Source organism: Diabrotica undecimpunctata, chromosome 3, assembly GCF_040954645.1.
Source record: "Diabrotica undecimpunctata isolate CICGRU chromosome 3, icDiaUnde3, whole genome shotgun sequence".
NCBI lineage: Eukaryota > Metazoa > Arthropoda > Insecta > Coleoptera > Chrysomelidae > Diabrotica > Diabrotica undecimpunctata.
In genome coordinates this window covers 84,692,803-84,836,981 of record NC_092805.1, presented here as the reverse complement: position 1 = coordinate 84,836,981, position 144,179 = coordinate 84,692,803, and the positions used below count along the sequence as shown (strand labels likewise).

Genomic DNA, 144,179 nt, shown 5'->3' with positions numbered 1-144,179 from the left:
TTACGAGATTGTTAGCTTTTGGCATCGCTTCCTCATTTTCTAAAACGTCGCCATGAAAATTGAAGTTTTGGTCGCCTTCCATTTCAGTGTTTTATAACACCTCCGTTCCTAGAAATGATAATACTTGCTATACGGTGATAATGAGACTGTCATTGAAAGAAAGTTTATTTATAATAGAACGCGACTGATGAGCGAGATAATATGCAGAGTATGTTACGTTAGTTTATTACTGTTGTAATGTATATTTTTGACTTATACCTGGTAATGATATTCTTCTATATCGGATTCCTTACTATATTAAAGTTCTTGTTAAAATTTTAGTATTATTCGAGCGGCCGTCTCTTGTAATACCAAGCTTTTAACCTTTCTTGTCGTTGATTGATGTTTCCTTATTGGTCTTCTGCGTCGAAAAACGTTTCTGCGTTCTCATCATCCTGTGTTATTATTGTTGTCTCATTATTATTTCTTCTTTTGTTGTATGAGTTCCATCCTTTATTTTTCGTTTTATGGAATATGCAGCAACATTTTCTTTCGGGCTTGCTGCCTAGTCTATTCCTTATTCGTTCTGATCTTTTTGGTTGGCTGATGTCTCCCTGGCTTCCTTTTCTTCTTCTCGGCGGTTTGTTAAGTGAAGTTCCTGGTCTATGATTGAGTGATTTTTTATAGCGAATAATGTGTTTGCTATCGTAATAAAATATTCTAGTTATGGTTTTCTCGTCTTTTACAAATAAAACATCTGCATGCTTTGCGTTTTTCTTGATGGGCCTTTTTTTTTCTTCAAATATAACATATAAAATTTTTTTCTGGTTTTGTATCTTCGGAATAAAACTTCTAATTTATGATTCCTATAGATAACATACCCTTAATCGGTTTATCTATTGATCCTTCTGTAATTCCTTCGCAACTTTTTGTTTCTATATTACCGTAACTGTTTCTTCTATTTTTTTTCAGTTCAATCTCGAAGTTAATTTCGTCAAATATGTAATAATATTGACATATACTTTTCCCAATAATCTCTTCATCATTTTCCGCCTTTGTGCGTACTTCATTTACTCAACATCTTTTCTTCTCTGGCAAATAAATACAATACTCATAGGGAATCGTCCTTCATTGTGACAAACTTCTTTTTCAATAATTTTCCCATTTACTTCATTGAAAAAAAAATCCTAATTCCCAATTCGTTTCGCAATTTTAATCCAGTCTGTAGTTACTGCAGTGTCGTGCTGGAGCAGCAGGACTCTCAGCGGGTTGGGATTCCAGTACCACCCTAGCTTATCCTCTTAGCAGCCTCCTGTTCGACGTAGGTTTCAACATTAAAGTCGAACCATATGCAGTTTGCCTACATTCCTGTAGAAAAAATTTACTTCTGGCACTGTATTCGTATTCGCATGCGATGCGAAATATCCTCTCGCTGTGCCTTTATTTTTTTGTGGCATCTCACCTGTGTCCATTTATTATTCTTCTTCTTCGTTGCGATTGCCAATCTCCTCTGTTTCTATAAAATATATTACGATATATCCTCGTATCGTGTCTTTCATATTCACTTGTATTTCCATAATTTTTGTTTCTACATTTTTTTTCTTGTATCATCATTCGATTTATCTCCTGTAATACTACTATTTCCTCGATTACTACTATCGGTTAATCTCCTGTAATGCTACTTTTTCCTCGATTACTACTATCGGTTTATCTCCTGTAATGCTACTATTTCCTCGATTATTACTATCGGTTTATCTCCTGTAATACTGCTATTTTCTCGATAACTACTATCGGTTTATCTCCTCTAATGCTACTATTTCCTCGATTATTACTATCGGTTTATCTCCTGTAATGCTACAATTTCCTCGATTACTACTATCGGTTTACAGCGTTCTCCGACGTCTTCCGTCTCCTAATCGTCTATTATCCTACTATTTCCTCTATCTTTTTCAAAATTCTTCACCAAAATACATACGAAAAAAAGACTCCAACTGTTCAACAACATTTGGTTTTCCCAACAATTCTCATCTCTATGGAGACAATCCTTAACGATTCCTATCAAAAAGGACAATCAATCTCCAAACACGTTAAACTCATACAGGACAATCTCTCTCACCTGTACATCATGCAAACTTCTAGAAAAAATAATTAGTAAAGACTACTTTGGCACACTGGACGAAATAATATTCTCGACCTATTTTAATCCGGCTTTACCAAATCGATGCACCATGGACAATCTTCTACTTCTTCGATCCACAATTATGCATGCACTATTCAACAAAATGAAATGATTGCACTCTCCCTTGATATCGAAATCGCTTTTGACTCTATACCGCTTTCTCTGATACTAAACACTAAGTCAGATCATACGACGTCAAACATTCTCACACCATATAATCAAAAAAAAGGTCTGCTCTAAGCAGCATACTATTTTTACTTAGTATAACGATTTACGTTCCTTCATAAATGATCCTGTACAATGTAGAATATATGCTGACGACATAATATTAGTCTGTCATGGAAAGGTCATATCCACCACAAGCACTTTACTACAGAAAACGGTGAATAAGATAAAAAACTGGGTCAGTCAATCCGGCATTAACTTCTCCCTATCGAAGTCCAAAGTCATTCATTTTACCAGAAGACAAAACACGCAATCTCTAACCATTTTTCTGAATAGAAATTTTCTCCAAGTAGTAGATCAAATAAAACTTCTCTGCATTATTTTTCGATAAAACATTCCTGGAGACCACATATTCGAGAACCTAAGGTTAGCTGCCTTCAAATAAAAAAATCCTTAAATCACTGGCTCGTTATAGTTGGGGAGTCGATGAGGAAACACTTTTAAAAATATACCGAGCTGTTATCCGTCCAAAATTGAGTATGTAGAAATTTCTACAAATCTTCAAGTAAATCCCTACTACGTTCAATAAATATAGAATACACGAAGAATGTTTGGAACTTCTACTTTATCTAAGACGACAACAAATTTTACTCCTCTCTTTAGCTAGAGTTTCAGCGAATCCCACAAAAAAATTTCATCTATAATACACAACTAAAGTTACTAAAATTTCTGGAATGATACCGTCCACTAAACAAATCGATAATCAATATAGTCAATTCATATTTATATAATATCAATCTATTGTCCGCTATAAAAACTTTCAGAGTCCGTCGGATTTGTCCCAAAAAATATGCAAACTTCTGAATCTCAGTATCAAGTATGATATGGTAAATTTTATACTTTCTTCAAATATTCCTCGAGTAACAAAATATATATGGCACACTTAATTCATCAAAACAAAATTGAACTTGATATGTAAACAGTCATTTAATAAAACTCAACCAATGCTGTTTTGCATTTTTTTTCCAACATAAGGTGCACTCGACACTGTGAACTTGACCTAGTAACTTAAATTCCTTATTTTCTGCGTAAATAGTACCTGTGTCTTGACTGTATACTTATATATTTCGTAGAGTATCATATGGTAAATTTAAGAAATCAAATAAATAAATATATAGAGAATATAATTGGTTGTCAAATAAAATAAATTAGAATTGTTATCTCAAGTAAAATTAACTGTTAAAATAATGGTTAGTATTTATTTTTCAAGCAAAAATATTTCAGTTGTCCTCCCTTTAATTGATTATAAAAGCGATTCACCTACCTTTTATGGCCTCTTGGAATTTTTTTGGTTTTAGGACGGGATTGTTATGAAGGTATTTTCTCGCGATAAAGAAAAATCTACTCGATAAACAAGATTTGTGCTTTGTGAAACAGCACGAAAATTATTTAGTACTTGAGAGACCTGACGGAAGTTTTGCAAACTGATTTCTTTGCTTATACTCTAAAATTATTTTTTTTCTTTTTTAAGTTGATCGAGGGTCTATATGTCTCTGGACGCAAAACGTCAATGGTAAAAAAAAGAAAAAGATTTTCAGAAAAGAAGTCCTGTACATAAAATAATATTCGCTGAATATTGTACTGTTTCTATACTAGAAGAAAAATTTTGGAATGCCACTGGCGAAGCAAGATTTCAACGATGGAAAAAAATTCTTATAAATATAAAAAAAAAAGCTTGCAAAAGTTTACCAAAAAAATAGAAAACTGTAGAAGTGACTTAATCATCCCTAATTTCCGAATTAATTTCTCCAAACCGGGTCCGCTGTCACCATTCTAATAATACATGATTAGAATTGTAATAATAAATATAAATATTGGGGGTGAAGACACCATTCAATATATTGGGGGTTTATAGCGTGATAATTTATGGATTGAAGCTGTAATTAAATCTAATATACCCCTCTAACGAATTGTCTCCACTCTGATAAATGCTGTCACCATTGTAGAAGACGTCTGTTTCAATCTCCTTATCAATGCCTCTACAATTCTTAGGGGATACTTATCCCTGCGAGCGGGGCAAGGCTTACTGGCTCCACTAGTCTGAACTGACTGGTTTCGCCCTCGCGGATTTACAAGAGGGTAGAGAAATTTTTGGAAAGGAAGGAATTAAGGATTTCTTGGTCTCAGGTCCTGCAAAGAGTGAGAGGCTATGGGCTTACGTTAGAAGCCGGGGCACTGCATAGCGAAATGTGTATCTCTTCTAGTCTCGACTCTTCTAGTCTCGACCTGTGACGGCTAGGAATAACAAAACAAATTTCGAATTTACAATGTATTAACTAGACTGCACATTACAAATATCAGTTATGACCAAAATGTTCGATCAGGCGCGAAGGGAGACGAGAAGAGACAAGCAAGGAATTAAAGGTCAGACAATTTCCGTGCTATTAGATATACGTGGGGTTAGTATATAGAGATCTTAGTTACCTCTGCGTATCTAGGCTCTAGCTAGGGAATACGCCTCCAGTCTACCGGGATTTGAGATTTCGTACCTTCGAATCTCCAGTTGCCGACACTTTATACGTCACACTACCCCGTCGAGTTAAATAACGCGTCCACTGTCTGCGTACCTTCCGATCTCCACACTGTGGCGTGGAGCTGCTGCGTGACCACTTCCCACTAACGCCGCTCTCGCGTGGTGCCCTCAGGCGCCGCGCTACTACTGTCTCACTGACCAACTTCTGTTTGTTTTTATGTATCGCCAACTCCGTACCTTAGATTCTTTATGTCACGTATTCCATGTGCTAAACTGGATCACGCTATGTAAAACTACTTACTCAGCTCAATTCTTCTCACTTGTTTAACAATTCTTACCTTGTATTAATTTCCAACAAGGTCTAAGTGTCGTAATTTTTTAAACATTCAGGCTTGTGTTAAACTGGGTCAATCGTTTTGTTTTTACTTTGGAATGTATACGTTAAACTGTGTCGAATTTATTCTTTATTAATTTGGAATATATAATAATTACTTAAATAATTATTACTCTTTACTAGGCTAATTCTCCCTTAACTTTTCCTTCTTTATTTCCTTGCTGTTTACATTACAGTATTTATATTAATTGATAAATTTACATATAACTTATTTTCATATTAAAATTATGCCAGCACCTTTAAACAATTATGAGTGAGTGTTTCTCTTATAGAATTTATATATATATATATATATATATATATATATATATATATATATATATATATATATATATATATATTAAATGGCCAAATATATGGCCTAGGAGGACAAATTCGTTAAACTTCCCGTGCTCGAATCGGTATCAATAAAGTGTTATGATCATTTCGGCCTAGCCCAGCCTCATCAGACACTTTGGGCTGATACAAATTCAAACTCGGAAAGTCCAACGAATGTCTCCCAAAACTTCACTACAACAGTAGTTAGCTACAAAGGCGCCACCTGCTTTGGCGGCCGTGAACGAAAACGATATGATAATATCGTTTTCTGTATCCTCTGCGCTATGCGAAATGTGTAAAAGATATAATCTTTTAGCGAAAGCCGCTATCGCTTTATTAAATTAAATGGCCAAATATATGGCCTAGGAGGACAAATTCGTTAAACTTCCCGTGCTCGTTAAACTTCAGAGACATTCGTTGGACTTTCCGAGTTTGAATTTGTATCAGCCCAAAGTGTCTTGTGAGGCTGGGCTATGCCGAAATGATCATAACACTTTATTGATACCGATTCGAGCACGGGAAGTTTAACGAATTTGTCCTCCTAGGCCATATATTTGGCCATTTAATTTAATAAAGCGATAGCGGCTTTCGCTAAAAGATTATATCTTTTACATATATATATATATATATATATATATATATATATATATATATATATATATATATATATATATATATATTAAATTTTTGATTTATGATTTACATCACACCTTTCAATTTTGTTATCTCAGGTTTTACTCGTGCTTCAATATCTATACTTTACAGCTGATGGGTTAGGTCCAAAGAATAACGGAATAAAACAACATAATATGATATGAAAACAATGTAATCAAATAAACTGATTAAAATTCCTCCAAAAATTATTAGCATACAATGTTTATCAAACAAAATTCGTTCTACGTACGTGAACCTTCAATAATGCATTGATAATATAATACAATTTCAATCTAAAATCCAGCTTATTATTCTACATAAACAAATCAAGTAATATTCAGTGTCCTTCCTAATGCAATTTTGGTATATCGATTGTACCAAGAAAAATTTGTATGAATTATCCAATTCTCTCCACAGCTCCGTGTCCCCCTCTCAGAACAAATTTGATCTCCTTCGAATATCGACAACTTATTCATACGTTACTAATATGATATAATATTATTTGACCCAAAATTCTCAAATTGAATATATTATGAATGTTTCTCCCGTTGAAACGCTTCCTCTGCCTTGAGTTGTCCAATTCCTCGTTCTATGCAAAATTAACTATCAGTTCTCAGCAGTCTCCTATGTAATTGGCAATATTAAACAAGATATTGCAATTTAGTGTCTTCAATGCTCTCCTTCGAATGCACGTACCTTTCCAATGATGCCAGCCTCTTTTCCTCTCGCCAAACTTAATCTCTCGCTCTGAAATAAACAGCGATACGTAGAATACAAGTAGGAAAAGTTTACTTACAAATTTGTACCAGATCAACTACCGTCGGACACACTTACTTCACCAACTCACAATTTATTCTTTATCACTTACTACCCCTGGAGACCACCTCGAAAACCAACCATTCACTTTAAGAAACTGGAACTAACTATCTCCCTCATCTCATCTATCCGTCCATCCAACCTCTCATTATACACACCCATCTCACCACTTTCCAAATTCTCGGCCAATCAGAAATTTGCATACCACTCCCCACATAAAATCAGAAATACCTACAAACTTTCCTAATTCATATTATTTCTACAAGGACACTTAATTTCTACTGGGTATTTACAGATTCCGAAAAACCATTTACTTATTAACTATTTTTATTGTCCTGTTCATGGCGCAAACCCGGATTACGGAACACTTTATGGCTTATGGGAAAAAAACATCGTTAACTTCTATTCATCGTACCCGCACTATCCACTTGTTATATTTATACAAACGATTATTTATGACTAATATTACCTTTGGTTAATTCCAGGCAGTTTGGAATATTTTTACTTTCTATAATCTCTGAAATATTGATTTCATCGTACATTTAATATTTTTACTCTTCAATTTTGAATACCACAACAATATATATATACATATATATATATATATATATATATATATATATATATATATATATATATATATATATATATATATATATATATATCGTCGTTCAGATGTCAAAACCTTGTATCTCAAAATTAGTGTATTTTGAGAAATGACCTAAAACTTCGTATAGTAGAAAATATAACTTTTAAAGTTATTTTTTTTTCTGAAATGTGGGTAGTTCCACGAAATGAATTATTTGTGATAGTGATTAAACTCTAAAAAGATAAAGTTAGATTTTTTTGGAAAAGAATCGTGAGATACGAGTTTTTGAAATTTAAATAGTATTTAATTTCAGGTCTTACGAGGTTTTGGTAGCATATTTTCAGCTCTCTTACGCTTTTTTTACACACAAAAAACAATATTACCAAAGAAAAATAAAATGTTTATTCTTCAAAGAAATAAAACAAACATGTTACACAAGCATTCTGAAGAATTGTGGTGTTAGTATGTCCATCTCATGGACTATACTAACACCACAATTCTCCACCGTGAGAACAATAAATCTAAAAGAGAGTTCATTGAAATGTCTTATATTTTCCTTAACGATTTCTCCATTAATGTTAAGAGTGACATCAAGAATCTAAGCGATATATACCACCTGTTACTTAAATCAGATACCAAGAACAATACTATATCACAGATTACTAACTTGACTGATATATCCATTAACAACTAACATACCTTTATAATTAATTTTCATTAACAAAAAATATATAACATTCCCTTGCTTTTCTTAGATACGTCTCAATAAGATTCAATAATACATGAACAATATAATATAATTAAATAAAGAAAATCAAAATAATATTTCCCTTTACTGGGATTTAAATTCATTCGTTTTTTACCAATAAACCTTAACGACATAAAGATTCATACGAACTAATAATGAAGTTGTCAGCGCTTGCGTTCTGGCTTAAACAGAACCTCACTTTTAACTATCTAAAAATCAAAAATTTAGTTATTGCCGACAATTCAAAGAATTACCTCCTTTTAAATGTAGTTGCATTGGGTTTTTCGATTAACCTTGGGCAAGCCTTTACGTGTCAAGTTCGAAGCTACCATACATTTCAATCCTTATAAAAAACTTTTTTTGCACATAGTAACAAAAAACAACACTATGTTACTAGCAAAGTTTTTTAATATTCTAACTCTACAATTCTAAGTTACGGTAAGATCAATAATGTTTTAATAGATACTATATGGTAGCTAATTATAATTTATTCTCTTTCAGCCCTGAAGAAGCCAAATTAATTCTCTTTGGCGAAAACGTTCGGCGAAACAATTGATACACATTAGAGTATTTCTTGCAGATTTCCCCAATATTTAAGAGTTTACTATATATATATATATATATATATATATATATATATATATATATATAAGTAGATAGATAGAGTTCCTTCTGGAGCGGAAGTGACGTCACACGTCGATCGTCAAGCGTACGTATCCTCATGGGTCAAGGCCACGCCCCCCTCGTGACGTAGGAACGAGTCTAGGGTCTCGAGGCCACGCCCCTCGACCAATGGTGACGTAGGAACGTACCTCGTGTCTCTAGACCACGCCCCTCGGCCAATGGTGGCGTAGGAACGTCCCCCATGTCTTGCTGACCAATGGTGGACGTCCTCGTGACGTCGGAACGTGTCGTCGACCAATGGCAGCATAGCAGCGTCAGTGGTGGGAATAGCAACACCCCCAGCGACCAATGACAGCTCAGAATTTGAATAAACATCATAGAAATGGCGGTATAGCGATGAGGGACCAATGGTGACATAGTAACGCCCTCCTCGTGACGTCGGAACGTGTCGTCGACCAATGACAGCATAGCAGCGTCAGTGGTGGGAATATCAGGCCAATGGTGGCATAGTAACGCCCTCCTCGTGACGTCGGAACGTGTCGTCGACCAATGACAGCATAGCAGCGCCAGTGGTGGGAATAGCAGGCCAATGGTGGCATAGGAACGTCCCCCAATGTCTTGCTGACCAATGGAGGACGTCCTCGTGACGTCGGAACGTGTCGTCGACCAATGACAGCATAGCAGCGTCAGTGGTGGGAATAGCAGGCCAATGGTGGCATAGGAACGTCCCCCAATGTCTTGCTGACCAATGGTGGACGTCCTCGTGACGTCGGAACGTGTCGTTGACCAATGGCAGCCATAGCAGCGTCAGTGGTGGGAATAGCAACACCCCCAGCGACCAATGACAGCTTAGAATTTGAATAAACAACATAGAAATGGCGGTATAGCGATGAGGGACCAATGGTGACATAGTAACACCCTCCTCGTGACGTTAGAACGTTTTCCTCGACCAATGATGCCACAGAAACGTGTCCTCGACCAATGGTGGACATCCTCGTGACGTTGGAGGCCAATGGTGTGCATCAACGGCCAATGAGAAAGACGTGCATCGACTAATGGTGGAGTCGTACCACAATATTAACGAAAAGACGCCCCCAGTCCCCCCCATTCCCCCGAAAAGACGCCCCCAGTCCCCCCATTCCTCCCGAAAAGACGCCCCCCCAATAATATCGAAGCTACACATCCAACGTAACCAATGAGAACGATGTTCAATCGCTGGTCGGTGACTGCGTTCTATGAATTGACAAAGAGAAGAAGACGAATGACAGACAAAGAGAGCCATTTTTCCTCGTATTTTTTTGTAATTAAAACCTACAGCCATTAGCGTAAAACTTCTAAATTTTTTCAATTTATATTTTACGAGTTACCTCGTATATATTTTATCGATTACCATAATAACAAAAATTCGTTTATTTTTCAATTTATACTTTACATGATCAGTTGAAATCTTTATAAAATAGATCTTGTTACTGAGAATAATGACATCATCGGATACGCCGGCTATTAAAAATTTCTCACGCGATCACGATATATAGCCGGAAACACGTGCACATTCCAATTCGATTATTTAATGTAAGATAAAATATATTCTCTCATGGAGGCAGGAAGTTAATAATTAAGCCCGGCATGTGATGCATAAATGAATAGTCTTACGAAATATTGCGCAACATAGTTTTAGCGTGGGAGAGGCAGTTAGATAAAGAGCAGATGCACTACATATCGTCAGTTCAATTCTGATCATCCTTCAGACAAGTTGTGTGTTTTGTGCAGCGTCAGCAATTATACAAAGTACCGTTCGGAGAAGTTCTGTGTTTGTGAAGTGCCGGCAATTATATATACAAAAGTAAGTTTTATAATACTTAACCTTTTTTATATCATTTAGAATTCATCATTATCTTTACTAATTTCCAATTCTTAATAATTTTTCTGATTTAAACATTTTATTCAAATTACTTGGTTATATTCTCCGTTCTAAAAAAAAATGTTTGTAAATAGTGCGGTATTTGTAATTTTTTGTTTCTATGAAAGTTTTGTTAGTTAAAACTATTTCATTGTTAAATTAAAAAATATACATATTATAATAGATAGAATTTTTGTAAAATAATATTGCTACTCAAAGATATTTCACTGTTAAATTAAGAAATTGCTAGTCAAAGATATGTTACTGTTAAATTAAGAAAATATATATTGTTGCAGATGGACCTAAAAAAGATTAATGCATCCTCTCTGCTTACAGAGAAGACAATCAAGCCAATTAGAAAGCTAAACAGCCTACCCGTAGGAGTACCCCAGAAGATAATTGCGGCAAGAGAAGTCGATACGAAATTTGGGAAATCCATCCTTATTGAATTAGAAAAGGAGGTGACGTTCTTGCCGCAAAGGGTGGTTGAACTCTACAGGCCGCATTTGGAACATTTCAGCGAGGGAAAGTACAGCTTGGTGTTCCGAGGAAACGTTGCCACTGGAAAGGTGCAGCCAGCCGCCTCGTTTGAAATAATAGAAAATTAGAGGATAAAAAAAAATATTGGTGAGTTTTTCATTTATTGATTTATTGCTTTTTACTTAATCATGAGTAACATTGGTGATCTTAGTAGTGACATTGTACAACATTTAATTCAAGCGCGTGATGTTTTGTTTCGAAATTATACACCGCGAGAAGCGAATATTTGGTTAAATCACATTAAAAGGCATTTGACTTTGTTTACTAAAGCGATTCGGTGTGGGGACTTGGAATTAGCTAAATTACGGCAACTACAGACAAACGCGGGGCATTTAAAGACAATTAAATCGGAAATTCAAAATTTCGGTCTTCGCGTGGGTGGTGGAATTACTAAACATCGTCGGGTTAAATGGGAAGATGTAAATTCCGCATTCAAGAGTAGAATCAGAACAGGTATAATTATTAATCTAGGACACAAAGATTTAATGCAATTTTTCGGGGATTGTTTTAAGTTATTTAGAATTCGAATTAAAAACATTTTAAAAAAATTAAATATGATAAAATGTAATATGACATTATGTGGAGAATTTATTAGAAAATCAAATCAAGGAGGTGCTATTAACCAATTTAAATATTTTAATACCAAAAACGAAGCCATAGACGCAGGAACGGACTTGGTTTTATGGTTTCACACAAACATAATCGATAAATTAATGTCTAAGCTATCGGAATTTGAAGAAACGGGATCAGGGTGGGCTTTGAAAAAAATAGTTTCTTTAGAAGTCAATATAAATAAATATGAAGTGGGAAATGGAGCTTCGTCGTTCATTAGACTACCAGAACAAATCCAAAAGAAGCACGCATGTATTAATATCAAAAACGATGATGAAGCATGCTTTTTTTGGAGCATAGTTTCAGCGATTTATCCAGCTAAATGCAGTTCAGATCGTACATCTTCATATCCACATTATGCGACTGTCTTAAATATCGATGGGCTAGAGACACCTATGACTATAAAGGGTATTTCAAAATTTGAAAAGTTAAATAATATTTCTGTAAACGTGTACGGGTTAGAAATGAATGTTGCTAAAGAGAGAACATTTTACGTAACAACGCCGGTAAGGCTATGCAAAACCAAATTAACTAAACATGTAAATTTATTGATTGTACAAGATAAATATTTTCCAAAATTGAATGACTACGAAGCACCTATGGCTCACGATGAATCTGTAGAAATTAAGTATCATTATTGCATGATTAAAGATATGTCTCGACTTATGTCCAGGCAGTTAAGTAAGAACCGTAATAAAAAATTTTTATGTGATAGGTGTTTGAATTATTTTAGTAGTTTTGACAGATTAAATGATCATGCAAAATACTGTGAGAAAATTAATGAATGTAAAGTTTCTTTTCCATCATATCAGAATGTTGAATTTAAAAATCATATTTATAAACAAACAACTCCTTTTGTAGTCTATGCCGATTTTGAGTCAATGTTGAACAAAGTTAAAAACAGTCCATTAAAATGCAAAACAATTAAGTATCAGCAGCATAAAGCCTTTAGTGCAGGTTATTACGTAAAATGCTCTTACGATGAATCTCTGTCGTTTTACCGAAGTTACGCAGGTGAAGATTGCATGGAGTGGTTTGCCAAGGAAATGACGTTGTTGGCGGCATTTGTGCAAGGAAAAATTAAAGATATTGTACCTATGAATGTCACACCCAGTTTTAATGCATCTAATTGTCACATTTGCGAAAAAACGTTTTCAGATAAGGATGTAATTGTTCGTGATCATGACCATTTTACCGGAGATTTTCGAGGACTCGCACACCAAGTGTGTAACTTAAATTTCAAAAAACTTTTCGTTGTCCCAATTTTTTTTCATAATCTTAGCGGTTACGATTCGCATATGATGATTAGAGATCTTGCGAAAAATGGTAGTATCAGCTTACTACCAATAAATAAGGAAAAGTATATTTCATTTACAATATACGATTCTGAGGTCAGTATTAAGTTGAGGTTCGTTGATTCACTGAGATTTTTAAATTCATCATTGGACAAGTTGGCTGCCACATTGCAACCTGAGGATTTAAGATATTTAGCTAGCGAATTTCCAAATACCACTCCCGAACAAATGGAATTATTGAAACGAAAAGGCATATTCCCATACGAATATATTGAGTCTTTCAATAAATTGAATGAAACGCAACTACCATCAATTGATAAATTTTACAGCTCATTATCGGGTGAACACATCTCCAAAAATATGTATCATCATGCTCAGAATGTTTGGCAGTCATTCGGTATTAAAAATATTTTGGAATATAGTATGTTGTACATGAAAACTGATATTATGTTACTGACTTGCATTTTTGAAAATTTTCGACAAAAATGTCGAAGTACATACAGTCTTGATCCTGCATGGTACTATACCATGCCTGGATTTTCTTGGGATGCAATGCTTAAATATACTGGATGTAAACTTGAACTGCTGAACGATATCGATAAAATCATGTTTATTGAGAAAGCTATCCGAGGTGGTATAAGTCAAGTAAGTAATCGGTATTCTGAGGCAAATAACAAATACATGCATAATTATGATCCATCAAAGCCTAGTAAATATGTGCTATATTTAGATGTCAACAATTTGTATGGTTGGGCAATGTCTCAATTCTTACCATATGGGGGTTTCGAGTGGGTCGATACCAATATTGATGTCCTTTCCATTGCTGACGATGGAGATACAGGATACATACTACAAGTGGATTTGGAATACCCAGAACACTTGCATGACTTACATCGAGATTTACCGTTTTGTTGCGAACATCGTGTGCCACCAAGAAGTAAGCTTCCAAAACTTATGACCACCTTGTACCATAAAAAAGAGTACACTTTGCATTATCGCAATCTAAAACAAGCTCTGAATGCAGGACTCAAACTAACAAAAATCCATAAAGTGTTGAAATTCAAACAGAGCGCTTGGCTTAAGCCATATATCGATCTTAATACAAAATTGCGAACTGCAGCAACTACAGCATTTGAAAAAGACTTGTACAAGTTAGCCAACAACGCCATATTTGGTAAAACGATGGAAAACATTAGGAAACATCGCATTGTAAAACTTGTATCAAAATGGGATGGAAGATATGGAGCGAAAAATTTGATTGCTAGTCCAAGATTTCATAATAGAACTGTGTTTAATGAAAATCTAATGGCAATCGAACTTAACAAAACAGAGCTCATTTTCAACAAACCATTGTACATCGGCATGTCAATTTTAGATATATCCAAAGTGTGTATGTACGATTTTCATTATAACTTTATGCTGCCATATATGGGAGTTGAAAATTGTAAGCTAATGTATGGGGACACTGATAGTTTTATCTATGAATTAAAATGTGATGACGTTTACAGAGATGTTATTAAAGCAAATTTATCCAAATTCGATACATCAGACTATTCTGAGAATAATATTTATGGAATACCTCAAGTCAACAAAAAAGTTCTCGGAATGATGAAAGATGAGGCAAACGGTCGCATTATGACTCATTTTGTCGGACTTAGATCTAAAATGTATTCGTTTAAGATTAGTACGACGGATGAGGATCGAAATGCATTGTGGGATAAATACAAGAATAATATGGATGATGCAAATATTGAAAGACTTGCAAATAATTTAGGCGTCACAAAAAAATCTAAGGGTGTAAAATATTCAACGGTAAAAAATGACATTACTTTCGATGATTATGTTAAGTGTTTAAACGAATTTACAACTAAAAGTGTTTCCCAATCAACGTTTCGTTCCTACGCCCATGATCTTTTTACAATAACACAAGAAAAAATTGCATTAAGTCCGTATGACGATAAACGTTACTTGCAACAAAATTCTCATGACACTTTACCTTGGGGTCATTATGAAACCACAATGATTGAGTAAAAACAAAAATTAATAAATGAAAACATAACCAATTTTTTTATAGCTTTATCAATCTCCACACGAAAATGGATTGGCTATTTGTTAAATGAATATGTAGAATGATAATTGTAATTTAGTGAAAATCAACATTTGTAATTATTATAAGTAGAAAATAAAAACTCTAAAAAATATACATTGTTTTCCTGTAATTTTAAGTCTCAGCTTATCTTTTCCAGCGTTGTGAGACATTCAACGTGAAAATAAAAAAGACATGTTTGCATAAATAGCATTTATTTTGATTATTACATAAAATCATTTACAACTTTAATTTTATAATAATATAAATATTCTCTTAAAGCATTACTTAACAAAGTGTCTGTGGAAATTTCGCAAAACGCAGTTAAAGCTTCAAGTGGTCCATATAAACTGCTTCTGCTGCAAAAGTTTGATTGTATCAAATCGATAACATTTCTATAATAAGCATGAAAGTGTAAATTATCCAATAACGATACACGATGACACACCAGACTGCTGTTTACTTCTAGGATTTGGTTGACATCCCTTTCATCTAGATAGTATTCCAGACCATGCTTTTCAATAACAAGGAACTTGGTTGAATCATACACTATTTGTTTAATTTTACAATAGTCTCCACACTGAAACTCGATAGGATTGTAATCATCTTGAGAGGTGCTGTTAAAGAAATCGCAAATCTTCTGCTTAAAAATTCCGATTATATCATCCCACTCGAACGTGTTTAAACTAATTCTTGCATTCTTGTTGTGCTGACACAAAATAATGGCTGATGAGAAATGACGAGCTGGAGAAAGGCCAACTTTGATTATACACTTGTCAAGCGGAAAGGATGCTTCTAGTAAATAATATGGTTCATTTTTGGCTGCTTCTTCGAATGTCGCCAAAACTCCATCTAATTCAGCATAATAATCGATATCATCTGATGGTGAAGCAGCAGCTACCACCATATCGTCTGATGAACTATAACCACTATCTTGAGAACTCATATTGATGAACTGGCAGGAACAACTGGGCATGAGCTTGCAGCATTTATGAAATTTATACTTTTTGTCACCCCCCACTCATTTAGTGTATATCGACGCGGTGTATGTAAAAGTAGATCCTAAATGATATCTTTAACGTTAATCCAACTATTATGGCTACTATCGAATCCCAACCATTGAACATACATCTTATTTCCACGTCTGCGCAGTACTTTCTCTACTAAATATATGTCTTTATTTTTTGTTTTCTGTAATTCTTCTTCGTAGAATGCTCCTTTGATAGGCGCTCCAGTTATATCTTCAATCAAGTATGTTGTGGGATTCGTTATTTTAATTTCAGTAATTTTAAACAGTTCTGTTGTCCAATTCGGTTTATATCCCTTATCGAAAATGTGTTTATTTTTACTAATGCGAACCACGTCACCAACTTTCAATTTTCTTGGACCGGCAATTTTCAAGTGAGTATAATATTTTCGTAAAATTTCATTTTCGTTAGATTTATTAACATCAATAGGTCTAAGTCGAATTTTGCTGTGTTTCGTGTTGTTGTACTCTTTTGTAATTTGAGGCAAGATATCAATCCATTTGTAAGTTCCATTAAGACTGAAATACTTGTAAAGTTTTTCCTTCAATGTTCGAATAACTCGTTCACATATGGCTGCTTTTTTAACACTAAAGGTATTATAGTGATTAATACTATGCTTTTTCATGAGATTTTGAAACTTGGAATTAAAAAATTCTGTGCCTTGGTCTGTTTGTAAATTTTTCGGACATCGTCGAGTATGAGCGAGAATATCCGAAAATGTTCGAGTAATTTCCTCCCCTGTTTTCGTCTTTAATGGTCGAGTCCACACAAACTTTGAAAAACAATCAATTACAACAAGAATGAGCTTGTAAGATTTATTTTGACTGGCATAAGGTCTCATCTCAGCAAGGTCCATTTGCCACAAATCGTCTAGTCCTTTAATGATTGTTCGTCGACGAGGATAATTTTTTCGTGCAGGCTTGTGTAGCTCGTTAACTAGTTGTATCTTCTCCTTGCTAAATGCCATGTCTAGCTTCCAACGATTCGATTCTTTGAACTAACGCTAATTCGTTGTTCCGTTGGCTTTATTATGTAAGAGGTAATCTTCCATTACATTAAGACGCTCATCTAAATCATGTGAATTAAGATCCGCCGTTTTAATCTTTTTTTCTATTTCCAACGTTTTCATCATAATTTGTGCATTTTGGTTGGCGGCATCTGTAATATTCTTCGTCATTTCTTGTTTAAATATATCAAGATCATTTTTAAATTCATGCATTTGTTTTGATAAATCAGATATTTTCGAAGCAGTCATTTTATTCTCATCAGACAACTCGTTAACTTTTTTACTTAAATTAACTTCTATTTTACTAATGGAGTTTGAGATTTTTTGTTCGAGTTGAGTATCTTTTTGAATTCTATTTTTTTGTATCAAATTAATCTCTTTTCTTAGAAAAGTTTTCGCACGAACAATGCTGTCATCTACATATTTCTTATTGGAAAGATGATTACCTGCTACAGGAGGATCTCGTGTAATGTCTTTATGTACTTCATGTATCTGGTTTTGTAAATCCAAAATGGATTGCTTTAAGCCTTCACGTAGCTTTTTAACAACTTGTTCATTAGAACGGTAATGATGACGACCAAACTTGTCAACACTCATGTTGGAAATGATGTTCCAATAATCCAAACATTAATATATAATATCTGCTTCACGTAATTCGTTGATAATGGCAACAATTTCGTTATTGTGGGATGTGTTTCCTGCTTCTTGGGAAGCAACCAGCAATTTGAGTCTGTCGCATAGTTCGTTTGGATCATCCCAATATACATATTCAATAGGATTATCGTTGTAGATCAAATGAGAATTATCGACGAGCCCTGACCCTTTGGAGCTAGATGGTGAAGATAACGATGTTCGAGGAGACGTTGTCATCGATGATGAACGAGTCGTTTTTGCTAAACGAACAAGACCTTCGAAAGGTTGTCTCTTTAATGCAGTAGATCGAGTTTTCGGTGGCGATTTCTTTGTTGTTTCATCGGTAGGTTTAAATAGCGGTTTGATAATATGATGATATTTTTTCCCAGTTGCACCTTTAAGACGACCTTTGGAATCCAGATGAACTTCTGTACTATTTAATAAACTTTTATAGTGCTTTAAATCTGTATCATTATAATCTTCAGGGTTATCATAGAAAATTAGTTGGTATAGACCTGGCGTTCCCGGCACCCATCCTCCTTCCCCACTACCATCACTAATGACTTGTATACTACCTTTGTTTTTGTTAAAGTTTATTCGTCGTTTACCCAACATCCAGCCAATTTCATCATTGTAAATAGGTCCGTAGTTTTTATCAATTTTATTATCTTTCATCCAAAATTCTTTTATATACTTATGGCTCATTGGAGGATATTGCTCGATATATTCATCAATAGCCTCTTTCGAAACATTATTAGGATCAAATATATCATGTTCGTTAACTTGATCGATTGATACTGCATCGGAAAATACATCGTCATCTCTGGCTTCTTTTTTTATCTCTTCCTCCGTTTTCACCTCTTCTTTTTTAACGTGTCTAAGCTTGTTATTAATAGCATGATGCAACGTTTTTGACGATTGCGCAATATCTGTTAGAGGTTTAGCTATGGGCTTAAAGAGTTTATTTAGCGACTCATCTTGTTCTGTTTTACCTAACTTTAATGCCAAATACTTTTTGCGAATGACACGAGCTAGTTCGGCAACTTTACGCGTGCGCGCAGCTACCTCTTTGTCTGACATATTGTTATACAATGCGTGTTTTTCGATCATACCTACAGTTTTATAAACTTGTCGAAACCTTTACGATATCGTCCGTTAGAAATATCGAAATCCTTAACAATGACGAATGTACCGTATTTGTCCTTCCAACATTCGGAACAAAATTGTTTAAATTGCTCAAATGTCATATCAGGTGATACGTGGTCATCAAAGACGTGTTTCAAATTGAGCTCATCTTGCTTAAACAATACAATAAGATTCGCATTATCACGTAAAAGTTGTTTGCCTGCTCGACTGTATGATTGACATAGGTATGCACAATCAATGTCTTTATGTCTACCCATACAGTAATATTCACGTATTGTTTGTTGTGGATCCGTTGATACGTCATCAAATATGAATATTGAGTTTGGTTTAGCTTTACTTGGGCTTATAACATCATCATTATCTTTAAATGGAAAATAACCTACTTCTTTCACAGACTCCAACACTTCCTTCAAAAATTGATACTTGGGCTGAAACAACGACTTTGAATAAACGTAAACATTTTTGAATTTAGCGCCATTCAGGTCAAAAAGTAATGCCAACATAACATTAGTTTTTCCACATCCGCTTGGACCACATATGATAGCACGAAATGAATGTGGTAGCAATGCACCATGTTTGCTGGTTCTTGTCACGTTGTCGACAAAATCCAAGTTTTCCACTGCTAGTGTCTTGTCTTGTTGAATGACCTTCATCTTGTGATTGAGATGTATTTTGTACACATGGTTATATAAAGACATTTTTCAAAAAGCGATTCATTTCAATGTTGATCGTTCAAGGTGAAGGAGTGTTGAATTCTCTGATCAATAGTCTACCGTTTGAATTGCATGCTCCTGGTTACCAATATCTAGGACCTGGAACTAAATTACAGAAACGTCTAGCTCGTGGAGATCCGGGGATAAATCCGTTAGATCGAGCTGCGAGAGATCACGATCTCGCATATTCCCAAAGTAATTCATTAAAAGATCGACATAAAGCAGATTGGGTGTTGGAAAATAAAGCGTGGGAACGAGTTAAAGCAAAAGACGCATCTTTGGGTGAAAAAACCGCTGCCTGGTTAACTACTACAGCAATGAAAGCTAAACGAAAACTGGGTATGGGTATGAAACGTGGTAAAGGTGTTGGTTCATTTAAGCGACATGTGTTACAGCCAATTATCAAAACATTGAAACGTGCTCCTCCGTCACCAAATCTGCGTAAATCCGCTCTACTTGCACTTGCAGCAGCTAGAACAGCCGTTAAGAATGTAGGTGGGAAGAAAAATGTACGTGTTCCAAGAATTATTCCATTTGAACCAAAATCTGGTGGGATTTTACCTTTAATCCCAATCTTTGCAGGCCTATCAGCTCTCGGAAGCCTCGCTGGGGGCGCAAGCGCGATAGCGAAAACTGTTATCGATTCAAAGAATGCTCAAAAGAAACTAGAAGAAGATAAACGTCACAACAATGCAATGGAACATCTAGGCAAAGGATTATACCTGCGAAAAAACGCTAAAGGTGGCTTTGGATTATATTTAAAAAAGACAAAAAACTTCCGCTGAAGCTACCTAATAGGCCTTTAACCAATGTGGATTTAAATAGATTTGTTAAACTACTTAAAATTTCAAATTTCCGCGGCGTGTTCATGCGAGATAATTTACCACGTAGCCCTCGTAAACATGAATGTGCTATTATTAATCTCGACATTTCCACAAACCCCGGTACACATTGGGTAGCTTACAGAAAGATAAACAACGATATAGAGTACTTTGATTCATATGGTTGCTTGAAACCACCGCGAGAACTAGTATCCTACTTGAACGGTGGAAGAATTTTCTACAATAACGACCAATATCAAAGTTATAACCAAATTAACTGTGGACATCTTTGTTTAAAGTTTCTCTACAATGGAACCATCTAACGATATATTGAGAAGTGCCATTTGCATTTTTATGAAAAATATAACGAGCGTTGTTTGGTATGAACTACCTCAAGATATTCGTCGCGCACTAGAAGATTATTTACCCTGCAAGAAAGACTATGATAGACATGAATGGAGTGATGTTTGCGGCATGTATATGGAAAGTAGATGTGTATTTTGTAATGTGTCATATTATGAGAAAAATTTGTAACAGTATAAGAATAAATAAAGGAATTTTTAACATATTTTGCTATTTAATTTCATACACCTATTCAAATGTATCAGTCATGTCTCGATTGTTGACCTTGACAAGTACTTCCAACGAGTTTTCGTTTACTCCTCAAGTACCTCTTGTGCTTGACCCTAACCGACAGTATTATGTAGCAGTGTTGGGATTTCATACATTTAATTCGATTCCAAACATCGATGGCGAAAAGTTTTACTACTACGAGAAAAATGATCGAAAAAAGTTGTGTAGCATCGATATTCCGTCTGGATCTTATGAAATTACCGATATCGAAACGTATATTTATAACGCATTAATCGATAAATATAATTCGATTCGAGATAATGAGTTCATCTTAAGACCCAACAACAATACGCTCAAGTGTGAAATCTTTAGTCAAGATCATGCTGTTACTTTCGAGAAAGATGACAGTCTCGGCAAAATATTGGGTTTCTCATCAAACAGAATATTGGTGCCAGGAAAAATGCATTCTTCGGACCAACCTGTAAACATTATAAAAGTATCGAGCCTACTTTTTGAATGCAACATTACCGAAGGAGCCTTTTACGAGGACAGACCTGCGCACACCGTTCTACATTTTCCGATAAGTGTTGATCCTGGTTTCTCTATTGACGAACGTCCTCATAATCCTATATACATACCAGTAAGCAATAGCATACGTGAAATTGCCAACATTACCGTTAGCGTACTCGATCAAGATTTAAGACCAGTCAACTTTAGAGGAGAGAAAAGTACACTTCATTTGGATTTTAAGGAAACGATATAGATGGGTTTAATTATAAAACAAAGCTCTACGCATCAATATCCATTAGTCTCACGCAAATCTTACAAGCGACGTGACGTGTCTGCTGTCAATAAAGCCTTTCTCGTTTCCATTGGATTACAGCTAAAAGATGTCAAAACGTCAATACATTCGACGACAGGTTCAGGAACCTCAACCACCTATTTTAGATCTGTACCAGAAACCTCAGTTCGACGATACTATTAGAAAAGAAGAATTTCGTACATATACACCTTACATCAAGTCATTTAATAATAGCGACGTTGTCGAGTTTATCATCAATCAATCAGATGCATTTTTTGCCATACACGAAACACTTTTGGAAATTAAAGGAAGTATAAAGAAAGTGGGTACTGGAACTGTTTCTCTTGCACCGAATGCTGGAGCCTTCTTGTTTGATACATGTACATACATCCAAAGTTCACACGACATGGAAATAGTTCGAGATCCTGGTGTAGTTAGCACTATTCGCAGTTTGTTGTGTTACACTCCTGACGATTCCAAGTATCTCAGTACGGCAGGATGGAACTATCCCAATAATCCACATTTATCGGGAGACAGCTTTAGTTTACTGATTCCGATAAAACATATTTTCAACATTTTCAACGATTACAATAAATTAACCTATGGTCGTCAAGTGTTTCGATTTGTTCGAGCACGTAATGATAGAGACAGTATTTTAGTGGAAGAACCTAATGCCACAACAACAACAACAGTGTCTTTAACTGTTACCAGCATGGAACTGAAGGTCAAACATGTCTTTCCGAATGACGATGTGAAAATTGACCTAATGACTCCGATTAAGAATAATACGCCGATAACCATACCTTTCCGTAAATGGGAACTTAATGAACTACCTTCACTTACGGCTGGATCCCGACGTGAGATATGGAGTGTAAAGACAACTTCAGCTGTTGAACGTCCACGCTATGTCATTGTAGCTTTTCAAACTTCTAAACGAGATGACATTCACGCCAATCCAACGTTATTCGATAACATTAAGGTGTCCAGCGTACGAGTGGTTATTAATGGTGAATATTGGCCTAACGAGAGAATGCAATTGGATTTTGCGAAAAATGATTATGCTATAGCTCACTACAACTATACCCAATTCTTTCCCAGTTATACTCATTCGTCAACAAAACATCCAATCTTGGATTATAATGCTTTTAAAAAATATGCTTTGTTTACTTTCGACTGCTCCAAACAGGATGATACGTCATTTAGATCGGGAACCGTTGATATTAAGTTGGAAATCGAAGCAGATGAAGGTTTTCCTGCAGGCACTCGAGCGTACTGTTTAATTGTCCACGACAGTCTACTCGAATACTTTCCTCTAACTGAAGTTATCAAAAATATCATTTAACTTGACTTATTCAATCATATCCAATTCAGTATACTATCAGCCATCATGAGGATCGCATTAGTTGACATTCAAGGATTCACCGTAGATGGGTGGTTTGTTCCCAAAGAACTTAGCATTGAAATTGGCTTTAAACATTGCCATTATATATTTAAACCTCCACAACCGTTTGCTACATTAAGTAATCAAGATAAGAAGACTGCTGTGTACTTGGAGAAAAACGTGCATGGTCTTCGGTATTCTAATGGAGATGTTAAATATTCAAAAATAAATAAAATACTGGAATCTAAGTTGTTGTATGCAGCTGACTACATCTACGTTCGCGGAGAACAACAAGCAGAATTTTTAAGATACAAATGTTATATGCTTGACGTCTGTCCCATAATTATTGATGTTTGCAAGTTTGATGATTCTCCATACTCCACTGGAGGCTTTGCTCCACATGAATACAACTGCCACGCTACTGGACTATTTTCCTGCTCCTCGATAAATGTGGATCACCTCCGTCAATGGCTGTGTAACAAAATATTACCTATATAAATTGGATTTTTTTAAATAAAAGATTAAAAGTTTTATTTTAGTTTTATTTTAACAGTTTTACATATTTATTTTAATGCAAGATGATTCGCATTTACGATTTACAAGAAATTTTTTAATGATATTAATCGCTATAAAGGCATTTATTACGAATATAATACTTAAGAGTATAATCGATAAACCATATTGATCGATGTCATCATTATTAGTTTTGTACCATTTTGAATCACTTTCGGTGTTATTTGGGGATATTAGCTTGATCTTATAGAATGCTCCTCCTGATTTTGGTATCGCTTTGAAAAATACAGGAAGCTGTCCATAATTCACCACTTCATGATCCATTAGAGTCCAGTTCGGTCGATTACAATCAGTTTTTTCATCATTAAAACATATCGCCTGGTTCTTAACGTTGTTTGGAACGTTTGTATAAAGGACATTGTTAACAATAGCTGTAAGGATGATGAATGAGGTTGTTAGTGGAGGCATCTTGTCGGTTGAATTCTTTTTAACGGGTATTGTGTTGTTTTTGGTAACTTTCTTTCTGACAAATTAAACTCTGCAAATCGTTTTTCAATTGCAGTTCTATCTTCGTACCACTGTATATCGGCTTTTAACTTTTGTATTTTTTCGTACAACTCTTCTAATCTACACCGTATGGAAGTCATCGATGAAATAAATGTCTTTCGCTCCAAAAGCCAATATAAATAATATTCTTAGTCACCCCCACTACCCTGGTATAATAAATAGAAATAAATGTTTTAATTCTTTATTCAAAAATACTGCTATTTAATTCACTAATTGTATCTTCCTTATAATAATACAAATATTCCCTTAATGCTAAACTTACAATACTAGTATCACAAGAAGCCTCACAAAATGAATATAAAATGTCTATTGGTTGTAAATCGTTTTTGAATGAAGTAGCAATTTTTAACGCATTACAATAGTAATCTAAAAATCTCAGTCCTTCGAGAAAACGAATGCGTGGTAAAATTAACTTTTCATTTCCTTCAATAAGATTTTTAACATCTTTTTCAAATATCTGCAAAGTAACACCAAGTTTCTTAACATTGAGCCATTTAAGTTGATCTGTCGCTTGAGTTTCAATTGCTAACAATTCACAACATTCTGGAGGTTCATCTTCACAATAGCATTGCAGAGGCATCAGGAAAAACTGATTATATTTACGATTAAGTTCATCGATGAATTGGATCCAATCACATATACCGAACGATATCTCATTATTCTCGCTGCTTAATTTAACACCCGGTCCAAATGATCGAGCTGAACTTAATCCAACTAATACTTTTAAATGCTCAAAATTATACAAAGTATTAAGCAGCATCATTTCACTTTTGGCTCTTACTTCCACACTGTTCATGTTGTAATGACTACGTTTTACGAAATAACGCTGTGAACATGAACACGTTTAATTATATCTTCTTACCTCTCCCACGCTAAAACTATGTTGCGCAATATTTCGTAAGACTATTCATTTATGCATCACATGCCGGGCTTAATTATTAACTTCCTGCCTCCATGAGAGAATATATTTTATCTTACATTAAAAAAATCGAATTGGAATGTGCACGTGTTTCCGGCTATATATCGTGATCGCGTGAGAAATTTTTAATAGCCGGCGTATCCGATGATGTCATTATTCTCAGTAACAAGATCTATTTTATAAAGATTTCAACTGATCATGTAAAGTATAAATTGAAAAATAAACGAATTTTTGTTATTATGGTAATCGATAAAATATATACGAGGTAACTCGTAAAATATAAATTGAAAAAATTTAGAAGTTTTACGCTAATGGCTGTAGGTTTTAATTACAAAAAATACGAGGAAAAATGGCTCTCTTTGTCTGTCATTCGTCTTCTTCTCTTTGTCAATTCATAGAACGCAGTCACCGACCAGCGATTGAACATCGTTCTCATTGGTTACGTTACTTTTGTTCGTAGATAGATAGAGTTCCTTCTGGAGCGGAAGTGACGTCACACGTCGATCGTCAAGCGTACGTATCCTCATGGGTCAAGGCCACGCCCCCCTCGTGATGTAGGAACGAGTCTAGGGTCTCGAGGCCACGCCCCTCGACCAATGGTGACGTAGGAACGTACCTCGTGTCTCTAGACCACGCCCCTCGGCCAATGGTGGCGTAGGAACGTCCCCCCATGTCTTGCTGACCAATGGTGGACGTCCTCGTGACGTCGGAACGTGTCGTCGACCAATGGCAGCATAGCAGCGTCAGTGGTGGGAATAGCAACACCCCCAGCGACCAATGACAGCTCAGAATTTGAATAAACATCATAGAAATGGCGGTATAGCGATGAGGGACCAATGGTGACATAGTAACGCCCTCCTCGTGACGTCGGAACGTGTCGTCGACCAATGACAGCATAGCAGCGTCAGTGGTGGGAATATCAGGCCAATGGTGGCATAGTAACGCCCTCCTCGTGACGTCGGAACGTGTCGTCGACCAATGACAGCATAGCAGCGCCAGTGGTGGGAATAGCAGGCCAATGGTGGCATAGGAACGTCCCCCAATGTCTTGCTGACCAATGGAGGACGTCCTCGTGACGTCGGAACGTGTCGTCGACCAATGACAGCATAGCAGCGTCAGTGGTGGGAATAGCAGGCCAATGGTGGCATAGGAACGTCCCCCAATGTCTTGCTGACCAATGGTGGACGTCCTCGTGACGTCGGAACGTGTCGTTGACCAATGGCAGCCATAGCAGCGTCAGTGGTGGGAATAGCAACACCCCCAGCGACCAATGACAGCTTAGAATTTGAATAAACAACATAGAAATGGCGGTATAGCGATGAGGGACCAATGGTGACATAGTAACACCCTCCTCGTGACGTTAGAACGTTTTCCTCGACCAATGATGCCACAGAAACGTGTCCTCGACCAATGGTGGACATCCTCGTGACGTTGGAGGCCAATGGTGTGCATCAACGGCCAATGAGAAAGACGTGCATCGACTAATGGTGGAGTCGTACCACAATATTAACGAAAAGACGCCCCCAGTCCCCCCCCCATTCCCCCGAAAAGACGCCCCCAGTCCCCCCATTCCTCCCGAAAAGACGCCCCCCCAATAATATCGAAGCTACACATCCAACGTAACCAATGAGAACGATGTTCAATCGCTGGTCGGTGACTGCGTTCTATGAATTGACAAAGAGAAGAAGACGAATGACAGACAAAGAGAGCCATTTTTCCTCGTATTTTTTGTAATTAAAACCTACAGCCATTAGCGTAAAACTTCTAAATTTTTTCAATTTATATTTTACGAGTTACCTCGTATATATTTTATCGATTACCATAATAACAAAAATTCGTTTATTTTTCAATTTATACTTTACATGATCAGTTGAAATCTTTATAAAATAGATCTTGTTACTGAGAATAATGACATCATCGGATACGCCGGCTATTAAAAATTTCTCACGCGATCACGATATATAGCCGGAAACACGTGCACATTCCAATTCGATTTTTTTAATGTAAGATAAAATATATTCTCTCATGGAGGCAGGAAGTTAATAATTAAGCCCGGCATGTGATGCATAAATGAATAGTCTTACGAAATATTGCGCAACATAGTTTTAGCGTGGGAGAGGTAAGAAGATATAATTAAACGTGTTCATGTTCACAGCGTTATTTCGTAAAACGTAGTCATTACAACATGAACAGTGTGGAAGTAAGAGCCAAAAGTGAAATGATGCTGCTTAATACTTTGTATAATTTTGAGCATTTAAAAGTATTAGTTGGATTAAGTTCAGCTCGATCATTTGGACCGGGTGTTAAATTAAGCAGCGAGAATAATGAGATATCGTTCGGTATATGTGATTGGATCCAATTCATCGATGAACTTAATCGTAAATATAATCAGTTTTTCCTGATGCCTCTGCAATGCTATTGTGAAGATGAACCTCCAGAATGTTGTGAATTGTTAGCAATTGAAACTCAAGCGACAGATCAACTTAAATGGCTCAATGTTAAGAAACTTGGTGTTACTTTGCAGATATTTGAAAAAGATGTTAAAAATCTTATTGAAGGAAATGAAAAGTTAATTTTACCACGCATTCGTTTTCTCGAAGGACTGAGATTTTTAGATTACTATTGTAATGCGTTAAAAATTGCTACTTCATTCAAAAACGATTTACAACCAATAGACATTTTATATTCATTTTGTGAGGCTTCTTGTGATACTAGTATTGTAAGTTTAGCATTAAGGGAATATTTGTATTATTATAAGGAAGATACAATTAGTGAATTAAATAGCAGTATTTTTGAATAAAGAATTAAAACATTTATTTCTATTTATTATACCAGGGTAGTGGGGGTGACTAAGAATATTATTTATATTGGCTTTTGGAGCGAAAGACATTTATTTCATCGATGACTTCCATACGGTGTAGATTAGAAGAGTTGTACGAAAAAATACAAAAGTTAAAAGCCGATATACAGTGGTACGAAGATAGAACTGCAATTGAAAAACGATTTGCAGAGTTTAATTTGTCAGAAAGAAAGTTACCAAAAACAACACAATACCCGTTAAAAAGAATTCAACCGACAAGATGCCTCCACTAACAACCTCATTCATCATCCTTACAGCTATTGTTAACAATGTCCTTTATACAAACGTTCCAAACAACGTTAAGAACCAGGCGATATGTTTTAATGATGAAAAAACTGATTGTAATCGACCGAACTGGACTCTAATGGATCATGAAGTGGTGAATTATGGACAGCTTCCTGTATTTTTCAAAGCGATACCAAAATCAGGAGGAGCATTCTATAAGATCAAGCTAATATCCCCAAATAACACCGAAAGTGATTCAAAATGGTACAAAACTAATAATGATGACATCGATCAATATGGTTTATCGATTATACTCTTAAGTATTATATTCGTAATAAATGCCTTTATAGCGATTAATATCATTAAAAAATTTCTTGTAAATCGTAAATGCGAATCATCTTGCATTAAAATAAATATGTAAAACTGTTAAAATAAAACTAAAATAAAACTTTTAATCTTTTATTTAAAAAAATCCAATTTATATAGGTAATATTTTGTTACACAGCCATTGACGGAGGTGATCCACATTTATCGAGGAGCAGGAAAATAGTCCAGTAGCGTGGCAGTTGTATTCATGTGGAGCAAAGCCTCCAGTGGAGTATGGAGAATCATCAAACTTGCAAACATCAATAATTATGGGACAGACGTCAAGCATATAACATTTGTATCTTAAAAATTCTGCTTGTTGTTCTCCGCGAACGTAGATGTAGTCAGCTGCATACAACAACTTAGATTCCAGTATTTTATTTATTTTTGAATATTTAACATCTCCATTAGAATACCGAAGACCATGCACGTTTTTCTCCAAGTACACAGCAGTCTTCTTATCTTGATTACTTAATGTAGCAAACGGTTGTGGAGGTTTAAATATATAATGGCAATGTTTAAAGCCAATTTCAATGCTAAGTTCTTTGGGAACAAACCACCCATCTACGGTGAATCCTTGAATGTCAACTAATGCGATCCTCATGATGGCTGATAGTATACTGAATTGGATATGATTGAATAAGTCAAGTTAAATGATATTTTTGATAACTTCAGTTAGAGGAAAGTATTCGAGTAGACTGTCGTGGACAATTAAACAGTACGCTCGAGTGCCTGCAGGAAAACCTTCATCTGCTTCGATTTCCAACTTAATATCAACGGTTCCCGATCTAAATGACGTATCATCCTGTTTGGAGCAGTCGAAAGTAAACAAAGCATATTTTTTAAAAGCATTATAATCCAAGATTGGATGTTTTGTTGACGAATGAGTATAACTGGGAAAGAATTGGGTATAGTTGTAGTGAGCTATAGCATAATCATTTTTCGCAAAATCCAATTGCATTCTCTCGTTAGGCCAATATTCACCATTAATAACCACTCGTACGCTGGACACCTTAATGTTATCGAATAACGTTGGATTGGCGTGAATGTCATCTCGTTTAGAAGTTTGAAAAGCTACAATGACATAGCGTGGACGTTCAACAGCTGAAGTTGTCTTTACACTCCATATCTCACGTCGGGATCCAGCCGTAAGTGAAGGTAGTTCATTAAGTTCCCATTTACGGAAAGGTATGGTTATCGGCGTATTATTCTTAATCGGAGTCATTAGGTCAATTTTCACATCGTCATTCGGAAAGACATGTTTGACCTTCAGTTCCATGCTGGTAACAGTTAAAGACACTGTTGTTGTTGTTGTGGCATTAGGTTCTTCCACTAAAATACTGTCTCTATCATTACGTGCTCGAACAAATCGAAACACTTGACGACCATAGGTTAATTTATTGTAATCGTTGAAAATGTTGAAAATATGTTTTATCGGAATCAGTAAACTAAAGCTGTCTCCCGATAAATGTGGATTATTGGGATAGTTCCATCCTGCCGTACTGAGATACTTGGAATCGTCAGGAGTGTAACACAACAAACTGCGAATAGTGCTAACTACACCAGGATCTCGAACTATTTCCATGTCGTGTGAACTTTGGATGTATGTACATGTATCAAACAAGAAGGCTCCAGCATTCGGTGCAAGAGAAACAGTTCCAGTACCCACTTTCTTTATACTTCCTTTAATTTCCAAAAGTGTTTCGTGTATGGCAAAAAATGCATCTGATTGATTGATGATAAACTCGACAACGTCGCTATTATTAAATGACTTGATGTAAGGTGTATATGTACGAAATTCTTCTTTTCTAATAGTATCGTCGAACTGAGGTTTCTGGTACAGATCTAAAATAGGTGGTTGAGGTTCCTGAACCTGTCGTCGAATGTATTGACGTTTTGACATCTTTTAGCTGTAATCCAATGGAAACGAGAAAGGCTTTATTGACAGCAGACACGTCACGTCGCTTGTAAGATTTGCGTGAGACTAATGGATATTGATGCGTAGAGCTTTGTTTTATAATTAAACCCATCTATATCGTTTCCTTAAAATCCAAATGAAGTGTACTTTTCTCTCCTCTAAAGTTGACTGGTCTTAAATCTTGATCGAGTACGCTAACGGTAATGTTGGCAATTTCACGTATGCTATTGCTTACTGGTATGTATATAGGATTATGAGGACGTTCGTCAATAGAGAAACCAGGATCAACACTTATCGGAAAATGTAGAACGGTGTGCGCAGGTCTGTCCTCGTAAAAGGCTCCTTCGGTAATGTTGCATTCAAAAAGTAGGCTCGATACTTTTATAATGTTTACAGGTTGGTCCGAAGAATGCATTTTTCCTGGCACCAATATTCTGTTTGATGAGAAACCCAATATTTTGCCGAGACTGTCATCTTTCTCGAAAGTAACAGCATGATCTTGACTAAAGATTTCACACTTGAGCGTATTGTTGTTGGGTCTTAAGATGAACTCATTATCTCGAATCGAATTATATTTATCGATTAATGCGTTATAAATATACGTTTCGATATCGGTAATTTCATAAGATCCAGACGGAATATCGATGCTACACAACTTTTTTCGATCATTTTTCTCGTAGTAGTAAAACTTTTCGCCATCGATGTTTGGAATCGAATTAAATGTATGAAATCCCAACACTGCTACATAATACTGTCGGTTAGGGTCAAGCACAAGAGGTACTTGAGGAGTAAACGAAAACTCGTTGGAAGTACTTGTCAAGGTCAACAATCGAGACATGACTGATACATTTGAATAGGTGTATGAAATTAAATAGCAAAATATGTTAAAAATTCCTTTATTTATTCTTATACTGTTACAAATTTTTCTCATAATATGACACATTACAAAATACACATCTACTTTCCATATACATGCCGCAAACATCACTCCATTCATGTCTATCATAGTCTTTCTTGCAGGGTAAATAATCTTCTAGTGCGCGACGAATATCTTGAGGTAGTTCATACCAAACAACGCTCGTTATATTTTTCATAAAAATGCAAATGGCACTTCTCAATATATCGTTAGATGGTTCCATTGTAGAGAAACTTTAAACAAAGATGTCCACAGTTAATTTGGTTATAACTTTGATATTGGTCGTTATTGTAGAAAATTCTTCCACCGTTCAAGTAGGATACTAGTTCTCGCGGTGGTTTCAAGCAACCATATGAATCAAAGTACTCTATATCGTTGTTTATCTTTCTGTAAGCTACCCAATGTGTACCGGGGTTTGTGGAAATGTCGAGATTAATAATAGCACATTCATGTTTACGAGGGCTACGTGGTAAATTATCTCGCATGAACACGCCGCGGAAATTTGAAATTTTAAGTAGTTTAACAAATCTATTTAAATCCACATTGGTTAAAGGCCTATTAGGTAGCTTCAGCGGAAGTTTTTTGTCTTTTTTAAATATAATCCAAAGCCACCTTTAGCGTTTTTTCGCAGGTATAATCCTTTGCCTAGATGTTCCATTGCATTGTTGTGACGTTTATCTTCTTCTAGTTTCTTTTGAGCATTCTTTGAATCGATAACAGTTTTCGCTATCGCGCTTGCGCCCCCAGCGAGGCTTCCGAGAGCTGATAGGCCTGCAAAGATTGGGATTAAAGGTAAAATCCCACCAGATTTTGGTTCAAATGGAATAATTCTTGGAACACGTACATTTTTCTTCCCACCTACATTCTTAACGGCTGTTCTAGCTGCTGCAAGTGCAAGTAGAGCGGATTTACGCAGATTTGGTGACGGAGGAGCACGTTTCAATGTTTTGATAATTGGCTGTAACACATGTCGCTTAAATGAACCAACACCTTTACCACGTTTCATACCCATACCCAGTTTTCGTTTAGCTTTCATTGCTGTAGTAGTTAACCAGGCAGCGGTTTTTTCACCCAAAGATGCGTCTTTTGCTTTAACTCGTTCCCACGCTTTATTTTCCAACACCCAATCTGCTTTATGTCGATCTTTTAATGAATTACTTTGGGAATATGCGAGATCGTGATCTCTCGCAGCTCGATCTAACGGATTTATCCCCGGATCTCCACGAGCTAGACGTTTCTGTAATTTAGTTCCAGGTCCTAGATATTGGTAACCAGGAGCATGCAATTCAAACGGTAGACTATTGATCAGAGAATTCAACACTCCTTCACCTTGAACGATCAACATTGAAATGAATCGCTTTTTGAAAAATGTCTTTATATAACCATGTGTACAAAATACATCTCAATCACAAGATGAAGGTCATTCAACAAGACAAGACACTAGCAGTGGAAAACTTGGATTTTGTCGACAACGTGACAAGAACCAGCAAACATGGTGCATTGCTACCACATTCATTTCGTGCTATCATATGTGGTCCAAGCGGATGTGGAAAAACTAATGTTATGTTGGCATTACTTTTTGACCTGAATGGCGCTAAATTCAAAAATGTTTACGTTTATTCAAAGTCGTTGTTTCAGCCCAAGTATCAATTTTTGAAGGAAGTGTTGGAGTCTGTGAAAGAAGTAGGTTATTTTCCATTTAAAGATAATGATGATGTTATAAGCCCAAGTAAAGCTAAACCAAACTCAATATTCATATTTGATGACGTATCAACGGATCCACAACAAACAATACGTGAATATTACTGTATGGGTAGACATAAAGACATTGATTGTGCATACCTATGTCAATCATACAGTCGAGCAGGCAAACAACTTTTACGTGATAATGCGAATCTTATTGTATTGTTTAAGCAAGATGAGCTCAATTTGAAACACGTCTTTGATGACCACGTATCACCTGATATGACATTTGAGCAATTTAAACAATTTTGTTCCGAATGTTGGAAGGACAAATACGGTACATTCGTCATTGTTAAGGATTTCGATATTTCTAACGGACGATATCGTAAAGGTTTCGACAAGTTTATAAAACTGTAGGTATGATCGAAAAACACGCATTGTATAACAATATGTCAGACAAAGAGGTAGCTGCGCGCACGCGTAAAGTTGCCGAACTAGCTCGTGTAATTCGCAAAAAGTATTTGGCATTAAAGTTAGGTAAAACAGAACAAGATGAGTCGCTAAATAAACTCTTTAAGCCCATAGCTAAACCTCTAACAGATATTGCGCAATCGTCAAAAACGTTGCATCATGCTATTAATAACAAGCTTAGACACGTTAAAAAAGAAGAGGTGAAAACGGAGGAAGAGATAAAAAAAGAAGCCAGAGATGACGATGTATTTTCCGATGCAGTATCAATCGATCAAGTTAACGAACATGATATATTTGATCCTAATAATGTTTCGAAAGAGGCTATTGATGAATATATCGAGCAATATCCTCCAATGAGCCATAAGTATATAAAAGAATTTTGGATGAAAGATAATAAAATTGATAAAAACTACGGACCTATTTACAATGATGAAATTGGCTGGATGTTGGGTAAACGACGAATAAACTTTAACAAAAACAAAGGTAGTATACAAGTCATTAGTGATGGTAGTGGGGAAGGAGGATGGGTGCCGGGAACGCCAGGTCTATACCAACTAATTTTCTATGATAACCCTGAAGATTATAATGATACAGATTTAAAGCACTATAAAAGTTTATTAAATAGTACAGAAGTTCATCTGGATTCCAAAGGTCGTCTTAAAGGTGCAACTGGGAAAAAATATCATCATATTATCAAACCGCTATTTAAACCTACCGATGAAACAACAAAGAAATCGCCACCGAAAACTCGATCTACTGCATTAAAGAGACAACCTTTCGAAGGTCTTGTTCGTTTAGCAAAAACGACTCGTTCATCATCGATGACAACGTCTCCTCGAACATCGTTATCTTCACCATCTAGCTCCAAAGGGTCAGGGCTCGTCGATAATTCTCATTTGATCTACAACGATAATCCTATTGAATATGTATATTGGGATGATCCAAACGAACTATGCGACAGACTCAAATTGCTGGTTGCTTCCCAAGAAGCAGGAAACACATCCCACAATAACGAAATTGTTGCCATTATCAACGAATTACGTGAAGCAGATATTATATATTAATGTTTGGATTATTGGAACATCATTTCCAACATGAGTGTTGACAAGTTTGGTCGTCATCATTACCGTTCTAATGAACAAGTTGTTAAAAAGCTACGTGAAGGCTTAAAGCAATCCATTTTGGATTTACAAAACCAGATACATGAAGTACATAAAGACATTACACGAGATCCTCCTGTAGCAGGTAATCATCTTTCCAATAAGAAATATGTAGATGACAGCATTGTTCGTGCGAAAACTTTTCTAAGAAAAGAGATTAATTTGATACAAAAAAATAGAATTCAAAAAGATACTCAACTCGAACAAAAAATCTCAAACTCCATTAGTAAAATAGAAGTTAATTTAAGTAAAAAAGTTAACGAGTTGTCTGATGAGAATAAAATGACTGCTTCGAAAATATCTGATTTATCAAAACAAATGCATGAATTTAAAAATGATCTTGATATATTTAAACAAGAAATGACGAAGAATATTACAGATGCCGCCAACCAAAATGCACAAATTATGATGAAAACGTTGGAAATAGAAAAAAAGATTAAAACGGCGGATCTTAATTCACATGATTTAGATGAGCGTCTTAATGTAATGGAAGATTACCTCTTACATAATAAAGCCAACGGAACAACGAATTAGCGTTAGTTCAAAGAATCGAATCGTTGGAAGCTAGACATGGCATTTAGCAAGGAGAAGATACAACTAGTTAACGAGCTACACAAGCCTGCACGAAAAAATTATCCTCGTCGACGAACAATCATTAAAGGACTAGACGATTTGTGGCAAATGGACCTTGCTGAGATGAGACCTTATGCCAGTCAAAATAAATCTTACAAGCTCATTCTTGTTGTAATTGATTGTTTTTCAAAGTTTGTGTGGACTCGACCATTAAAGACGAAAACAGGGGAGGAAATTACTCGAACATTTTCGGATATTCTCGCTCATACTCGACGATGTCCGAAAAATTTACAAACAGACCAAGGCACAGAATTTTTTAATTCCAAGTTTCAAAATCTCATGAAAAAGCATAGTATTAATCACTATAATACCTTTAGTGTTAAAAAAGCAGCCATATGTGAACGAGTTATTCGAACATTGAAGGAAAAACTTTACAAGTATTTCAGTCTTAATGGAACTTACAAATGGATTGATATCTTGCCTCAAATTACAAAAGAGTACAACAACACGAAACACAGCAAAATTCGACTTAGACCTATTGATGTTAATAAATCTAACGAAAATGAAATTTTACGAAAATATTATACTCACTTGAAAATTGCCGGTCCAAGAAAATTGAAAGTTGGTGACGTGGTTCGCATTAGTAAAAATAAACACATTTTCGATAAGGGATATAAACCGAATTGGACAACAGAACTGTTTAAAATTACTGAAATTAAAATAACGAATCCCACAACATACTTGATTGAAGATATAACTGGAGCGCCTATCAAAGGAGCATTCTACGAAGAAGAATTACAGAAAACAAAAAATAAAGACATATATTTAGTAGAGAAAGTACTGCGCAGACGTGGAAATAAGATGTATGTTCAATGGTTGGGATTCGATAGTAGCCATAATAGTTGGATTAACGTTAAAGATATCATTTAGGATCTACTTTTACATACACCGCGTCGATATACACTAAATGAGTGGGGGGTGACAAAAAGTATAAATTTCATAAATGCTGCAAGCTCATGCCCAGTTGTTCCTGCCAGTTCATCAATATGAGTTCTCAAGATAGTGGTTATAGTTCATCAGACGATATGGTGGTAGCTGCTGCTTCACCATCAGATGATATCGATTATTATGCTGAATTAGATGGAGTTTTGGCGACATTCGAAGAAGCAGCCAAAAATGAACCATATTATTTACTAGAAGCATCCTTTCCGCTTGACAAGTGTATAATCAAAGTTGGCCTTTCTCCAGCTCGTCATTTCTCATCAGCCATTATTTTGTGTCAGCACAACAAGAATGCAAGAATTAGTTTAAACACGTTCGAGTGGGATGATATAATCGGAATTTTTAAGCAGAAGATTTGCGATTTCTTTAACAGCACCTCTCAAGATGATTACAATCCTATCGAGTTTCAGTGTGGAGACTATTGTAAAATTAAACAAATAGTGTATGATTCAACCAAGTTCCTTGTTATTGAAAAGCATGGTCTGGAATACTATCTAGATGAAAGGGATGTCAACCAAATCCTAGAAGTAAACAGCAGTCTGGTGTGTCATCGTGTATCGTTATTGGATAATTTACACTTTCATGCTTATTATAGAAATGTTATCGATTTGATACAATCAAACTTTTGCAGCAGAAGCAGTTTATATGGACCACTTGAAGCTTTAACTGCGTTTTGCGAAATTTCCACAGACACTTTGTTAAGTAATGCTTTAAGAGAATATTTATATTATTATAAAATTAAAGTTGTAAATGATTTTATGTAATAATCAAAATAAATGCTATTTATGCAAACATGTCTTTTTTATTTTCACGTTGAATGTCTCACAACGCTGGAAAAGATAAGCTGAGACTTAAAATTACAGGAAAACAATGTATATTTTTTAGAGTTTTTATTTTCTACTTATAATAATTACAAATGTTGATTTTCACTAAATTACAATTATCATTCTACATATTCATTTAACAAATAGCCAATCCATTTTCGTGTGGAGATTGATAAAGCTATAAAAAAATTGGTTATGTTTTCATTTATTAATTTTTGTTTTTACTCAATCATTGTGGTTTCATAATGACCCCAAGGTAAAGTGTCATGAGAATTTTGTTGCAAGTAACGTTTATCGTCATACGGACTTAATGCAATTTTTTCTTGTGTTATTGTAAAAAGATCATGGGCGTAGGAACGAAACGTTGATTGGGAAACACTTTTAGTTGTAAATTCGTTTAAACACTTAACATAATCATCGAAAGTAATGTCATTTTTTACCGTTGAATATTTTACACCCTTAGATTTTTTTGTGACGCCTAAATTATTTGCAAGTCTTTCAATATTTGCATCATCCATATTATTCTTGTATTTATCCCACAATGCATTTCGATCCTCATCCGTCGTACTAATCTTAAACGAATACATTTTAGATCTAAGTCCGACAAAATGAGTCATAATGCGACCGTTTGCCTCATCTTTCATCATTCCGAGAACTTTTTTGTTGACTTGAGGTATTCCATAAATATTATTCTCAGAATAGTCTGATGTATCGAATTTGGATAAATTTGCTTTAATAACATCTCTGTAAACGTCATCACATTTTAATTCATAGATAAAACTATCAGTGTCCCCATACATTAGCTTACAATTTTCAACTCCCATATATGGCAGCATAAAGTTATAATGAAAATCGTACATACACACTTTGGATATATCTAAAATTGACATGCCGATGTACAATGGTTTGTTGAAAATGAGCTCTGTTTTGTTAAGTTCGATTGCCATTAGATTTTCATTAAACACAGTTCTATTATGAAATCTTGGACTAGCAATCAAATTTTTCGCTCCATATCTTCCATCCCATTTTGATACAAGTTTTACAATGCGATGTTTCCTAATGTTTTCCATCGTTTTACCAAATATGGCGTTGTTGGCTAACTTGTACAAGTCTTTTTCAAATGCTGTAGTTGCTGCAGTTCGCAATTTTGTATTAAGATCGATATATGGCTTAAGCCAAGCGCTCTGTTTGAATTTCAACACTTTATGGATTTTTGTTAGTTTGAGTCCTGCATTCAGAGCTTGTTTTAGATTGCGATAATGCAAAGTGTACTCTTTTTTATGGTACAAGGTGGTCATAAGTTTTGGAAGCTTACTTCTTGGTGGCACACGATGTTCGCAACAAAACGGTAAATCTCGATGTAAGTCATGCAAGTGTTCTGGGTATTCCAAATCCACTTGTAGTATGTATCCTGTATCTCCATCGTCAGCAATGGAAAGGACATCAATATTGGTATCGACCCACTCGAAACCCCCATATGGTAAGAATTGAGACATTGCCCAACCATACAAATTGTTGACATCTAAATATAGCACATATTTACTAGGCTTTGATGGATCATAATTATGCATGTATTTGTTATTTGCCTCAGAATACCGATTACTTACTTGACTTATACCACCTCGGATAGCTTTCTCAATAAACATGATTTTATCGATATCGTTCAGCAGTTCAAGTTTACATCCAGTATATTTAAGCATTGCATCCCAAGAAAATCCAGGCATGGTATAGTACCATGCAGGATCAAGACTGTATGTACTTCGACATTTTTGTCGAAAATTTTCAAAAATGCAAGTCAGTAACATAATATCAGTTTTCATGTACAACATACTATATTCCAAAATATTTTTAATACCGAATGACTGCCAAACATTCTGAGCATGATGATACATATTTTTGGAGATGTGTTCACCCGATAATGAGCTGTAAAATTTATCAATTGATGGTAGTTGCGTTTCATTCAATTTATTGAAAGACTCAATATATTCGTATGGGAATATGCCTTTTCGTTTCAATAATTCCATTTGTTCGGGAGTGGTATTTGGAAATTCGCTAGCTAAATATCTTAAATCCTCAGGTTGCAATGTGGCAGCCAACTTGTCCAATGATGAATTTAAAAATCTCAGTGAATCAACGAACCTCAACTTAATACTGACCTCAGAATCGTATATTGTAAATGAAATATACTTTTCCTTATTTATTGGTAGTAAGCTGATACTACCATTTTTCGCAAGATCTCTAATCATCATATGCGAATCGTAACCGCTAAGATTATGAAAAAAAATTGGGACAACGAAAAGTTTTTTGAAATTTAAGTTACACACTTGGTGTGCGAGTCCTCGAAAATCTCCGGTAAAATGGTCATGATCACGAACAATTACATCCTTATCTGAAAACGTTTTTTCGCAAATGTGACAATTAGATGCATTAAAACTGGGTGTGACATTCATAGGTACAATATCTTTAATTTTTCCTTGCACAAATGCCGCCAACAACGTCATTTCCTTGGCAAACCACTCCATGCAATCTTCACCTGCGTAACTTCGGTAAAACGACAGAGATTCATCGTAAGAGCATTTTACGTAATAACCTGCACTAAAGGCTTTATGCTGCTGATACTTAATTGTTTTGCATTTTAATGGACTGTTTTTAACTTTGTTCAACATTGACTCAAAATCGGCATAGACTACAAAAGGAGTTGTTTGTTTATAAATATGATTTTTAAATTCAACATTCTGATATGATGGAAAAGAAACTTTACATTCATTAATTTTCTCACAGTATTTTGCATGATCATTTAATCTGTCAAAACTACTAAAATAATTCAAACACCTATCACATAAAAATTTTTTATTACGGTTCTTACTTAACTGCCTGGACATAAGTCGAGACATATCTTTAATCATGCAATAATGATACTTAATTTCTACAGATTCATCGTGAGCCATAGGTGCTTCGTAGTCATTCAATTTTGGAAAATATTTATCTTGTACAATCAATAAATTTACATGTTTAGTTAATTTGGTTTTGCATAGCCTTACCGGCGTTGTTACGTAAAATGTTCTCTCTTTAGCAACATTCATTTCTAACCCGTACACGTTTACAGAAATATTATTTAACTTTTCAAATTTTGAAATACCCTTTATAGTCATAGGTGTCTCTAGCCCATCGATATTTAAGACAGTCGCATAATGTGGATATGAAGATGTACGATCTGAACTGCATTTAGCTGGATAAATCGCTGAAACTATGCTCCAAAAAAAGCATGCTTCATCATCGTTTTTGATATTAATACATGCGTGCTTCTTTTGGATTTGTTCTGGTAGTCTAATGAACGACGAAGCTCCATTTCCCACTTCATATTTATTTATATTGACTTCTAAAGAAACTATTTTTTTCAAAGCCCACCCTGATCCCGTTTCTTCAAATTCCGATAGCTTAGACATTAATTTATCGATTATGTTTGTGTGAAACCATAAAACCAAGTCCGTTCCTGCGTCTATGGCTTCGTTTTTGGTATTAAAATATTTAAATTGGTTAATAGCACCTCCTTGATTTGATTTTCTAATAAATTCTCCACATAATGTCATATTACATTTTATCATATTTAATTTTTTTAAAATGTTTTTAATTCGAATTCTAAATAACTTAAAACAATCCCCGAAAAATTGCATTAAATCTTTGTGTCCTAGCAATGCAGTGTCAAGCATTCTGAAGAATTGTGGTGTTAGTATGTCCATCTCATGGACTATACTAACACCACAATTCTCCACCGTGAGAACAATAAATCTAAAAGAGAGTTCATTGAAATGTCTTATATTTTCCTTAACGATTTCTCCATTAATGTTAAGAGTGACATCAAGAATCTAAGCGATATATACCACCTGTTACTTAAATCAGATACCAAGAACAATACTATATCACAGATTACTAACTTGACTGATATATCCATTAACAACTAACATACCTTTATAATTAATTTTCATTAACAAAAAATATATAACATTCCCTTGCTTTTCTTAGATACGTCTCAATAAGATTCAATAATACATGAACAATATAATATAATTAAATAAAGAAAATCAAAATAATATTTCCCTTTACTGGGATTTAAATTCATTCGTTTTTTACCAATAAACCTTAACGACATAAAGATTCATACGAACTAATAATGAAGTTGTCAGCGCTTGCGTTCTGGCTTAAACAGAACCTCACTTTTAACTATCTAAAAATCAAAAATTTAGTTATTGCCGACAATTCAAAGAATTACCTCCTTTTAAATGTAGTTGCATTGGGTTTTTCGATTAACCTTGGGCAAGCCTTTACGTGTCAAGTTCGAAGCTACCATACATTTCAATCCTTATAAAAAACTTTTTTTGCACATAGTAACAAAAAACAACACTATGTTACTAGCAAAGTTTTTTAATATTCTAACTCTACAATTCTAAGTTACGGTAAGATCAATAATGTTTTAATAGATACTATATGGTAGCTAATTATAATTTATTCTCTTTCAGCCCTGAAGAAGCCAAATTAATTCTCTTTGGCGAAAACGTTCGGCGAAACAATTGATACACATTAGAGTATTTCTTGCAGATTTCCCCAATATTTAAGAGTTTACTATATATATATATATATATATATATATACAGTATACTCCCTCTATAACGAACACGGTTATTACGAGGTTTCGCTTATAACGAGGTATATTAGATGTCCCGTGAAATTTGAATTGAACTATAACCCTCTATAGCGAGGCAAATTTAGTTATAACGAGAGAAAATAAGATCGAGAAACGTGTTTTTTTACGTTTTAGACCCGGCCGTGGTTATAAATAAATACCCTTTTTAACTGCCCCGCAATAAACTTAACTGCCGCCCACAATAAACTTCTTTACAATAAATACAACTGTTTCACATCTTTAGAAAATATGATAGATAGAATGATACAGGACAATTTAAAGCAGCCAAAAATGACAGACTTCTGCCAATTGCAGAAGCAATTATCCTTGAAAATACGCTTTATACAGATTCACAGAATACAGATTTTTTTGTTTTAACGTATGTCATTGACAATAAAAGTAAACAACTTTTTTTCAAAAACGCCATTCAAACAATATTTATTAGCATCTTATATTGCTCCGAATGGCTTCACTATAGGAAGTTAATGTTTTAAAAAACTTAATATTCATATGTATGCACTGATTATTATTGTTGTCTGATATAACGAGATCGGTTTATAACGAGGTAATTAGTCTACCATTTCAGTTCTCGTTATAGAGGGAGTCTACCGTATATATATATATATATATATATATATATATATATATATATATATATATATATATATATATATATATATATATATATATATATATATATATATATATATATATATATATATATATATATATGAAAATTACTGAGTTCTCGGGAAGAACCGCGTTGAGAATTTAAAACTCGACGTTTCGGCACCCATTTTGGAGCCATTATCAAGAGTGATACGGTTCGGTTCGAGTTCGGGGTCTCAATCTGCCTACTCCCCTCACTCGAGACGTACCAGTATCGTGTTCTATATTGCAAGAACTGTCTCTCGGCACTGAGGTCTCAATCTGCCTACTCCCCAGTGTCGAGTGACAAACGGTCTTACCCTGTGTGGCTGCTTTTATACTCGCTGTATGCGCGGGAACGGTATGCGCTGACGTGGTCTGAACTGACGTGGCCTGAGCGGTGTGGGTGGGAGGTCGCTGAAGAAGGGGTCGCCATCCCACCCACACCGCTCAGGCCACGTCAGTTCAGACCACGTCAGCGCATACCGTTCCCGCGCATACAGCGAGTATAAAAGCAGCCACACAGGGTAAGACCGGTTGTCACTCGACACTGGGGAGTAGGCAGATTGAGACCTCAGTGCCGAGAGACAGTTCTTGCAATATAGAACACGATACTGGTACGTCTCGAGTGAGGGGAGTAGGCAGATTAAGACCCCGAACCGAACCGTATCCCTCTTGAAAATGGCTCCAAAATGGGTGCCGAAACGTCGAGTTTTAAATTCTCAACGCGGTTCTTCCCGAGAACTCAGTAATTTTCATTCATCTGACCGCGGAAACTTATCCGAATATATATATATATATATATATATATATATATATATATATATATATATATAAATGTATATATATATATATATATATATAAATATATATATATATATAAATATATATATATATATATATATATATATATATATATATATATAAATATATATAAATATATATATATATATATATATATATATATATATATATATATATATATATATATATATATATATATATATATATATATATATACAGTAGACTCCCTCTATAACGAGAACTGAAATGGCAGACTAATTACTTCGTTATAAGCCGATCTCGTTATATCAGACAACAATAATACTGTGCATACATATGAAGATGTAGTTTTCTAAAACATTAACTTCCTATAGTGAAACCATTCGGAGCAATATAAGATACTAATAAATATTGTTTGAAATGCGTTTTTGAAAAAAAGTTGTTTACTTTTATTGTCAATGAAATACATTAAAACAAAAAAGAGTTTTTTTTAATGTCAATGATATAGGTTAAAACAAAAAATCTGTATTTGCATTTTTCCAACTACATAATGTATAAAGCCCATTTTCAAGAATAACATAAACTATTGATTCTGCACTATTTAAATTGTTCAGTATTATTCTATCTATCATATTTTCTAAATATGTGAAACAGTTGTATTTATTGTAAAGAAGTTTATTGCGAGGCAGTTTAAAAAGGTATTTATTTATAGCCACAGACATCTAATGTACCTCGTTATAAGCGAAACCTCGTAATAACCGTGTTCGTTATAGAGGGAGTATACTGTATATATATGTACAGATCGGAGTCGGCAACTGGAAAATGCAAGCAAGGGACAGAACAGAAAGGCCTAGAAAGCTTGAGAAGGTCGAGGGCTGTAGCACCCAGATGATGATGATATATGATTAATTTCTTGTAAGCTCTTTCGATTGAATGGTGAAACAACCCAAAATGTTTTTTCTTGTTTTAATCTGTAAGTGTAAAATTGTGCCTTTTTCTTCTAGTTCTTTGATTACCATTTTGTAATGATCGACTAGATTAAGCTGTATTTTCACCGTACCTGGGCCTAGACTTTTTAAGACATAATTATCTTTTACTTAAAGTAATTCATGTATAGGTGTCGTGGTTCCTACATTGTATAAAGGTATAGGTGGAGGCTTTGATTTATTTCTGTATTCGACAACCTGTTCAATTTTTTCTCCGTCTTCATTGGGTAGATTTTCGAACGGATTCTATTTCGACTGGGTTTTGGAGCCAGTAGTTTTTTATTTTTGTTTGCTTGCGTGTTTTGTCGTCTTCTGGATATCTTAATCTCTTTTTCATTTGTACTGTTTGCCAGTCATTGGACTTGTTTGTTTCATTTTCAACTGGTGTTGTTAGAATTAGGATATATTTGTATTGATTGAGAGCTTTGAAAAAGGAGTGGATTTTGTAGATAGGATGTTAAAGGTGTTACAAACTGGGGAGCTATGGGTTACAAATGCTGTGTTATTAGTTCCTGTGAGTCATTCACTATGGAAGGCAACACGAAAAATGAATCGACCACAACTTTCTAATCCGCCTACCCGGGCCAGTAACGGACAATGGGCCAAAAGTAACAAAGAACAGTTTTTGCGAAATACCTGGAGGAAGTGTTCCAACCACATACTCAAAACAACAACCCCGATGCAGAAGATAATATAAAATCGTATTTAGAATCTCCATACCAACTAGAAGCACTATTGGATAAATTCACTGCCAAACAAGTTTTCAACAAAATCCAAACAGATCTGAATGCGAAAAAGTCCCCAGGGTTTGACATAATCACTGCAAGAATTCTAAAAGAACTTCCCAAGAAAGGAGTGCAATATTTAACACAGATTTTTAACGCAATCCTAAGAACTGGTTACTACCCCCTTTTGTGAAACTTACACATATCATTTTAATACCCACCAGGCAAACCTGTGGAAGAAGTTAAGTCCTATAGACCTATCAGTCTACTTTCAGTGATGTCAAAGGTTTTTGAAAAACTACTACTAGACAGATTACAGCCAATCCTCGTATAACAGCAGCTAATACCCAACCACCAGTTTGGATTTAGACAACAGCATGCTACAATTGAGCAAATTCGTCGAACCTGCAATTCCATAAACAAAGCGAGAAGAACTTAGAAGAGAAGAAATTTTGTCCTGCAGCTTTTTTGGATATCTCGCAGACTTTTGATAAAGTCTGGCACACTGGCCTGCTATACAAAATAAGACAAGTCCTTCCTCTCAACTACTTTCTAATCCTCAAGTCATATCTTTCCGACTGGCATTTCCTTGTAAAAGTGAGGGATCAGTGCACTAACTTATATCCAATTAAAGCTGGAATACCCCAGGGTAGTGTCCTTGGACCTGTTCTCTACCTACTTTACACAGCAGATCTTCCTACAAGTCAAAACATCGTCACAGCCACATACGCAGACGACACAGCAATCCTTGCGGCTCACTCAAACCCGTATACCGCCTCACAACTGCTCCAGACCAATCTCGACAAAATAAAGATTTGGTTACAAACATGGAGAATTAAAGTTAACGAAAGCAAGTCAGTACATATAACGTTCACTAATCGAAAAGGTACATGCCCAACCATCTCATTAAATAACCAAATACTACAATAAAATGATGATGTAGAATACTTAGGTATGCGCCTGGACCGCAGATTAACGTGGAAGAAACGTATATTCACGAAAAGAAAACAGTTGGGACTGAAACTCAGTAAAATGTACTGGCTAATAGGAAAAAGATCCCAACTGAATTTGTGCAATAAAATCCTAGTATACAAGTCAGTGATAAAGCCAATATGGAGCTATGGGATACAACTGTGGGGATCTGCGTCAAGATCCAATATCGACATAATGGAGAGATTCCAATCAAAGACCTATCACAAATGCACCGTGGTACATGCTCAATGAATTCATCAATCGCGATCTTCAGATCAAAACTGTAGAAGAAGAAATTGCCAGTTACTCCCAAAAATATGACAGAGGACTGCAAAACCATCCCAACATGCTAGCGAAGAACCTTATGAGACTCCAGGCAAACAGAAGGCTAAAGCGTCTTACTCCAAGCGATCTACCAACAAGATTTTAAACTTTTAAATAAAAAAATTTTTGTTTTGTTTTATTATAAACATTAGATTAGTCACAAATAATGTTGTTACTAAAATTAGGATTTAATAGGTTATTGTCACTGGAAAGTCTCCTGCAAGTCTCTTGTAATCTAATTAAACAATTTACTTATTGTAATCCTTATTACAGATTGTAAATAAATGGGATGTTCAAAAAAAAATTAGTCCCTGTATCTGAGGGTAATTAAGTTGGCTCTATTGGAGGATGATTAGAATTTGCAAATTTTTCTTGAAGCTCCGGGCCATTTAACAAAATTAACTAACTTATCGGCAAAACTTTAATCAACTTTTATACGACGTATGTTTATCGCTTTACTTGTCCGCTGTCGACACCATGTTCACTTGAAAGCATAATTAGTACTAAGAAAGATTTAGATATAAAAATGAAAGAATAACCTACCCCGTTGAATAGCGCGGTAGGCATTATTTATTGTTTTTATAGTAAACTTTATTTTAATAAATAAAAATCTATAACCTATGCTAACTGTGTTTAACGAAACTACTAAAATTGTTTTAAACTAATAAAGTAGTATTTACTGACACTGCTGTATAATATCTTTTTGGGTTAAACTACTATTACAGTATAAACAGGAAATAAAAAACATCTGATTGAAATATTGTAATAAAATCTAATATTACATTGCAAATAACTTGTCAACTACATGCAAAAATACAAAAATATAATTCTGTATGTTCTTGTCTGGGAATGCTTACCACGAAATGCACCTAACATTCGAAAACCATTCATCTTCAAGCCTCATTAACCTCACAAAATATTAAAAAAAAAATGGTGAATTAATACAATAATTATCCAACATACAATGATATATAACACACTCATGAACATCTATACTATAAATAATATAGGCATTTTAGATATATTGCAAGCTTTTTTCAAAGCTGCCAAATTGTAGTATACTTTTTTATTAATAACTTTTAACAAACATTTTATTTGCATATGTTTATGTAAATTGTAAATACAGTTTATATAATCTTTTACGTTTGATCACATCTATGTAATCCAAAAAATCCAGTTTTCCATGAAAATGAAATCAAGTTAAATATCAGATAGTATCATAATGCACAAAATTACCTAATACAATATTCTCTATTTAGTGGAGTGGATGGTGTGATAAAAAGTGAGAAAAGTCTGGTATAGGACGTAAAGATGAAATTCCACAAAAAAATCATATATATATATATATATATATATATATATATATATATATATATATATATATATATATATGTATTGCAAAGAATCAGCTCAAATTAGCATGGGAAGTACTCCACTACACTACAGGTAGAAAAGATTACTGAAACTAGAGTAAAGGTGTGAGACACACTCTAATTGTAGAGGAATTACCGCGACAGATTTTACACTAACAAGATGATAGACATAGTGGGTATCTTTAGGAATGATTCTGTATGCATGAGTGCCATTTAAATTTCAGCACACATCATATAGATATATGATGTGCAGTATCACAGTGCTATGTGGAATGTGCTATCAATCTTTGACAGTTTAATCTCATGAGTGATATCACTGGCCTAATTGCAAATGTATGAATCAATTTACTAAGACGATCTAATAAATTCTCGTCTCTGCTCAGAGATTATAGATGCAAAGTACATGTACATGTATTAGTAGAGGACATTTAAAGTTTCAAAACATTCCAGACAACAGTTAAGTATAGGCAGTTGAATTAGCGGGGGTACGTGTACTGTGAGTAAAAGGCATCGATAAAATTCTACATAAAAGGAGATTTATGACCAATCAACATTAATAGGCGCTTTTAAATATATATGCTAACTCTCACCTTCAGATACCTCTGTAAACAAATCGGCAAGTGATTTTAACTGTGGTCACGTGAAAGGGACATTTAAAGGAAACAGTTAAATTAAGATTAAATCTGAAACTGGCTGTATTACCAGAACCCAGTACCTCCCCTACTAATTGAACGTAAATCACAATATCTATGATGGTTTTTGATTTGTACTAAATGAAAACAGTACTTGTATAGTAAATTACTGTTATGTGATAAATAATTTCATATAATCGTTGAATAATAATTTATATTAAACATGCCACCCAATGCACAGCAGAATACTAATTTTTGTTCAAGACAGAATAGTTTTAAGTGAGATATTTTCAAAGCAAAAATGTAAGTAACTGGTAGTAGAACAAAGAACTAGAATATATATATATATATATATATATATATATATATATATATATATATATATATATAAATATATATAAATATATATATATATATATATATATATATATATATATATATATATATATATATTTAGTAGTAGCAAAGATGATTAGGAAGGTATAAGATGGAAAGAAAATATAGATTGTTTAAGAGTAAATAGAAACATTGAATATAAAAAAAACTAACAAAAATGGTCCTTTCTATAAATCTATACAAATGAGGGAGAAATGTAGAGTACAGAAAATATTGGTAGAAAGTGTATATGTAGATTTGTAACAAATAAAAAGGAATTCGAAGGAAAAAGTAGTCAAAAAAAGGTTCTATAAAATAATGTATATTATCCTTTTAATTAAAGAAATCATAATTTTATCTCTAGGGTTTCTAAAGCCCCCAGAAAGAATTACCATAATCTGTAGTAAAATATTTTTGTAATTTCTAGTACATAGTTACTCCTGTAAGAATTTTTAAAAAACTTAAAAACATACACCATTATTTATTTATAACATCTGAAATTGTAAATCTGAGATATTCTAGATACATTACATAATACCTTTAAAATAATTGCTATGAACACTATTAGTTTTACTTTAAAAACTTTATCACATTGTTAAATAGTTTCATAATTGTTGAATATTCAATATAAAAACATGAGCATACGAAACTAACTAGGAATATAATCTATCCTATATCTATGATTACATAAAAGAGCACTTAGTATGTTATGAGTTACTTTAGAATCAAGAAACTAGATAGATATTTTTAAGTAATGGATTAAATATAATCTAAAATGCCCATATTTTACACTTTACTTCTCATCTGCTTTCGCTACATCCAATTCACTGATTTTTTTAGTCAAGTCCACACATTCTTTTTCATCAGATTCATCCTTTTTGCTTTCATCAACACTATTTTCTAAAGAAGAGTTGTGTTCCTCTGACACGTCTTCATTTTCTTTATTGTTTTGGTCATTGTATAATTCACATTCTGTAGACACAATCTTTTTTGCTTCTTCAAACTTTTCCTTGAATAGATTTGCATCTAAAAAAAATTGAAAGGTCAATTTGGGTTCTTAATTAATGAGCAGAAATAAAACAATACTGTAAAATACAAATATGAAAGTTTTAGAGATACCTATAATTTGTAAAGTAACGACAAATTTGTGAGTGTTTGTACATCAATATGCACAAGCAAAAAATGTTATTGGGATAATTATCTAATATACATATCCTGGTAATAGGTGTATCTGTTTAGTTTTAGAATACATATTAATATTACTGCCCTTGTTCTGTATTTTAATACTTAAATACTTAAAAATTGGAAATGCTTTGCTTTGACACTTTGTTCTCTAAATTAAAAGACTGCTTCTATATGTATGCTTAATCATACAATTAATCACAGACTAAAATGCCTCAAAAGGTTGTTTCTTCCTTCCATTCGTTAGCATATTTGTTGCTTCATTATACAGTTAGTTCGACATGTCTATTTGTCTTTGACTGTTCACCAAAATGGGCAATATATCTAAAGTAGTTCAAGAATTGCTCATCTTTCTAGCTCTTTCATTGCTCATAGCTTCTTAACTATATTCCTAATTTAAGAATTCTTCTATTACTCTTGCTCCTAATTTTTATGGTACTTCTTCTTTTTTGTGTGCCATGACTGGATTTAATTTTGCCAAATTAGATCAAGCCTCAATTCATGTAATATTACCTATATTGCCATATTTCAAATCTGACAAGACAAGGTAGGATTAATCAGGTTTTATTGGAAAAGCACTGATATAACTTACATTTAATCGGATCATAGTTCACTTTGTAAAGATACCCAAAAAATATTAACTGATATTCTATTAACTTCAATCCTGTTTTTAGATGTTATATGTTTTTAGATCATGTGTTGATCTAAGTAAATAAAACTATAAAAAATCATTTAATGGCATTATAAGTCTTAAAAAAAACTAAAACAAAATGCTTTTCTTAATTTTCATTAAAGTTAGGTTACAAATATGTTAACTGGCGACAAAGTCTGGATAGGATGGTGCATTAATGTAGATCTGACCCAACAGAGCAGCACAGTCAATGCCACCACTAAGCAAAACATTTATGTTGCACTCTTTCTATCATATCTTTATGTGTTTGGTAGTATGGCTACCATATAACTGAACCATGTTCCAACACTCACCTAACCAATGCACAATAAACCCATCTTATAGTGTCAATGGAAAATAACTTACAATTTCTGAATAAAAAACCCAACATTCTAAATTCTTTCAGAGAAATTGTATTAATATGGTCAACAAAAGTTAGTTTTTCATCAAAAATTATACCAATGTCCTTTACTTGGATACATATTAAATTCTGGTCATTTATTGTATAATTTGTATCAATTCTGTAAGCACTTCTAGCAGCATTTATTTACATTTAATAAATGCTTATTTACACTACTCCAATAAACGATCGGTTGTCGATTATGCAAACTTTTATTCTATTATGCGATATGGGGTAATCTTCTGGGGTGCTGCAGTAGATAGCTCAACTGTCTTTATAGCCCAAAAAAAGGCAGTCCGTGTGATCTTAGGATTGAAGGCAGGAGAATCCTGTAGAGGCCGATTCAAATCACTCAATATACTCACTTTCTCAGCCATCTATATATTTGAATGTATTATGTTCCTTTTTAAAAATTTTTCTTTGTATTGTCACCTGCTTCCCAATCATGAATATAATACAAGAAGCCTTAATTTGAATTTGCCACTTCACAGATTGTCTATAACAGAGAGAAGTCCTTTGTATGCGTGTGTTAAATTTTATAATAGTCTACCATCTGACATTCAACAGGAAACGCACTATAGAGCTTTTAAAAGAAAGGTTTTTCAACACCTAGTTGACATTGAGCCCTACACTGTGGCGGAGTACCTGGCCTATCCTTCTCCTTGATCAGCATATTTAATTTGTAATGTTAATATATTTTAAATGTGTAATGTCAATATATATATATATATATATATATATATATATATATATATATTTTAATCTGTAATGAATAATGTGACGTTATTTGCTCAATTATGTTTAAAAATTTATGCAAATAAAAATTTACTCTACTCTAAAAAAAAAAACGATCTAAATCAGCTTGCAAGAGAATCTGGTTGGATACACAATTAAGAATGTCTCCAGAATTTAAGATCATCAGAAAATTTCACACAGCAGTTATTTAGTAAGCAGGTTACGATGTCAGCTATAAATCAGTCAGCAATGACCACTCTGTGGAACTCCAGATGTTCCTACGATAGAATCCGAAAAACAATTAACACCTTTAACTCTTTTAGAACTTTTAAACCAACAAACCATTTGAAAACGTGAAAACCAGATGGCTCTATTTTTTTTAAACAGTATTTTATGTTTACTCTATTGAATGCCTTCAAAAAATCTGTGTATATGGAATCTATTTGTTTGCAATTCTCCACATCTGAAAATATCCAACTGATAGGTTACCAGATTAGTAACTGTAGAATTATTCTTACTAAAACCATGTTGTTGTTCTGGAAGAAGATTCTTACACATCTATGATAATTGTTGACTTACCAAGCAGTCAAATAACTTAGGTATGGCTGAGAGATACTTCTCAATGTTCTCTTTAATACCATTTTTGAAAACAGGTACAATAAAGCTCTCCATCCAGGTATCCAGAAACATTACTGTTTTTAATAATCTATTAAGAAGAAACAAGGGCGACACTATTGAACATACACACTATTTAAGAAAAATAGTAGGCAGTAAATCTGAGCCCAATGCTAAATTATTAGGAAGTTTAAGAATTTCATTAAATATATCAGTTCTAAATATTTCATTGCAGGTAATATTATTATTGACATTTTCATTCACAACTTCAAAGTCAACAGTATCTTCATTCCCAACATAAACTGTCTGGAGAATACCTTAAATAAATTTGCAATATCCTCACAATTAGAAGCTGAATGGTTACCATAAAATAGTGAACTTAGTAATCTATAACTAGACCGGCGGTTCTCAACCTTTTTTACTCAGCGACGCACTAACGTACTCCTTACAGATTCGCGACACCCTTATATGTACAAATTTTTGCCAGTGGTAGGTAAGTACAGATGAATATATTAAACATATTATTTTTTCGTAAGTTTGTAAGAACATAACAAGCAAAAAACAAAACAGAAAGAATACATAAAATTAGTGTGAAACTTGACCCTGATGACTTTTGCAAGGTATATCTATCCGAGGACGAATTTTAGACAGACACACTCTCATCTCGCTGTCCACATCAAATAGTCGAAACCGGTAGCTAGATTTTATATTTTTCATAGTAGAAAATGCAGATTCACATAAGTACGATGTCGAAAACGGCAGTAAAAGGGATACTGCTTTGTTTGCTAATTCTGGATATTCATTCTTAACTGATATCCAAAAAACATCCGGAGCTACTTCTCTAAATTTTGATTTTAACACTGTATCAGAATACACTTCAATAAGTTGTTCCTTTTCAGAATAGGTTATTTCTGCCTTGCTTACGTTGTTCTCGCCAAATGCAATCAACCATTCACAGTTAGCACTCAAAACAGATGGAAAGTATTTAGTTATCCCTTCTTGCAACTTACATAAGTGCTCTTTCACTTTCATGCTCTTCTTTAGTAAAGTCTGTTCTTCAGATTTCAAATTGATTAAAGTTATAGAGGTTTCGGGAAAAGCAGTCAAATCCTTTTTTTCTATAACTGAGTTACAAAATGTAAGTTTTTTGTAGAATGCACTCATTTTATCAGTTGATGATATTATGGTTTCTATTTGTCCTTGGATAGTTGCATTCAAAGAATTTAGCTTATTAAAAATGTCAGAAAGGTAAGCCAACTTAGCACAATAAAGGTTTTTAAGATTTTTACAAAATCCACTTTAGCCATCTTCTGTTTTAAAAAGTTCGAGTAGTTCGTCTTTAAGTTCTAAAACTCTGTTTAGTATTTTTCCTTTCAAAAGCCAACGAATTTTACTATGAAATAACAAGACTTTAGGATCTGAGCCCATGTCTTTACAAAGTTTCTCAAACACCCTTGATTTCACCGTACTAGTTTTGATATAGTTGATCATAGAAACAACATTATGAATAACTTCACCCAGTTGGCTTCCATCCGTAGTTTTTACTACCAGAGCTTCTCGATGTAAAAAGAAATGAGTAATTATTATCAACTCATTTTTCTTTAGTGCGAAACTTAAAAATCCTTTGACATTTCCAGTCATTGCAGCAGCACTATCTGTACATATCGCAATACAATCTGTCCACTTAAGTCCGTGACCATGAAAGAAGGTGTCAACAGTAGAAAATATATCAGTTCCAGTGGTTGTTGTTTCCAATTCACGACAGAATAGGAAGTGTTCAATAATTTCCAGTCCATACACAAATCTTACAAAAGATATCAATTAGGCCTTTCCCGAAATGTCCATGCTTTCGTCCAGTTGTAAAGCAAATTGTGTATTTGCCAATACCGCCCTAACATTACTTTGAATATCGATTGACATATCTAATATACGTCAATGGACTGTGTCATTTGATAAAGGTACCTTTGATATTTGTTCAACAGCTTCCGGGTCTAATATTGTAGCAACTAATTTTTACATGCCGTTAACATAAGCTCTTCACCAATAGTATCGGCTTTCTGTTTTTTGGCAATCAATTCAGAAATTTTATATGATGCTAAAAGTGCCTTATCTGGGAGTTTTATTCATTTTTCCATTATAACTGAGGATGATTGAATGGAACAACATAGACGTTGAAAATACTCTCAAGGTTTTTGGGAAACGCTTTGATGATTTTATTCCAAATGCAAAGTATAAAGCAAAAATTGGTTAATCGGATCGCGTCGGCGAACGTCACGTGTTGCTCAGTCTTAAAGATAAGAAACAAGATCTCTCGCTTTGCGCAACTATTCATACCGCAAGTTATTTTTTTTTTTTTTTTTTTATTTATTTCAACGGTAGAACCATTTACAATAAAATACAACAAATGGTAAAAAGTAAAGATCATGTACACAATCAAACAATATAGAATTTTAGAACAATATAGAACAATAAGAAACATCAAACAATAACAAAGAAACAAGTAAACAGTTAAAATTTGTACACAAAAACAGTATATCAAATCACAAAAGTTAAAAAATATATATATAAAAAAATATCACATATCTAGATTGATAATTACATTCTCAAGTTGCCTTTTGAAAGCGTTAATGTTTGTACAGAAAGGATCCAATAGGAGGTCATTGCAAGAGCTCAGCATTCTCGACAAGGGAAAATGACGAGCATAATCAGTCCTATGAAAAGGAATATAAAAGAGTGCAGTGTGTCGAGTTCTATGTATTGTGTTTAAGTGTACATTGGCTAATAACGAAGGACAATTAACAAAGTTGTTTATAATTTTAGACAAAAATACCATATCAGCTCTCAACCCGCGGTTCTTCAATGTAGTAATGTTAAATTGAGACATTATTATAGAATAATCTATGAAATAATTATCAGTATTTTTTATATTAATATGTGCTTTAAAAGCTAAAGATCTTAGAAACTTCCTCTGTACGCTCTCCAATCCATCAATGTATACTTGATGAAATGGGGACCAAACAACAGAGCAGTATTCAAGACCCGAGCGTACCAGAGAGCAATACAATAATTTAAATACAATAGGTGAGAGATCATGACTGTTACGATAAATAAAACCAAGATTACGAAATCCTGTTTCCTTAATTTTAAGAAAATGGCTTCTAAATGTCAATGCACAATCCAATAATACACCCAAATCTCTTATCTCAGTAACTGAATCCAAGAGTACATCATTAAGAACATATCTATTAGCTATTAGATTATTTATACGACCAAATGAAATACAAGAACATTTAGTTGGATTTAAGCTTAAACCATTTTGTTTTGACCATAAAAATATATTATTTACATCATCTTGCAGGAGATCTCTATCCGATTTATTATGTATACAACGAAATAGCTTAAGATCATCAGCAAATAGCAGGAAGTGTGAGTTTTTGATAGCCATACCAATATCGTTAATGAACAAGTTAAAAACAAAGGACCACAGTGAGACCCTTGTGGTACACCAGAATAACAATGGAATTCTTTTGAAATATAATTGTTAATCCGTACTTGCTGTGTACGTCCCATCAGAAAACTTTTAATCCAATTAACAATGAGGTCACCAAAGCCAGATGCATGAAGTTTGTGGACCAAAAGATTATGATTAACCTGGTCAAAGGCCTTTGAGAAATCAGTGTAAACGCTGTTGACCTGAATTTTATTCTCAAATGCACCTAATTGACAAGGTTTGTTACTGTTGACTTCCCGTTAGAAAATCCATGTTGTTCATCAATAATTATGTTTCTGCAAGCCCAGGTGAGATTTATCGATACCAATTTATCAAGAAGTTTCGGGATTGCTGATTGAATAGTTATACCTCTATAGTTGTTAACACACTCGCGATTGCCAGATTTATAGATGGGTGTAAGAAAACTATTTTTCCAATATTGTGGAAATACAGATGATGATAATGATAAATTGAAAATTTGTTGTAAAGGTTTACAAAGGGAAAAAATACAGTTCTTAATAAGGGCTGCAGGTATACCATCAGGTCCCGAAGAATATGTAGTTTTTAAACTCATAATCCCCTCGAAAACATCAGTCACACTAAACTTCAGAATCTGACAATCCACACTATAGTCCAATTTAAAATTAGGTACATTATACTCACCATCATTATATGTACCTGAAAAATAACTGGCAAAAAGATTAACTATTTCATCACCATTCTGAGCTATTACATCCCCACCTTTATTAGACATTACATTAGGATAAGCACTAGACCCACGTGTAGTACTAACATACCTCCAAAAAGAGTGGGGATTACTTGAAAGATTCGCTTGAATATTCTCTAAATAGTTCTTATAACATACTGCTTGTAATGATTTACATCTTTCCCTTAACATCGAAAACTCCTCATATGAGTTGCCTGAAGCTTTAAAATTCCTGTGAGCTATTTTTTTCTGTATGACGAGCTCAATTAATTCTCGCGAAAACCAAACTGGAAAGTTTAATGATTTAAACCGTTTGATGGGAACAAACATATTGATGGCATCATATAAAATATGGTAAAAATTTTCTAAGCAGCAATTTACATCTGATTCATCTAATACCTTGTTCCAAGGAATTGAAGCTAAATATTCATTTAAAACTTGATAATTACATTTTTTAAAATCATGATAGAAGACATCATATTTAAGAAACAAATTTAAATTGGCTGCATGTAACAATATAGTATAAGCTGAATGATGTTGCGAAGTATTCAATAGAATATCAGTTGAAATCGACACAACTGCATCCCTCTGAGTACAGAAAACTAGATCTAAAAATTTATTATTAAGGTTAGGCAAAGCATTAACTTGTGACATATTTTGAAAATTGTAGCAAGTACAAATAATATTTGCTGGAGAGTGATGCAGACACTCAACTGTAACACCATTACTAAGATTATCCCAGGATGCTTCAGGTAGGTTGTAGTCACCACAAATACAGAATTCACAATCACTGAATCTATCCGCTAAGTCCAACATACAGGTGGAATGCTCCTCATATACTGACCCAGATGAACGTGGAGGAAAGTACACTGCACCAATGACTAACTTTTTTGTGCCACACATTACCTGTATAAAAACGTATTCCACAGAGGAATCCATAGGCCTAACCAACATTGAATTAAGGCTCTTATGGACAGCAATAAGAACACCACCACCACGAGTCTTTGAACTAGTTTGAGGATCCCTGTCATGTCTATACACATTAAAGTCACTCAATCCCAATTCAGCATCTAAGATTCTAGGTGTAAGCCATGTTTCAATAATAATAATAACATCATAACTAGAGAGACTCACAGCATGTCTGAAATTCTGAAGTTTAGTGCACATACCGCCAACATTCTGAAAATATAAGCTCAATGATCGTTTTTTGAATTATTGGATTTACTGACAATGATTTTGGGAACCCCATTAAAGTACTTGATCTTCAAATCATTCTCACCCTGTGTTTTTCTGAATTCTAACTCCTGATAAACGGCCTTTATTTTCTCACGCTGTAAAGGGGTAAGATCAGCTCCAATGCGCAAATTAGAACCCATTAAAGATCTATGTTGTTTTAAACATGAGATAACTATTGCTGAATCATTAAATGCGACTTTAAGATGTCTTGGTTTATCAGTTAGTCGACCAAGGCGAAAAGCTTTAAAGGTGTTGTTCGTTACACCTATTTTATTGAGAATTCCTTGGACCTCATTTCTATCGTGTTCAGCACGGATGTTAGATTCACTGGAATGATTTTCAGGTACATTATATATAATAATATTTTTGGCTCTCCGGGTTCTGTCCTGTATTTCCCCAAAAACTGCATGGGTACCTTTGACATCTGCACAATTTTGAATGTTATCATTTCCAGCATTACTTACTGACTGGTTGCTAGTGGTAGATTCTTTGATAATCCTAAGAATTTTAAAATCAGAGAGGAAACAATTATGGATTGGCACATTATTGATTAGTATAACGTGATATATACTTAATAGTTAAAAAAATAGTTGAATGCATGATTGGTATATTAGAACAAGTAAAAAAATATAAATAAAAATATCGTATTTGTAAATTACAGGCTGACAGGTGAATAAAAAATATTCACTATGAGTGGTCTAGCTATCTTCATATATCATATGTGTGTGATCTACCACACTAATATAGGGAGAGTAATAACCACTGGAGGTGGGAGGTGCATTTATTATGCTAGGTGCTAAAGAGAGATATATAGATCACTGATTGAGTGCTCTGTATTTCAATATTTTGCTCACTATGTCTAATCTATGGGTTTCAAAGTTTCAACTGCTTTCATTTTGACAACTGCCAATTTTTGAACCTAAGCAAATTAATTTATAAATTCTATACAAAAACTTGGTTACACGATAAGCTTTAGATCTCTATTCTTTTTGTATAAAATAGATTTCATTTGTGATACCCAGTTCTTTGTTTTATAAGACTATTTTTGTACAGTAGTTCAGAGTTTTGATGTTGTTAATTGCTTTAATAATTCCTCTTCACAGTTAAGTGATTCCTTCTTGTGAGTACTGATACTTTTATTAAAAAAAAGCAAAATTTTATGTACAAATAATATACTTACTGTCTACTGTACCAAATTTAATAGCTAAACATTCAGACTTAGGTTTCTCATCTGCAAAATCTACCATGACAGTATAAACAAAAGCTTTATCACTACCCTTGCTGGGTTTCAGCTCCATCCATGGAGTTATGAAATGATTAGCACAAACTTTCAAAGTCTTATCTCGCCTCATGACTACTCTTACGGAATGAGTTTCATTGTGTCTTAAAAGCTTTAATTCTCCAGTACCTCTTTCCTAAAAAGTATATTGTTTTATTTAAAACCCAAAGAATTAGTAAAATAACACTGTACCTTCCATTCAGCAGAAGAGGGCTCGGAAGAATCATAGCGGTATAATTTAGCTCTTATTTTTAATATTTCACTTTCGTTCTCTTCATTTGTAGATATTTCAACCTCCGGTAACGAAATTATTGGTTTAAACTGAGGGTCATATTCTGTATCACTGCTTTCGCTTTCTTTTCGTTCATTTTCTAAGCTTTTATCCTAAAAAAGTCGCATAAATTTGAAGGTTAGAACCATGCCGCTAATGAAATTGTGACACTTAGCTATTTATCGACTTACCAAAGATTTGGTTTCACTCATTTTGCTGCTTTTACAATGATGTCTGAAAAAATATAGATTAATTTTAATTTAATTTCTAATTTCAATATAACGAATTTCTTTGATTTAGAACATTGACATTGACAAAATCAAATTTGCAAATGACATATTCATTGGCCAAGTGACCAACATTACCAGTGACACCAACAGATGACATATATATTCAAATTTTATTGAAATTAATTTCAGAATTTCACTTGTTTTCAGGTATCTTCTTGTACTATCATAGTTTCTGACCTCGTTTCAGCGATATATATGTCATGATAGGCCTAACTAGAGATTTGCGCATTTTCCCTTGTAAGCTGTTCTTCTGGCTTTTTCCACTTATTTTCTGACTTCTTCTTTGTTATTGTTATCATTTGATAAATTTATTTCAAGGTACTTAATTTTCTCTAAAATCCCCAGTTTGAACCTTATTAGTTCTTTTGATATTCTTCTTCTTCTTAGCCTTCTGTCGTCCATGTTTGGACATAGGCCTCTCCCAACTCCTTCCACCGGTCTCTATCCTGAGCAACATATTTCCAATTTGTTCCGGCTATTCTTTTAATATCATCAACCCATTTCATCTGTGGTCTTCCTCTTGGTCGTTTACTTTCGTAAGGTCTATTATTCTATTATTATTATCCAGATTTAGCCATACGGCTCACACTCCCTCTAAGGGGAAAATTCACTCATCCCAGATACCTACGGTATCAAAAGGATTGAGCTCTGGTGGGACTCTTTCCATGTTATCGAGTCCTAGGTGACTTGGTATGTCGGTGTATCTCCCAAAAATTTTCGTACGCATCTGGACGTCGAAAGTAACACAGCTTTCTGCATAATCTTATATAGATGTTCGTTTAGACCCAGCTTTTTTATGTTTTCTAGGAGGCTCTTCGGGATGACTCCAGTGGTAGAAAGAATAATGGGTATCGTCTCGGTACTTTCCATTCTCCATTGTCTCCTGATTTGTATTTCTAGATCTCTGTACTTGGCGATCTTTTCGTTGTATTTAACACGTAAATTATTGGTGTTGGGTATCGCCACATCAATAAGTGTTGTTTGCCTAGTAATTTTATTAACTAGTATGAGATCGGGTCTATTATGGGCCACTGGTTGGTCTGTAAGCACAGTGCGGTCCCAGTATAGCTTGTAGTTGTCATTTTCAAGCATTCTATCAGGGACGTATTGATAATAAGGAAGATGGTCGGTTTGGAGAAGTCCCAGTTTGTCAGCTAGTTCTTGGTGGATAATCTTTCCTACTGAGTCATGGCGTTCTTTATAATCAGTACCGACAAATACCTGGCAGCCGCCGGTAAGATGTTGGATGGTTTCTTGGGCTTGGCATCCATATCGGCATTTGTCATTTTGGGCTTGAGGATCTTTAACAATATATTTCAGGTAATTTTTAGTTGGAATAACCTGATCCTGAATGGCAAGTAGGAAACCCTCAGTCTCGGGAAACATCTTTCCTGATGTCAACCAATAGTTCGACGCTGTATTGTCGACATATTCTTGGCTGATCTCATTGAGATGTCGCCCATGCAGAGGTTTACTCATCCAGGTGCGCATTTTGTCTTGTTTAGTCAGGTGGTTTATGCGCATTTCTTGTTCCCTCAGTTTAAGCGGCGTCGTATCATCTACTGCGCAAATTGCTCGATGTAAAGTAGATGTCTCAGCCTGTACCTGAAAATAAGTTCTTAAATTAGCAATTTGTTTATCCAATTGCTCACCTATATCCATAAGTCCTCTTCCCCCTTGATACCGCGGTAATGTTGTTCTTTCTACTGCACTGCGTGGGTGATGTTTTTGCGCCTTTGTGAGAAGTGTTCTTACTTTCCGCTGAAGACCCTCTATATCTGTTTTTGACCACTTTATAATACCAAATGAGTAGCTCAGCGCGGAACAGGCGTACGTATTTAATGCCTTAAACAAATTTTTACTATTAAGATATGACCGATTTAGTTGTCTTACTCTTCGTACGAACTCCGAAGTTAGTTCAGTTTTCATTTGTTTATGGTCAATTTTCCGCGCTTGTTTTACTCCGAGATATTTGTACATATCATTTTCACCCATTGCCTCGATGTTTTGGCCATCTTGCATATCGAAACCTCCGGGCTGAATCTTTCCTCTGACTATATTTAGTATACGGCACTTGTCTAGTCCAAAATTCATACTGATATCATTTGAGAAATTTTCTACAGTTTTTAGCATCTCATCTAGGTGGTTTCGAGTGGAAGCCATTAATTTTAAATCATCCATATACAACAGATGATTAAGCTTCGCTACAACAGTGTTGTTATTTTTGATGCTAAAACCTGAGTCAGTAGAGTTCAGCAGCTGAGATAGTGGGTTCATTGCTAGGCAGAACCAAAGTGGACTCAACGAGTCCCCCTGGAAAAGCCCCCGGTTAATAGGGATATTTTCAGTTTCGATATTAATTTCACCCGGTATTTGGAGGTGAATTTTAGTCTTCCACTCTGCCATTATATTCTTCAAAAAGGTCACGAGATTATCATCGACTTTATATATTTTCAATATATCTATAAGCCATTCATGCGGCACTGAATCAAAAGCCTTCTTGTAGTCAATGAAGGCAGTAAAAAGGTTTCTTTTTTTGGTGTATGCCTGGTTAGAAATGACTGAGTCGATAATAAGTTGTTCTTTGCAGCCCATGGAGCCCTTAGCGCATCCTTTCTGTTGAGGCTCTATGATATTGTTCAGAGCACAATGTTGGTAGATACGCCGGGCCACACAGGATGTGACCAATTTGTACAAAGTTGGAAGACAAGTAATTGGGCGGTACTTTGCTGGATCTTGGGTATTACTTTGATCCTTCGGTATTAGATAAGTGGTTCCCTGAGTAAGAAATGATGGTATTTCCTGTGAATTAGAAATAATATTATTAATAAATACTGTTAAAAGCTCATGAACACTCCAAAACTTCTTTAGCCAGAAGTTTTGAACTCCGTCTGGTCCAGGAGATTTCCAGTTATGAAGCTCTTTGATAATGTTCGAGACTTCTTCAGTGGTGAAAGGTTCATAAGGAATATTACTGTAGTGTTGACAGTTGTTCGTCGTCTGTTCAATCCATCCAGCATTGTTATTATGAGTAGCTGGCGTCGAAAGTTGGTTTCCCCAAAACTCATGAATTTCTTCTTGGCTTGGGTGGGATTTATTATTTGCATTTTCTACAGTGGAATTAAGTTTCCTATAGAAAGCCTTCTCTGCTTGCTCAAAAAGTATGTTGTCGCATTTCCGGTGGTTACTAACATTGTACCTCCTCAGGCGGCCTGAGTAAACAGATAGTTTTTGTTTTAATGTGTCCAGGCATTGTTGAGGTGTGTTGTTTTCTGGATCATGTCGTGAGTGTCTTAGAGTGTTAAACAATATTTCTTCAGCTCTTTTGATGATTTTTCTACTTCTTACTCCTCTTATGTATTCTGTTATTTGTCCAATGTCCCTACGCAGTAATTCAATCTTCCCCAGCAGTCGTTTTTCCCAGGGTGCTATTCTGTTACCAGTCCTTCCGATGTTGGTACCCCGTCGTGTTCTGATCTTAATGCCCATAACATTAGCAATTGCTGTTGCCGCACAGTAAATCAGCATATGCAAATATTCTAATGTGTGGGCTTCTGTGATATAATTGGGTAGGACTTCAGTATTCACAATTTGTAACAGCGCTCCTAGTTTCTTAGAAGAGTTTATTTTTGGTAGCGGTGGTCTGCTAAGTGGGTTTGTTCCACTAAACTCTTGTACAGCGCGTGCCATCTCGTTTACCAGACTATCGTGCAACTCGTTATTGTCCTGCTGTGTATTATTAGGTTGAGTTTCTTGTACGAGAAGCTCAGGAATCTGCTCGTTGGGGACTTCATTAGGGACTTGGTCTGCAACTTGCTCTTGGTTATGGATCTCCTGTTCAATTTCGCTTCTGATGATGTCGCGTCTAGTCTCTGGGATAAGATTGTTTCTTAAAATTACCCGGTATTGGTCTGCTACTCTTTGTTCAGATACTTGAATTTCTGGGTATTCCCTGCAAAATTCGGCATACAGTTGTTGTCGATAGCCGATCGTTTCTTGACCGAGGCTTGTCACCTTATAATAAAAGCGCAAAATATTTTCGTTTATGGACACAGTCCATTTCATGCGCTGCCTCGGTCGTCCCGCTTGAGTGAGCGCCGGCTGATGTTCCAGCGCAGCACCTTCAGCGGTTATTATTATTATTATTATTGTATTATTATAGTGTATTATTCCCACGTTGGTCTTTTTGTCTAGCAGTGTGGCCCGCGAAGCTCCATTTAAGTTTGGCTTTTGATATTACTAGAATACATATTTGTGTTTTGTCTTCACGTTGAAATTATGTAGCATTCTTTGTAAATCGTCTTCATTCTTCGCGATCAGGTATTCGTAAGCTGCTTAACATGTTTTTTTTAATTAATGGGAAAATCTCAGTAGGGGATGTTTTTTTTATTTTCTCTTGATGTTTGTGCTCAAACATTAACTTCAGTTTTGTTTTCTTACGTAACTATTTTGTATCAGTTTTATGATATTGAATGGTACTTGTCCATTATATTAGTAGATGCAAAGAATATAGACGCATATTCTGTCAATATTCTTTGGTACCCGATGGTGACACTCTGTCAAATATTGTTATATTTTATAGATTTCTTAACTATTTGCACGTCGTCCATATCTTCTTCCTGTGTTATCCTTTGCTGTTCTATCTTTTGTTCTAGTCTGGACTGACATTTTTGATGCGTTATCATATAGTTGTACTATGTCGAATTTTTTTTATATATATATTGGTGGTGTGTTTTGATATTGCTTCACAATCAAATTTTTTTACTCATAAATAAATTATGCTCACTTCCTATATTAGCTGAAGTTAGGCATCGCACATCTAATACTTGTTTATAGTTTATTATTCTACTTGTATTTAAGTATTTTATTCTATTATTTCCATTTTAATTACGTACCTATATCTTCATATTTTTGTTTTGTTCTTGATATTACATTATTGCATTCATGTCTCCCAAAATTATTATTGCAGTATTTTTTGGTATTGTGTCTACTACTCTTTGTTAAATTTGGATATTGTGGTTTCCAGTTTTCGGATCCGTATACACATACTAATTTTAATGTTTGGTTTTCATCCTTTATATCTACCTTCAATATTCTTTCTAATAGGTACATAGTCTACATTTTTAATGTTCTTTGTCCACTTTTCGTGTCTTAACATAGCCACACCTTATTTTGCTTTGCTTTTCTGTTTTTTATATTGCACATATGTCTATTTTGTGTCTTTTAATTGCTTTACTACCTGTTGTTCAATCCGTTGATGTTCTAAGTCGTTATTCTGATATTGTTTCTTTTTTGTTCTTTATTCCTAATATTTTTCCTTGTTTTCCTCCGTTTCTGTCGTGAGCTTAGTATCCATCCTAATCTGAGACTATTTATTGCTTCTATTGGCAGGTGCTGAGCTTACTGAAAGTCTTTCCTCCTTTATTCTAGCTTGGGACAAGCAATGGTGTCGGAAGTGACTTCTGAGCTATTCGATATACTGATCCGTCATCTCTTTCTTCAATATTATTGTTCTTATTTAAAAATATTATTTTTATTATTAATCAAACCATCAGTTGAAAGAACATTCTCGAAACATTGATCAAATAACTTTTGAGGTTTATGATTAAACCTTTTTGGTAATTACGAAGACAAAACCCATGCCTAGTAAACAAAAAACCGGAATTGTGAAGCACCCAAATGTTTGTGGCAGTATCAAAGAAAAAATCATTCTAAATGATTAAAAGAAACTGATTAAAGATTGTATGAAACACTTATGCCATAAATATTTTCCATGATAATAGTAAAACACTTTGTGGTATCCTCCACTTACATCAGAATAGCTAGAAGGTGCGAAGAGGTAAATAGTGACCATCTTATTAAATATTTAGGGACCGAAAAGCTCGTTGAAACTCAGTTCAAAAGTGCTACAATCAGCGATAGAATGTTTTTATGTTTCATTGACCACCGGCATGCCTTCGATGATGTCAAGTATGACTTGACATCATCGTGATGTACAAATATTGCGTGAGATTGGTATAAATGAAAAAATTTAGAAAACATCTCAAATTAAATGCGGGCACATGTAGATCACTGATAATCATCATAATCGAAATATTGCGACAAGCAGAAAGTACTAAATCAACAACGAAGATCTTTTTATATTATATTCTTTTATTCTCTTTCCCCTCTGAGATCCGTGGTATCTTCCCTTTTTCCAGCATGCCGGGATTTATCCATTCTTAGCTTCTCATCCATCTAATCTCAAACTTATATCTCGCAACAAAAAGCAATAATATGATTCAAAAATGAACTGCCCGAGATCTTCACATGTTCACAGTTGGGAAGGAGTTCGACACGGTTGCATACTTCTTTAGAGGGCGAATCAGAAGATGTAGTTTAAGATCTCACTGCAGGATCACTACTTTCATAACACAGTTAATCAAACTCACATTTATATACACATTTAAAATTAGGAGAACACTTGAAATTAGGAGAATTGAAATACCGTGGCTCCTACATAACGGAAAATGGGACACTAGATCGATAAACTACCCACAGGATACAGACTGGTTGGTTTAGCTGGATGCGAATGAGCGAGGTAATCTGTGATCAAAGAATCGGGGAAGGGCAAAAGGAAAGTTATACAAGAGTGTGATGAAACTTGCGTTGGTGTACGGCGGTGAAGTATGGCCTGTAAAGAAGATTCAGGAAAGAAGATGAGGGTAGCTGAAATGAACATGTTACAGTGGATGTTGGGTGAGACTAGAAGAGACAGGATCAGGAACGATTTTATTAGGGAAAGAGCCAGGTTGACTAAATTCTCAAAAAAAAATGGATGGAAAGAAATAAGTGGCGAGGAAGAGTAAGGAACAGCGACCCCTGAAAGGAAAAAAGCTGAGGAGTAAGAAGAAATTTTTTACCAAGTAACAGTTTTGTATTTTGAGAACGATTTCCGAGGTGGAAAACGATACATCAAAATAAACTTATTTTAAAGTAAAATTGTGGCTGATTCCCAATAGAAATAATAAATTAAATCATTAAGTGGTAGAAGTATCGGCCGATCACGCAAAAGATGGAGTCGCGGAGTGGCAATCTTCCATAGTGGCAACAAGCATAATTGCTTATATAAAGGAAGAAAAACTAACCTAACTATTCTCCAGAGGCTAAGAATTTCTTGTAATATCGTAAAGAACAGAAAATTGGCTTACTTCGGCCATATTATGTGTAATAATAAATACCAACTTCTACAATTGACTCTAAAAGGCAATATTGAGGACAAGAGACGCCCTGGATGCAGACTTATATTCTGGCTAACCAATCTTAGGAAATAGACTGATCAACTGATTTATTTGGAGCTGCAGTGAATAAAATAAGATGGGTCAATGTTGTCGCCAACACCACAAGGAGATAGGCACATTTAGAAGAAGTTTCTCGGGGAACAAGAATGACCCAGGAACAAAGTAAACAATGAAGATGAACGACGTCATCCGGAAACTATACAACTGAATTTCGTTATAGGCCATACTTTCGAAGATAAAAAGGAACTACCGAAAAGTAGTTAGAAAAACAGTGATACAAAGCTCATTAAGGATCGATAAAGGTCAAGCGAGTTAAATACATGTTAACGCGGAGACTCGAGAGCAAGCGTTAAATGCTACCGAACGTCAAGAAAACAAAAGTGAAGTATACACAAGCAATCTTTCGGACCGCAGTGTGAAAATGTCTACGATGCCAAACTACCCTCTACAATCACTCACTATCACTTTCCCTTTCTTTTTATGTCAAAATCTAAGCCTGTCAAAGTACCATATACTTATAAGTAAGATTCATTAATTTCATAAACGTAAGATGAAAAAAACAACGCATATTTTTAATACTGTATTTTCAAATCTCAAAATAAAACCTATTAACAGATATATTAACAAAGTAAATGCATCAAATGCAAATACACTCTCGAAAAAGGAATGTTATTTATCACACAATAATTCAGTTACAACAGCTTTAACATAATTTTCTTCATTAAACATGTTTCTTTTACAATTAAGATTTCATAAAAAAATTAGATTATTTTGTTTACATATTTTATATTTATTTTAAGGATAAAACCCCACCAATACTTGATGTTTGATGCAGAAATTAGTTAGCTTAAATTTTTAAGTATTATTGATAGCAAAAAAAGTTCTTTTACAAAAGACAATTGTAAAAAATTTATGCAAAATTATAAACTTAAAAAAATAGCTATGGGAACTCAATATCCGCACAAATATGATTTACTTTAAGCATGTTACAAATATATAAACAGATGAATTATGAAGTCTTACGATGGAAACATGCATAAAACTATAATTTTAGTAATCAATAAATTACTAGAGAGCAATAAATTATACAATAAACAAAACAAGTTGGATATCTAATTAAAATTTATGGGAATCAGGAATCCTTTAAAAAGAAAGACATATGAAAGAAACATGAATAAGAATGGAATCTTTTACAAACCAGTAGAATAACTGAATGCTGCCATTTTATTAAACCAAATATATAGAATAAAATGATTCAAAATTAATAAATAATTAATATGTATCTGCCACCAAATTTTTTTGACCCCTTAGATTTTGATCCTCAATACAGAAAAAATCTTATCAAAGAAACACAACTGTAAGATATTAAAAAGAAAAAATAAGACATTCGGACTCATTTCAGATAAAAGAAAAGCAAAAGAGTAGTAGTAATAGTAGTTCAAGTTGTAAAAATTCACAACTAAAGTTGTAAAATCTATACCCAGAAGATAGTTATATCTATAACACAACTTGCAGTATACTGACGTGTCATTATCAAATAATACCACCGCATATATCGAAGGTACAAGACATTTTTAAGACAAACCCTTAATATAGTTAAATGTGAGATAGAGCTATTTTAGAGATTGAACCATGTAACTAAATGACTAAATATGTTCTTTTGTTGGGAATAACACCACAGCTATTAGAAAAATTCTAGTTCAAAAAGTAGTATACAAACATACAACTAATTAATATCTACAATAACAAGACTCATAAAACTATTGACAGAAAACTATCATGTTTGATATTATTTGTGTTTTAAAATAAATAAAATATTGCTAGAGAATATGGTTTTGAAAATAGTTTCCTGTGGCATTTTTTATATTAATAAATAAACCAAAAAATTAATTAAAAACATTTTATATTTGGCATTTTAATTTCCACTTCAACAATATTTGGTATTTTGATAATGATCTTTAAAGTAGAAATTAAAACTATAAAAAATATTTTTAATTATAATTGTGTTATTCAAGTTTTCAAAGACCATTAGAACACTTTTTAAAAAAATATTGGTACCATTTCATATGGAAGACAAAAATATTTAATGCTCAATAATATTCTCAGAAATGTAAGGTATAAAAATTATTGTTTTTAATATATAATAATAATCATATCACAGAACATAATACAAAATTAAGATAGCACTCTTTCTTCATATATTTGGAAAATAATTTTATTTCATAACTTAAACCATCAACTATGAATTTAATTTTTATAACTGTAGTAATGCTAATACCAGATATTTAAAATTTAAAACAGAACAAATGACTTTCAAACAAAGAAATTCTAGTATGATATTTGGGGACAGACACAGCATGTTTCAAAATAAGTATATTTTCATGATATGTAATAGATTATAAAAGAATATACTTGTATGATCAAATTATTTTCATAATTTTTTCAAATGCCCACATTTGTCATGTTGCTCATTTAATTCACAGTCGACTCTGTCACTTGTAGAACATTTTAAGGAAGACAATACAAATGATCATGAATATGTACTTATTTTCTTTGTATTTCAATCTTTACACATTGTATCAGCTCTTTGGCATTTACTTTGAACAAAAACATACATTATTGGAAAAACTATTAGGTATGCAAGTAAAATCCACTTCCATCAGAGTTCAGTCTTTGAGACTTCTTGACTAAATGATTTAAGTATGTTAAGACGGTTAGATAGTTCCCTCTTTTTCTTTTCATTTACTTTTCCTTCAGATACTATTTTGCTTAGACGTTTTTGTTCTTGGCTAATAAAAGCTTCTCCAGCCTCAATAGTCTTTTTCATGAATTTGATGTATGTTTTAGCAATATCCCTTTCTCTCTAAAAAACAAGATTTTTGTGATACATATTAATACAATATAAAATATTTAATATATAAAACTCTTAAATACTATTTATTTATTCCATAATAGCAAGTTCATTTCAGCAACATTAACATATTTTCAGTAGCTTAAAACAATGAATTTTCAATCAATGTATTACAAACAGGTAACTTTCTTTTGAAGAATATAAACACATCAAGAACAAAAAGTGGATTAAAAAAGGATACAAGAGATAATGCAGTGATAAGAGGAAGTGGTAGAAAGTAACGGAAAGAAATTAGGATTAATGTAAATAATAACTAATGAAAATTAGTAAAATACAGATCGATAGTATTATAAAATTATTTTTAAAGCTCATATCGGAGCTGCTATATTTCACAAAACAGAACAATATTTATGTATGATTTCTGTTTATGTTACTAATATATCAAAATACTTACATCTGTATCCAACTTTACAACTGCCTCCTCAGCTTCTTTAAGAACAGTGTCTTTATTATTAGCTTTTGAAAATTTGTTGGCCAATTTGTCAAATACTTCCAAACATCCTGGCAGTCCTAAGTAAATGTTGGTGTGGTCTACTATGAACTTCTTCAAGTTTTCGTTATTCCATAACATATTTTTATGGAAAGCAAATGGTTCATCCTCTCCTTGGACAAACAGTCTGAGTGCCGGTAAATCCTCTTTGGATTGTATACCGAATTTTTTTGCGAATTCTTCATTCTCTTTTTCACCATAATCTTTGATAGCAACTTGTCCTAGTATTAAGTTCTTGCTGTCGACAATTTCGGTAGCAAGAGTGTTAAATACATCGTGTTTGTCACCGTAGGGGTAGTTCACGTCAAATTTAACTAAAACAGCTTCAAATCTGGAAATTATTTTGTCGAAGTTGTATTCATCCAAATTAACACATCCCTTACATCCTTCAGCAACACTAGAAAATATACTTAGCAGGAGGCCAAGTAAAACACTGTAAATATGTAATTTGTTCATACCTATTATCAACCGAAGTTTTACTTTTCCTTATCGACTGTATTTTCTTTCAAGTTGAGTGGATTTACAAAATAAATACCGGTGCCACTACCACTAGATTATTAGTATTTTAAACAAATCAAATAAATAAACGTCATATGTTGACGTCTGTCACTTGGCCTATTGTGATTGGTCAATTAGAAATCTAACATAGGTGTACGCTCAGGGTGTACGGCACGGTGACCCTGTTTGTATAGATAATCACAATTAAATAATAATCACATAATAAAAGTAATAATGGTAGGTAATGGTAATTCAAATTAGCGTATCAAGGAAGCATTCTATATTTATGTCACTCACTATAAAAGTGAATTGTAACTTCTAACTGAATTTTTAAATAACAAATAACGTTAATGCGCAAAAAATAGAAGTATTCTTGCATTGATTTCTACCTTATTCACTGTTTATTTGGCTTTTATAAATTTTCTGGCTTTAGAGTAGCATATACAGTGGGTGGCTAAATTAGGTATTAGGGACAGTAAAACGTTTTCTTAATTTTCTAGTTTAATTGGGTAAATTTTCTTAGCAACTATTTGGCTTTAACGCTTGAATTTATTTTTTGTATTAGAGAGTATGGTCACAGTATAGATGTCTATACTGTGGTATGGTATTAAGGTCACAAAAACAATGAGTTTTGTTAGTAAATCATTTTTTTAAATTTTTTTCGCAAAAAGGTTGCGACATAAAATCACTAATTTTAATATTTAGTGATGCTACCTGATTATTAACCAGCGGCACAAGCGAAGTGCATATCAAGCAAATCCATGGTCTATTCGAGCCGAATCATCAAATTTTTGTGTTAAAACAGTGTAAATTCACCGAATTCCGAACTCATATTTGTGTCATCAAATTAGCGGGCGAAATAGTGCATTCATAGTGGCCCGAGCGCGTTATAGACTGTCGAACGTTGTTCTTAAGACAGTTACATAATTGGACAACTGTGGGTTTAAAATCTGTGAAGACCTATTATACGAGTTGAGGCATATCCTTGGCGCCAGGAGGCTAGAGCTGTTAGAATAAACATACAATATTTTGGTGAGCATATCCATTTCACATTTCCTTTTATTTATCAGTCTTTGTACCTTTATTCTGCACATGTGATAATTCTGAGAACGTTAGGGTCGAATATCAAGCGATTTATATTCTGTTTCTGTTTACTGTATAATTCATTATAAAATTATGGAGAATTTAAAGCGAAAAAGGGGCGGTTTTAAATGCAAACTCACAATATTTTCGAAATTTATATTAGCGTTAAATGATAAAATAACTAAGGGTGAAACGATTTCAGATTTAGAAGTATTACAGGCTATTGAAATGGTAAATAATATAGAACATTTACAGGGCGAATTCGATGAGGTTCAGGGGCAAATAGAAAATACGGTTCAATTTGAATTATTAGAGGATGAATATACGGAGCGCGAAGAATTCTATAACAAATATTATTCACAATTAGCGGTAGCGCGAAAAATCATTCGCGATAATCAACAAGTAGCTTGTATAGAAAGCGATAAAGCAAGTGAGCGCTCTAAGAATTCATATACAGGGCATTGTATTGAGCTTAAACCTATCGAGTTACCAAAATTTGATGGTAATTATAATAATTGGTTAGATTTTGCAGATATTTTTGAATCTTTAGTTAACAGAAATGAGTACTTAGACAATATAAGGCGTTTTCATTATTTACGAAGTTCATTACAGGGCGGTGCGGCGCAGGTCATACGAACATTAGAGTTTACCGCCGAAAACTATGCAGTTGCGTGGAAATTAATTAGGGAAAGGTACGATAATAAGAGATTATTAATTTCCAATCATGTTAATGCCTTATTTAATATAGAGCCAATACATAAAGAGTCATCTAATAGATTGCGGCAATTAGTTGACATTTTTTCGAAGCATTTATACGCGTTAAAGCAGCTAGGGCTACCTACTGATTCGTGGGACATACTCCTTATTCATATTATTTCTTGTAAGTTCGATACATCGACTTTACGCGCATGGGAGAATAGCAAAACACATAATGAAATTCCTAGTTTTGATGATTTTAAAACGTTTTTAAAATCAAGGGCGGACCTCTTAGAATCTCTTGAGGTAAATCAAGCTGAAAAGCAAAATACACGAAATATTTCTCAGGCGGGCGCGTATTCACGGAATACGAAATATTCACATAACATTCGCGGTCTATATTCATCACAGGGAACTTTAAATAAATCGGATAATACACAGTGTTGCCCTATTTGCAAAAGGGAACACACCATTTATCAATGCGGCGAATTTTCAAAACTTTCATCTAGGGACAGGTTTGATAAAGTAAGACAGGTCAATCTTTGCACGAATTGTCTTAAACCTGGACATTTCTATAAGCGGTGTAGACAATCAACATGCAAGAAATGTGCGTCAAAACATCATACGTTATTGCATCCAGATAGGTCAAGCGAACAGAACGCAGCTTTAGTTCATCAAGCGGTAGAAAACGCGAGCGATATACGATCTGCAGATAATATACAAGGTAGTTTAAACACTACCAATTTGTCAGTTTCGGCAGTTAGCGCTGCAGATCAAACTATACTGTCCACAGTATTAGTTAATATTTTTGACGGCCAAGGTAAGGCATACATAGTGCGAGCTTTGTTAGATTGCGGTTCACAAAGCTCATTCATAACCGAAAATTTATGCGATAAACTTAGATTAAAAACGACAAGCGCGAACATATCAGTCATGGGCATAAATAATATTGCATCTCCCGTTCGATTCAAATGCGAAATAAATATACAGTCGCGTAGCGATATAACTTTTCATAAAACTTTAAATTGTTTCGTAATACCAGAAATTACGGGGTGCGTGCCGGCATCTGAATTAAACATTAGCGATTTGCGCATACCTAAACATTTAAAATTAGCGGATAATTATTTTCATAAACCACAAAAGGTCGAATTGTTGATAGGAAGTGATCTATTTTGGCAAATACTGGGCGCAAACAGAATTAGTTTAGGTAAAAACAAACCATTCATGCAAGAAACAATGTTTGGCTGGATCATAGCAGGGCCGTATATCAGCCAAAACAAAGCATCAGAAAAGCGAATAACTAAGTGTAATTTCACAAACACAATCGAAGTTACAGAACAGCTAAGTAAGTTCTGGGAACTTGAAGAGGTTTTCAATGGAAAACCTGCACTCTCGGGCGAAGAAATTGCATGCGAAAAACATTTCGAAGATACGGTGAAACGCGACGCGACAGGCAAATTCATAGTATCATTGCCATTCAAAGAACCGATAAGTTCACTCGGTGATTCATTTCGTCAAGCAAAAAATAGATTTTTAAATCTCGAGCGTAAGTTGAATAAAGATGCCAATCTTAAAACTTTTTTTAGCGAATTCATCCAAAAATATAAAGAGTTAGGACATATGAAAGGTTTATGCAGAATTACGGAAGCGGCAACAGACTTTAGGGTAAATACTACATTTTATTTTATGCCACATCATCCAGTTTTAAAAGAAAATTCCTTGACGACACGTTTGCGAGTTGTGTTCGATTGTAGTACGCCAACAACAAACGGCATTTCATTAAATAGTATTCAAATGGCCGGACCAACCTTACAAAATGATTTATCTCCATTTCTTGATGATCAGGGTATCATGAGAGTAGGCGGGCGTTTAAAGCATTCCGAGTTTACGTATGACAAAAAACATCCCATCATTTTAGCGGCAGATCATATAGTTACATCGTTAATATTTAATCATTTTCACAAGGATCTTATGCATGCTGGTCCTCAGCTTTTACTTGCAACTATAAAAGAAACTTTCTGGCCGTTATCAGGAAGAAATTTAGCGCGACGTACCGTACACAAATGTGTAAAATGTTTTAGATTAAAATCTAAATCCATTCAGCCAATAATGGGTGACCTACCTGCCCAGCGTCTCGCAGGTGGCCCACCATTTATTGTAACAGGTGTAGATTATGCGGGCCCTTTCTTAATTCGCGATAGAAAGGGTCGAGGTTGTAAACTAATAAAGAGTTACATGTGTCTTTTTATTTGTTTTTGTACGAAGGCCATACATTTAGAATTAGTTACAGAACTGTCTAAAGAATCATTTCTGTTGGCCTTTAAAAGATTTATTGCGCGAAGAGGCAAGCCTCAAAAGATGGTTTCCGACAATGGAACCAATTTTATAGCAGCTAGTTCGGAGTTAAAATCGTTAAGAAAATTTTTAGAGCAGCACACTCCCGCGATAAGGGAATCCTTGCTAAAGAATAATATTTCGTGGTCCTTCATACCTCCCTATTCTCCACATTTTGGCGGACTGTGGGAAAGCGGAGTAAGAACAGTTAAGCATCATTTGCATAGGGTTTTGGGAAACGCGCACTTAACGTTCGAGGAATTTTATTCGTTGCTTGTGCAGATTGAAGCTATAATAAATTCCCGACCGATTCATCCTTTATCCGGTGATCCAAATGATCTCTCCCCATTAACTCCTGCACATTTTCTCATCGGAATACCACTTATTACCAATTCAGATCCAGATTTGCGTCATGTTCCAGTTAATCGGCTCTCAAAATTCCACCATATTCAGCAGCTTTCTCAGCATATATGGGAACGATGGAACAAAGAATACATCTCCGAACTACAAAAACGCACGAAATGGACTACTACTAACGGTGAAGTTGCGGAAAACACGTTAGTGCTTATAAAAGAGGACAATTTACCTCCATTAAGGTGGAAGTTAGGTCGCGTGATCGAACTTTTACGCGGCAGTGATGGTGTAGCCAGAGTTTTTAGGATAAAGACAGACAATGGTATCATAACTCGTTCTTTTTCCAAGGTGTGTCCGCTACCCGTTTCGGACTAAGTGTAGTTTAAACATTTGAACATTTAGCATTAGCAGACGATTTTGTTGGCAGTGTTTGCCAAGGCGGGGGCCATGTTCACGCCTCTATCCAATTCAAATTTATTTTATACATTTTTACAACCCGGCAACATAGTAGCGTAGGAAGATATTATGCCATATGTGAAGATAAGGCGAGTCCCTTAAGGCACCCCAAAGACGACAGACAGCACTCAAGTACGAGACGGGATCGGTGATGCAGCATTAGAGCGAGCGGACATAATACTTAATAAGCGTTATATATATTCATGTATTGTGTAATTCAAAATAAAATCAGTTTTGTTTTCGCACGGAGTTTGATTATTAACCAGCGGCACAAGCGAAGTGCATATCAAGCAAATACACTACCCTTTGTTGCAATTACAGCTTCTACGCGTCGGGGCATGTTCTGAATACAAACTTCTGCGTTATTTTTTACGTTTGGATTATAATCTCATTCTTTAATAAGGGCTTCAATCAACTGCCGCTTCGTTGTGATAGCATCTTTGAGATTCATGTCACGTGAGCTTCCCGACCAGGGCAGAACTGCAATATTATCTTCAATCAGAAATGAGGTTCCTAGAATAAAACCGTGCCACATCCACTTTTTGTTCAAATTTAGTTAGATATTCTATTCATAAAGTTTCAAACACACAGAATTTAAATAATCCATTATTTTATAGCTAAACCCGCCACATCCCACTGTAAAACAATGTTGGAAATGTGTCTTACCTTCAAAACTCGCCAAATCCAACGTCGTTTTGGTCAACTTTAGTTTCAAACTCCGCTACCTCCATCGCAACCAATAAGAGCACCCGGTTCAGCCATTTGACTTCCCAGTAGGCTCAGAGAGTGTTAACCTCTTCACAAAAGTTTCTTCTGCTTGAGTCTGACAAGGTGGATGGAACATTGAACACTGTTTTTAGTCTTAACATTTTACATTACAGCTTTTTCAGCTGTGATTGTGACTAAAACTTGTGTTATTACCGTTTTGGTAATAATTTCATTCCATTCCACTATAATTACAATAATTCCACACTTCCAATGCCTGGTTTATTAGTATTTTGTTTAGTTACGGTGCCTTTGGTTTTGATGAGGCCTATACATTCGCCCTTTTTCAGATATTCGGTCATTGAACCCCTCGGGATGCCACGTTGCAATCATTACAAGGAAAATGCATATAAATGTGACAGTTTCTCTGTGATGGATATTTCAAAGGTTCATGCTTACTTTAAGCATACTCGGTTAAAGCCAACGAAAAGATCTACTGATAACAGTAGATCAAGGAAGGATTTTACATAGGTACTTTTACTTCTTTCGCAAACGAGATGAATCTTTAAATCAGAATTTATCGGAACCTTTTTTAAAAATCTTAGGTTTGAAAAAAGACAGTTATAAAAAGACACCATACTAGTTGGGGGAAAATCGCCACAGAAACTAGAGAAGGAGACAGAAAATTGGAAAAGTTTTCTGAGAAAAAAGCTAACGTTATGGTTTTTGTTCAAGAACTAAAGGTACTTAAATCACATTAAAATAGACACAGAGAGACAGATAAAATACCTGTCATCTGATTTAAACATTAAGATGTTGTGTGAAATTTACAACAATTATAATTCTGTTAACCTGGAATTCAAAGTGAAAGAACCTTATTTTCGAGAAGTAATTAATATTTAAGGTGAGACCTATGTTCATCTTTGGACGCAGAAGACTGGATGATCATGAATATGATGCATCAATACTTACTTTAACTTTGATTGTGGTTCACCAAAAGCAAATGCTTGTTCGACATGTTTGTATCTGAATGAGCAGTTAGAAATAGAAAAAAACATGGAGAAAAATCAAATGTTGGAAACTCAAAAACGACTGCCCTAGTTAAAATCTGATGCCTTTTATGAAATTTTGAAGACTACTGATCATAAGGCCGTAGTTTTAACATTTGACTTCCAAAAGAGAAAAGAATTTACTATTGCCTAATGTGCCTAATCAATTGGCTTATTTTAGCAGCAACTTCACTGTTATCAATGGTCACTCTAAAAACCAAACTAACAAAAAAAAATGTCCACTGCTACACTTGGTGTGAGAGTGAGTTCGTCAAAAAATTTAAGTTCAGTCATTTCATGTATCTATCAGCACTTTTTAAATGAACATTTTGACGGAAAAATAAAAGTTAAGTGTTTTCCTGATGGTTGTGGTGGTCAAATGCCCCAGAACAAATTTCAAACATCGAAATAACCTTCCCTATGGTGGGGCAGTCTTTTCTTCCACCTGATAGGGTGTTCGAAATAATTGAAAAAAATTTAAGAAAAAAAGGTACCATTTTGAAACCAGAAAAAAATGGAAAATATGGCACTGTTCACAAAGTAGGAGTAACAGTATCAGTCTATGATTTTGAACGTGAATCTGAAAAGATATAAAAGAAACCAGGGAATTGGCACTTAAGGCTCAACCCCTCTAAACCAATGAATTTAAAGAAAAAAAGACAAACCGCTGTTGTGCTTAAAGGCTAAGTTGCTTATAGGAGAGACACCTGTAAATTGTAAACACACACCAACATATGATGTTGATTGAGATGGAAAAGGGAGTTACTCCAAAGCCCTTGAAAATTGGGCATGTTACTAAATTGCTCTTAAAACACTTTGGAGATGATTGGAGAAACCTTGAGTCTCTTCAAAAAATTAAAATGAAAATACAGAAGAAACACCAGAGGCGAACGCTGATGACAAAGTAGTAGAGGAAATTGAAGATGACAATCTTAAAGTTGTTTAGTGAAAATATTAATCTATAAAGATGCTCTCATAAATTAATGTTTGCTAATGTTATTATTTTATATTATTTTATATTATTTATATTATTTTATTATTTTATAAATTATTAACGTACCGTCCATTGTAAGACATAATCAACCAATATATTGATAAACAACTTTACAGAATGGATGGCGGGCCAGACAGTTCACTTTAATTGATAGCACAAAATTCTTCATTTTGATTAGCCAGACGCAAGTAACGCACTTTAAAAGTTTGAAAGTTGGCCAACTCTTCCGTTCTGGTCCGCTTCACTTACGTCCTGTCATGCGTTTACGTTCACTAATAAATAAGATTACACAACATTCTAAGTTGATCTTTTTCCAGTGCGTCTACGGTTGAAGTACGTCAAACTATAAATCCAGCTTAACACCTTCATTGTCCTAACGACATTTTTCCGTTGATCGTTATATAAAAGATGAATTCTACGACTACCGTAGAGAAAGGATATGATCGATGTCCACGTCACGATTTGAAAAAAATTGCTGGGGACCTTAATGCAATAATTTGCAAAGTGCAATTTTTTCAGTCAACTATAGGACGTGAGAGTTTACATGAAGATGGTAACGGGTTTAGAGTAATAAACTTTGCAAGCACCAAAAATATGAAAGTAGGAGGAACAAGATTTTCCTATAAAATGAAACGCAAAGAAACATGGGGATCCCCTGATAAGGAAACCGTTAACCATATAAATCACATCCTGATAGACGCAAGGCATATTTCGACCTCATGGAGACAAATCGATGGAGAAATAGAGAAGCTGGAGGCGACGGAAAAGGTGGAGGAACTGTGGACAAAATGTATAAACGTAATAACTGAAAAACTACGGAAATATTGGAGAAAACCAAACCAGTTAAAGAAAACGAATGGTTTGACAAAAAATACCAAGAAGTAACATACCACAAAAATGGAGTATACCTAAGAGGTAGACAAATCAAGCAGGATGCACAAGAAGAGCAACAGAGAAATACTAGACCCTAAGAAAAGAATAAAAAAAATAACATAGAAGAAAAAAAGGCAATTTTAAAAATAAAAGATTCAAAACAAAACTCGAAAGTTCTACAAAAATCTAAACAAAATCAGCAAATAATTTAAGCCAAGAATAGGGAGCTCTAAGGATGGAGAAGAAATAAGACCACCTATAATTGAAGGAGTTGCCCAAGCCATTAAAAAGTTTAAAAATAATAAATCACCAGGGATTGATCACATTTGCAATAAATGAATGGTGGCGACGTCCTTACACATTGTCTCTTGTGGTTGTCAGAATTATAACGCTATTATCAACTGCTTACAAAATACTAGCAAATATTCTCTACGATATGTTACAAGTTTACACAGTGGATATAACTATAAAATATCAGGCCGGGTTCACTCCAGAAAATCAGCAATTGACCAGATTCATTCAATAAGACAGATCCTCGAGAAAACATTGGAATTTAACAACAGGGTCAAGAAAACAGTACTATAACAATCAATGTGTAAGTTTGGTATACCAGAGAAACTTATCCGATTAACGAGAATGACGATGTCTAACTTAAAAGCCAGTTTCTAGTTGCAAGGAAGAGAATTCTAGAATCTTTGAGATAAAGGATGAACTCAGACAAGGGGATGCTCTCCTATTTAACATTGCCTTAGAAAAGATAGTCCGAGACATGCGAATTAGAGACGGCACCGGCGGTACTATTTACAATAGATCGATACAAATCTTAGCATACGCTGATAACATTGTCATAATAGGGCGTAGCAAGCGAGATGCTGGGCAATATTTCCTAGAATTGGAAATGACGGCGAAGCAGACTTCATCAACGAAGACAAAACCAAGTATATGTTGGTTACTAAGGATCCTACAGCAAATGAAAACGAGAAAAAGTGTTGAAGTCATGAACGTCTTCTTGACAAGTTCACATATCTTGGCTCGCTAGTGACTACTACCAAAAAAACAAGAAATTAAAAGACGAATAAACCTTACAAATAAATCATACTATAAACTCCAAAAACAATTCCACTCAATAAATATCCAAAGACGAACTAAAATAATTATATACAAAACACTGCTGAAGAGTGTCCTTACATACGGGACAGAAATATGGACTCAGAACGCAAATTATTTGGAGCTATAAATAACCAATGGCGGTGGCGCAAAAGATATAATTTCCAATTATACCAATTCTTTAACGAATTAGACATCGTAACGTTCATTAAAACACAGCGACTTAAATGTGCTGGACACATAATACGAATGCCAGACAACACGATTGCTAAAAAGCTAACCACATGGATACCTGTAGGAAAAAGAAGCAGAGGCCGAATTAGATGGTTAGACCAAGTTAAAACAAACTTGAGGGTATTAAAAATCAGAAGATGGCAACAGGTCGCCAGAAACCGAACAGAATGCAGACGAATTTTAGAGTAGACCAGGATCCACAAAGGATTTTTGAGCCAAAGGTGATGACTATATATTCCCGTTTAAATGTGTCACCATATGTGATTTGTAGAAGGTTACGATAATATTTTCAGATTACCTACGTTCTATGCCCTGTATGTGGGGCGCAAAATATTAATTTAAATACTTGGTAAGGTTGCACGATCAGAAACGTAGTAGTTCGTTTCAGCGTGTATAAGAACGTGCTTATTTATCTATTTGAATATTTTTTCTTTAAAAATATTGCAATATTTGGACAAAAACGCAAAAAAATTAAACGATATTGCAGAACATTTATCCGAAATAAGTTTGAGTAGTGATTTTAATACAGACGACAGCTTGGTAGACCCCAAGATGAAAATTTAAAATTTACTGATTAAAACGAAGTTAAGAGAGAGTTTCAAAGTGAAGAAGAACAAAAAAATCTAAAGTAGAGTCGGAATATGAACTGAATATTGATCCTGTTTTCTGGTCGTCAACTGTATTGAACTTTTCAAGATTTACATTTAGTGCAACAGGTGGAGCAGATGTTTAAATTACTCAAGGTACGGAAGCAATAGATATTTTTAGTTTATATATAACTGATGATATACTTGGGAACAAATGGTTATGTAGTCGAACTTTAACACCAAAAACGTTTAGTACACACATCAAGAATTTGTAGATGGTACGATAGTGAAAGAGGGGAAAAATATTTATTGGTAAATCTAGAATTTGAAAATTTTATTTTTATAAATTGAAATTTATAAGGAAAGTTCATTAACAAAAACCATCTAGTCGCCTCTGAAAGCAATTAATTCCATAAGAACTCTCTTCGGACAATTTCTTTTAAAGGTGACTATACTGATTTTAAACTAGGAGCACTAAACTCAAAAGACAGATTCACATTAAATAATGCCACTAGAAAACTGATCAAATTTATCTTCTTTTTTGGTTAACCATCTCAACCTTCGACGGTAATTCAGTAATCAGTATCGGGCAAGTTCACAGATAAAAAACTGAATTTCTTTGAAATGAACTTAATTGATACAGACAGAAGTATATCTTTGCAAAAAGGTTGCTTTTGATTTCAAAATCAAAAGCATGTACATTTCTTGCATATTTTGCATTTTATTACATTTCTTGATTTTCTTTTTAATGCTCTCGTCGGAATTTTTCTAATCTTCGGCTACGATATGATGCATTATCCATTACAATAACAACATTTTTTGGTAATTTTTGCAAGATATTACTAAACCAATTTTCAATAACAGATGCATTCATTTCTTCATGGTAATCTTCTATCTTCAGTGTTGAATATTGCGATATATTATGTATTAATTTAATTTTTAATACTCAGTCGTTTTACTATTTATTGTTTTTATCAAATATTTACTGTAAGACTATGAAAAATTACTTTTATAGAGAATATTATTTAGTAAGTTCAGTTATTTGAGTAAACAGGTAACACTATCTATGGGATTATGTTGCAAATAATGGAGTTGATTCTTTTTATAATGAAAGTAATAACTAAATTGTATCGCATTAGTGTAAAGTAAGAAAAAAGTAAATAGTTTTTGTAATCATAACTATATTTTTAAAGGCAACTACTCAAATTACTTTATTATCAAAACCAATATCCACCTAAATAAAAAATACAAAATTATTAAAACAACTATTACAATTAATTAACAATTATTATTAAAACAAACAGATAATTACCAGCAGTTGAAGAGTAATTCTGACCAGCGCTGCTATTGCCTCAAATAACAATAGATTCGATTACCATTTAAGTAAATACAGTTTACTGACAAAAATCGCAAATATATGTTTCCACCCTTCTTGCGTTGTGTTGGTGTAAGCTTGATGTGCCCATCCGGTACAAATCACGTTTTCAAGGAAGACATTTCTTAAGCGTCGTTCTAGATCTCTTCCAAATTCTTCACATATTATGCAGATATCTTCAGTTATTTCCCTCTCGTCTTTAGTTTCTATATTAGCAAGGGTTTGGTCCAAATGATTCTCATTATTGATAGCCTCACATTGCAGAGGGAGCAAAATCGTTATCTTAAAAAAAATTGACAGGATGACAGTCAGATGGATTGTCAGTCACATCAAAGACCTTTGTCATCTTTTCAAGCGTTGGGTCATGTCTAAAAGATTTGTTGAAGAGCTCAGAAACATCATCTGGTAAGATTTGGCTTCCTGGATGAGTTCACATAAACTTATCATATTTGGAATTACATATAGGCTACTCTTAGTGAGCAATAAAAATCATATTAAGTGCCTGAATTCATTCTTTAAGCATCCTCCTCTTCTTCTTTACTTAGGATTTCTTTAGGTTTTAGGAATCAACTTATCTTCAATAATGAAACCATTACAAAAATTAATCATTACATATTTAGGATACTGGATATAAGACACTACGCCCTGATGAATAAATTAAAAGTTAGACCTAGCACAGGGAGACTGAATTTTCAGCTGAACCTGCAACTAAGAATTAAGTTCCTACAGTGTTCTATGTGTCTTCTATTACTATACAAATGTGAAAACTGGATCATACCAGTTAATATGATAAACAAATTAGAAACCTGGTTTCATTCCTTTTCTTTCTTTAAAAGAATTTGAGATTTGATTGAGTTCTGTAAACCGATATACCTACACACTTATGAAGAAGTATCCTTCTGAATATGTTGAACTAATTCTGCTTCTTGGGAATTTGTAGTGTAGCTTCTTGCCCTGGAAAAGTTTTTACTTGGTTTCTTTCGTCGAACTATCCGCTTTCTGATGTGATATGTGTGGCTACCTATGTTAACTGCAGTTTTTTAAAACTGGCAAATTTTTTAAAACTTTCACAAGCAGCTATGGATAGAAAATTTAATAGCGAACAATTTACTTTCGATCTATTTTTGTGGTAGATATGATACTTTTCGAGATATTCAGGTAACAGCTTGCCAATTGGGGTTTGTAAAGACGAATTTTTATTCCAAATTTTTTCTCAAATGTTTTATTTTTAAAGTTGTTATATCATTTACCGTATACCTATATATTTGATAATGCTTTTTTCCAAACTAATATACTCGTAGTTTAGCCAGCGGTGGTGAGACATAGAGTTATCCTCCGATACGTGCTAGTTCTGAATTTTATTCGATATTTCAGTTGTTGCTAGCGGGATATCTATGACTGTTTGGCTACGAACGTTAATAAAGGTAGGTTCGGTACCTCTATTTAAGATATACAAATCTTTTCTAATAATATAGTCATAAAGAGACTAACCTCGAGCGTTGTTATCTCTGCTGCCCCAGCCTAAATGGTGAGAGTTCGAATCGCAGCCGATAATAAGTTCTACCTTCTGACTGAGACAATGGTCTACCAGATCTTCCATTTCCTTTGTTGGTGGTAGGGTGGCTGCATCTGAGGGTAGGTAGACCGATGCTAGTATCAACTCTCTATTTTTGTTCTTTCCCCATGGGCATTTCACTTTATCCGCAGTTTCTGAGGTGTAAAATTACATCATGGGGGAGGCTTTTTTTCTCTAATTTTTTATTTTTACGGTTGGTATATCATTTTCTATTTGTTCTATGTATCTCAGCTTCGGTCCTCTTCTTGTTCTTTTCTATATTGGTACTTGTTTGTTTATTTTGTTTGGTATTTCGCCTTTTTCCGTTCTTTCTACGTGTCCCATCCAACGCAGCCGTTCTACATATTTTAATGAATGGTCTATTGCATAGTAAAAACAATACATCATTACAATAGATGTTAAGTATGGTTAGAATTCTTAAAGATGAAGAGATATGAAAAAAATCCTCTAAAAGTGGCAAGGGATATTTAAATCAACGGTTCTGAGCATAGCAGAGAAAATTATTAAGTTTTTCTATAATTAAATAGTCTCAAAAATTTCATACTAATGTGATTTATTATCCTAAAGGCTCCAAAACAGGTGTTCACACAGAGTTGCCTGATGAAGTACTTTTTTTTAGGCCTGTCCCAGTCTAGCTTAGTCCTAGCCCCCCCGAGGGAGTGTAGTGGTCATCGTGAGGTCGTGTATGTCTCCAAAGATCGCGTTCTCTGATCATTTCTGTTAAATCATACATAGGTGTTTTGCATATTCCTGTAATTTGGTCGACCCATCTTGTTGGATCTTTCTCGTAATCTTTAACCTTCTACCTTTCCTTGGATATTAAGTCTTTCCATGTTTTCTATGTCTGCTCTGATAAAATGTCCAAAGTATTTAATTGTTGAATATGGACTTGCTGGAGAGATGTTTGCCCACATTTAGTTCATTTAAAAGTGAATTATTTGTTAATTAATCGGTCCACGGAATTCGCAACATTCTTCTTAAACAAAACATTTTAGTGACGTTTATGTTTTTCTTTCCGTTTGTCGTAGGGTCAAAGATTTACATCCGTATGCCAGTAATCGGAATATTAAGCAGAGTATCAACCTCATTTTTTTTTGGTAGTCATCTGTTATAAAACCAGTAATACTGCAGCCAATTAGATAATTGTATATTTATTAAGCACTACTACCGAAGCCGAAGAAATCACAGCCACCGCAATCTATTTGTACACAACAATCGGTGATTATGTGATCATCACTGTCCACGATCTCTTTTAATTGTACCTTGTGGTACACATGGGCAATGTCCTGTAGAGGGCCAGCATCAGTCATCGTGGCCTAGGTTCTATCGGTTGTCAGTCACCGGTTAAATCCTTTCTTGGAAGAAAGTCCAAAGTTAAGTAAGTAATATTTGTATATTTCCTTGCTGCTTTATTAAAAGACAGACAATTTAATTGATATTTTTAATAAATAAATCTACAATATCCTTATAACACAATTAGGCATTTTTGTACTGTTGAATCTGTTTTTCTTCAATTTCGTAAAATGTTTTGAGTTTTGTAAGATAATTATTCGATTCCTCATGTAATTCATCAAGAGCACCTAATTCTCCTCCATAATTGGAAGGCATACATGAAGCTGGAACGCAATCTTCGAAGAAATCATGCATATTTGTATTTGGCGGATGAGTTATTAACTAAAACAAAAAATAATGTACTTTCACTATCACTTTTACTAGTTTAATATTTTTATTTGTATTAAATATTAGATATCCAATACAATCGGACATGAAAAATTCGTATGATGATAGCCAATAAAGAAGTAAGTGAGACCTCAGTACTCCTAAAAACAATGTAACACATATCATTTCAATATTCATGGATATAATAATAGAAAGCGCAAACGATGTTCGCTACTAAAATGGAAAACCTTATACACAAGGATACTTAATATCTAATTCTTTCCATTTGAATAAACGGTTAATATTTCTTACCATTTCATATAATTCCTTTTTCATAAATGGCTTGCACATTGCTAATATCTTCTCCATAATATAGTTTGCATTTAAGATATGAACTTCCTTTAACTGAACTGGGAGCGCTTCTTGTACGTAGTGAAAAAATTTCTTTAGTGGTCCCAGTTTAAGTCTTGTTAAATGCATTATACCAACCTAAAACACAGAAAACAAAATGTGTGACCATTTTTTAAAAAGTATGATTGTATAACACCATTATTTTTTGTGTTAATTACAAAATTTGCTATTTACCAATATAAATTGTTTTTCACAAAATGGATCAAAGCAGAATACACACACACACACACCTACACACACACACACAAATACATACACACGTGATCAACTTTGCCTTAGAAACATGTGTTTACCATTGTACGGGGGATCCATATGGGGGACCGAAGATACTTCTTTGGAAGAGTTACCCTTCAGAAGTGGTACTTATCTGACTCCCAGGCGTTTCTTCCACCCCTCCCCAGTGTGTTACATTTACGTGGGGTGACTTATAATCTGAACGTTACTTTGAGTATCCTGGATAATGGAACCGCCTTTGTTTTTCTTGACTGTGGTTAGGCCACCTAACTATAGGGGTAGAACACATATCGGCTTTTCTCCCTATTTACATTACTGACTGTATTGAAGTTATTATACCTTACTACGGGACTGGAGTCCAGTTTGGCAAAATAAATTTTGTTTTTCTCGCCCATGTTTGACGCACATGACCTCCATGCTCTTCTCGAAAGCAGTCTCAATTAGACTTGTCTAAAGGGCCTAAGCCTCAGTGGCTTGTATAGAATGCTGACAGGCCTCTTATACTAATTAATGTAGTTTACGTGATTAAGATTGCAAGTAATTGATTAAATAATGATGATTTAAGACAGAAGGATTTTTTTGCGTATCTTTCGCCAGAGACTTGTGCATCTTGTGTACCCTAGTGATACGCGACTTACGCCTCAGTATACTCGTCGGTCTTCCTTTCGGGTATCGGTCAGCTATCATTACAAACCACCATCCTGGGATAGTCGTATGTAATAATAGTTCCGGCTTTTTTTGGTTTACCTCTGTCTTCCTAATTTAGTTTATTTGACTACCATGTGGCTATCTCATACTTCATTATCTTAGTCTTCCCTATATCTTTTAATTTGATGTTTTGGCCATTTATGTACCGTCCTTACGTTTTCATTATAATCTGTCAACTCTCTTTAGTTTTCTGCTAGGATGACTTCTGAGGCCGTTAAAGATCTCATACGCACTTTCGTCCATCATTATGAGGATCCTTTTCTATCCCAAGTCTCTGTATACGTACCTTAGCGGTACCTAGGTATTTCTAATGCCTGTCTCTTCATGTGATTCTGGGCAATTTGTACTTTTTTCCTATTTGATTTACAGGTATGTTCCGATGCGGCGGAAACTTACGTTAATGAGGGCATAATTATGCTGTTGGCCACTCTGATTTTCGCCTTGAAACTTATTTTGCTCATCCTTTCTATTAATAAAGAAATGACTTCTTTAGTGCCTTGGCTTTGGAGACCAATTTTTTCACATGTTTAGTGAACGTTAGTTTTTTGTAAAGTGTTACTCCTAGGTATTTAGCTTGACTGGTCCATTCTAGGGGGTGTCTTCTATGTTTAATTCTCTGTTCGGTCTGCATTTCCGTTTCTAGTACATAACAGCTTGTGTTTTAATGCGATTTTCCACTTTATAGACTACTAGCCCATGTAACAGTTTTAAGGGGTCATTTAACCCAGCATCAGTCACACACAAATCAATACTACAATAATGTAATAATAACTTTCAGTTCAAATGCGAGAATCAAACAGGTGCAGCATTTTTTGTTTCACACATCAACCATGTCGGAAAATTTAGACTATTAGATACACTCTCTATTTACATCTTCTATTTATCGTCTATCTACCGAGTTTTTGGCGAAAAAAAGCCTACTATGGTGCACACTAAATCCAGTTTAAACGGTTTCTATTGTGAAATAAAAAACTTATTGTACCAAGTAAATCAGCAAAATAAAAAAATAATTTTCATTTGTGTAAAAGGTCACAGCGCTAATATAGGCAATGAAAGGGTGGATTGTGAAGTACAAGAAGCTTGGAATCAGATTAAGTAGAAATCTTTTCTAATATCGACTTAACTACTCAATTAAAAAAAATTATTAAAGACAGATACGGCGAACCCCTTCATTTTTAAGTAGTACAAATGAGGTAATTTGAGCCAATATGAAACTCACTCATTTAAATTTAGTTGCATAAAATAATAAAATTTTTGGACACGCCGTAGATTTTTCACGGTACATGTGCTTATGAAATTAATTTCCCTCTGATAAGTGGGATATTATGATCAAAAATTTCTATACGGCATTGATATATTTTGATTAATATTGACATCAATTATCAACAAAAAAGAAGACCATACAAAAAAAATGGTTCTAAACGGCTTTAAAAATATTATAGTCTAGGTTGTGAGGCCGCTCCCGTAGGAAAAATGTTTCTGATTCGATTTCTTTACGGATTCATATTCAAACATGTCTGCTTTAAACAAATCAGAAGGGTGCTGGGCCAAATTTTTGGGCAGAAATTATTTAAACAATTTTTTTAAACAAATTCCAAAATCAAACGGTTTTTGCTCCGAGAAACATTTTTTAGATTTCTTGAGTCATTTTAAACAAAAAAACTCTCGTGTCATTTTTCTCTAAAGTTGATAGTTTTCAAGTTATAAACAACTTAAAATCTCAAAAATATGGAAAAACCGCACTTTCGAGGCTGGAAAACTCATATATATGAAAATTATTACTTTTCAGGTTGCCAACTGCCTAAATTGAAGCGCCGTTTTGAAGGTCTATTAAGTTTGTTTTGTTCTTTTCATTACCAAGCAATTTATCTTAAGATAATTAATAATAATAAGTTTTTATAATTAAAAAACACATAATAGAAAACTAAGTCTAACCGTTCGTTTTTATGGTATTCTTACGAGTAATCAAGAACCCGTTCAACTTCGGAGGGCTGTAAAACCCGAAAAAATGAATGAAATTATTTGTAGTGAAAATTATTCTTCTAAAAACCCTCTATAATATTGCTCTGATGTCATTTTATCGTAAAATGATTAAAAAAAGGTATAAAGCTCAAAAGAAAGTTTTTTCAAACATTTTTAGTTATTTTTGTTAATTTTTTTTATTTTCCATTTTAAATAAAAAGTAATAGGAATCAAGTTGTAAACAATTTAATTTGCTACAAATATTGTCTAATAAAATTTTCGATATGGTTGCTAGTTTACGAGATGCAAATTTGTAGTGAAAATTATTTTTTAAAAACTCTCTAGAATATTGATTTGATGTCACTTTTTTTATAAAATTACCACAAAAAAAGTTAAAAGGCTCAAAAGAAAATTTGTTCCAAAATTTTTAGTTATTTTCTTTATAACTTATTTATTTTCTATTTTATGATAAAAAGTAATAGGAATAAAGTTGTAGATAATTTAATTTGCTATAAATAATATTCAATAATTTCAATAAGTTGTCACAAGGGTGACGACCCCACAAACTCGAACTTAAGCTTATACAGGGTATCCAGAAACTCTCCTGACAAACGAAGACCGGAGATTCCTCAGATAATTTGAAGACAATTTAACCCAACTCACCTAAGGGAACTAGAGCTCTTTGAAGGTGGCGCCTTGTAATTAGTGTTTTTTTAAATACCTCTAGAACGCTTTTATTTAGAAAAACAAAATTTAGTACGGTTATTTATCCTCCAGAGTTAAATCGATTTCATAAATTGAGAATTTCTAGTACCGATCATAGACGTCCGTTTTGTGTAGATCAACTCAATTTTAACGCATAGCTTTCTTGTATTTACCTGTTAAGTATTCGCGATACCAGATTATTAAATTTTCAGGTATTCTAGTACTAAAAGGTACTCTTGCTTTAAGTCGCTAGGATACACCGTTGTTGTCCAGAAAAATCGATTTTAAAATTTTTCGTTTTATAGTCATGAAAGTTAAATGAATATTTTTGTACTAGTTGGCTTTGACCTGTCAACAGAAGTCTAACCTACGTTTTTCATAACTAACGAAGTCTAACCTTCGTCAAATTATGGTAGGTTCGCGAAGTTTATTTTTTAGTTTTTTACTTTGTGGCATTCAAATATAACAATTCCAATTCAATAAAAATGGTTTTTACTAATGAGGAATACGCTGATATGCTTTATTTTATGGCGAAATAAGGTGTAACGCTCGAGCAGCACAACGTATATACCATGAAAAATTTCCCAATCGTGATCTCACTCACCCAATATTTACAGCTCTTCATCAACGATTAAGAGAAACAGGTTCAGTGGCAAAAAAAATGAAAGAGGACGACATGATTATGTAACAGCAGCACATGGAGATGTTATTTTAATGGAAGTTAAGGAAAATCCAGAAATTAGCGTTCGAAGACTATTTGCCATGTACCACAATTTTAAAATTTTCCGTAGCAAATATCTTACTGGAAATAAATTATGCAATATAATTAAGGACGTTGCTGCAAGAAGGGAGCAGCTCCATTTATAGTAACTTTTGAGAAAATAGAAAAAATGTTTTATAAAAATTTACTCATGTATTAATTACAATAAAGCAGTTTAGTTAAAAGATAATCATATTGGTACACCTGCCAACTTTTTCGTTTATTTATATAAACTCCTTTTTGCTGAAAAAATGCAAAAAAAATTGGAGCTGCCCCTCTCTTGAACCAAAATTACAAAAAAATAGTATCCATTGTAGTTATTATTGGAAAATAAAAAAAGTTACTCCAAAATCTGTTTATTAATATTAAAAATTTTGTAAAAATTGTTTTCAAAAAAGTTTTTTCTTTGATATTCAAACAGAAAATCAGTCTATGCGTCTGCTTGGTCGTCGTCATTCGTGCCTGAAATCTGGGAATCATGGTTATCATTACCAACGTCATCACATTTAAAGGATTGTTAAAACTCCATTTCGTTGGCTGCAACGTAGTTGGTAGCTAACTGCATTACGTCGTTGTACTTTGCCTTTTTTACGGGTATTGATGATTCGTACACCATCAAGTTAGTTTCAACTGAAAGATTATCTTTATTGTTTCTTTAAAATGTAGTACGATTTAAAAGTAGGAATACCAGTTGTAACAGACACATTAACTGTATCCATGTGGTTCTTGCTGTATTCAAAAATCCGGTGTTGAGAACTCTTAAACCTCTGTTTCTGAGAATTCATTATAACTTTTTTAAAATGGTTCTCAAAATGACTGCTAAAGTTGAAGATCATATCTTGATGAACCATAATGGTTATGAAATATTTGGATGTCTGCTGAATAAACTGACAGTATTGTGTAGGAGAGAAAGACGTGGTTCTTACAAGAAGATGCAGAAACTGTAGTATCGTTGAATTTTTATTTTGAGTTGCAGCATTATCAGAGAAGAGATACAGTTATCTGATATTTTTTGACAGGATATTTTTTATGTAGTGATAAAGAAAAGAAACAACTTCATTCGGTAATTTTCTAGCGGTTGTTTCATCTTAAATGAAAAAGTGAGCTACACTTTAGCAGGAATGTACGAAACTTTCTTGATAATAACTACGAAGACCACTGGATTGATAGAGGCGGTTCAGTTGCTTGGCCAGCAAAGTCGCCGGATTTTAATCCTTGCGATTATTGTGTTTGGGTTTATTCCGTTCCGACACAAAATTGTGCACTACTCTGGCTAAGGATACCAGATACTTGCAACGAATTTAGAAATAACTTTGGAATTTTTGCAAGAATTTGGCGTTCTCTAAGCAAAAGGTGAAATTTATGCCTAGAGACTAATGTTCATCATATCGAGCATCTTTTGTAACTATCTACTTTTGATACTTGTTCTTTTGTGTTAGTTTTGTTCCATCGTAATAAATACCTTGTTTTTAAAACCCTTTAAATAAAATTTTGTATCCATTTGATTTTTGGCTCTTTTTTTCAAACTTTTTTTACGAATTGTGTGCTGCATTTATTAAAACAAAAGATAATTTATAAAATTATTTCAGGTACCTATTAATTTAACTTTTATGACGAAAAAACGAAACATTTTCTAATTTATTTTTCTAGAAAATGATGTACCCTACCGACTTAAAGTAAGAGTACCTTTTAGTACTAGAATACCTGAAAATTTAATAATATAGTATAACGAATGCTTAAAAGTAAAAGACAAAATAGTTATGCATTAAAATAACCGTTTTCCTACCCAAAACGGACGCCTATGATCGGTAATAGAAATTAGAATCTCCAGTCTTCGTTTGACAGGAGAGTTTCTGGACACCCTGTATTTACTTTTCCAACACATCAAAAGAATAAAATTGTTTCCTCTAAGAAATGCGCGCTAATTTCAAAAAAATGTAACATTTTAATAGACTATATCAGCTGTGCAAAATCCATCAGTTAATAATGTACGGCATTTTTTTTCATTTGTCTACTTTTAAATAACTAATAATAACTACAGTATTTAAAATATAATATAACATACACCACAGGGTACTTTAAAAATATGTTCAATTTTCAAATTTGTGTTTTTTGTTTTTTTTTTTAATTTTTATTTTGTACCATTTATTATAACCGGCTATGAATTAGTTTGATAGTTTTTAGTTATATTTTATACTGCACTGCAAAAAAAGTAATCTAAATAACGATCCGAAAGAAAACGGATCACTAGCATTAATTTTTTCCAGGAAAAGGATGCACGAAGATCTCTACAAAGAAGCTCAAAGTGAAACTTTAAAATTAGTTTCAGAATTAGGGTTCATAAATGCAGACTTGTTCTTTTAGTGGATTCAACATTTCTTGCTTCTTTTTGCTACGATATTTCACATCGTACTCTACAAGTCATTATTTTTCGTCAAAAAAATCATTCATCTTGTAACTATTCAATACCACACAAGTCACACACTTCAACCGCGTGGTAAAGGGTTTTTTGGGCCTTATCCTGTAAAGCCATGTTTGGGCCTGTAAAGCTGAATTTATAGTTTGACGGACTGTAAACGTAGACGCACTGGAAAAAGATCAACATAGAATTGTGTGTACTCTTATTTATAAATGAACGTAAACGCATGACGGAACGTAAGTGGGACGGTCTGGTCAATCCTAAGGAAGAATTTTATGCTGTTAACCAAAGTGGCCTCCCCTTAATTTTGTAAAGTTGTTTATCAACATATTCTAATTTTGTTGATTATTATATTTGTTACAATAGACGGTAAGTTAATAATTTATAAAATATTAATAATAATTAATAAAAGGATATCATAGTATCATGTTCACCAACTCTAGCCACTGTTTCTACCCATGCGCAAAAATTCCATTTCGTCGATTTATAAATTGAGATAATATTTACAGTCCGTTCGTTACGTCTCTTGAAGTCGTCGGCTAAAATGGAATTGGACAGGTCATATAGCGAGACTGAAAGACACAAGATGGACCAGAAAACTAATTAACTGGCGCCCAAGAGAAGACAAACGCAGCAGAGGACGACCACCAACACGCTGGATGGACGACATTGGACGAATATCCGAGAAATAGCAACAAGAAGCACAGAACCATGAAGAGTGGCGAAAAATTTGAGAGACATATGTTTAGCAGTGGACAAAAGAGGTTGCATGATGATGATGACGTTACGTCTTCAGTGTGTCTATGTCTACAGTCCGTCAAACTATAAATCCAACTTAAGAGATGAAAGTTGGCCCAACTCTTCTGTTCCAGACCGTCTCACTTACGTTCCGTCATGCGTTTACGTTCATTTATAAATAAGAGTATAGAAAATTCTATGTTGATCTTTTTCCAGTGCGTCTACGTTTACAGTCCGTCAAACTATAAATCCAGCTTATGACTATACACAGGTGATGTATAGCAAAATTACAATAACATTACCACTACAAAACTCTTTCATTGATTATACACTATGATAATAATGTTGTTAATTAATATATATTTCAGTAAGTAATAAAAATTGATTGCCATCTTTAATTGGAATATAAAATTATTGTAGATACTATTTGTATAATAAACATGTAACGATGCGTAACCTCTCAATCAGCTCAATTCTTATTACTTTTTGTAGACATCTATAATATTTGAGCCACATTTATAGTTACGTACAATTATGAGCTTCAACAGAATTATAAATAAGTAAACCAACATCAACGATTTTTTCTAATGATCGATTTAATTGTGGAGATACTACTGTGTTCTCAGCTATTGTTGGTCAAAACAGTACGAAACTATAAGTACGGTATAATTAAGAATTTTAATCCCAGTATAAAAAACTTAACACATTAAACATTTTCAAATAAACAATCTGTGAATCCTGAAGAAATATCACCTAGTATAACAAAAACAGCATCATTAACTTTAGAGGAAACAATAGAGGAACATCAATAATCTTGACAGAATATGACATGAAAAAGAGAAAAGTCAAAGACGCAGCATGCATTCTACTTAATGAAGAAAAATATGTAGCAAACCCATTAGCGAAACGTACCAGGCTTTGGTTGCCAAAATTCAATAAAAAGAATATACTAAAAATAGTGGAGTACTAAGAAGTAAGAGACATGACCCTTGGACATCTCCTACAATTTATATACAATACATGTGCAACATATAATACACTAACACATAATCCACGTTATATAACCACAACTACGATACACACTACATAAGAATCAAATCATATAAAACAGTCAGAATTTCATGTTGAAGTATTCGAGTAAATATTCGAAAAATGATGGGATGATGGCCAAAAGTACAAGTATTCTATTAAAGCGAAACAGGCTTTAACCATTACGTCAGCTGCGAATTGACAATTCGCCACAATTTTAATAGATTTAGTATCTATAGACTAGACCACAGAGACACGGCGAAGGAAATAAATATATCTATCTGTCTATCTATACAGACCTTGCTGTCCAATTTTGGACATAGGTCTTCTCTTCCTTCTTCCATGTCTCTCTATTGTAGGCAGTTTGTATCCACTTTGGGCCTGCGTGTTTCTTCAAGTCATCTGACCATCTCATTTGTGGCCTTCCTCTTTCTCGTTTGTAAAAGTAAATAAATATCGACGCTCAAATGCGAATAGAGTAAATACATAGAAGGTATGTAATCAGAACTAAAGAAGCTGAAAAAGTAGTCAAATCATTGGCCTTCTTCTTCTTCTAGTGCCAACTCCACTAATGAAGGTTAACTATAACCATTGCAAATTTGTCTCTATCTTCTGCTTTCCTTAAAAGCGCCTGTGTGTTTAACCCGGTCCAGTCAAGTATGTTTTTTAACCAGGATATTTGTCGTCTACCAGGGCCCCTTTTTCCTTCGATATTACCCTTCATAATCAGCTGCTACTACATGCAACTACTGCAACTACTCATACTTATCATTTCCAAGTACGTGCCCCAAATATGCTGTCTTTCTCCTTTTATTGGTGGTCAAAAGTTCTCTCTCTCTTCCCATTTATTGCTAGAAAACTTTATCTTGCGGTATAGAGCAGCAAGAAGAATAGTTACCAACCAAGGCTCAGAGTTTATGGTAAGCGTTTTTAAAGAAAAGTGTCCATTTATTGCAAATAGAGCAATGAATTCACCAACGTATCACCATGAAAATTTTGGTGAACTAGAAAATACACATATACATAGAAGCATATAAATGCATATCTTAGGATACAATTATCCAAATTTCTAAATAATTAGCTTGGGTACAATATTATGGTTTTTTTGTACATTTAGCAACATGTGAAACATTATTCCAATCTCTTAATACATGGTCTTAGTACTATATATAATATATATATATATATATATATATATATATATATATATATATATATATATATATATATATATATATATATATATATATGTATATATATTGATACGATTAGGGTTTATAGAAAATAATTTATAAGTTATATACTAGAGAATTTAATAAAAATTATTTATGTGAGGGTATTTTTAAGAAATTATCATATAATAATTGTAAAAAGTTGTATTTTAATGTTGTAAATATATTTAAGTGAGCCATGTGCATAGGCAACCAAAAATACTCTCGAAGTGACAGATAGAAATTAAGAATATTTACGAATATAAAGTGGGGTTATAATAATATATTGTTTGAAATGTGTATTTTATTAAATTAGAGTGTTAGTTACTAATTTGAATGTTTATTCTGATCTGAAAAGCCTAAATGTCAACAAAATTATCAATGGAACATTAACGAATTCTCCAGAGTGAAGAGTGTGACCATTGTTTACGGTCGAACATTCTGGAATAATGATTATGTGGGTGGATGGAACAGATATTTTTTCGAGAACATCCATATCGAAGAAATAGAACGAAATTGGAACATGATATCTTACCAGATGGTTCTAGAATATCCAAAAAGATATAAATACCCGTGATTTGGATTCAAAATGGAGGTTTTTAGTCAGAAGTCAGGCCAGTTCATTATGAAAGTTAGTAGACACATTTAGTTAGTGAATAGTGAAGTAAATTGTTCAGAATTTTCAAGAAGTCAGTCAGAAAAGTTTAGTAAGAAATATGAAAGTTAGTTGGAGTCAGTGAATCAGGTACAAATAGTCAAATTGTTTAATATAGTGAGTTAAATGAAGATTAAAAATTATGCATATAATTTAATGCACATTTATAATTATACACAAATAATTATTGAAGATTATAAAAGTATATTAGAAGAATATTGGATGGACATTGGAAGGAATTAAAATTATATTATGATTGGAGATTAGTATAAATCAACTTATAATAATTGGATATTGGTATATTGAAAAGAAGAATAAATATAAATGGTGTTTGCTGGTTTGCTTGGTGGTGTATAAATGCTGGTGAAGAAAACTATATCTTAAATTGGTAGAAGCTGATAATTGGAAAAAGTAATTTCACAAAAACAAGGATAACCGAAGTACGAAGACATTCAGTGGTGATTAGAATCTATATAGTGGAAAACAGTTCATTTAGGCATTCAGTGAAAGAAAGGTACAAAATTTTGTTAATATAATTTAGTTAGTGTCATAACAATTTCAATTTTGAAGATAGTTTGTTTAAATTTAACATTGTCTATAGAATTTAATTAGTTTTATAAGAACATCAATTTAAAGATAGTTTATTTTAAATTTACATTGGCTAGGTTAGATATATATATATATGTGTGTTTCATAATAGTTATAATAAAGATAATTTAAAAAAGTACTTACAAACTAATTCTTTGAGAACCGCGATAAAAACCCTATATTATTAAAATACTCATTGCTCATCATTCAAACAAAAAACACATCATAACAATTTGGCACCCAACGCGGTGGCTCTCTATTTAAAAGAATTAGTTTGGGAAGATAAGTGCTCTCATATAATTAAATTAATTATCAGTAGAAAGAAAAAATTATAGAATTTATTTTTAATTATATTTGAACAAGTAAAGTCTCAAAATGTCTCAAGGAAAGAAAGGTACAAGAAGCAAAAAGAATGAAGAAGATGTGGAAGTAGAAACACAACCTATACAAGAGGAGAGTTTAGTTCAAGTTCCACAAGATACTGCAGAAATGAATCCAGAAAGAGAGGAAAATGTCAATATGGCAGCTTTGATGTCATTAATGATGCAGATGAACAAGACAATGGAAGAGAATACGAAAAAAATAGAACACAAAATGGAACAGAATTCACAAGAAGTCAAAGAAGACATGAAAAAAATGGAACAGAAATTAGAAGAGAATTATAGAAAATTAGAAAAGAAAATAGAAGATAATAATAATAAAATTGTAAAACAAATGGAAAAACAAATGGATAAAAAACTTGAAGCTGCAGAAAAAAAAGTTGCAAATGAAATAAAAAGTATACGGAAGGACTACAAGAAAAGGATAGACAATGAGAGGACAGAAGTAAAGAGGATTATTCAAGATAATAAAATAGATATAGAACAGAAAATAGAGTTGGAGAAATGTAACTTAGAAGTAAAAATTAACGAAGACAGGAGAAACACAGAAGAAAAATTAGACGATATACAACAAAATATCCAAATAAATAGTAATCAAATAAGAAATGTGGAACAGAGAATAGATGATATTTCACAAATGAGAGACATAGGGAGACCTTACTTAAATTTAACAAATGAGACTGGGATTAAATTCTCTGGTAATATAAAAAATTTGCATCCTAGAGTATACATAAATAGTTTAAAACATAAATTAAGATTTGTGAATAATATTAATGATATTAAAGATTATATTAGATTGACATTAAATGACAATGCAGCAACTTGGTTTGCTAGTATTGAAAATGATTTAGATAACTTTCAAACATTTGAAAATAAATTTTTAAATTATTATTGGGGTGAATTAGAGCAAGCAAAGTTTAGAGAAATTCTATATTTTGGAAAGTATAATCAAAATTTAAAATCAAATATGGTAGATTATGCATTGAAATTGATAACAGTTGCAAAATATTTAGAACCACCACTTAGAGAGGATGAAACAGTCTTAAATGTATCTAGACATTTTGATGCTGATGTTGTGCAAACCGTAACTGTACAAAATATTCAAACAATAGATAGTTTTATTAATTTTATTCAAAGAATACAAAGAGGCAATATGACAAATAATAATAACAACAGAAAAAACAATAATAACTTTCAATATAATAAAAATGATAATCAACAATATAGACAATCATATAACAATAATACTAGGTATGGTGATAGTTTACAAAATTTTAATAATAATAACAGTAATCCAAATAGACAGAACTTTAATAATAATACTAGTTATAATAGACAAAATTTTAATAATAATACTAATTATAATAGACAACATTTTAATAACAGTACTAATAATAATAGACAAGATTTTAATAATAGAAGAAATACAGAGCGACCTAACTATAACAGACAGGTAAATTGTGTTCGAAGGAATAGAAGCTGCGAAGACAGGGAACGAAGTAGTACAAGGCAGGAAAATGTGAGTAGAAGTCATAGTAGGGAAAGACATAGGACATCAGATCCAAGTGGTCAGATACAATCTGACAATTCTAATAATCAAAATTTTGTGCAGGAAACTTTCTGAATTACAAGTTAGGCCATTGCTATTATGAAAAACCTTCTGAATTTATTTCTTTAGATGAAGAGAAAATTATTGAATCTATTAATTTAATTTATATAAATGCTTTGGCCAAAAATAAAATGATTAAGATTATGATAGATACTGGTTCAGAAAGTACTTTAGTCTCGGAGAATTTTATTTTTAATACATTAAAATTATCAGATATAATAAAGATTCCAAAAATTAAGAATGTTGGTGCAAATAATAAGAAGTTGGGTGAAATTGATAAACTAGCCAATTTTAAAATTAATATTCTTAATAAAGAAATGAATATGCAAGGATTTATTGTCAAGGATTTATGTGTTGATATATTAATGGGAAATGATGAATTGGAAAAGAAGAAAGTAAAGATAGATTTTGAAGAAAAAATGGTAACTTTGGAAATTAAATTTATGCAGAAAGATGAGGTGGAAGAAGGAATAAGAGTTGATAGGATATTATTAAAAGAAAATAATGATGTTTATGAAGAAGAAATGTATTTTGATGATAGGGAAATGTCCCAAAAGAATGTAAAGAATAATTATTGTAGTGAATATTTAAGGAATGGAAATTTTAAGCAGATGGATGCCTACGAGGCGGAGTGCGTAAAATTGGAAGCAAGGAATAATGAGTACATATTGAAGAATAATGTGATTTGTAAAGAAGAAGATATGATGAAAGTTTTAAATTGCCCTGAAGAATATAAATCAATAGTCATTTCCATATTGCAGGAACACAAGGGACTTGTCAATAAAGAAAATAGAATTGCACAAAATTATATCCATAGTATAAAAGTTAAAGAAGAAAAAGATTTTAAAACAAAATCATACCCAATACCATATAAATACAGAGAAGAAGTAAACAAAACAATTAATAATATGTTAGAAGATGGGATCATTGAGAAGGCAGACACACGTTTTATTAACCCCATAGTAGTAGTACGAAAAAGATCAGGTGAAATCAGGTTATGTTTGGATGCAAGGAATATTAACAAGATTACTGAAAAGCAATTTGAAGCACCAATGAGTATAGATGGAATATTAGGAAGAATTACAGGAATGTCATTTTTCACTAAAATCGATTTACAGCATAGTTTCTGGTTAATACCTCTAGAAAGAAAAAGTAGACAGTATACAGGATTTCAGATAGATGGAGTAGTATATCAATTCAAAGTAGTACCATTTGGACTTCAATCATCTTGCAGTGCTCTATGTAGATGTCTTCATGATATTTTGGATCAATATGAACATTTTGTAATTCACTACATTGATGATATATTAATTTTTTCTAAAACGGCTGAAGATCATGAGAAACACCTAAAAACTATAATAAATAGATTAGACAAAGTTGGACTAAAAATAAATCAAGAAAAATGTACATTTTTTCAAAAAGAAGTCATATATCTAGGTTATAAACTTAACACTAAGGGAATCGAAATGGATCCAGAACGGACACAAGTCATTCAGGAATATTAAACACCACACAATTTAAGAACTTTAAGAGGATTTATTGGAATAATTAATTATTATAAAAGGATGATACCAGATCTAAGTATAAAAGAAATTCCATTACTTGAACTACTGAGAAAAGGTGTAAAATGGAGATGGGATCAGAGAAGACAACTAGCATTCCAAGAAATTAAAAACATTTTTCTGTCAAATTTGAAAATATACTATCCTGACTACACACAGCCATTCATATTAAGAACAGATGCATCAATAGAGAGATTATCAGGGGTATTATTACAAATACATGATGGGGTCGAATACCCAATACAATTGATTTCAAGAATTACAAAGCCACATGAAAAGGGTTACTCAGTTTCAGAATTAGAACTAGCAAGTATAATACACTGTGTCACAAAATTAAGATTTTATTTGTTGGGTAATGAATTTACAATAGAAACAGATCACCAAGCTTTAACGTCTATATTAAATAACAAATATGGAAACAGTAGAATACATCGGTGGAGTCTAATACTTAGTGAATACTGCTTTGAAATCAAATACATTTCTGGAAAATCCAATATAGTGGCAGATGCTTTATCAAGGTTAGAAAATACACCACAAAAAGGGCAGCGAGCAATAAAAATTGGATTAAATCAATTAGTAGAAAGTACTGGATTATATTCTAAAGAAGAAATTATAAGAGATCAGATCAATTTGAGTGAAAAACAAAAAGTCCTTAGGAAAGATGGAGTATATTATAAAATAATAAATGGCATAGAAGTATATGTAATAACTAGAACTTTAGCAAAGAAAATATTGAAAAATTTACATAACAATTATATGCATATTGGTTCAAGAAAGCTATGGATGCTATTTAGGGACAATTATTTTGCAAAGAATGACATAAGTATAGCAAAAGAAATTACTACCCAATGCCCATTATGTCAACTAAACAAAGAAAAGAATTTCAAAAACCAGAACACATATAAATCTAATGTTGTATATGAAAAACTAAATACAGTTTCCATGGATTTTATTTCAAATTTAGTTCTCAGTCCAACAGGAAAAAAGCATATACTAGTGATAGTTGATTTATATACAAAATTTATTAAACTATATCCCTGCTCTAGAACAAATGTTAAAACATTAAAATTATATATTAATCAATTTTTCGAAGAAATAGGACCATTTAGAAATTGCATAATAGATAATGCTACATATTTTAACAACCAAAAATTTCGGACATTTTGTGAGAAAAAGGGAATCAACATTCATTTTACAAGTATCAGACATCCTCAGGCAAATCCTGCAGAAAGATATATTAAAGAAGTTATAAAATATTTAAGGATACTGTGCCAAAATCAACACGAAACTTGGCAGCAACATATACCACAAGTAGAGTATTTTTTAAATAATACACATAATTTGAATACAGAGGAAGTACCAGAATATTTAATGTTTGGCCATATAGGAAACAGAAAGTGGATTAGTGAATATAATCAGGATATGTTAGAACAAGTAATGCAGAAAGTGAATAACCGAATTAGGAGGAAAGCTGAAAAATATATCAGAAGACAAAATCGAAATATAAAAAAACCAATCACATTTCAAAAAGGAGACCTAGTGTTAATTCGTTCACTTAGAAAAAGTAATGTTAAAGAAAACCGTTGTAAGAAATTACAACCAATGTTTGAAGGTCCATATACAATTGAAAATCAGAATGGACTAAATAGTTATGTGTTAATAGATGCAGAGAACAGACTAAGAGGCATATTTCATATCAACGACATTTTTCAATATCATGAAGAGATTGAATAATGATTTCTATACCTTTAACACAAATATAATAACACTAATAACTTACTGATATATCCATTTTATTCAATAGACTTGATTTGTTAAATGGTAGATGGTAGATTTCATTATTTTGAATCAATTTGACATCATACTTGTTGAATTTTGTATATATGGAAATTAATTTGTACCCTAAAAATCATAATTTGGGGTTAGACACAAAATTGATACTATAATTGCTATAAAAATGTCTTTCTAATATAATAAAGTGAAAAAAAACTTACCAATTTATATTGATGAAAGTTATTTTGAATGGAAATAATTCCTAGATTTTGTCTATAAACAAACAGAACACCATATCGATTATATTTTTAATTAAGGTTATATTTTATTCTCTGATATCGCATCCATTGCCCCATTTGACATGACAGTTTGACCATAGAATAGCCGAACTGTGCTCCGTTGTTCTCTGCTTTGACATAGACAGCGAACAGGGATGTATTTAACACATTTTAAATAATAAAAAAAAATTGAATTATTAACTTATTAAATTTAATAAGGTATGAGAAAATTAATATTTAAAAAAATAATAAGTAAATTATTTATTTTAAATATTATTTTGGGGTATTGATACGATTAGGGTTTATAGAAAATAATTTATAAGTTATATACTACATAATATTAGATATTTGGTTGTTTTAAATAAGTTATATACTAGAGAATTTAATAAAAATTATTTATGTGAGGGTATTTTTAAGAAATTATCATATAATAATTGTAAAAAGTTGTATTTTAATGTTGTAAATATATTTAAGTGAGCCATGTGCATAGGCAACCAAAAATACTCTCGAAGTGACAGATAGAAATTAAGAATATTTACGAATATAAAGTGGGGTTATAATAATATATTGTTTGAAATGTGTATTTTATTAAATTAGAGTGTTAGTTACTAATTTGAATGTTTATTCTGATCTGAAAAGCCTAAATGTCAACAAAATTATCAATGGAACATTAACGAATTCTCCAGAGTGAAGAGTGTGACCATTGTTTACGGTCGAACATTCTGGAATAATGATTATGTGGGTGGATGGAACAGATATTTTTTCGAGAACATCCATATCGAAGAAATAGAACGAAATTGGAACATGATATCTTACCAGATGGTTCTAGAATATCCAAAAAGATATAAATACCCGTGATTTGGATTCAAAATGGAGGTTTTTAGTCAGAAGTCAGGCCAGTTCATTATGAAAGTTAGTAGACACATTTAGTTAGTGAATAGTGAAGTAAATTGTTCAGAATTTTCAAGAAGTCAGTCAGAAAAGTTTAGTAAGAAATATGAAAGTTAGTTGGAGTCAGTGAATCAGGTACAAATAGTCAAATTGTTTAATATAGTGAGTTAAATGAAGATTAAAAATTATGCATATAATTTAATGCACATTTATAATTATACACAAATAATTATTGAAGATTATAAAAGTATATTAGAAGAATATTGGATGGACATTGGAAGGAATTAAAATTATATTATGATTGGAGATTAGTATAAATCACTTATAATAATTGGATATTGGTATATTGAAAAGAAGAATAAATATAAATGGTGTTTGCTGGTTTGCTTGGTGGTGTATAAATGCTGGTGAAGAAAACTATATCTTAAATTGGTAGAAGCTGATAATTGGAAAAAGTAATTTCACAAAAACAAGGATAACCGAAGTACGAAGACATTCAGTGGTGATTAGAATCTATATAGTGGAAAACAGTTCATTTAGGCATTCAGTGAAAGAAAGGTACAAAATTTTGTTAATATAATTTAGTTAGTGTCATAACAATTTCAATTTTGAAGATAGTTTGTTTAAATTTAACATTGTCTATAGAATTTAATTAGTTTTATAAGAACATCAATTTAAAGATAGTTTATTTTAAATTTACATTGGCTAGGTTAGATATATATATGTGTGTTGCATAATAGTTATAATAAAGATAATTTAAAAAAGTACTTACAAACTAATTCTTTGAGAACCGCGATAAAAACCCTATATTATTAAAATACTCATTGCTCATCATTCAAACAAAAAACACATCATAACAATATATATATATATATATATGTATATATATATATATATATATATATATATATATATATATATATATATATATATATATATAGTGCAATTGAAAAAGTCGCACCACGCGCTTTTTCTTCATGGTTTCCGTTCAAAAAGAAAATAAAAAAACAGAGGAAAATATGTATCTATTCATTTATCCATAAATCGAGGATAAAATTGAACAATACTTTAAATTACTTTAAATATTTTTATTAAATATACATCCTTCTTCAGATATTGTGACTGTTTTATTATGGATTTTTTTATCAAATTCTTATGACCACTTTAATAAATGTATTACTAAAATATTCTTTTTCTTCTGTTGAATCCGTCTGTTATACAATACTGTTTTATATGGCCCTGGCATACTGAGGGCCCTTGTACTAAGTTAAAATCCAACCTTCTTATAGCAACAGTAAGCTCCGTCGAAGCTGCCCTACGCTATATAAATACGCGGAGTTCAACTCATTTTAGTTTCCCGTCGCACAGTCTTAGACCGGCGCGGCATGGAAACCACTGTTAGCCTTTGTTCCAATCTTTAGCCTTCACCAACTAAATTTAAACAATGTTTAAATTTAGTTGGTGAAGTTTGAAAAAGACAACTTACTAGATTGTCCTTTTTCCAGTAATATATTAACAAATCTAATGGTTTCCACAGATATTTTTTAGTTTCTATTTGATCTATTTGTTTGATTAGTTGTATATGAATGGGCTGTTTATTTTCCAAAGTTTGCTTAAGAAGATCATTAACACTTCTAGACTATTTTCAAAAAGCTGATATATCAGATTGAATAATTATTGGAAATAAAATGAATACTAAAACTTCAATCGCATTTTATAATTTGTTCTAAATTCTCTAGCAAATAATTAAAATAAATACATTTTTAAAGTCTGCCGTTGCCGATCACTAGCCCAGATAAGAAAGGAAGAAGCTAATTGGGTAGCGATTAGTGCTGTTAGTACATGCCAAGTAAAGCCTTGGCCGACTTATATTATGTCACTATCACTTCGTACCCGTGATAAGATGGGTGAATGCGAGTTTCCAGCATCTTACATCTGTAACCCTTTGACTAATTTATGGTAACCCTAACAGAAGTGTTCCTGGTTCCTAATGTTAATATAAAAGCTCTGCAAAAGATGAACTTACTGGAAAATAATAAATATAAATTCTACTACAGCTGCCATCCAAGTGAATATGTATTCGGAATAAGTTTCATAGTAGACAAAAAGATCAAGAGCCTTATAATTGACTTCAAATTGTACTCAGGGAGATTATGCAAGAGAAGAATTATAGAAAAGATTTTTCAATTAAAGCATTAAAAATATACATGCACCAACAGGTGCATCTCTAAATATGGTAGTAGCAAGGACATTTTTTCAATATAGAATGTGCACAAAGGGACATAAAAGTCACCGCACGAGAACAAGGTCACAAAATATCAAAAATTACTTACTATTAATATTAATATTCAAGAGAAAAGAAGTAGTAAAACAAAGAGATACGATGTGGAAAAGTTTAGAAATCCATATAAAGTGGCACAGTATAGAAAAAATTCAAAACAAGACTAAGACATGTACGCCTAAGACAGAATAATGTATACCCCAAAAAAAACATACAACAGTACTGGAACACATGAGAAAAAGTCATAAAAAAATAAAAAGACATAAAAAGAAAACAAATTGAAATGTTCTGAAATAACAAGAAGGAAAAATCAAGCATACCTAAGATTCTAACAAAAGGCAGTAACCAGATAATCAAACAAGATTATAAAATGCTGTCGACACGAGGTAAGAAATTATAAGGAAGAGAGAAAAGAGATAAAATAATAAGAGAAGCAAAAGAACTGGAAAATCTTAGCAACAAACCAGACACAAGAAAATTCCACCAGAAACTAAGCAAAACGCAAAGAGAGTTTATATCTAAACCACCTACCTAAACCTACTTCTTGTAGAAGTAAAGACAGTACAATAATAAATGACTAGAAATAAGTGAAAAAATCCTGAAGTGACAAGAAGAAAGGTTTAACGGACGATTAATTAGGGCAATAACAAAATGATGTCTCAATACATCAATGAGTACAGAAAAGAACATCACTCAGTTTCAGAAATTAAGTATGCAACAAACTCAAAAATGGAAAAAACATCAAGCTCAGACAACATTACAGTAAAATTTAATTAATAATTGAATTAGACACAAATGCGGAATTGTAGTCCCCATATAAAAAAAGGAGACCTAATATAATGCGACAACTATCGAGGTTTCACCCTGCTTAATCTACCACAAAGATCTTATCAAATACGATATATCAAAGAGTTAAAACCTATGCAGATACAGAAACTGACTTAACCAATGGGACATTGCAGACAGCCCACTATGTGACATATGCAATGCTGCTGAACAAATAGTCCACCACATCACCCAAGAATATCCAGCCACACGATTCGAAGGTATTTTAAACGAAATCCATGAACTAACTCCTGAGGCAATGGAATGGCTCAACGGTAGCAATATCGGGCATTAATGTTTTCTCCTGTTTTATTCCTTTATCTTTATAGCCCAGTCATAAGAGAGTTGACCTCTAAAAGTCATACGAACAAGCTGAATTTTGCCGAGAATATTAATTTTAAAACCTCAAAAAAAATGCAAACAAGTTTACCACTTTTACCTCCGGGCTTCTCCCTAAAACTCCTTATCGTAGCGGGGTAAAAACAGAAAAAATCGATTTACCAAGAATGTGTACGTCGCAGAAAAAAATGTTTTAAATAAAAAATGTAGCTGAGATAATTTTAAGCAAAAATTTTAATTCACATTTATAGTGTAGAATGAACCGTTTTCTCAGAAACAACGCTTCAAGCGACCGTCGATTTTGAATGTCAGTTACGTGCGCAAAATCAATGTTTTATAAATTTTTTTTTCGAATCCTGAAAAAACTAACGAATATTTTTGAAAAATTTAAACACATAATGAAAGAATACATTATTACTGAGGGCCAAAAGTCCCTGAAAACTTCTATAATGTTTATTTTAATAAGTTACAGGGGTGAAAAAAAAAAGAGAAAATTTAGTGTGATTTTAAATTTCAAACATCTCATTCGAAAAATTTTTTGTTTATTCTAAGGGACTCTCGGCCCTCGGTAATAGTATAATCTTTCATTATGTGTTTAAATTTTTCAAAAATATTTGTTAGTTTTATCAGGATTCGAAAAAAATGAATGCATTTAAAAAGCATTGGCCCGAAATTTTGCGCCTACGCTCTTAAGACAACTCTTATGTACTACGAATTTAATGTTGAAATTAGATGTTGTATCTGTCAATGCAGATACAATCAGGACAAGCGCTCTTGCATTAGTTTATTCAACGGCCGAATATTTTGTTCTAGTCTGGCTAAACAGTCACTACACTAACGTTGTAGATGTATAATTAAATCAAACCATGAGATATATTACGGGGACCATCAAGAGTACGCCAACTCAATGGTTTCTGGTTTTAAGCTACATTGCACCGCCCTAAACACGACGGTTAGCTGCCCTTAAAGCTCAGTACCAGAAATGTCAAAAGTATCAGTCCAATATCAAATCTTCAGAATTCATATCCGAAATTGGACAGTATAATTTTATCACCCAGTAGACCGAATGAATTTATTTGTTATTAAATACACACACGTAGTTAATTAGGTTACATACACATTTGGTCAATTATCAATAATATAATTTGGACATCAGTCAAAAGTGCTGACAAAAGTTAAACAATTTACATAAATTAGATACACATATCACGCGAGGTCCGCGAATATATTGACCCAATTAAAACTTATATAAAACTAAGATCTCTTGCCTAGAGAAGAATTCAATCAATATTCACTCAACAAACTTGATAGTCTTCAACGATCAACTTCATCAGTCTCTACTCAAAGTAATCTCGGGTCAACACCCATAGTATACGTCTCATCAATAAACTCTGCTACTATTATTTGGTGTTTCCATTACAACTGAACGAACATCTTCACTGAGCCAACGAAGGGGAATTTGTTCATGGTCCTATCGAGAAACAGAATACTTCAAGGAAGTTTGAGAGAGCCTATACAGTCCACGCCAGCAACACCCTCAGTAGCAGAGAGAGACCACTAGATCCGGGAGAACGAGAGCAGTACCAAAGCCAAGAGCCATACTAGAGCCGAGAGCAGTACCAAAGCCGAGAGCCATATTAGAGCCGAGAGCAGTACCAAAGCCAAGAGCCATACTAGAGCCGAGAGCAGTACCAAAGCCGAGAGCCATACTAGAGCCGAGAGCAGTATCAAAGCCGAGAGCCATACTAGAGCCGAGAGCATTACCAAAGTCGAGAGGCATACTAGAGCCGAGAGCAGTACCAAAGCCGAGAGCCATACTAGAGCCGAGAGCAGTACCAAAGCCGAGAGCCATATTAGAGCCGAGAGCAGTACCAAAGCCAAGAGCCATACTAGAGCCGCAGAGCAGCCAAAGAACAGGACCGATTGCAGAACCCACCAGAAGCGAGGGATCCTCAACGTCTAAGAACACAAAAAACCGTAAGTTTTTGAATAATTACAAAATCTTCCAACTTTTACAATCTTACAATTTAACAAGTTTTTTTTATTACAATTTAACAATTTAGAACAACAATCTCCACTCTATCAATCGTATAATAATGTACTATAGAATGTATACCATTTAAATAATACAGAGAATTAATAAAACAAAAATAAACGTCATTCACAGCTAAAATTTACTATTAATTTATTACAAAATTTATAAAATAACAGTAATTTTGTATGACAATTTGAAAAAAGAAACGTTCATACATATAGCTTGCTTTTAATTTCAATTAAATACTTTATTTCGAAAAATTAAAATAATTACGTAGCAAATAATTTCATTTATTTTGGTAACAATATATATATCATTATGACAGTTTGTTGATTACATCTCGACCTACCTCAGTACAAAGAATAGCACAGCAGGCAAGGTCAAACTCATATTTCGCTAAATTGCAAATTTCGATAGAAAAGAAAGTGTAATAGTACAGGTATATTTAATAAATAACGTACATTTCGTATTGTCTAATATATTTACCGCTGAATGTAAAAATTTATAAAAATAATCATGGAAAGTGTATACGTTAAGCAAGCGGAAATAGGAGCAGAAATAGCGAAACTCGTTTCAAATACAAAAAAGGATTCCCAATCTCGGAGAAATCAACAATACATCCGGGATAGACAGGAAAAATTAGAAGAATATTGGGCAAAATTTTTGAATAACCACGAAAAGCTGCTAGAAGGGGGTATAACGAAAGAAAAATATTTTGAAACAAAATACTATGATCAGGTATTTAAGACATACATTGAGGGGAAAACCCTGTTGGAAGAATATGAAATGGTGCTGAAAAGAGGAAAAGCACCGAAAGTAAAGGAGATACAGATAAGAAAACAAAGAATCGAGGAATTATTACGGCCAGAAAATGAACAAGACTTGCAGGAGGATGAACAATTGCAGTCAGAGTTAAGAGAATACATGGAAAAGGTGAATACACTAATGATTGAAGCAGCAGTAAATGAGGAACTAGACGCTACAGATAATGGAGAAGTAGAGAGAATAAATCATCTAAAGAGGAAAGTCAGGGAAGTTTTAAAGAAAATAAGGCCAGAAATGCAACGGCCAGAAAGCACACAGAGGAGGGACGGTGTGACATTATCGCAGGTAAAAATCCCTGTGTATGAAGGCAGATATGAAACGTGGAGAACTTTCCACGATCTGTTTACTAAAGTAATACATGGAAACGACGTTATCAAACGCAGAAAAAATGCAGTACCTAAAAACTCAAGTAAGAGGGGAAGCCAACAGAATGATACAACACTTAAACATATCCGAGGCCAACTACGAAGTGGCCTGGAACATGCTAAAAGATAGGTATGAGAACCCAAGGATGATGTTGTTTAAATTAATAGACAGGATGCTACTAGCGCAGGAAGTAAAGAAATCTTCTGCTAGAGCATTGAAATCACTACATGACACCTTCCACGAAAGTCTGGAAGCCATAGGAGGGTTAGGAACAGACACGGAAGCGTGGAGCTCATTGATAGCCCGAATTATCATAACGAAATGGGACTGTACGAAACTAGGAGGCTGTACGAAAACCTCATTGGAGACAGTAGAGAGATACCGACGTACAAATCGACACAAACATTCTTACAGCGAAGATTTCAGACACTGGAACTGCTGGAGTCAGAAAAAAGACAAGAGAAGCAAGGAGGATCTCTTAGGAAACCAAGAACACGTTGCGTGATATGCAACGGAGATCACGGAGTACCGAATTGCAGAGAATTTCAGGAACTCAATGTAAGAGACCGGAACAGGATGCTAAAAGAAAAAGGATTGTGTACAAACTGCCTAGCACATAAAAAAGAAAAACAATGTTATTCACAATATAGGTGCAGACACTGTGGCGGAGACCACCACCATATGTTGCATTATGAAAAAGGAAACACAAGCAACAAAAGAAACTCCAATGAAACAAAAGGAGAACAAACACAAGAAAGAAATGGAAGAGATTCGAACAATAGAAGAAACGGGTACCAAGCTGATAGGTACAGAGGAGGAAATAATAAACCATACAACGCCAGAGAACAAAATAACGGAAGACGAGAAAATGCACAAGATACCAATGGGCATAGGAATAGCAAGGACCAACAAAGAGGGCAGAATTCAGTAAACTGTGCAAGCCATAAGGAAGGTGAAGCATTACTAGCGACAGCTGTGGTACGCATAAGAGATGCGAAAGGAGATTCACAAATAATGAGAGCACTAATCTACCAAGGGTCACAATGCGCATTTATAATGGAATAAGCTGCGACGACGCTAGGAACAACAAGGAAGCCCATACAGGCGACCATATCCGGGATAGGCTCGTCAGGAGAAAAAACAGCCAACTGGAGTATGAAACTTTTAATCGAAACTCATTACGAAAGTGACTTCGAGATGGAAATAGAAGCACTAGTACTACCGAAGATAACAAGGAATTTACCAGAACAGGATATAATTCTACCGGACTATAACGAGAAAAATGCAATACTGACAGATCCAAGATATTACAAGGTAGGGAAGATAGACTTACTACTAGGAGTAAAAGAATACAGTTACATATTGACAGAAGGGATACACAGAATAAGTAATGGATTCCTGAGTCAAAACACCAAACTAGGATGGATAGTTTCGGGAATAGCACGAGAAAGGGAGAATATAAAAGCAGAAGTATGCTGTATCATATCAAGACAAGAAATGGACGTACAAATAAAGAACTTCTGGGAATTAGAAGAAGTAAATCAGGACACAAGTTTCTCAGTGGAAGAACAAGAATGTGAAGAATTGTATCGACAGACTGTAAAAAGGAATGAAGAAGGGAGATACGAAGTAAAAATTCCATTTAGGGAAGACGTCGCAAAGTTAGGAGAATCTAAACAGCAAGCATTCGCCAGATTGATGCAACTAGAACGGAAGTTTGCAAAAGACAAACAGTTAGAAGCGAATTACAGACAATTCATGGAAGATTATGAAAACCAAGGTCATATGGTAATAGCAGAAAACCAGGGAGATGGGTACTACTTACCTCATCATCCAGTGAGAAATTTTTAGACAAATCAGAATGGCAGAAGAAGACCAAAAATATCAAAAAATTTTGTGGAGAAAGGACACAAAGGACCCCATACAAGAGTATAACTTAACGACGGTGACATACGGCGCGGCCGCAGCACCCTTTTTAGCGTTAAGAACAATACAACAATTACAAAAAGACGAAGGAGCGAGGTTCCCGTTGGCATCGAAAATTGTAAAAGAAAACATGTATGTAGACGATATACTAGGAGGAGCTGAGACAGTGCAGGAAGCAGAAACAGCCCAAAAGGAATTAATACAACTGTTTAGAAAAGGAGGTTTCATTCTTAGAAAATGGTTGAGCAACGAAGAAAAAATAATGGAGAACGTACCGGAGGATATGAGGAACGTAGACTCCAAGGCATTCAAACAAGAAGAAGTACGGAAAACGTTAGGAATACACTGGTCCCCTAAAGAGAATATAATCACATTCAAAATAGGGATAACGACGGCAAAGAAAATAACGAAAAGACACGTACTGTCAGAAGTAGCAAAACTATACGACCCACTGGGATGAATAGCACCTGTAGTAATTCAGGCGAAAATGTTCATACAGGAATTATGGGAGCGAAAGACCAGTTGGGATAAAGAATTAACTAGCAACCAACAAAGCAGGTGGAAGACATACTAGGCGCAATTAGTAAATCTGGAGAAAATAACATTGCCCAGGTGGAACAACTTAAGCAAGATAAACAGAGTAGAACTACATGGATTTGCAGATGCGTCTATGAAAGGATATGGAGCGGTAATCTACTCAAGGGTATTAGGCCCAGAAATCAAAACGAATCTAATGATAGCAAAATCGAAAGTCGCACCATTGAAAGGGAAAACGACGTTACCGAGGCTCGAGCTGTGTGCCGCGGTACTACTAGCAAATTTAATGAAGAAAACCCTACAAGCATTGAACAGGGAAAACATTGAGGTATATGCATGGTCGGACTCAACGATAACCCTGGCTTGGATAAGGGGATCATCAAAAAGGTGGAAAATGTTCGTCGCCAACAGAGTAGAGGAAATAAGAGGCGTTATAGGACCGAAAAATTGGCATAAGGTAGATACAAAGGAAAATCCAGCGGACATCTTCTCACGTGGAAGTACCGCATCAGAATTATTAGAAGCAGAGCTATGGTGGAAGGGACCAACTTGGCGGACTAGTAACAAAACTTTAACGCAGGAATCAGAAGAAATACCAGAGACAAATGAGGAGGAAGTCAAAACGAAAATAACGGTGCACACGACAACGATAAAGGAGGACATATGCGAGAGATTCTCAAATTTAGAAAGAATGAGAAGAGTACTTTCATACTGTAGGAGATTTGCAGACAAATGCAGAAAAAAGAAGGACAATGGACAAAGTCAGCTTACAGTCCAATAATTAGGAGAAACGCTATTAAAGGTGATAAAGCACACACAGCACGCCTACTTCAAACAAGAAATAAATAAGCTGGAGAAGACACAGCAATTAGACAAGAAAAATAAATTAGCGTCATTGGTACCATTCCTGGATAGACAAGGAATTCTAAGAGTCACCGGAAGACTGAGACACACGAATCTAAAGTACGGAGAAAAACATCCGATAATTTTGCCAAAGGATAGTGCATTAACAAAGTTACTTATAGCAGATAGTCACGCAAGAAATCTACATAGCGGATTACAACAAACACTACAGTACATAAAAAGGAAATACTGGATAATCAACGGCAGAAGAACCGTGAAAGATCATCTAGCAAAATGTTTAAGGTGCAGGAGGTATAAAAGCCAAGCAGCACAACAATTAATGGGAGATCTACCGAAAGACAGAGTGAACCCGAGTCATCCCTTTACTAACACAGGGATAGATTATGCCGGGCCAATAAAAATAAGTACCACGAGAGGCAGAGGACAGAGGAGCTATAAGCTACATCTCAGTATTTGTGTGTCTGTCAACGAAGGCAGTACACCTTGAGGTAGTAAGCGATATATCTACGGATGCATTCATCGCGGCGTTCAAGAGATTTACGGCACGCAGAGGACGGTGCAACAACGTATACAGCGATAACGGAACCACATTCGTAGGAACAGCAAATTTGTTGAAAAAAGAAAATCAAAAAATAGATGACGAGATAAAACAAGGATAACTGGCACTAGGTACCCAGTGGCGTGTCATACCTGCATATGCACCACATTTCGGAGGATTATGGAAGAGCGCAGTACGAATAATTAAATATCACTTGAAAAGAATCATCGGGGAAACAGTTCTAACATATGAAGAATTGAGTACGGTGCTGACACAAATAGAAGCATGTATGAACTCGAGACCGTTATGTGGGTCATCAGAAGACCCTGAAGGGAAACTAGCCCTGACACCAGCTCACTTCCTTATAGGAAGAGAAATTATATCACCAAATCGGGAAGAAGAGCTTACGACTTATTTGAAGATGCCGACGAGGTGGAGATTATTGGAGAAAATAAAAAGAGACTTCTGGAAAATTTGGAAACAGGAATACCTACACCAATTACAACAGAGAAATAGATGGCATAAGGCGCACCCTAACATAAAAGAAGAAGAAATAGTTATAATTAAAGAAGACGATACACCTCCAGGCAGATGGCCATTAGCGAGGGTAACAGAAACACACCCTGGAGCGGAGGGATTAACCAGAGTAGTAACAGTGAGAAAGGCAAATGGGAAACTGACTAAAAGACCCATACATAAGCTAATACGACTGGAAGAAGAGAAACAGGAAAAGCCGAAGAAGGCAGCAGCACTAAGATGGAAGAAAATACTAGTAGCTATAATGTTTTTAACGATGTTAAAACCCATAAAGGCAGAACCGTATAAAATATATAATCCGGTACCAGGATTTTTCACAGAAGACCTTGGAGAGGTCGTCATAGACCGGGGAACATTTCGAATAAAGGTGTTACTCGAAAAAGGAAGAATTCGAACAGAGCACCAACTAATAGGAAATATGGTACAAGGCGTACGAGAACTGTGTCATGAGATAAAAATCGTGAATTGTAAGGATATAATAGAGAAGTTAGAGGAAGGACAAAGAAAGGCGGAGTCAGTAAGCGAGGGGTTGACAGTAGAAATAAAAGGAAGGGAAAGAAGAGGAATATTAGGAACAATATTAACCTCAGTATTTGGAGTCAATGACGAAGCCTACAGTAACATTGAAGCATTAGATAATAACCAAAAGGAGCTAATAAAGGGATCACAGCACCAGGCGAAGATAATGTTAGAAACAATAACATCAATCAATCACACAGAGAACAGGATAAACAAGCAAATGAACAAGTTTAACAAAGCACTAATCACAGGTCTACAAGAAATATCTAAAGGACTTAACGAAGTAAAAGACAAAGCACAAAAACTAGAAACCGAATATAGCACGTTACGAATACAAACGATAGCATTACAAGTTATGGACTTCATAAACGAATATACTCAATTTTACGAGGGAATATTAAACCTTCACTATAACCACGGACACTTCATTGATATAGTGAAACCGGGTGAAATAACCAAATTAATAGGGAAAGCAGGGCAGATACTGCCTCAAGGGGTCGAAATACGACGACAACCCATTATAGAAACAGAAGTCAGTCATGACGACAGATATATAACAGTCATCGGCTACTTCATAGTGACAGGGAAAAATAAGTACAGCATGCTCAAAGTCACGGCCATACCACTTAACGTTGAGGGGTCGGTGTTGCGCACATTTGTCGCCCCAAGGAATCTACTGGTCGTAGATTATAACACACTGCACTACTTCGAATTGACCGCGGAAGATAGAGAAAGGTGCTTACTGTTGACAAAGGCGCAGATAGCGTGCTCACTTATATCTCTTGCCTAGAGAAGCATTCAATCAATATTCACTCAACAAACTTGATAGTCTTCAACGATCAACTTCATCAGTCTCTACTCAAAGTAATCCCGGGTCAACACCCATAGTATACGTCTCATCAATAAACTCTGCTACTATTATTTGGTGTTTCCATTACAACTGAACGAACATCTTCACTGAGCCAACGAAGGGGAATTTGTTCAGTATCCATTACTGCCAATAAATACCGACCTCCATCAGCTAAACCATGGCCAACTGCGGCTGAAATTTTGAAACCCACCAACAAGAATAGCTAACAATCTTCCAAACAATTTCACAATCAATGAGCGTTGGATAGGTAAATGCAACGAAGAAATGAACAACGCACATCTAATAGTGCGTTGTTCACTTCTAAACACATAAATCCCACAGTCAAAACCAACGGTTTCTCTCTTCCGCGCCGAGAATGGTGTAATCTGAACCGAATCAGAGTAGGCCATGGAGTATGCAGTAATGTAATAACTTACTTAACCAATGAGACATTGCAGACAGCCCACTATGTGACAAATGCAATGCTGCTGAACACATAGTCCACCACATCACCCAAGAATATCCAGCCACACGATTCGAAGGTATTTTAAACGAAATCCATGAACTAACTCGTGAGGCAATGGAATGGCTCAACGGTAGCAATATCGGGCATTAATGTTTTCTCCTGTTTTATTCCTTTATCTTTATAGCCCAGTCATCAGAGAGTTGACCTCTAAAAGTCATACGAACAAGCTGAATTTTGCCGAGAATATTAATTTTAAAACCTCAAAAAAAATGCAAAAAAGTTTACCACTTTTACCACCGGGCTTCTCGCTAAAACTCCCCTCGTAGTGGGGTAAAAACAGAAAAAATCGATTTACCAAGAGTGTGTACGTCGTAGAAAAAAAATGTTTTAAATAAAAAATGTAGCTAAGATAATTTTTAACAAAATTGTTAATTCACATTTATAGTGTAGAATAAACCCTTTTCTCAGAAACAACGCTTGAAGCGACCGTCGATTTTGAATGTCAGTTACGTGCGCAAAATCAATGTTCTATAAAATTTGTATCAGCTCGACGGTAAAAATTCGATATCTTTTGATCCAAGTCGTATCGACAAAAATCAAGATGCGTTTTAAAGGTAAAGAGTGCAGATTTCGTATGCAGTTTTTGTATTTTGTCGCGAATAAACTCAGTTGTTATAAAGGTGTTAAATAAATAAACGTGGCGCGATTTTTGCCATTTTTAAGATTCTCGTGAGATCAATAAAATTGATCACTTTCATTGACCAGTCGTAGTAAAATTTCCATTTTTAGATATTAGTCTTTAAAATCTATTACATAGAATTTTAATTTTGAGTTGTGGCAACAAATATGAGGCATTTGAAATATGAATAAAAAAACGCAGAATTAAATGTTTTACATTTCAAACGATCCCACGTCACGGGAAATGCCTTCAAGAAGATAGTTTTGGATGCAGTTTATAGCAAAGGTTTGGTTCTTTTGAAAAACGTACTAGTTTTATTGAAAAAGAAAAGTTTTAAACGTTTTAGATTGTTTGTTATGTGAAAGTTTAAATCCAGCACTTTTTAAGTATATTTCAAAACTCAAAACTAAAATTCTATGCTAAAGGTTTTAATGGCTAGGCTCTAGTAATCGAAACTTTATAGTGGCCAGTCAATAAAAGAAATATATTGTATTGATCTAATGAAAATCATAAAAAATGTCTAAAACCGCGCCACGTTTATTTATTTACCATCTTTATAAAATCTAATTTTACTTTCGGAAAAATACAAAAATTGCATATGAAAGCCAAACTCTTTACCTTTAAAACCCATTTTGATTTTTGTCGATAGGACACTTGGATCAAAAGATATTGAATTTTTACCGTTGAGTTGATGCACATTTTATTAAACATTAATTTTGCGCTCATAAATGACAATCAAAATCGACGGTCATTTCAAGCGTTGTTTTTGAGAGAATGGTTCATTCTATACAAAAAGTGAGAATTAACATTTTTGTTTAAAATTATCTCAGCTACATTTTTGGTAATTCTTGGATTCTTGGTAAATCGATTTTTTTAGGGGAAACCCGGGGCTAAAAGTGGTAAACTTTTTTGCATCTTTTTTGGGATCCCAAAATTAATATTTTCGGCAAAATTTAGCTTGTTCGTATGATTTTTAGAGGTTAAGTGGAATTTTCGTCTCTGAAGATTGTAGTAATATTAGTTGAACTAGTCAAAAATTATATTCATTGTAGCCCTAGAATACCTTGTGAGAAATACAAACATTAACTTAAGGGAGACAATAATAAACAACATGGTATGAATCATGGCATATGCAGATGGTGTAAATACCATAGATCATACACACCGACAAATTCTGGAGTCATTCTCCTGTATAGAAAGATCCGCCACCAAGGCGAAACTCAGGTGAGAAGCCATCCAAATTTCAAGCGTCTCATAATTTAATATCTGGGACTTCTAATAGAGAGAAAACAACACAAAGACGGAAATGAAGCGAAAAATCTATCCAGCTTACAATGGACTTCTGAAATCAGACATATTTACCAGAAAAATTTAATGCCAGGTCTATACCACCCTGATCAGACCAATTTCCACATATGGTTCAGAAACTTAACAAAATTGGATAAATCGCAGCTGGTAATACTTAAAGAAAGATCCTTCTACAAATATATGGTAGTGTATGCGAAAGTGATATTTGGCGGAGACGATGCAATTTAGAATTGTATTAAGTTCACGGAGAGCCTAATGTGGTAAAGTTGATTAGGTTTAGAGGACTGAGATAGATAAGTTAAGTAGAGCGCATGTAACCCTGTGAACCAGCAAGAATTGTAGAAAAGCGCTCCAAATGGTGGCCAAAAATATGATATATGGACAAGCATAGGAGTTTCTTAAAGAAAAAAAGCTAGAAACAGGAATGAATTGAGATTAATTGAATAGCCAACTCAAACTCGACTGTGGAACCAACGGTGATAAAATAAATTTTAAATTAAAATGGAATACTTACTCCTTTGACATCTATAATAAAAATTAATCCACTTGGTGGGTTAGTGTATAGATGACCCTCGAGTGCTGCGAAAAGAGATTTTATCTGCGGCTCTATACAAAAATTATAATAAGTTGTATCTTTTAAAACGCCCAGTCCAACCATGTAGTTATCTTTCGTTCTTTTGGGAAATACCACTATATGACTAAAATGAAATCAAAATTAGATTTTGTTACAACACTTTTTGTGATATTATTTTACTTATTTTAAAAACAATCTAGAAATTTAAATAAAAAAGAAACTCTTTTGAGATATGCCAGAAAAAGATTTAATCATCATCATCAGCTTGTTACAGCCTTTAAAGGGTCTCGAACTTCTCAAACTTCCTGCACCATTCTGCTATGTCCCTTGCTTTTTTTAGATGACAAAGATCTTAATAAACTATAATTTTGTCAAAAAGGATCTAAAATTAGTTGGACTTTAAAAAATAAGAATCTTCACGATCAATTTGGTACGTTCTCCAATAAACCAATAATAAAAATGTTACTAGTATAAGAAAAAAATATTCAATCAATATATATATATTTGGGATATTTTCTCTTGGTCGTCTACCTCTTGGTCGTCTATCAGCGTTAAAAGGTATTAAGGACAACAAAACACCTGGAGAAGATAGCATTGCCAGTGAAATGATAAAACTAGGAGACGTACATGCAAGACGCGGGGCGAACATAGACACGGACACGGACCATTACCTACTATAATCTAAACAAAGAGCTAGAATCTCCAATGCAAAGAAAGAAAAAGGAGTTAAAGAGGAAAGGTTTAAAGTAGAAGCGTTGAAGAACCCTGAGATAGCTAAGAGATTCGAGGAAAGTCTCGAAAGCAAGCTGGAAAGCTGCACGGATATTATAGTTGAAGATATTAACAACTATTGGAGGCAGTGTAGAGCCATATTGGAGGAAGTGAAAAACGTAAAAAAGTAAGGTCAGACTGGTACGATGAGGGATGCGCACAAGCAACGCAAAGAAAAAATCAGGCATATAAAAGACTCCAAGGGCGAAGAACGAAACAAACAGAGGAAGAGTATAGGGAGCTGAGACGAGAAGAAAAACGAATCCTAAAAAAAAGAAGAAAGAGCATATAGAGAGCCAACTAAAAGAACTAGAGAACTATAAGGCACAAGCAGAAACGCGAAAGTTCTACAAGAGGATTAACCAGAACAGGAAAGAATTCATACCAAGATTATCAATCGTTAGACATAGAACAGGGGAGATCATTGGTGATCAGGACCAGATACTAGAAAGGTGGACAGAAAACTTCGAGGAAAGGCTAAATATAAGAGATGAGACAGGGCTCTACGAATCAGAAATCCAACTCGAGGACATTGTCGACGAAAGAGAGAAAGATAACATCCCAACAGAGGTAGAAGTCATCCAAGCTATACAAAAATTGAAAGAAAACAAAGCTCCTGGGGCAAATGCATTCATTCCTTCAGAACTTTTAAAGCATGGCAAAAAAAATCTGACATACTGTATATATAGAGTGGTAGAGCTGATATGGAAGCAAATAAAGTTGCCAGAAGACTGGAATCTAGGTATAATTGTACCTATCTACAAAAAATGAGATCAAACAATATGTGACAACTACAGAGGAATAACCCTCCTAAACTTAGCATACAAAATATTGGCATATATTCTTTACGACCGACTATCGGGATATTGTGAAGACATAATAGGCAAATATTAGTGTGGGTTTCGCAAAGAAAGATCAACGACCGATCAAATATTTCTTCTAAGGCAAGCTCTGGAAAAAACATATGAGTATGGCATTAATACTCATCACCTGTTTGTTGATTTTAGATGTGCCTATGATAGTTGAAAGAAACGCACTGTACAAGGCCATGATAGAATTCAGCATACCAGTACACTTAGTAAAATTGGTGTAAGTGACCCTCTCAAGAGTCGAGTGTAAAGTTAAAGTGCAGAACGGAGTTTCCAGAAAGTTTCAGTCTCAGATAGAACTTAGACAAGGAGACAGCCTATCATGCCTTCTGTTTAATATTGCACTAGAGAAAGCGATAAGAGAATCTGGAATAACAACCAGAGGAACTATTATTAATCGCAGTGTACAATTACTAGCGTACGTCGATGACATCGACATTATTGCAAGAAGAAAGGCGGACGTGGTGGAATCATTCAAGGCGCTTAAATCAGCAACAAACAGAATGGGACTAGAGGTTAACACTAGTAAGACGAAGTATATGAAAGTATCAAATTATATACAAGCAGCACAACCTGAAGATCTAACGATCGGAACATATACTTTCGAAGGAGTAAGTGAGTTTATATACCTAGGCTCACAAATTAATCAGAATAATGCAGTAACTGCAAAAATTAACAGACGGATATATCTGGCAAATAAAGTCTATTATGGATTAAAAATTTTTTTAACAACAAGCCTAGTTACAACAAGAATGAAACTAATGATATACAGAACTCTTGATGAAGAACGTTTAAGATCTAGGTATAATTGTACCTATCTACAAAAACAAATACCTGTCTACAACAGGTAAAATCCTCCGGCATATATATGGAGGAGTACAGGAGGACGGATTATGGCGTAGATGCTATAATTTCGAACTTTACGGCCTGTATGACAAACCTGATATTAAAAGGTCCAATAAAATAAACCGGCTGTGGTGGTTAGGTCACATAGAGGGAATGAATGAGATGGAGCCGCCAAAATATATTTATAACCAAAGAATAGATAGAGTGAGAAGGAGAGGCAGACCCAGAGCACGATTTAAGAATGAGATGAGGGAAGACTTGAGAATGTTGGGAGTACGAAATTGGAAAGCCAAGGCGAACAATAGGAGAGAATGGAGACTTATCCTTGAGCAGGCCAATTGATGATAATGATGAGGAGGCGAATCCACCATAACAGCTTTAAAAACTCTTTATAATGCCTGCCCCTTTGAAGGAATTACACCAAAAAAATGGAATAGTGGCATTATATTATTGCATACAAAAAGGAGTTGTAATAGAAATTGAAAACTATAAACCTATCATAATCACTAATAGACTGGGGTCTAAGCTAGATTTTCACCAAACACTAGAGATAGCCGGATCTAGGAGTGGATTTGGAACGAATGACCACCTATAAGTAATAAAATCCTTGATAGAGAAAGCTGTAGAATACAACAGGCCATTGATAATAATATTTGTAGACTTTAAGAAAGCATTTCACTCAGTTCAACTATCTCCATGTCAAAAGCTCTTACGGACTACATTACTGATCATAGGTACACAACTCTACTTCGGAATATATATAAAAGCACAACAGCTGCAATGAAAATGTACTATGACGACACAAATACATTTCCCTTGGAGAAGGGTATTAGGTAAGGAGACTCTATCTCGCCTAAACTATTCATCGCTTTGTAGCGGGCATAGTCATCTTTCAGAGCTCATGTACTCGAGTTGGCCTTAAAATTAACTGTTCCAAAATACAATACATGACCAACCTTGTACTGGCAAATAGGAAAAAAACTGGTGTTATGGACGCAGTTAAAATAATTAAAACTCTGAAATGGAACTGGGAGGTCTATGTTCAGCAGTAAACTTAAAACGGCTAATGATGATGATGATGAATGCTTAGTAATTGTTTCGATTTTAAACTAAAGAATTGTTCCCAAAATACAAATTAAACAAATTATTTTATTTACCTTCAATATTATATTTAAGTAAAATATCACAAGAAAATATTTATTTCAAAATAAGGACTAGACAATAAATATCAGTCAAATTTTTTTTATAACAAAGCAATTCTTTTGCATCAAATTGTTGAATATTCATCTTAAAACTACGTTACTCAGTTACTTCTCAGTATCTTCTTAAAACTCAGTTACTTCTGCTGTATCTTATTTTGTCTTTTGTGTCATGTTTCCTATATATTCATACTATTCATGGCAATTTTATACATATTGTGACACTGCTAAAGAAGAAAAATACCAAATACTGCACCGAATACACCACAATTAGTATCATAAGCCACCTTTTGAAAATATTTTTGAAAGTTATGCTCGTATTTACAGAATTCGATTTCAGGAAACTTTGTATAAAAAATACCAATCGTTCTACTTAACACTATAGTTGTACAAAATGTATGATACGCAAATAGCATTATTTTTCTATAGCAAACAAACTGAAAGACTGCAAGAAATTTTAAAATTCGTTGTAGACAATAATAGGTAGGGCAGGTTAAATATCGAAAATCAAAGTGGTACATACTTAATGCAAGCTGGGATAACACATAAGAGACAAGATTCTGAAGAGAAAAAGCTCAAGGAGATGTTATTAAAACGAAGACCGTACTATATAGCAGAAATGTAAAGTTACCATTAAGGCCCAGATCAATATTTTCAGATACCATATCTTTAGTACGCTCATATATCGATGTCTAAAAGTCTAAAATATATAGACCAAATTCTAAACACTTTTGTAATTAATATATAGTGGGAATAAAAATTTCTCAGTATTAGTTATTTTTCTTTCGCTGCCTATCTGTCTCGGATATTTACAATCATCATGGCCACTTGTACATTGTTCACCGCTACTCGAGGTTCAGGGCCAGATAGGGTCAGTTCTATCTGAACACGAAGCCCATTTAACTGAAGTATCACAGGGGTTTGTATTATTAGCCCTTATGTATAGCATATATACAGTAAACGTTCCAAGAACATCCGGAATATTACTCAGCCGGTATGGAGATGATACTACACTCGCGGAAAAACACAGGAACCTGGATATAGCTGTAAGAAATCTACAGACGGCACTGGTTACAATAAAAGAATGGAGTATCCAATGGAAAATAGCAATAAATCCAGAGAATATTAAAGTGGTTATCTTCAAAAATAGAAGGAGAAACAAAAGAATAGCTATAGCTAAGAGTGCAAGCTCAGACCCATCGAATAGCAAAACGAAGCTAAACACCTAAGACTTATAATGGACCAAGGACTAATAATCACACCGCATGTTAACGCGAAAGTTTAGAAAACAGCAACGGCCAGAGGCAAAACAAAAAGACGTATACGAACAAGAAACAAAAAGCTATTGAAACAAAAATAAGACTGATAAGATAAGACACCACCTGCTACAGCAGAGATGAAAACTGTTTAGAAAAATTGATAGTAAGGCACTATGGAACAGAGCTAGCAGTACAGATATACGTAGATGCAAGGTGGAGAACATCAAAGACTGGGTAAGAAATAGAAAAGTAGAATGCAACGATCATATAAGCACATTGTAAAACAGACAGTCATATCTAAATAAAAAGAATAAAAATAAAAATATGCTACCAATAATTACATATGCATCTCTCGCATGAGGACACATAACTCATAGTAACAAAAATAAGATACAAGCAGCTCACAACAACTGCCTTAGAGTCTTAGAGAAGCAGCAAATGTGTCTAGATACGTCGTTGAACGTTTCCTGTTTAGAGACCTAAAGCAAATGGATGAAAGAAAAAGCCAGAAAAAAATTAGCAGAGCTAGAAGATCACCCAGACCGGATCCTGCGAGAGATATTAAGGTGTGATGTGTACCATAGATGGAAGGACAGCAGACCCAAAAAGCAAATATCAGAAAACATATAATAAAGCCTAGACAATCATAGCTCGCACATCTTCTGCATCGCAGTGCATTTACTAATGTTGATTTTATAGACAGCCCTCAAACAATATCTACAAACCACAAAACGGTTTCGGCAACCAAAAAAATTAATAAAACATTAACAAAAGACACAAGCCACAAAAAACACTAACAAAACCCAAAAAACGGGTAAGAGGGGCCCACACTCTCGAGCGCCGAGTCGCCAAACTATGCCTAGTCCGGAGCGGGGATTCGGTGGCATAGCAACCAATACAGTTCAATGATAAGTCACTAGACTAGACACATATCCTGCATAGTTCGGGATAGGTTATCATGCGGTAGTCCTTATACCCAGGACACCACATGACAAGCATTCGGCTGATTAAAAGCCTCTATAGCGTATCAGTATGCTATCGGGGGTGAAAGATGGTCTGGAGCATTGGGGCGAGGTGAGTGGTTCCTGATTACCAAGATAAGTCCCCTCGCTCCAATGAATTGTAGCACCCGCATGTAATTATTAGGGGCGTGCAAGTCTCACAGGCTGAGTGTAATACTATTGTTTGCTTGCTTGCAGCGTTACTCGGAACAGTCCAGTAGTTGTAATAGAAAACTATGTGCGTAAATTTTTAAGCCAGGAATCAGTCTACGTTCGTGACTTTTTCCTTGCAAGATTAGCTGTAACAGTTCATGGCGTTCGTTATTTCGCATAATATGTTACAACTACTCAAATTTCCGTCCCTTTATAATATTTAATATTTCAGGTTGTGTATTCATTTCTACGAAGTACTTCCCAATTCGAAATATGGTCCACACAAGATATTCTCAAAATACGACTATAAGAGTACGAGAAATATATGGCGTCGAAGTAACCGTATTTTGCTATTGAGGTTAAAGTCTTTACTGTTAAATAATTTATGCATCCGTATGAAGGCATTTCTGGCTTTTTCAATTCTACATCTTATTTCCGTCGAGTGTTTCCATTTATCATCGACATTGCTTCTCATATAAGTATATGATTTTATTGTTTCTATTCGTTTCCGGTTTATTTCTGACTGAATATGGACTGGCTATTAAGATTCAGTCCATAACTTTTACTCACTTCTGTAATTTTATTGACTATATGTTGTAAGCCTTCTATATTATTAACAAATATTATGAAATCATGTGCGTAGCTGATTTTATTTAATCATTTCAGTTTACTCAAATACCTTCATATGTCTCATGTAGTGACTCCGCGAAGATTTGCTCAGAGTATATATTAAATCATAATGATGACAAAATATACCCTTGTCGCACTCCTCGTTCAATCTTCATAGGTTTCTGACAATTTCCCATCTACATTTATTACCACTGATTTATTCCAATACATCCAATAATAACTCGAAGCTCTGAATCTGGTACGTATACTCTTAATAATTTGTACTAATTTTACATGTTTGACGTCGTTAAAAGCCTTTTTTAATCTATAAATCATGCATGTATGTCTGTATTGACATCTCTGCAGCGTTGGAACAATAATTAAATAGCGAAATCCTTTGTACCTAGTGCTTCCCTAAAAGCAAACTGCGATCAACTCAGTTGTATTTCTATTAGTTTATATAGTTTCCTGTGCATGATTATCAATAATACCTTAAGGCGATGGCTCATAAGACTAATTGTTCGGTAGTCCTCACATTTTTTTGCGTTTAGCTTTTTATAGAAATCTATATTACTAAGCTAATATTTTTGTATACCTGGACGTCGAGAGTAGTACAGGTATCTGCATGGTCTTATAGAGATGTTCATTTAGACCCAGTTTTTTATGTAGGAAGTTCTTCTCAATAACTTTGAAATTGTCTCCGTATTTAAATTTCCAGATCTCTGTGCTTAACGATCTTTCCGTTATTTTGTTAGGTATCTCCATATTAATAAGTGCTTGTATCGTTAATTTATTAACTAATATGTGATCTGATCTGTTACGTGTCACTGTTTGATCTATTAACACAGTGCGATAACAGTATAGCTTGTAGTAGTTGTAATTCTCAAGCATACTTTCCGGAACGTATTGATAATATGGGAGATGGATGGTTTAGAGAAGTTCCAGTTTGTTAGCTATCTATTAATGGATGATCTTTCCCACTAAATTATGCCGCTCCTTATACTTATTTGCAGCAAATGCCTGGCAGCCCCCGGTTAGATGTTGGATGATTTCTTGAACTTGGCATTCATATCGGCATTTGCTATTTTGAACCCGAGGGTCTTTTACGATATATTTTTGGTAATTTTTGGTTGAAATAATCATGGTATAACCAGGAGCGTAATTTTCGTCCTGGTTTTCTGGTCCCCTCAGTTGTCTCAGTAGTTTCCGAAAACAATTTTTTAAATTAGCAATGTGTATTTTTAATTACTCACCTATATCCATAAGTCCTCTTCCTCCAAAATATCGCGGTAATGTTGTTTTTTCTACTGCGCTACGAGGATGGCGTTTTTGTTGCTTTATGAGGCGTGTTTGTATCTTTCGATGAAGATTTTGTATATCTGTTGTAATCTATTTTACAATACCAAATGAATAGCTAAGCGCGAAACATGCGTCATTTTACTGTGAAGATGTAAACGAAACTTCTGTTTTATACTTCGTGTCAAAGATAACTTGATTTTTATTTGATTATGGTCAATATAATTTCACAGATAGCCTCTATGTTTTGACCATTTTCATATCAAATCCTCTGGATTGAACCTTTCATCTGACAAATTTAGCATCTGATATAGGTGGTTTTGAGTAGAACCTATTAATTTCAAATCATCCAGATTTAGTCAACCGCCAACTTCAACCGAGATGTGCACCAAATTGTCATAGATCTCCAGGACACATATGATTCGATAAAAAGAAGTAGACTATGGCTAAGAATGCTAGAAATTAGCGAAGCTAACTCAAATATGAGTGACAGACTCATTTGCACGGATAAAGATAGGAAACAGAACATCGATGTCATTTAGTATAACATCAGAACTTAGACAAGTTCTGACCTTATTACCGTTGCTATTCAATTTAGCCTTAGAATATGCATAAGTAAAATATCGTCTGAACTGACAGGGGATTTGTGAATGACATGAAGATGACAACCACATAGAAAAAGAGGTCTCAGCAAGAATAGCTGCGGGAAATAGAGCATTATACTCCCTATCATAATTATGAAGATCTAAGCTGCTAAAAAGAAAAGCTAAATTAATACTGTACAAGACAATTATTTGCTTAGTTGTTACATATGGAAGTAAAACATTGACTCTGTAGTAACGGGAAATAAATACGCTACTAGTATTTTAAAGGAAGGTGTATGATAGTAAGGAATGATATTTGGACCCCAAAGAGATAAATTAACAGAATATTGGAGGAGGCGCCGCAATACTGAATTGGTGACTCTCTATGGTACTGATAATATCGTGGGCAGGTATGCCGGGTACCGCTGGGAAAAAAGATGGGCAGGTCATGTGGTAAGACCAGAGGAAGACAAAGTGCTATAGATGATATGTTTTTTGAGAGACCAGACGGTAGAAGATCACTAGGCCGTCCCGGAAAAAGATGGAAGGATGATGTTGAAACTGATTTATCTCGTATTGGGGTACAACGATGGGAAATGGAAGCGCAAGATTGTAAAAGATGGAGGGCTATAGTGGATGTACACCGAGTTGTAAAGCCAGTCAAGAAGAAGAATATTTAGTGGAGTTTAGTAGCTGTGATAGGGGGTTCATTGCTAGACAGAACCACAGTGTACTCAACAAGTCCCCTTGAAATATGCCTAGGTTGATTGGGCTATTTTCCGTTTCAATGTTTTCACCAGGTATTCGGAGGTGAATTGTAGTTTTCCAATATGTCAATATATGCTTTAAAAAGGTCACTATATGATCATCGCTTTTATATATTTTTAGTATATCTATAAGCCATTCATGCGGCACTGAGTCAACGATTTTTTGTGATCAATAATATTATAATATATAATATAATAATATTAGTATTATAATAATATTATTATTAATTAAAAAGTAAAATACCACAAAAACTTCAGAATAATAATAATAAACGCTGTATCTTATTCGAAATTGGATCTGTAAACAAACTTTCATGTTTAAAACATTATTGACTTACGATACTGTATGCGAGTACTTAACATCCTTATGATTAATATCCCTATTCGTGAACAATTCAGGTGAAGATGCCTTGATCTGGAAAAATGATTCAATAGTATGTTTGGTTTGTTCTAAATCATTATTACAAGCCAGCAGAAATAAAACTATTTGTTCGTCCGATACTGGAGGTATTTTTGTATTAAAGGACAGCCATTTCCTTATTTCTTCCACATTTGATTTGGTAGTTCTACCTTCTCTTATCAGATCTTCGGCTTTAAAATCATGCTGAGGTATTAGTGACATGCTTTAATCTGCAACAATCAATTAAATAACTGTAATACAAAACAATAGTATCATTAAACTAGTATTGAACTTTGGTTTTGAAAAAAAATAACGCATTCTGATTAACTTTTGCGTGTCCAATGAAAGCCCTCAATTAGCGACAATTTAGCTATATCCTCCAATTTTGTTAGTGTGTAAAAGTATATTGAGGGAATAGCATGATAAGGAAATTATTTATTATTATCTAGTATTTAACAGCTACGTTTTTAAAAGAGACTAAGTTAAAATATCGCTTTTAAAGTTCCAGTATTAGACCTTAATCTTTATTAGACCCTTTATCTTAACCTATAGAAATGACGAAGAAGGGAAGATCTAACAATTAGAGAGCATGATAACCAATACGACAGTGCTACCACCAGTTAATGCGGTAGTTTTAGATCCTATAGTGAAAGAAAAATCACCGAAAGATGAAACAACGCATCATATGAGATTCAAATTGCTATAACCGTTTGATGTGAGGTCTTCTTGGTCCATATACCTTAGACAATTTGAAGCTATTGCGGCAGCCAGCAATTTTTTTATTGACATAGACGTTAGTCACTTAGCCAGTTGCATTAGAAGATACATAAGAAAACATACGGGGTCACTTGATCCTCGTCTAGGAGCCCATCAAGACATTTTTAGTTGACAAACAATACTGGACTACGAATAAGGTGTTATAACATTTAGGATAAACGAAGGATGCACATCTAAACTTCCAGAGATCATAAAAAGATTTATGCTCTCATACAAATCTTGTAGAACCGTGCATGCAGCCACTTATTGAAATTATTGGACCGAATAAGAAAAGGCTGGAGAGGTAGAGGAAAACTGAGGAGAAGATGGAAGGACTAGTTGGCAGGAGACTTGAGTGAGAAAGGTTTCGGTGAAGAATGGATGTTATCCGCTTACTTGCTTACTACCTATATATGCGTAACAATACCCCGTACTAGTGATAAAATTCTGATAACCAGTCTTGATGGTTACTGTTGAGAGGAAAGTTTAAGGATGGTCGAAGATATGGACAATGCCGAGTTCGTAACAGCAAAAGCTTTGGTGTGAATGTTCGAGATCTCATTCCTGTAACAGTTATGAATTCAAAGGAAGCTGCTATTAAGTTGAGTAGAAGAATTTTGATCGGACAGTGTGTTCCTGTGGCTTCGATTTGTTCTATAAATACTAAAGAGAAGTCCTCGAAATCGAAGTATGCAAAGAAGGTTGTTGAGTTTTTACTGAATGTTTTTGCTATTGATATGAAGGACAAGGACAAAATATGTAATATATAAAATTAATACAGGAGAAGCTCAGCCAGTCAGATAACAATCTAGACGACTTCCATTTGTAAAAAGAGATGAAGCCGAAGAGGTCATTAAAGATATTAACAGACTAGTTTTAGTACACAAGAAAGATGGTTAAACCCATTTTTAAATTGGCTACCGCCAGCTCAATGTCGCAACTAAAAAAGATAAGTTATCTTTTAATCAGAATAGACGATACATTGGATACTCTCTCCGGTTCCCGTTAGTTTTCCATACTTGATCTAAAAAGTGGATATTGACAAGAAGACTTGGAGCCACCTGATCAGAAGAAAACCGCATTCTCGATAGGATCAGAGTTTTGGCAGTTCGCTGTTATGCCTTTGGAAACAATAATGAAGGCAGTTTTAAGAATTCTAAGATGGAAAAACATCCCTAGTTTGTTTGGATGAAGTTAAGTTTGAATAAATGTCACATATGTTGACGAGAAATGAAATACTTGGGACATATTGTATCGAGTAATGGTGTAACAGCTGATCCTAAAAAATTGCAGCAATTAAGGATTGTCTGGTACCAAAACATAAATACAAAATTAAGAGTTTTTTTGGGTCTATATACATATTACTGACGTTTTGTCAAACGATTTCTCAACATCTCCAAGCCCTTAACGCAGTTAATAGAGGAAGGTAAAGAATATACATGGAGTAAAGAGTGTCAAAAAGCTTTTGAGCAACTAGAAATGGCTGTGATTAGTGCACCTATGCTACCCGAGATAGACAGAAAAACATTTGATTGTTTTGGATACCGATGCCATCAACAGTGCAATAAAAACTGTTCTCTTTCAAATTCAGGACGGACACGAAAAAGTCATCGCTTACTTTAACAAAGTCTTGTGGAAACCATAAAGAACCTATTGCGTTATCAGGAGAGAATTGCTAGGCGTAGTGAAGGCTTGCGAGCATTTCCAAAAATACTCATTTGGCAGAAAGTTTCTTCTTCGAACGGCTCACGTTGCTCTAAAATGGCTCCTACCATTACCTAATCCAGAGTGCTAGATGGCAAGATGATTAAAACGATTACAAGAATATGATTACGAAATCGAATACAAGGCTGGAAGAATTCACTTAAATGCTAATGCCTTTTCGAGACAGCCATGCAGTGCAAATTGTTATTACTGTCTTAGAGTAACGACTATGCCCGAATAAAAACTTTTGGTATATAAACGGAGCACTCTTATGAGTGAGTTAGTTGACAAGATCATATCGTGCTTTAGGTCTATGAATAAATAGTTTTAAATAAATTAGAACCGCCCGTTTTATTTAAATAGGGTATATTATAAATAAAACACTTTAAATAATGCTTGGAAGATAGAACATAAAAACATACAAAAAACCACACGGCCATAAGACCTTCAAATGATGACGAAGAATATAATAAATGAGATAAACCAAGAAAGTACAAAATATGTCATTAAAAACGAAAGAAAAGAAAATCACTAGAGAACTGACTATGTATACATATGCTCACTTTGAGAGACAACGAAGAAGGGAAAGACTTAAACTATTCCAGACAATTACTTGATGATCTACAGTGGTGCGGCAAAAGAAACCAGTGTTCAGAAAGAAATCGCCCTTTTAATACATATAAAATGTATGGGCCAAATAAAGAAATGTAAATATATCTGAATCACAGAGATGTATACACAAGAGTAAGCGTCTACAAACGCCTCTAGACTACGATAAAGATGAAATACGTAATAATAATACTTCCCCTCACAAAGAATAATACCTAATTTTAAAAGTACTAGAAGATAAAGATCTATGATATACTATATTTTGTCGAACAAAGAGTTACACCTTTATAAAAACTTAGATGTGAGTAGTGTTGCCCAAATGCAAGAACAAGACGAGACTTAGACAGTCTTGGTCTTGCGCCAATACACCTGGTCTTGGTCTTGGTCTTGGTATTGCACTCCCGGTCTTGGTCCTGGTCTTACAGCAAGAGTCTTGCAAGTCTTGCAGTTACCCATTGGCCTATTGCTATTTATTAAACGTTACTTTATATCTTAGAACAACGTAACAGAGTAAGTACATTTTAAGCTTGAATTAACATAGCCATAATAAAGACTAACCAAATTAATAAATGTCTAAACAACTAACACCGGATGGGGTTTGAAGCCACGATCTAAGCGATCTGTGCCTATGCTCTAACTAACTCAGGTATCTACCAGGCCCCACGGAAGTCAATCTGTTTCTTAATAAATGTTTGCATTTACTAAGCTTACATGTGCTAAAACATGGTTAAAACGAAAAAAAAAAAAAAAACAAATTAATGACATAAGCATGCCTGTATTTTAAAGAACATTATCTGCCTAGAAAGGGATTGATGGTCATGATGGGCAAAAAATCCACATACATGTATAAAGGGCACAGATTTTTTAGGTGATAAGATAACAAACTATAATCCATTTATTAAAGCAAAATAAATGTTTTTACCAATCTTATCTCTAGTTTTATATCAAAAACTAACTTGAAAAAATAAAGAATAGTTAAAAAAGCAATGGTAATCAAAAGAAGTTATTTTAAATTAAGATCCTACTTAATAAATACATTAATTTACCAAAATAAAGTAGTAGGTACATAATATATGTAATTGGTAATAAGGTCATAAGTATATTTTTTTACATGTCTCCTTTTTCTAGCGGTTATTAAAAAGCTTGTGATATCTCTAACCAATTTTGGTTTTTCAGGAAGACATATTTGTAAATCCTTTTTGTGAAAAGATATTATATGCTTCCTTAAATCTGACGTATTTCTGTTGATCCTTCTCATTTCAACCTTTCTATGTAGGCACAATTGACACAAAGCAATTTGGGATGCATGAATTATTTCGAAAAACTCATCAAATTTGCTTTTAGATCTTTTAGATCTATAACTCCAACGCTTACTACTCCGACTAGAACTATTTGAATCTTTGTCCCTCATGTCAAATTGTAAACTTGTCACTCCGGGAACAACAAGGATTAGATGAAAAACAATTATTACATCAGACTCAAAGAAAAGCTCAATTGGGAATGATGTTAAGTGATGTCGAAAAAGTAACTACTATACTACTAGTTACTTTATGTTTTACTATCCAATACTCAAGTATCTAATAACAAACTGAGAATTATATATCGTTACTTCGGTATTTTGTTTGCACGGTAGGCGACATTATCTGTTATTAATTGGTCTCGTTAAATTTGAATATTAGCCGTGCTCTTTCAGCAAATTTTGTTTAATCGAATGATCTCATCGCACAGTCAAAAGAAACAATTTATAGTATTAGACCGATAAAATTTTTTTATTTAGATTCCTCCTGACTAAATTATAATGGGAAAAAATTGAATTATTAAGTGGGTGTCCGTAACAATTATATTTTTTATTAGCTAGGGTGACATATTTTAAAAAATATAAATACGATATTACTGTAGGCGTCGCAATGCAAGAAGATTATTTTTATGACTAGAGGGCGGCTATTCTCAAAATCTGGAAAATTTCAGAGCGAAGAAGTTGTCCGCTGGGACAGAATTTTAATTACGACTTCTGAGCACGTGTCAAATGTGTTTTTTAATGAATATTTTGATTCGGTATGTATGTTTATGGTATTGTTTGTAATGCGCATAAGTCCAGTTTTTCAAATTTTTGCAAGACGCAAGAGTCTCGCAGGCTTAGTCTTGTCCTTGCTTAAATCTTGCATGGTCAGTCTTGGTCTTGCTAAAATTAGGCAGTCTTGGTCTTGGTCTTGGTCTTGCAAAAATGCAAGAACAAGACCAAGACCAAGACCGATTTTGGGCAACACTAGATGTGAGGTCATTCACAACGGCGGATATAGGAAGTGATTATAAGTTTATATCGTACAAAATCAGCATGAAAACGAACATATACGTATAATATAAATACAGAACATACCACAAAGATAAAAGACGAAAGCCTGCAGGACGATTGCAAAAATAGCACCATTGAGCACTCACGTTTTCTGCGTTGTTTCGATGTTAAGAAGAGCATATGTTTCTCTCCTGGTTGCTTTATAGTTTGATTTAATATGAATGAAGTATTTCTAATACGTCGAATTAGGGCATCCCGAGTGCCGATGTTTACTTTGTATACTTCAATATTCGTAACAGTCTCAAAAGAAGGTGTACCGATGCCTTGAAAATATTGTTAATATAATGTTAATATAATGTTATATAATATGTTAATATAAAATGTTAATATAATGTTAATGTTATAATGTTACTTCACCAGACGAACAATATATGCAAGAGGTCTATTGTGCTGATAATATAAAAATTTAAATTCTGATATTGTAAGAATGTCTGAAAGTTGTTTGAGTCCTAGAAATTCATTTCGTGAAAAGTATCCCACTGATGTGAGATTTTTTATAACCACACCTGCCATCTTGAGTGAATGTTTCGTTATTAATAAAAATTATGTGATCATATACACTATTTCACAAATTTTGCAAATTTCGCAATTTAACTCTTCTTTTCTTTGATTTCTTTGATATGGAAACCGTTGATGATATTCTTCAACAATTTCCATTAAAAAAATATAAAGAATAGATTTATATTACGATTTGAATAAAAATATGTTGCATTTTATAACACGTTTGTTCATACAAACTGACAAAAAGAAAACGTTAAATCACGTTGACACTACAGTAGTAGCACGTAGTGCAGTAAACAAATTATTAAAATAAATTTGTATATTGAACCATCAATGCGGCTGCGGCAGCACTGCGATAAGAAGTAGTAAATAACTACTATATATGGGGAAGTTAACTGCGTTTTTGTAAACTACTACAATATTTTTTATTCCATTTTAGGTATTACCACGAAAACAAATAAAAATTACGGTCATTTATTACAACAACGCAAAATTTTATAATCAAATTTAATATATGCGATTAAGACATAAAAGTTGATTTCATGTTAAATTAGTAAATTTTGTGATTATCGCTATAAATCAAAAACAAATAGAGTGCCCGTCGGCAAAAAAAAATTGTGATAGTCATAAGAGATGATAAGAGTCTGGCACGATTTACCTCGGCGACGTTTGTTTCTCGGGTGTCTTCCCTAATTTTCCTAAAAATTTTAATCCGTCAGATAGGAAAATGGAAAACAAGTTTCATCAGACAATATATAAAAATATTTTTGGTGCTGTTAATGAAAGTATATTTATCATTAGACAATTATATTTTTGCGTTCTTCTTATACTTGTTAAGCTACTTAATTAAAAGAATATATTATCTGACTACCGCAAAGATAAACTGCAGAATTTGCACGGCCAATAGATGCTATTTTGGGCTCAATCTCCTCCTTAAATCCACCGTTATATCGAGAAATACAAAAATTAAACTCTACATACGCCAAGTCCTAACCTATGGTTCAGAGACCTGGACTCTAACAAAAAGTAATGAAAACATGTTGGGATGTTTCGAAAGATAAGTACTAAGGCGAATATATGGAGCAGTGAATGATAATGGAGTGTGGAGAAGACGATACAACTTCGAACTTTATAGAATATACGAAGAACCAGATATCGTACAACATATTAAGATAGGACGTCTGAAGTGGATAGGGCATGTAATGCGGATGGAACAAAATAACCCAGCTAGAAAAACTTTCCTTGATAGACTCATTGGTCAGACAAGGAAGGCGATAGATAACGACGACTGGAGAGAAATTCTTGAGGAGGTTAAGATCCACGCAGAGTTCTTAAGCCAGAATGATGATGATGATTGTCCTACGGAACTTGTTTTATGATTTTCATATCTAACAGATTAAAATTTTCGGGAAAATTATAGGAAAAACGCCACAGAACCAAAAAAAGTGGAAGAGGAAATCGTGCCAGACTCTGCCTAATGAATCGATACTCAAAGTTTGGAGAGAGTATTTATAGTAAACTTTTTTGCCTATGGGCACTCTAACTAAAATGTAAATCCAATATCAGCATACAAGTTATTTTATTTATTTTTACACATAGTGGGTCGAAGAAAGGGACTGAAAGCGAAAGAAAGATAATTATAAGTAAATCATCTGTGAGGCAAAATACCTAATTGTTTTATATATAAGCAAAATTAAAAAAAAAAAAATGAAAAACATTTACATAAGAGCAAAACAAATCTAAAAGCAAAGCAAAAGAGTAAGACCCCAAGAAGAAAAAAAGCAATAAAACACACTTCCACAAAAAGGGAACGATCGTGAATAGAAACAGCATTTGTCTTCAAGCCAATTATCGAGAAACCATTAGAAAGGGCACTTTACGGAGAAGTCAATAAAGAAATGGTTTGAAAAAGAAAATAAAAGAAGAAACAAATTTTATAAGAAGATGTAAACATAGCAATCTTTATAAAGTTAAATAGCTTATCCGTAAAATAGTTTCGAAACACAATTCAGATTTCTGCCTTAATCTGAGCCTTCTAAAAATTGCAAGGTAAAGCAGACGTTGATAAAGATGTTAATAGAGACATGGGGAATCTAAAATTTGCATTCCACATGTCTCCTCAACTAAGCAGAAATCATTAGCGAATTGGTTTCTAGTACTTATACAGAGTAGATCCGAATAAAATGAAAAGACAGTCAAGATTTGATTTCACGTACAAAGCGTCTATGTATCTGTTTATACGTATTTTGCCCTAATAGGGGTCGTCAGAACAGCTATTAATAGGCGTTCTCAACGTGAAAAATAAATCTTTCCTGTCTTTCTTTAAGAAGCAACACTAAAATGGCTTCGAAATGGACGGAATAGCGACATCTCTTAACAAATCCCTAAAATATTTTCGAACCACAATTCAGATTTCTGCCTTAATCTGAGCCTCTAAAATTGCAAGACAAAGCAGACGTTGATAAAGATGTTAATAGAGACATAAGGAATCTAAAATTTGCATTCCACGCGTTGAGAACGCCTATGAATATCTGTTCTGACGAGCCCTATTAGGGCGAAATACGTATAAACAGATACATAGACGCTTTGTACGTGAAATCAAATCTTGACTGTCTTTTCATTTTAAATAGCTTAGATCGCTTACGTTACGTAGAAATAATATGTAGGAAGTAAAAGAATGCCACAATTATTACTGCACAAAACCAATACTGAACAGAAAATAGAAATACCACAACAAGTATGTACTAATAATGTCAAAAAGTAAACTTATAAAGTATAACGGTAGAAGATTAGAGGGATAATGCCCAGAATAGAAAAAAATAGAAAAAGTAACAAATAAATATAGGGAAGAGGTCTCAATGTAAAGGGGCGTAAAGATATAATAGAATATTTAATTTGCAATTTCCAATTTTGCAAATTATAAGATTGTATTTTGTTTTTAGAGTTATGTTTGTATTGTATAATTAAAAGTAAGTAAATTAATTAACACCTTACGATGTTATATCAAACGCTTCGTTAAGACTTACCTGGAGTTTTCCAAAATAATAACCTTTAATATTATGACCAAATTACTTCAAATGAAAAAATAAACTAATTGGTGTGTGGTGTACACAATTTTCCGAAAAACATTTACCTGATTAGAGAGTTGTTTACATACTGTTGTACGATTATAAATCTTCTACGTTCAATTAAAATAAAAAATTATTGTAAAGTTTATCGGAAAACATAGAAGTTTACTTAAGCATTTGATGGTGTCAAAGGTAAGGACGATATTTAATGGACAAGTCGAGTAACTGCATTATTTCATTATTCTATAAATTTTATAAAATTTTTGTTGAGTTATCTTTAACGAATTAATTTATACAGGGGTTTCAAAAATTGTATATAACAAAAGTTGCACATGCACATACCGAAATTCCCAAATTTATATTAACAGATATCATAGGTATGGTCATAATAGCCCAAGGAAATAAACTTTTTTCGTGATACTGACCGACCAGGCAAACGACAGTTATCTTGTATGGACCTCTACAACAAAAACCAATATAGGAAACATATTTCCAAAACTGATAAGTCAAATATGTAGTTTAAAAGTTATTTATTTGTTTATCCCAAATTAAATTTTTTTGGCTGGATATGTTTCTTGCAGTCGATTTTTTGGACTTAACTAGTTATTAACAAATTATTGTCAAAAAATGGTATATTGTTGATTTTTTTGTCTATCAGTTAAAAGTGAAGCATTTGAGAGTACTTATAAGTTATACAAAAACCTTCAGAATAGCGTTTTTTAAATGTTTTTATCTTTATTTGTTGCTTGAAAAGTTGCAAAATAAGTCAAAAATTTCGGTTTCTTAAAAATTTTAATAACTTTTTTAAAAATAAACTTATAACCTTCATACTACATGGAATATTCGGTCTTCTAGTGCTTAAAATATGATCAAAATTTCGAACCGATATGTCAATATTCAATTTGTTTATCCCAAATAAAATTTTTTTGCAAGAATGTAAGTCAGAAAATTATGTGGTTATAGTAATTCTACGGGCAGATTCTAAAAGAAGAAATTTTATTTTATTATTACCATTTAAAAATGATACAGAAAAACAATTTTACAAATTGCGAAATAATTTTGCAAAAACATATCAATTTTTGGCTTATAAACAATTAGAATAACTTTTTAACCATTGCCTGCAAGAAAATTATTTTTGCATATTTAGAAATCCTGCATTTTTTTACACTTTTAAAAGAAAAAAAAGTTGTCCTAGGTCAATTTGGGACGAAGTTAGTCTTTTTTTAATTGATAGCAGATTTGTTTATATTAATTCAGAGATAATTGAAAAAACATACTTTAAAATTTTATTGTGTAAGATTCAAAAAAGATTGCCTTTTAATAGAATCGTTTACAAAGCTTCGAAAAATGTGGTTCCCAAAATTGATTGGCTTTGAAACACGGGAGCAGTGGATGCGGAGGGGGAAGGAGCTGTTAACTGTACTTACGGTAAACTTATAAACAATGTGTTTCGAAGGTTAAAGTTTAGATGTTCATCAAGTCTACGTATATATATATATATATATATATATATATATATATATATATATATATATATATATATATATATATAAGGGTTTTTATCGCGGTTCTCAAAGAATTAGTTTGTAAGCACTTTTTGAAATTATCTTTATTGTATCTATTATGAAACACACATATATATATCTAACATAACCAATGTAAAATTTAAAATAAACTATCTTTAAAATGAAACTAATTCAATTATATAGACAATGTAAATTTTAAACAAACTATCTTTAAAATTGAAATTCTTATGACACTAATTGAATTATATTAACAAAATTTTGTACCTTCCTGTCACTGAATGCCTAAATGAACTGTTCTCCACTATATAGATTTTAATCACCACTCAATGTCTTCGTTCTCAGCCTCGGTTATCCTTGTTTTTGTGAAATTCCTTTTTCCAATTATCAGCTTCCACCAATTTAAAATATTTTTCTTCTCAATAGGATTTATATTTATTCTTCCTTTTAATATACCAATATCCAATCACCAAATATATTATATAATTTTAATTTTCAATTAATACTTTCTTCCATTATCCAATCACCATTTATACATAACATAATTTTTAATCTTCAATAATATTCTTCTAATATACTTTCCAATACTGTCAAATTTTAATACTAAATCATTGATTATTGCATACTTTATACTTTCTTCCTAATTCAGACTGACTAATCTTGAACTTACTGAACAATTGACTTCACTAACTGTAACTAACTGTAACTAACTGTGTCTGTCTTCTTAATAACTAATTGTCTAACTGCTTACTGACTGACTGACCCCGACTCACCGAGTATTTATACCTTTTCAATGTTCCAGAACCATCTGGCAAGAAATCATATTCGAATTGTTCTATATATGAATGTTCTCGAAAAAGTATATGTTAGATTATGTCCATTTCACAGACATAACCATTCGCGAAGGTTCTACCGTAAACAAAGGTTAAATTCTGTATTCTAGAGAATTCTTTACTTTTCTATCGAGAATTTTATTGACATTTAGGCTTTTCAGATCAGAATATAAACTTATATGTAATTTAAACAACTTAAATTAATAAATTACACTATTTAAAATCCGTAATTATATGTAAATTAAACATTTTAAATTAACAAAAATAACCCCACTTCTACATTCGCAACCATTACTTAAACGTCACTTTTAGAGTATTTTTGGTTGCCTATGCACATGGCGCACTTAAATATATTTACAATAATATAATTATTAAAAAAAAACTTTTTACACCTATTATATGCTAATTTCTTAAAAATGCCCTCACATAAATATATTTTATAGTATTTAACTTATTAAAATAACCAAATACTTTTTATATCTAATATTATCTGGTATATAACTTATAAATTAATTTTTTAAACACTATTTCTTTCTCTTTCCTCTTTCCTTGTTTAAGAAATCAAATTTAGTTGGGTTATGTTATTGCTGATGTTATTGTTTGTCCCAACTGTCACATGAAAGATTATTTGTATTTGTATTAAAGTTTTTTAACAATTGTTTCACATTTTAGACTATTATTGTTATTATTTACTTAAAACTTTAACATTAAAATGTATTAATATTATGTAATATTAATATTATGTAATATAACAAAAAGATAGATAAATTAGAACCCCTACACCACTGTATGATTATTGTGAAGTGTCATGAAATTTAAATTTGGCGCATTCGTATTTCCGAATATGTCCGCCATCAGAGGCCACTTTTTTGGCCTCCTTTTAATAACGATTAGATTCCCTCTTTTGTCTTTTTGCTCGATGATATATATATATATATATATATATATATATATATATATATATATATATATATATATATATATATATATATTATTGTGATATTTCAAGTCTTGGTGCGCCAAGCAATAATTAGCTAATTAATTTTTTTGATTAATTAAAATTATTTAAATGATATGATTATGACTCTATCACAATTTTTAATTCTTTTATCTCAGGGTTAAATTCGTGCTTCAATATCTATGCTATTACATGTGAAAGGTAAGGTCCAAAGAATACCGGAATATTAAAAACACATATGATCTAACACTATATATTGAAATAAAAATAATGAAATAATTCACACTCAAAAGTTTTCAATAAACAAATCTCATATAATGATTCTCAAAAATTTTGTTCTACATACGAGAACAATCAAATTAAATGGTACAAACAATATTAATTGAAATCTCAAAATTCCGAACTATTCTAACTCTCCTAATCAAAATATTTATATCCTTTCTAAATTAAGTGTAAAAATTGTGTTATCAATAAAAGAAAAACTGCAGAAAACAAAATATCTCTCTCTGATGATGAGTGGTCCAAATCCTTGTTCCTTATAGACTGTATTATCTCCTCTCAACCGCTCCCTATGTAATCAGCAATCTTACACAGATTGTTGCAAGTATATCGTCCTTAATGATCTCCTTCAAAAGCACAAATCATTCAAATTATGATAGCCTTTTCTCCTCTCGATAAACTGAATCTCTCGTTGGCCCGAGTGAAAAATGACTCTTGGAATATCTTCTCTTTACGATAAACTGAATCTCTCGTTGGCCTGAACAGTGACTCTTGGAATATAAGTAGAGAAATATGACTTACAATATTTTGCTGCTTCAGCTCCTGTCAGATACACTAACTCCACAAAAACTCACTAACATTCCACACTACTGCTTGCTACATTTCAGGAACCGCCAGAGAACAATCCCTGTTCCTCTCCCAGACTTCGAAACCAACCGCCATATCTTTTCTCTCTCCTCAATCTCGCTAAACTTTCTCCCACACACTTATCCCACCTTTTTCAATCTCCGCCAATCACAACTCGTCACAATTCCCCCATTTCTTCATTTCGATAACAAACAAATTTTTACCTATAATTATAAATTTCCTAAAACTTATTTACAAATAATATTTTTCTATAAATCTTAAAAACTAATAAAAACCTCTTTCTATAATCCCTTCTATTGTCTTTAATCACTGCATTAATGGATTTTTAAAAAACCCCGTTCAATTCTTTGGCTTTCACTTAAACTTATGCGGGTCACTTAAGTATAACAAAGAAATGATTGATGTAAAGCTTACATTTTGTTTGGTACAGGTAATTCAAGGATTTAATAACTTTCCTTCTCCGAAATGTTTGTTGGATATTATCCTACTTATCTGAATTATTTTAATGTTATTGAATTTTGAAATATTTTAAACAAACCAATATTTTTCTCGATTTTACATATCATAACAATATATATATATATATATATTGTTGTGATCTGCTTTATGATGTTTTATTATTGATTAACACTAATTTAATTAATCCAATTATTTAATTAATTAATTCACTAATTTATGCAGAGTCATACAAATCAATTACTATTAAAAATTCTCAGGGTGCTTCTTAATTTTACTTTAATCACTTTACTTTATATATCTCTTCGAGTGGGTTCAGTATCTCCTAGTTGCTCATAATCGGGATAGAACAGGAAACGGAACTAACATTAAAACAAAATAAATATGCACACAAATTATTATTTATTTTCAGTAAGCAATACGTTGAATATTAATAAATAACTTTTGTGGGCAATTATCTTTCCCAACAAACTCCTATACTCTAAATTTAATTTTAATTACAAACTATCTATTGATCTGTTTTTTTAATAATATCCACAAAAAAATTGACCATATAAAATATAACTTATTCACAAAAAAAAAATAACTCTTTGAAACTTGGAATCTTAGTTCGTATGTTTATATTTGATTTTATCTTTAGAATATCTTAGAGGTTTTCTTTCATTCAAATTATTTGACTAACCTTTATTTTTTTTTACACCAATGATGTCTCCTCTCGATCAAACCACAGTTCCTTCCTTGATTGATTATGTCCGGCTACCATCAAATCTTTCCCGTTCTCAGCATCGATCCAAACCGCATACCAGCAAACTACTCCTCCAAAAACACAAGCCCAAGCCTCTTTTGACCGGTACTCTTTATTCACAAATTCTCCTTTCTTTCTCAATTATATCTCGTGGACTATGCAGACTCAAAAGAGGTATTAATCTTCTCGATTTTGATCTGCTCTCAGCTTCCACCTTTTTCACTAACACACGAAAACACTGGTACTCAGATTGACTACACGAACAAACACGTCTTCTCTTCTGGTCTGCCGGTAACATAATAATCTTTTCAGTCTCCCCAGACAACCTTCTCCACTCTCTCATTCCCCATCATTCCTTTTTAACCAATCATAAGCATTCATCTTTCCCACTAATTTTCGATTTAGAAAATTTCCAACATAATATTTAAAACAAATAAACTACTTTCACTCAAATTACTTTTCAGAAACCATTAACAATTTTGCCTTTTTCAACAGAAATAAAAT

General features: G+C 33.7%; 3 protein-coding genes across 4 annotated transcripts; all 3 read right to left on the bottom strand.

Moving 5' to 3' along the window:
* Positions 1 to 47,400: 47,400 nt before the first annotated feature.
* On the bottom strand, positions 47,401 to 59,964 carry LOC140436985 (ran-specific GTPase-activating protein-like). The gene is made up of 4 exons (XM_072526192.1): positions 59,807 to 59,964; positions 59,537 to 59,728; positions 59,246 to 59,480; positions 47,401 to 50,057 (listed from the first exon to the last, which is right to left on the bottom strand). The coding sequence occupies exons 1-4, from the start codon at positions 59,825 to 59,827 to the stop codon at positions 49,825 to 49,827; spliced, it is 681 nt and encodes a 226-aa protein (XP_072382293.1). The 5' UTR covers positions 59,828 to 59,964; the 3' UTR covers positions 47,401 to 49,824.
* Positions 59,965 to 67,752: 7,788 nt separating this feature from the next.
* On the bottom strand, positions 67,753 to 71,188 carry LOC140436984 (endoplasmic reticulum resident protein 29-like). Its single transcript, XM_072526191.1, has 2 exons — positions 70,491 to 71,188; positions 67,753 to 70,048 (listed from the first exon to the last, which is right to left on the bottom strand). The coding sequence occupies exons 1-2, from the start codon at positions 71,040 to 71,042 to the stop codon at positions 69,845 to 69,847; spliced, it is 756 nt and encodes a 251-aa protein (XP_072382292.1). The 5' UTR covers positions 71,043 to 71,188; the 3' UTR covers positions 67,753 to 69,844.
* A 14,729-nt stretch (positions 71,189 to 85,917) lies between these two features.
* Positions 85,918 to 138,421, bottom strand: LOC140436983 (alpha-tocopherol transfer protein-like). 2 transcript variants are annotated; one of them, XM_072526190.1, is made up of 5 exons: positions 138,359 to 138,421; positions 129,241 to 129,532; positions 119,489 to 119,672; positions 86,479 to 86,655; positions 85,918 to 86,181 (listed from the first exon to the last, which is right to left on the bottom strand). In XM_072526190.1, the coding sequence occupies exons 2-5, from the start codon at positions 129,522 to 129,524 to the stop codon at positions 85,984 to 85,986; spliced, it is 843 nt and encodes a 280-aa protein (XP_072382291.1). In that variant the 5' UTR covers positions 129,525 to 129,532; positions 138,359 to 138,421; the 3' UTR covers positions 85,918 to 85,983. The 2 variants fall into 2 exon arrangements, with proteins under 2 accessions (XP_072382291.1, XP_072382290.1); XM_072526189.1 differs by having other exon boundaries at positions 85,919 to 86,181; positions 138,252 to 138,421.
* Between the last annotated feature and the right edge of the window lie 5,758 nt (positions 138,422 to 144,179).

Coding starts and splice junctions, on each gene's coding strand:
- LOC140436983 (XM_072526190.1), bottom strand. CDS start 129,524: ATGTCACTAATACCTCAGCATGATTTTAAAGCCGAAGATCTGATAAGA. Junction 86,656..119,488: donor TTATTATAGATGTCAAAGGA/GTAAGTATTCCA, acceptor TCTGTGTTTTAG/GTTGGTATAATGCATTTAAC. Junction 86,182..86,478: donor AAAAGGAATTATATGAAATG/GTAAGAAATATT, acceptor TTTTTGTTTTAG/TTAATAACTCATCCGCCAAA.
- LOC140436985 (XM_072526192.1), bottom strand. CDS start 59,827: ATGAGTGAAACCAAATCTTTG. Junction 59,481..59,536: donor CCTCTTCTGCTGAATGGAAG/GTACAGTGTTAT, acceptor TATACTTTTTAG/GAAAGAGGTACTGGAGAATT. Junction 50,058..59,245: donor TAAATTTGGTACAGTAGACA/GTAAGTATATTA, acceptor AATTTTTTTTAG/ATGCAAATCTATTCAAGGAA.
- LOC140436984 (XM_072526191.1), bottom strand. CDS start 71,042: ATGAACAAATTACATATTTACAGTGTTTTACTTGGCCTCCTGCTAAGT. Junction 70,049..70,490: donor TTGTAAAGTTGGATACAGAT/GTAAGTATTTTG, acceptor CTTGTTTTTTAG/AGAGAAAGGGATATTGCTAA.